The sequence below is a fragment of the Xenopus laevis genome, chromosome 1L, assembly GCF_017654675.1.
Source record: "Xenopus laevis strain J_2021 chromosome 1L, Xenopus_laevis_v10.1, whole genome shotgun sequence".
In the NCBI taxonomy this organism is placed as follows: domain Eukaryota; kingdom Metazoa; phylum Chordata; class Amphibia; order Anura; family Pipidae; genus Xenopus; species Xenopus laevis.
Genome location: NC_054371.1, coordinates 117,580,913 through 117,715,002, shown reverse-complemented (window position 1 = coordinate 117,715,002; position 134,090 = coordinate 117,580,913). Strand labels below are relative to the sequence as shown.

Genomic DNA, 134,090 nt, shown 5'->3' with positions numbered 1-134,090 from the left:
GTATAGGCTTTTTAAAGGAGAACTAAAGCTTAACTAAAGAAGCAGGCTAGAAATGATGTACATTATGTACCAGCCCAAGGCAACCACAGCCCTTTAACAGTGAAGCTTTGTGCACCTAAAGATGCCCCAATAGCTCCCCATCTTCTTTTCTGCTGATTCACTGCGCATGCTCTGTGCTGCTGTCACTTACTGAGCTTAGGGACCCACTCACAATATACAGTACACATAGAATATAGATGTCACAGTATAAGGCTGATTAGAAATTAATACAGATAATTACCACACGGCAGCCCAGAAATCAGTGCAGCTAGCATCAGAATTTAAAGGATAAGTAAACCTTTAAAATAGGTGAATGTAAACTTGATGAGAGTGTTATTCAAAGCACTTTTGTCATTTACATTCATTATTTATTTTCTTTTTATTCCAAGATATTAAGGGATACATGTGCTGTTAATATGAATGAATTTTGTTCCAACAGCGCCAACTGCTGGTCAGTTTCTGACCAGTCTGACCACCAAGTAGTCAAGGAAGTTGTCAGGAGAAAGAAAGAGGCTGCTCTGATGATGTTCTGCTTAGGAAAACAATTAGAAACCTTTCTCAAATCTTTTCTAGTCAGAAGAAAATCAGCTCTTTCTTTTTCCTGACAACTTCCTTGACTACTTGGTGGTCAGACTGGTCAGAAACTGACCAGCAGGTGGCGCTGTTGGAACAAAATTCATTCATATGAATGTATCCCTTAATATCTTGGAATAAAAGAAAATAAATAATGAATGTAAATGACAGAAGTGCTTAGAATAGCACTCTCATCAATTTTACATTCACTTATTTTAAAGGTTTACTTATCCTTTAATAATCAGCCCTGTCGCATCAGCTTTTATTACATCTCATTTTCTGCTTGATAATTTGTGATGACCCCAAAGCTCAGCCCCTCAACAGCTGCTCATAACCCATTAAGCATGTGCGTGTCGCAGGCACTTTCCAAGGTGGTGACCCCCTGTGATAAGTTTGAAGTCCTGGATCATTGCTGCTATTGACAAGCTGAAACTTAAGGCTGGTACAAAAAGTTCAGTATATAAAATATGGCATTTTTATGGTTTAGTTCTCCTTTAAGTTGCTGTTGACAGCAGGGCAGGGTGCACCCGGCCATTAGCGCCTCTCAATATAGCACTGCATATTCAGTGTTGGACTTGGGTGTCTAGGGCCCACCAGCACTGCCACATTGAGCGCAGTGGCTGACGGGGAGATTTGTCGCCCACGTTTTTTTTGAGTGACTGAGGGAAACAAATCTCCCAAAAATGGCTTTCTATTGCAAATAATTGAGATCACTGGCAGTATGCTCAAATCGCTATTCGCCCAAAAAATGCTTTCGGTGGCATCTCCACTGTCCTGAGAGCCCACCATCCCTTTTACATTGTCGCAAATTCCCTTGCTACCCCCCAAACTAACATGTACCTCCAAGCCATGTTATTTCTCTACATTGCCTTTGGGTGGCACAACAGTATCCCCAAGCAAAGTAAGCAGCTCGTTTGGCCCACCGGCTTTTCTCCTGGTGGCCCGCTGGTCCAGTCCAATGCTTGCTGTATTCATGAAAGAGTGGGTAGGGCAAGGCACATAGGTGTCCCTCTCCTGACCACAACTTGGGTTTTCATCTTTTAAAAGTAAAGTTACTAGGCAGGGTCACTGGGTTGGAAGGCTAGTGATGTAGGGAGGAGACTGACACAAATGGGCAGGCCAGTGACACAGTTTGGCAGATCGATTAAAAGAGTAGGACTTGCAACTAATTCTGGACCATCATGCAGAGAAGGAGCAAATTTGAGGGCACATCAGGGCTTAAGTGGACAGACAAGCAGAACAAGAAAATATTACACATTTATAGGCAAATTCATTGTCTAATTTGCACCCTTTTGTACTTGATTCAAGGGTATAAATAAATGAAGCCCCTTGTCTTTTCATTCTTTGATAAGTACACCATACTATTCTTATTCCCTTGTGCATCCTTAGAAAGTATTGGTTGTCATGCATACTATACACCTACAAATGAGCATTTCCTAAAGATCTGCATATAGGAATACTGAGTGAAATGCAGAAAGGTGTGTCAACATATCAAAGGGGGGGGGGTGATATACAGGTTGTTCTGTCCAAACAAGTGTATAGAGATGCAGAGAGGGAGCAGCATGAACATGTAACAAGTTTGATCTATCAGTTTATAGACTTGTGCAGTAAAATGATCAATATATTTCTTTTACAATAATCAACTGCAAATAATCAATATAAGGTTTTACTGCTAGTGTACTTAAAATAAATGTTACATATGGATGGTTACTACACATACGACTATTAGTTGCTGTTCATGTTGGCAGCTGGTACTGTTAACAGAGCTTCACAATGACAATGACTGGTGTATCAGTCATTTCATGGTTGAACTAGAGTGAAAAAGTTATGCAGTAACTAGCAGTAACTATTTTCTAATTCCAGAAAAGACACTTGGGCCGATTTATCAAAATGTAATATTATTGCTCACCACAGAAAAACAAACCCACTTTATATACATTTGTATGGGAGTTTTAAAATTATACCAGTGGGTGAAAGTTCACTACTAAATACACTTCTAAAAATCCCATAGGAATAAATGAAAGTGGGTGAGTTTTCCGTGATGCACTCTCTCACCTTTGATAGATCTTCCCCTAAATGTGGTGGCAAAAACATTACTTTCAAATATAAAAGACCAGCATGGTGGGCATTGAAAGTACCGTTTCTATTTTTGCAGATGATACTAAATTGTGCAGGTTCCATGCAGGATGCTGCCACTTTGCAGAGTGATTTGTCTAAACTAGACAGCAAACTGGAAAAATGAGGTACAATGTTGATAAATGCAAGGTTATGCACTTTGGCAAAAATAGTATAAATGCAAGTTATACACTAAATGGCAGTGTGTTGGGAGTTTCCTTAAATGAGTAGGATCTTTGGGTTTTTGTAGATAACAAGTTGTCTAATTCTGGGCAGTGCCCTTCTGTGGCTACTAAAGCAAATAACGTTCTGTCTTGCATAAAAAAGGGCATTAACTCAAGGGATGAAAACATAATTATGGCTCTTTTTAGGTCCCTGGTGAGGCCTCACCTGGAGTATGCAGTGCAGTTTTGGACTCTAGTCCTTAAGAGGGATATAAATGAGCTGGAGAGAGTGCAGAGACGTGCAACTAAATTGGTTAGATGAATGGAAGACTTAAATTACGAGGGTAGACTGCCAAGGTTGGGTTTGTTTTCTCTGGAAAAAAGACGCTTGCGAAGGGACATGATTCAATTTTACAAGTACATTAGAGGACATTATAGACAAATAGCAGGGGACCTTTTTACCCATAAAGAGAATCACCGTACCAGAGGCCACCCCTTCAGACTAGAAGAAAAGGACTTTCATTTGAAGCAATGTTGTTCTTCACAGTGAGGACAGTGAGGTTGTGGAATGCATTGCCGGTGATGATGTGATGGCTGATTCTGTTAATGCCTTTAAGAGTGATATTATGTCTGTCCAAGAAATCATCCAAGCCAAAGGCTATTGTGATACTAAACTCTATAGCAGGGATCCCCAACCTTGTGAACCCGTGAGCAACATTCAGAAGAAAAAGGAGTTGGGGAGCAACACTAGCATGAAAAATGTTCTTGGGGTGCCAAATAAGTGCTGTGATTGGCCATTTAGTAGCATCTATGTGGATTGTCAACCTACTTTGAGGATCTGTTTGGTAGTACACATGGTTTTTATGCAACTAAAACTTGCCTCCAAGCCTGGAATTCAAAAATAAACTCCTCCTTTGAAGCCATTGGGAGCAACATTCTAGCGGTTGGAGAGCAACATGTTGCTCACGAGCTACTGGTTGGGGATCACTGCTCTATAGTTAGTATAGATATGGGTATATAGAATTTATGTGAAAGTAGGGAGGGGTGTTTGGATGCTGGGTTTTCATTTGGAGGAGTTGAACTTGATGGACTTTGTCTTTTTTCAAACCACTTTAACTATGTAACTAAGTAAGTGCAATAGGAAAATATCTTTAGTAACACCAAATACCTTAATATATTTTTATAGTTGATCAGCACTAACAAGAAAATGGCTAACCGCACAGTGGTCAGTCTAGCCTACAATTATTTCTGGTTGTTACTTTCATGTTTGTGTGAGACTTGTGCAAATAAATGTACTATCAACCCAGAGAAGGTTGGAGTCAAGAAGGACAGGCTTCAGTAAGGGTTTCTTGCCTTCCTCTGGATCAACTAGCCGTTAGGCAGGTTTTATATAGACATAAAAGGTTGAACTTGATGGATGTGTATCTTTTTCAACCAAACTTACCATGTTATTCACAAATGAACCTTTATAGCATCGAATTAAGTCTAGGCCCTTAGGAAAGGCAAAGGTTAAGACTATAGCTGCTCCAAGCTAGACCTACCAATTTCAGCTAAAAATGACTGGGACACTGAGAATTACAGTAATGTAGCGTCATAGAGTCATAGAAAAACTGCAGGTTAATACAATTTTGGCTCATAGACTGTATCTGACTTTTGTATATAGCGTGAATCAAATGAATCCATGTTTGAGCGAAACAAAAATTTGAGTGTACTGTGTGCATGGCTGTCTGATTCAAGTACAGTACGAAGTTTAACCATTTAAACAAATCCCTTATAAATCCACTCCTGGTAAATCCTACTTGTCTGAAGTAGGGGTCTGCAATATTGTGTTTATAGCTTTATTTGTTCATTTCAATAAGAAATTAATTCCACATTCATTATACATATTTTCTTATATGCAGATTTGTTGTACCATCTTACTTTCAGCTCCTTGCTTCACTTAGCTCTTAATGTTGCTTGAATGACTGCACTACATCTTAAACAGTCCCTATTTCATTTGGAATTGAACCCTCAACTTTTCTGTTGCTAATTCATGTACATCAACTGATGAAAACCCAATCAGCAAGCTTCCAAACTAGTTAGAAATGGAATTGGCTGAGAACAAAAAAGATGAGCCAGATCAAAACATAATTGGTCAAAATCATTCCCAAACTGGGACAGGGAAACACTAACCCTAATGAGGAAGGAAGATAAGATTGACGTAAAATTAGCATGCTAAGGTATGATGAAACAGGGCAAATAAAACTTTAAGCAAATCAAGGAAAGATGCCATACAACTGTCCTTAGCAGGATATAGGAATTTATATAAGGGAAGGATTGTAACAGGAGTAATTAGCAGTGACTGTAATAAGGAAGAAAACAAGGCCAAGCAAATAACTCCATGGCAGTTTCATTAAATTTAATGTTAGTTCACTGTGTGTACTTTGTAACAGAGAATAGCTTAGCAATGTTTAGAACGTCACAAATTAAGATATAGAAATATTTTAAAAGAAAAATGGGAGGGAGTGAAAGTATGCCTATAATAAAGACACTTTATCTTCTTTATCTCCTTTATCAATCAGTTTGTATGCAGTTTTTATATTTGATGCATACATCCAACTATTGTATTGTGCTGTGGAATATGTTTGTGCTTTATAAATAAATGTTGATAGAATTAAAGGGGTTGTTCACCTTTAAACAACTAGTTGTTTTCAGATAGATCACCAGAAATAACGTTTTTTTCAATTACTTTATATTCTATATGTGTCACAGTTTTTCTAATATTGAAGTGTAAAGTGTCGTTTTTCATCTTCTAAAGTAGCTCTGGGAGGGAGGGGGGTCGCTGACCATGTAAATTGTTCTAAATTGATACATTTAGTTGATGCATTTCTTCTCTTTGTCCGTGATGAGCAGAATCTCTGGGTTTCATTACAGGCAGCTGTTAGAATTGATACAATAGTTGCTAATGCTCCAGAGATGCTGAGAAATGTATCATCTAAATGTTGCAAAATCGTAACAGTTTATAGAGTCTGCACCTGAATTACTGAGCTGCCAGACTGAAACACCAGAGACAGGAACATTCAACTTTGAAATTAGATTTTGGGAAAACAATAAAAAATAAATAATAGAAAGTAATTGAAAAAAGTCTTTATTTCTGGGGAACAATCTGAAAACAACTAAACTGAAAAAAGTGTTTGGAAGGTGAACAGCCCCTTTAATGTTTAGTAATGTAGAAAAGTGATTTTAGTTGAAGACATGATACACAAGCAACAGCTAACTGCCAGTAAGCCAAACATTTACGGGGTTATTTATCAAAGTCCGAATTAATCTCAATATTTTCTGCTACAAATCCGCCCAGGTATTTCACACTTATTTATTATTACATTTTCCTGGAAATTTGCTTTGCAGGAAAAAATTCACACATTTTTTTCAAAAACTTCGGGGTATTGCACAAAACCCAGCCCACATCAAAAAATCATTGTGACTTCTCCCATTGACTTATATGCAACCTCGACAGGTCTGTGATGCCGGATTGTCAGATACAGACTTTTCCATCCTCAGGGTTTAATAAATTCTGAAAAATTTCGTGATTTTCTAAAAGTCTGATTTTCTAAAAAAAAAAAAAACATGAATTTTTTGTGATTTTTGCATTCAGAGTTTAGTTAATAACCCCCTTAATCTAAGGCACAATAGGATTCTTTTGGGGGGCTCTTTTTTTGGCCTGTATAACCCTTGTAAATATGTACAGGTATAGGATCTCTTATCCGGAAACCCGATATCCATTTTTTAAAATTATTTCCTTTTTCTCTGTAATAATAAAACAGTAGCTTGTACTTGATCCCAACTAAGATATAATTAATCCTTATTGGAAGCAAAACCAGCCTATTGGGTTTATTTAATGTTTAAATGAATTTCTAGTAGACTTAAAGGGGAAGGAAACCTAGTCGGCGCAAACCCCCCACCCTCCCTCCTCCCCCCTGGCCTACCCGTCCCGCTGGGCAAATGCCCCAAACTTGTTACTTACCCTTCTGCGCAGGTCCAGTCCAGGTAGTTCACAGACGACATCTTCTTCCACGCGATCTTCTTCCTGCTGTGAACGGCATGCGCAGTAGATCGTACTGGCGAAATGATCCTACTGCGCATGCGCCGTTCAAAGCAGGAAGAAGATCGCGTGGAAGAAGATGTCGTCTGTGAACTCCCTGGACTGGACCTGCGCAGAAGGGTAAGTAACAAGTTAGGGGCATTTGCCCAGCGGGACGGGTAGGCCAGGAGGGAGGGCAACAAACGGGTGGGGGGTTTGCGCCGACTAGGTTTCCTTCCCCTTTATGGCATGAAGACCCAAATTATGGAAAGATCTGTTATCCGGTAAACCCCAGGTCCCGAGCATTCTGGATAACATGTCCCATACCTGTACAGTATAAAGATATTTAGATGCAATAAACCTGGTTTAGGTTATGGTCTGTTGCATGAATGTGATAAGGACCTTACATTTTAACATCCACTGGACAGTTATTGATGTGACTAATGATCAGTTACTGTAAAGCAGAATGTGAATATGTCAGAATTAAGCATGATAAATGTTTGTGTTTGCCTGAAGAATCACTTGCCTTTTCCCATTCAAGTAAACAGGAATAAACTGTCTGCAGAGATGTACATGGACCGCACTTCTCACTGTATGTCCATGTGATAAAATTCCATGTACCCTTTGCTGCTATGGTAAAAGTGCACCTTACCAAAGATTCTTGAATACCCTTCACTGGTAACGACATTATCCCTGACATTTCATTAGTAACAATCAGTGAACATCTGCGACTACAGAGCACAACCAAAAATCAGCAGTCCACTGAAAGCCCTCTATATAAACAGTCACCACCCTTCCCCAAGCTGCAACCTTTGTAACATACTGAGATTATTAAGAGAGCTTCTCTAGACTGTTGATTTGTTTTGAAGAAGTAGAATGTGACTTTGCTTTTAATTTATATTGAACTTTTGTGCAAGCAATAACAAAAACTATACATAATGCCTAATTAAAATAATAGGCAGAGTGAGTTCAGCACAAGTCCTATTCATTGAAAGAATGTTAAAATGAGGATATACTGTCCCTTTAAGGGACACAGACTTGAACCACTTTTTGAAGACTGTAGTGGAATAAATACAGCACAAAAAGTAAACACAAAACTTGGACAATATATTAATATTTTTATTAGAATTATTAAACTGCCTCATTACAACCTCACTCTATTCAGTTTAAGTTTCATTACCTGATTGCCTCTTCAGTTCAGTTTTCCTATGCCTTGGGAGAAATCATATTTTCTCCAGTTTCAATAGATTCCCTTTTGTCTCCTTTTTGAACATACTCATCAACATATCCCAACTGAGGTACCCGTTTTGTTAAGAAAATACCTTGCATATGCAATTCTACCACTCAGCAGGGCCGGGCCAAGGTAGTTTGGCACCCTAGGCAAGGGTTCCGATCAGCAGCACCCCCCTCTGTGCTGCATTAGCATTTCCCACCTTATCATTATGTACCTGTGCCAGCAGCCAATATGATATCCATCAATATTGCCCCAAGGTTCTTGCCACCATAACTGTGCCAGCAGCCATTAGCCATCAATATTGCCCCAAGCCCCCATCTGTACATGTGCCAGCATCAAAACTGACCAAACCCCACCTGTACCTGTGCCAGCTCAGCAGCCATTAGCCATCAATATTGCCCCCCAAGGCAGCAGGCCCCCATCTGTACCTGTGCCAGCAGCCAACAATGAGCCCAGCCATATCCATCAATACTGCTGCCTAAGCCCACACCCCCACCTTTACCTGTGCCAGCCCAGCAGCCATCAATATTTCCTCCAAGGCGACAGGCCCAAGCCCCCATGATATATACCTGTGCCTGCAACCAAAAATGAGCCCAGCCATAATGCTGCCCAAGCCTGTGCCAGCCCAGCAGCCATCAATATTTCCCCAGGCCCAAGCCCCCATGATCTGTGCCAGCCCAGCAGCCATCAATATTTCCCCAAGCCCCCCATAATCCCGACCTGTGCCAGCAGCCAACAATGAGCCCAGCCATACTGCTGCCCATGCACACGCCCCCACCTGTACCAGCCCAGCAGCCATCAATATTTCCAATTCCCCAGACCCAAGCCCCCCATGATCTGTACCTGTGCCAGAAAGTGTCAGTCATGGTGAGAGGAGTAAAAAAAATAAATATATATAAATAATACTGTGTGTGTATATATATATATATATATATATTGTGCACCTCAGCAAACTAAGAGAAAAGAGTGCGCACACCCATGGGACTATATATATATATATATATATATATATATATATATATATATATATATATATATATATATATATATATATATATATATATATATATATATATATATATATATATATATATATATATATATATATATATATATATATATATTATATAATATATACTGTATATATAATATAGTCGCTGGGCGACTAATCTCCTGAAATAGCAGCGTGTGTCTTACCAAGTACTTAGCAATGTTTCTTTCCACAATGCAACATCTTGTTCCCACAATTCCAGAGTCATTCTGCCTGCATACTGTGTATTTTATGAATGGTGTTAATATGTGCAATTATGCCTCCAATTTAGCATGCAACACTTGTGCTTTTATTCATAAATGAGCCTGCTGCTCTTGCTGGCTCCTGTCTTTGTGACCCAGAAATCTGAACCTGATATATGAATTAATTTCAATAGAACTTAAAATATTCCCAAGGAGAAGCAATATCACATTGCAGTCTTCTATTTCCTGAAGTTTGCCAAGATTTGAACAAGTCACCATCTGAAATATAGTAATAATAATCAAATGTCCTTGATTTTTCCCATCTGAGCTGGACTGGTTTACATGCTAGCCATTCATGAATAATAAGATATACCTAAACAAGGAAACTGAAGAGTTTGTAGGTTTCAGGCTCTAGTCCCAGCTGTTATAAAGGTAATTAGTACCCTTTTTGCTACTTCTGCTTATACCCTAGGGAGCGAGTGCTGCTTGAGTACTGGAAAAAAGTAGCATCAATTGCTTTGAGGATTCAGTAGGTGGAAATATAGTCACTAATAACTAATAAAATCCACATACCTCATATCAAAAGCTATAAAAGTGGTTGGCATTAAAATGAATGGAACAACATATTTCTTATTGCTGTCCCTCCAACTCCAGCAGTTCAAACCTGTCAAGGTCCTGTAGAAGTCAATGGCAGTCCCTTTTCAAATTTGAAGATATTGTGGTCTGTGATGGGTTTCGCAGGTTAATCTGGGTTTTCGGGCAATAACTCAATCAAGCGATGCGGGAGTCAAATCTGAAAAAATTGTACGATTCAAGTTTTTTCACAATCAAGATTTTTCCTGAAAATTGTGGATGGGAGTTTGGTTTGGTTGTTTTATTGAAATAACGAGATACATTGAGTTTTAGTAAATAACCCCCATAGTATGTTGTAGGTTAAGCTGTAGGCAGTGATATTCTGAGGCAATTGGTCTTTATGTTCTTACAATATTTAGCTTTTTGCTCAGCAACACTACAGTTTGGAATTTCTGCAGCTATCTGGCTGCTATGGCCCAAGTTGTCGTAGTAACTAATGGTTTTAAGGATAGGCTAGAGCTAGAAGATGAATAGTAGAGGGGGTGACTCAAATATAAGTAATATTAAATGACTAATGGTTCCAGTAATACGAAACAAAGTACTCCAGCCCACGTAATCTGCTCAAGGGTTATTACCCGTGTTTAATGTCAAGCCAAAAAGGTTACAACGTTTCGGGGGCGTAACCCTTCGTCAGGGTACGCCCCCGAAACATTGTAACCTTTTTGGCTTGACATTTAACACGGGTAATAACCCTTGAGCAGATTACATGTGCTGGAGTTCTTTGTTTCGTATCACTTGCTGGAGGTGCCGTCCTCCTATGCCCCATGCACCGTGTACGTTGAAGAGGGACCAGGTGTGCACCTGCATTTCGTTGGCTGATCCTGGTTCCAGTAACCCCTATTTGAAAGCTGAAAAGCTGGAAGAGCACTCAATGCTGAGAGGCTTTTGCTTGTCATCCAAAATAAAATGACAAAATTAGTGCTAGAAAATCTGCCTTCTATGTCCCAAGATGTTTCAAGGAGAATAATATTCTTCTATTGGAATAGTGTTGTCTGTGAAAGCCACACTAATGAGTATTGGGAATAAGATTGCATCTGTTTTCTCTTGAGAGGTCTCTCATGGTAGGAAACTTAATAAAGAATAATGTTATCAGCTATGTGTTGTTTAAACTCCCTTTAGTAATTTAAAATAAAATGTGTAATGATAGGCTATGCCAAATAGCTAGGTGAGGGGTAAAGCATTCTTGTATAATGCAAGCAATTGTAACTATAGGAAGCATAATATACAGTAATTATAATTATTTTGTAGTAATACGGAGATGTCTGAAGATTGTCCTATAACTCTACACCAATGGATATCTATAAAACTACACCTGTCAGTGTGCTACAGAAACGAGTATAAAGCCAATATAATTTTAGTGCAAATACAGGATAATCGGCAAGCTAAGCAGATAATTAAGCATTATTATAAGGCAGTGATCCCCAACCAGTGGGTCATGAGCAACATGTTGCTTACCAAACCCTTGGATGGTGCTCCCAGTGGCCTCAAAGTAGGTGATTATTTTTGGATTTGTGGCTTGGAGGCAAGTTTTTGTTGCGTTAAGTTGTACTAGCAAACAGAGCCTCCCATAGTCCGCCAGTCCACATAGGGGCTACCAGATAGCCAATCACAACCCTTATTTGGCATCCCCAGGAACTTTTTCATGCTTGTGTTGCTCCCCAACTCTTTCTACACTTGAATGTGGCTCACATGTATAAAAGGTTGGGAACCCCTGTTTTAAGGCATGTGTAACACAAGAATTTTCACCAGCGACAGCTTCGCACACCTCGCACCAATTTACCAGGTGCAAATTCGCTACCACTATGCTAATTTACTAATATGCCAAGTTGCGACCTGGGCACCGAACGCTGGCGACTTTTCACTAGCGTTACTTTGGCAGTAGCATTAGCCACTTCGCCCTTTAGTGAATCTGCCCTCTTGTTTTTTAGCCTGAATGCAACATTTTTACCACATAATTCCAGTGCAATTTCTGTTGCCAGGGGAGATGTTTTACACAATTGCAGACAATGCAATAATGTGAACAATTGCACTCACACTTCACAGCAAATCTGCAATTTCCAAGAAAATGTATTTTGTCATTTCAGGCAAAATTACGGGCACAGTGACTTATTGAGGCTCAATGAGCAAGGTAATTTAGAGCAGAATCACCATGTATTGTTTTTACAGGCATCATCGTGAACACAAACTGGCAATTTATTTGACACACTGTGCCTACCACAATTTGTCTGCATTGCCAAAATGAATACAACTGAACATGTGTTTCATTGAAAATCATGAGAAGTTGCGCCAAATATTTTTGGAGTCTGCCTGGAGTAATTTCCAGTGTTCACTGGCATCTGTTCCAGTGTTTGGAATGTGAGTGGTGTGCCCTTATTCTCTTGGCTCATCTGAACTGCGCTGAATGACACAGGGCACCAAGGGAACCCTGAAGCTACTTCCTGGCTCAGAGTTGGTAGCTCCAGGGTTCTTTGCATCAACAGACGCAGCACTCAATTCAGAATGGAAGTTAGGAGACTGCGAACCGCAGTGCACGACTACAGGGAAGTGCAAGAAGCACATTTTGAGACAAGTACTATTAATGGAAGTGGTTTTAGGCTTAACTCATTGCTATGCAAAGTGTAAGTTGCCACTGCACCTGTGAAACTAAACGAGACCTGACATCTGCACACAATTCTTTAAGCACAAAGAATAAATTAGCAGAACTATGGAAGTGCAAGGAGCAGATTTTCGAAAGAAGTACTTTTCATTAATGAGATTTTTTTTCCTACAGAGATGATTACCACTTCTGAATATATATCAGTGACAATCAACTTTATCATGAAACCCCAACCAATTCATCATTCCTCATCAGTTGGCTGCTTTTTTAATGCTGCTGTGGGGGTCAAGGAGCTATTACCCTAGTAGTCACAACATAGACCTGTATACCTCCGGAGGGATACAATTCGTATATTGTATGGCTGTGTTTCAAGAACTTTCATTATAAATATTTATTAGTAAAAAAAACAAAAAAACATTTTATTTAGCAGCATATAGTGTATACTGACGAAATGCTATGCTAGGTGAGACTAGGCTTCTTTAAATGTGTTTTAAGAGATCTTTTGAAGGCAGAAAGTTTGGGAGAATGTCGGACAAAACTGGGAAAAGAATTCCTGAGAGAGGCTGCAGCCCTTGCAAAGCAAGTATGTTAGAAGGTAACAAGAAAGGAGTTGAGAAGTAGGTCAGTAGAGGAGCATAACAAGCGGTTTGGTGAGTATCTGGAGAAAAATTCAGCAAAGTGAATTTTATTCTGAAAGATAGCAGAGATTGACAGAGTAGCATGGAGAGGAGGAACAGTTACTGAACTGTATGAGCTTAATGGCAGTATTCATTATGGACTAGGGAGGTGCCAGTCTCTGGCGGGATAGGTTAATTATCATAAAGTTACAGTAGTTAATTTGTGAAATGATGAGAGAGTAAATCAGACTTTTAGTGGCAACTTGGGTGATAAATCATATTTTGGAAATAACTTATAGGTTACTTTGGTTTTGTGTTTTGTGGTATTTCTAATTGTTCAGTCTCATGATCTCACATTATCTGCCATATTCATTTATATATTTTCAGACCTTTGTCATAATTACAGGTCACCGACCACTGACCTGACCGACACAGATCATTGATGGTTAGACTGCACTTACTAGGTCCTCATGTGGGAATTCTGGATTAAGAGTGTACTACTGCTTATATCACCTTGCAGAGTCTATGCAAAATATCAGTTGGGTCAGCCCCACGGAATTACCTTGCTGCCCCCAAGTAGATTTCTTTTTCTCTGTTATGTTTTATATGTTCAAGAAAGTGGATCTTTTGATAGAATGCTTTTATGTGATTAGTTATTCTCCTATACTAGGGGTTCCTTTATATATATATATATATATATATATATATATATATATATATATATATATATATATATATATATATATATATATATATATATATTAGTATGCTACTCTTTTTGCTTTTACAATTAGGTTGAAAGTCTTATCTCATATGTCCAGGGGTTTAAGTGAAGGAAAGCCTTCCAGTAATACCATTCTCTCTTGATAGGCATACTCTTTCTGTAACGTCTTACCCCAAGATTTTTCATAAACATTATCCAATGATTTATATGGCCACCAGTGCAACTAAAACTAAAAGGGTAGCAATTTGTATGAGAGCACAAGTGTTATATACTTTTAAAGACCTGAATAGTAGATACGTTGCTCTCAAAATCTCATTGGATGATATGAAATTGACATTGATCTCTTGCTATGTCCCTAATTCACGCCATCTGCATTTTTTAAAATCTTTAGTAGGCTTCTTTTCACATTGGATCGAGGAGGGTCATTTAATTATCAGTGGTGATACCAGCAGCATCCTCAATAGATGTTGGGATAGATAGACTATTTTGTTACCTACTGATTCTCAACACCCTCCTATTTCAGCTGAAAGGGCAACAATAAACACTTTATGCATGTGGGTGGATATTTGGAGAGAATTGCATCCAGGTATTCGGCAATTTACTCCCTATAAATGATATACTGGGATTGATCATATTTGGGTTTCTCAAGGGTTAGTGACTGTACATATCTTGATCAAATCACTCTTCTATGCTATATACAGTAAAACTTCTCCACCTGCCCAGAACCCTGGCACGGTGGTGTATGAATTAATCTATCTTGGAAGTTCCAAAATTATACACTCAAGTAAAAACCTCTCTTAGAACATATTTCCAGGAAAATGCTATCACAGTTTCCTCATCTACTCCTTTATGAAAGGCTCATAAGGCCTTTATATTGGGTATTTTGATCCAATGGGGTTCACAGCGAAAAAAGGCCCAAAATTACCAATCTTACCTCCCAGTTGAACGACTTGCTATGACAAAACACATCCCCATAATGCGGCTGGGCGGCATGCCGCCCCTATTTTTTGCCGCCCTAGGCCCGGGCCTATGTGACCTTGCCAAAAATCCAGGCCTGCGCACAAAACTAGACCTAGTCCTAACTTACAAGTCTGAGAAAGCATGGAAATTGACTCAACAGAGATCATAGTATAATACCCACAAGCCTAGCTGTCTCTTTGATAGGAGGCTCCGTAACCTAATCCCATGTTTTCTATAAGAAACTTTATCAAACTACACCATTGCCCCCAAATCATAAATTTGAGGACTTCTTTTAGGGATATCACCTTACCTTTACTTTTAACTTCCTTTCAGTATCAATCACCTAATGTCTTAATTATTGAAGATGAAGTTAAAGCTGCCATAAAATTCCCTAAAACACCAGGGCCTGATGGCATTCCGGCACTATACTACAAGAAATTTTCTCATATCCTTACCCCCCATTTGACTGCAATGTTGAACCAACTACTCAAGGACAGGGCAAGTAGGGAGTACAAAGCAGCCCTGGCAAAAAAATAAATCAAAGCAGCCCACATATAACATACCTCCCAACATATGAAAAACAAAAAGAGGCACAACGAACATTTTTGGCTAATTACCAAGCCTCTTATTTTAATTACGTTTTCAGAAACTTTGTATCTTTTTTTAGAGTCAGGTTCGGAGATCAAAGAGAAAGTCGGGTCATTTCAGAAAGAAGCCTGGGACGGCAGGCTGAGCTGTCAAAATAGGGACTGTCCCGTAGAAAACGGGACAGTTGGGAGGTATGCACATAAACATGTGACATTGGCAGCCAGGCCCACCCCTAAATTTAAAAAAAAAAAAAAGTGGTGGCCAGGGTCACACATACAAGTTAAAAAAATATATTGGTGGTCAGGGCCACCCATACAAGTTAAAAACAAAACCATTGGTGACCCCCCCCCACTTAACAATAAATGGAGCGGTCCATAGCACTTGCACATAGCGTAGATTCACAAACACTTGTCTTGGATGCTCTGTGGGATGGGGAAGTTTGAAGGACATAATGTATCAGGGTGAGATTTCGGTACTTAGTTGCTGCCCCAAATATCCCTAGAAGGCAAGCCTGAAGGCCCGTGCAGTTGAGATTTTAGATAGATATTCTTTGAACTGCTGCATGGGTACTATTCATACAGCTGAACAGCCTCTACAACATTTTTTATTATTCTCTCTTTGGATTTGTCTAATAAAAATATAAATAGCTGAATATATATATTTTCCATTTGCATTTTTTACCACTAATCTGTGGACGGTAGTTCTGTTTTTGCTCAGATTAGTATGATATCATCACAGTGGTGTGTGTAGCTGAAACGGGCCGTAAACTGAATTATCCTTAGGAGAGACCACTTCCCAGGTTTTGCTGTACGTACCATACCACAACAACACAAACTTGAAAAAGTCCATGAGGATGTCAATTAAGAGCTGTGATTGGCTGTTTGGTAACCCCTATATCGACTGGTAGGCTCTGTTTGGCAGTACACCTGGTTTTTATGCAACCAATGCTTGCCTCTAAGCCAGGAATTCAAAAATAAGCACCTGCTTTGAGACCACTGGTAGCAACATCCTAGGAGTTGGGGAACACTGCTATAGTAAGTACAATTATGAGAAAAATTTCAGGTGATCTTTTAACATCTTTAACTCAAGCTAGTAATGGAACCTGGAAAAACTTGCGCACACCCTGGTTCTGCATGAATGTTCTGTAGGGCAGTGAGAGGCTGAGTCACATACGGTAAGGGCTAGAGCTGAGGGGATTAGTTTATGCAGACAGGGCCACTGATAATGTAATTACCACTGGCATAACTACGTATACAGCAGACCGCGGGTCTGCTGCATCATAGTCCCCCCATTTTACCTGTAAAATATCGTTGCAGTGTCAGCCGAGAGGGGTGAAGCGAGAGGGAAAGAGGACTGTTTGTGGCAGGCACCTCTAATTTTTTTGGCGGGGGCCACGACACTAGCAAGTTACACCACTGTAATTAGCACTAGGTCAGGTGGGACAGGCAAGTGTTGACACCGCATCTAATTCGATTTTAGCTGAAGCGAGTGGCCCATTTGAACTGTGAGTTGAGTGGCCAACCAGGCATTTTCCCGAACACACAGATTGCCAGTGTGGGCCTGCTCAAGGAGGATACATTTCCAGCTCAAACCCTTATGGCTACTATCAATCCAACCCCTAAACGAGGTACTGATTTGAGTTACTGCAATAATTATCATCCAATCTCAGTTTTAAACCTAGATATCAAAATTCTGGCTGAAACGCTAGCTACCAGTCAGCAGAATTCTTCCTCTGTACTCAATCCATAGAGGTCAAGTGGGGTTCGTTCGGGAATCCAGTCAATGGATGCTATAAGGAGATTAATTTTATTAACAGCATGGCTAATAAAACTTCCACTCCTTTTAGGCTTCTAAAACTGGACATTAAAAAGTCTTTTGATTCCTCAGCATGGCCATATCTCTAAACAACACTACACAATGCAAAAACAGGGGGGGAATATTTTTTTTGTAATCGGTTTATGCACCCAACAGCAAAAATCCACATTGGGACATATTTCTCTGCCTCGTTCAATATTGAAAGGGGGATGCGACAGTGTCACCCCTTTTCCCTTTACTCTTCGATTTAGCATTAGAACCCCTAACAATTGCCATTAGGAACAATCCAGATGTTTTAGGTTTTAATGATGGCTCTCATCACAATAAACTCAGTATGTTCGCTGATGATGTAACACTCTTCCTAATCCAAACATTACTACAGTATCTCTTATTAATTTATTTAGTATCCTAAACACTACAAAAAGTTCTGGAGGACTGGGGAAAATATCACATATCATGGATACTGTGCATAATGGAGGTAAAAATGGTCTTGCTGCTAAAGATCTTGTATCTTTTTCGAGTACTGCCTATCCTTTATCTCTACGTTTATCTGGAAAAATAGATCGCTCCAAATATGTTTAAACGTATTACAAAGATCAATATTGGACAGGGGAGTAGGACTTCCAAATCTCTGGATATATTATCTGGCAGCTCAATTAGTAAACCTTCCCTTTATGCACACTCATGTTAATGCTTCCTTATGGACAAGTCTAGAGAACTGGTTTGTAGCCCCATATACAGCAGACTCCTTACTCTGGACACTGGTGAAACACAGACCATTTATCCCTAGCCCCACCTTGCAGTACTCTCTTAGGCTCTGGAATACTAATGCACAACCCTATACATTGTACTCTCCCATACACCGGTTACTCTGTTGTTCCATAACCCACAATTCATTCCAGGGCTTCAGATTAGCTCGTTCTAATGGTGGAGGATTCAGAACCTCACTTGCGTGAGAAAATTACTCATTACAGCTACCCTAGATTACTTGTTGCATTTTGTTACACAATGTTGGAACCAACATACTCCAGATGCAGCAGACCAGATCTTTTTTGGGAAATGGTGCATTGATGGGGTTACACCCCCAAGACCTATCAAATTCCTGTATAGACATATCAATTCCCCCAAGCAAATTATTGGATTGGATATTCGTAAATGAGAAGAATGGCAACCTTGGATAGACTAAATTTGGAAGTACTCTTCCCTCTCACTAACTTGCTATTTCCTAGCTATTCGGATAATGTGATTTAGCCCACTTGTCAGCGCTCAGCAGAACAGCTCCGGGTTGAGCTGACGTCACCACGCGAATCGGCCGGTGTCTCTGCGCCAGCGCCTGTTGTTGGCGCGGGCGCGTGTTCTCATGCGCGCGCGTTCTAACGCCTGCGCACGTTCTGACGCAGGCGCGCGTTCTGACGCAGGCACGCGTCCTGACGCAGGTGCATGTCCTGAGGTTAAAAGGATGCTCAGGCCTAGGCTCAATGCGAGGTGATCGTCTCTACTGACACTAAGCGTTTTGACTTGATGATTCTTCTGATTACGACTACGGCTTGTTCCTGACTATTCTTCTGATTATCCCTGGATCTCTGTGATTGATACTTCTGATTTCGACCTTGGCTTCTCCTGACTACTCTGCTCGTTTATTCCCAAATCGGCTCAAGCTTCCTGATTGTCTCACGTGTATGACCCGGCTTGTTCCTGACTTCGTCTCTTCATTTGCAGATAAGTGCTGAGTCCTTATTCACAAACTGTTATTTCTGCGGGCTCAATCGGCACTCCTGCTATTCCTTATCTGGGACCGTCCTGTACCAACCCTCAGGGCGCAGCTCAGTGGGAAGCGTGGGGGAGGCTAATACCTGATACCTGACTCCACTTCTGTTTCCTTATTTTTTTATTATTATGTTTTCATAGTAGTATGATACATAGTATGATGATGTTTTATTGTTGAAACTGAAATTCTTGGAATTACTATTGGAATGAACAGCAGCTCTCTCCACTATGAAGACAAAATGCACCTTTAGAAGTATGGATTTTGGCTTTAGCTGAAAACAATTTGATAGTTAGCTGGAACAGTTTCAGTTGGGTGTGGTGGCCTAAAGCCAGATTCTAGGGGGTCCAGCAGGTAATGGTCAAGTAATTTAGAGATAAAAGGAAACAGGGAGATTGGAAGAAGGTTACTAAGAGGCAGCTTTTATAGAACAGAGGAGACAAGTGCATGTTTTAACTAGGGGAAGACTCCAGTTGAGAGGGAAATATTAAATACATATAGATGGGTAAAGGCCTTGATTAGATAGGGATTGACATAACGAAGATGTTTGGAAGGAATGGAATCGAGTGGACCAGTATTAAAGTTGAGCTTATTCTTTTGAAAGTGATTTATTGAGTGCAGTAAAGTAGCTTTGTCTAGCTAGGCAGAGGCTGGGAAATTAGAGCAGCTATGTGACCATCTTTGAAAATGCGCATTATAGCAATGTGGTTTTACACATAATTACAATACAACCAAATGTTAATTATAGAATAGATAGAATCATATTGAAAAAATATAATATTTTAACATGTCTTTTGGCCAAGGTGCACATATCTAAATATATATATATATTTTATTTTTTTTTATGTGTAAAATGAAAGCTTTTTATATTGGAAATTTGCAAATCCACTTACAAAATACCACAGAAGAAACTAATTAAACTGTGGCTTTTATTTTGTGTCACAACATGAAGTGTTTTCTACAGGTCCCTTTTATCTTAAGTGCTCAGCTTTAGTGAACTTACATGAAATATTAATTGGAGAGGGCCATATTGCAAACAAAGCGACTTTGAGGTATGCATTGTTAATTAAATTTGTGCATTGAAGTATATGTATGGTTGCTAAGTTATAGTCGTTTTTAAAAACATCTCCGAACATGAGACAGGCTTCTTTATTCGAGTTTATTTTTTGAGTCAAAGGAGTGTCAGTCACAGCTCAGCTCTGTCAAACATTGTAAGCTAGCCAAGACGTGATCAAATGAATTACGAACAACAAATGAAATCAGTGAATATATATATATTTTTAGTGACTAAGGATATAGTTGCTGAGTGAAAGTGTTTTCATATGAAGTGATAGCCCTTAAAAATGTTTTTCTTTGGGCTTAAGGGGATCACAGAGTGCTACCATGATACACATACATTTTCTAAGGAACATACCAAAGCATGTAGGGAAAGGATTACACAAACTTTTTGCCCCAAATAGTTGAAAAAATGGTAATTAGGTAATGGTAATTAGTAATAAATTATATGGTTATATGAAATATTTACATATGTGAGCTGTTTAATGTGTATATTCACACTGCATCAACTTTATTTTAGATGAGCTAGACCTTATAATACTCTTGCTAAAATTCACTTTGCCTTTTTTAGTTAAAGCAAAAAAAAAAAAGTAACTGTTCCAGAAAACAAGTTTCTGTATTTTCTCTGTATTTCAATATACTTTTTGTATGCAGAAGAAATAGAGTTGGGTAAATATAGGTGTGTATTTCATCTGTAATGAAAATTATACTTGCATAACCAGATGGCTTCTTTACTCATATAATGGGATGTTAAACCTTCTAGCTTTATATGTCCACCCATGTATTAACATTTATATTTAGATCATGCAGTCATAAAGCCACACATACTGTCCCATTTACCTGTTGGGCACTGAGATATAGATGTTGCATGTGTTTCTAAGGGACATAATTTTGGTTTCACATAAGCAAAGAGCACATCAGTAACTTCAGTAGCAGACAAGCGTCAAACAATAGCCTGTTCCCTTAATGTGCCCTGTTAACCAAACACATTTATTATGCAGTACTTCTTAGTGACAAATAATTATAGTGTGAGGAGCAGAATGCAGCAAGATCCTGGATACACGTGATTATTGAATGAGAACTAAGGGGAATTATTTTATGCTTTAGTGCTCTAGCACTATGTCCAGGGTGAGAGTGTATGATCCCTTGTATCGATCAAAACATCACATAATAAGCAGATAAGCATCCCTCCTATCACCTTAAGATAAAGTATTATTGATTTTGTATGCCTTTAAATACATTGCTGAAATAATGAACATCAGCAATTTTTTATGAACTGCAGGAAAAAACTTTTTGCTTTTTCTTTCTCACTAATCAGCAATTTTTATTTTTGGTCTGTCTCCATGAAGCTTCAATTCTCTCAGAGAACATGATAAACTATTGAGTGAATCAAAGCAAACAGGGACAGGTGTGTGTGTGATACTGGGCAGTAAGTATTCCTGTGTGCTAAGGCACAAAAGGAAGCCAAACAAACAGCGCACAGTACTTTCAGGAAACTTGCCCAGTCTGTATCCTGCTTTCATAGATGATATATCATAGATGATAAAGACTGCCTTGCCTTTACTTTTGTGTGAAAGTCTTGGTTGCATTACTCAGCATTACCATGACGTAAACTCTGGGATTCTCTTTCACATGTCACGGCTTTCTTCTTGTGAAACCTGAATAATTATAGTGGAATCATTATTCATTCATAAAGCATTTTGACCAGAACCCCTTGTATTTCTTTGTATTGTATCAATATGATGTGGCAACAACATCTTGAAAAGTAAAGAATCTTAATAAACTGCTGCTTTTATATGAAAAAGAAAGAAGTACAATGAAGAGTAAAGGTTTAATACTTATGTAACAAAAGTCACAGTGTTTGTGCCAGGTCCAGTAACCAATACCAACCAGTTAGTAGGTGGCATACACTGCTCATAGCATTGGCCCACAATGCTTCTCACTTCTCCACACATTGGGATGGAGATTGACCAAGATATCCTCCAGAGTACTTTTCTACCTATCACCAAACATAGGGGAAGATAATGGCCCTGCAGGAACTCAGTAACACCCTTTACAGCATACACAAATGGATAGAGTGATGGAGCTATATATCAGTCAATATCCATTATATGAGGTAAATTAACTTACGTGAAATTCTCGCTTCGGACGGCTCCGCCATACTTCGTGCAACTACATCAGATGTTATTTGTGGCGAATAGGTGTATTTATCAAAACGTTTTGTCAAATGAACGCTGCCAGCGCCATTCCTGTGGACATTGCCGCCCGAGGCAGCTCCAGCAGCAATGCTGTTTCCCCCCAGGCCGATTACATTTCCGGGGGGGAGGCAGCAACACTAGTGCGGAGAGTGCAATTGTGCTCTCGCACCCTAGTAAAGTCGAATTCGGCTTTAAAAGGCACCAGGAGCGGCTTTTTGCCGCCCCTGGAAACCTAGCTGCCGCCTGAGGCGAGCACCCCTGAACACTGCCGTACTTTTGCCAGTAAAAATTTGTCAGCACAAAAGTTTACTTACACTTACATCAATTTAAATATGGAGGTTAAATACAGGTCATATGTATGTATTTATAAGTGATGTTGGTGAAATTGCTGGAAATGGGCACTTATATTAAAAATGTCTGTAGAATCTTGACCCACACACACAGAAGGCTTTGGTTATCGCTTTTATTCAACAGCCTGCAAAACTGCCTAGCTGGCTCCACCTGGAAAGTGTCATAACCATAGAATCCTAGAATACTCTCGGATTCTCCCTGCACTGCTGTAGAGGATGCCCTCTAGTGTCAGCAGTGCTGCATAGCAATAAACATATAAACATGTCCTTAGAAGGGCTGTTACTAAACACTACATCCCTCTCTTATTTCAAATTAGAAACAGATAAACAATATAAAAACAGTAGCCAAACAGATAATAATAGTGACTTTCAAGTTGTAGCCTCACATACTTAGGTCTCAAAATCGTTCAGATATGCAGGAGGTTTTCTACCAGCTCTCACTGGATATCTGTTGGTGAGCACAGGTGGCTGTGATATACTATCATCTACAGAGCGCCTCCCTGTAGAGCAGTCATTGCTTATTTCAGCATTTTCTTGAAACAGTCTTTGCAAAGGCAAACCATCATCCTCATCCTCAATGTCAGATGGTTCTCGATTCTGTTCAGGAATCCTTTTGAAATAGGAAGCATTTCGAGTGGTACTATGCTGATCATTTTCTGCAGTCACCATAGAACCCTTGATATCTGTAACAGTATATGGTTGCGTATCATACAAGGGATCCAGTTTATGTCTTCTCTGTTTCTTACACAGAACTCTGTCTCCTACTGCCAAACCAGAAGGTCTGGCATGATGATGGGTGTCAGAATATGCTTTCATTTTGGATTTAGCACTAAGATCCTTTTGCAACAGGTCTCTATCCAGAGTCTCAGTTTTGCTGTCACCGACATCTGGGATTTTAATCCTGAGTTTGCGGTTGAACAGTAGCTCTGCAGGTGATCTGTCTGTAGTGCAATGTGGAGTGGACCTGTAGTCTCTGAGAAAAGAAAACAGATTTTGTCTCCATGGCCTGCCTTCAGATGTAGTTGCTCTAAGAAACTTTCCCATTGTGCGCATGAACCTTTCAACTTCCCCATTTGCTTGGGGCCACAGTGGAGTAATGCGCTGGTGCTTAAAGCCTAGGTAGGATGCAAAGATCTTGAACTGATCTCCATTGAAGGGTGGGCCATTATCTGTTTTTACAGTCTGTGGGATACCTAGTAAGGAGAACACTTTGTCCAAAGCTGGTAAAACTGTAACAGAGGAAGTTGATCTGACAATCTCAACTACTGGGTATCTGGAGTAATCATCAATGATAACCAACAGGTATTCACCAGTATGAAATGGCCCGTAAAAATCAACACTCCCAAGGAAGCAAAATACAGACAAAAGAGATCCTCTACTGCCCAAGACATGAGCCTACCTTATAACAAATGTGGCATGAGCTTGAAATGATTAAAAAAGGGTAACTATTATATATTTAACAGTTACTACTTGTTAACATAATCCCACATTAAATTTTAAATAATGCCAGTGTTTTGTCTTTTTTGGAGTACTGTATATGATTTCAGTGAGATAGTAATGTTAAGGCTCTAGCTTCATCTTATCAATTTGCAAAATAGACTTTGGCGAAAAGGGTAACATATTGGAAAGATCACACTTTGATAAATTTGTGGATTAACAATTGTTCGCCTTGACAAATAATTCGCCTGGCAAAATGGCACAAAACTTCTCTTGCACTGAGCCGTCTTTGCTTCTTAGTAATTGGTTATGTCCCTGCAGAATACTTTTCCACTTATCACCAAACATAAGGGAAAGATAATGGGCTTACAGGAACTCAGCGTTTTTGTTTTCATAAAATGCCAGCAAATCCAGTGTTCATAGAGGAGATCAAACGAATGAAAAGACCCTTAATCAAAAAAGTAGAGTCTGCAAGGCCTTTGCATTTTTTTCTATTTTTCCATTTTTTCTAATTAATTGTAATATCGCTTCACTCTGCATAGTAATCAAAGTATTTGCAAGCCTTCCTATCATGAGTATTTAGGCCTTGTCCTTGTCCTTTTTCCTAAACCACGCCATGTTTTGAAACTGAAAATAGAAGTTTGTCTCCACTAGTTTATACCTTTCATTAATGTGCTTTGTTTCAGAAACGGCAGTACTAATAATACTGATACAGTGGGGGGCCGATTCACTAACTTCGAGTGAAGGATTCGAAGTAAAAAAACTTCGAATTTCGAGTTGTTTTTTGTGCTCCTCGACTATCGAATTGGCGTAAATTCGCCTGAGTAGAATGATTCGAATAGATTGAGTGCAAAAACGCTGTGACTATTCACCATTCGATAGTCGAAGTACTGGATCGAGCGCAAAAACGCTGCGACTATTCGCCCATTCGATAGTCTTAAGTACTGTCTCTTTTAAAAATACTTCGACTGCCTACTTCGCTACCTAAAACCTACCGAATTACTTTAAAAGCCTATGGGAAAGTCCCATAGGCTTGTTTTCCAAGTTTTTGATCGAATAAAAAGGCATTCGATCGAATGAAAATCCTTCGAGCGAATATTCGATCGAGCGCCTATTCGCCTGGCGAATATTCGCCAATTCGACTATTCGCCAGCGCGTAAATTCGCCAGAATTGCCTATTCGATTCTATTCCCCAGTCGAATTTTGAGGGATTTAACCCCTCGAAATTCGACCCTTGATGAATTTGCCCCTGAAAGTTAAAGAATATTTATTGAAAAAAAAAAGTTTAGACACATAAGAAAAGTTCATTCTTTAGTCATTTTTTTTATTTTGGAATATATAAAATGATAATTGCTGTGCTCAAGCTAATTACTATAATATATATTCATGAGCGACGATTGTTTTACTCCATTTTATTCCAGCTACTTTTTTGAGTCACAGCATAAATTTCCTTTTTCCTCTTTTTGAAGAAAGATTCCAAGTGACCTCACATGGATTTGTTTTCCTTTCTTTCTTTATTAGCAGTAAATAGGTCTGTTTTAAATAATTATTTAAAGTAATTTATGTGTGGCTTTTTTTCCCCAAACTTTAGCAATTATGTGATTACGTAGATATATGTTGTGGTAGTTAAGTGAAAGTAAAAATGTCTCATTAATTACTTTAATTGGTTCTGTTTTAATTTTTACTTTTGTAGGCTCCTGCTAGTTAACCACAACTAAACATATCTGGGGAAAAAACCTGACTCATTTATGCTTATGCTAGAGTACATGCAGAAGACTTATAGAAGCCTGCTTATTTGTCAGTCCTAGTATCTTGCGACATCTGGGCTGCCATCAGAATTCATGGGACCCCATACAACAACATTTTCTGGGCCCACCCACCACAGGCCCACCCACCACAGGCCCACCCACCACAGGCCCCGCTCACCGCCATTACCACAGTAAAAAGCCACACAAACATGGGCACTAAAATATGAACACTAAAAACCCATTGGTGGCAGGTGTCCCACCAACAAGTTAAAAAAAAACAATTGTGGTTAGGGACCCTCCATAAAAGTTAAAAAATGTCCATTGGTGGCCAGGCCTCCGCTACAAGTTTAAAAAAAAACAATGGTGATCAGAGGCCCCATAGAAAATTTGAAAAAAATATCTCCAAGACCAGAAAAAAATTGAGTTTAGTAAATAAGTGTTCCCGTATTTTTAATTTGCTTTATTTACTATGTCTGTATCTCTTTCCTTTAATCATGATATACTTCTGTCTAGGCTAATGGCACAAAGATGATTCATTTTCTTGCCACTGTGTATTTAAAGTGACATGTCATATAGATGTACCATACCAGAGCCAGCTGCAAATCTATACCATAGAAAGTGATTAGCTTTCATTCTTAAAATTTTCTTTGCTGCTAATTTTCCAAAGAAACCATGACATTACCAGTATTTATAGCAGTCTAATTAAGACTGGGTATCTTAACTAATGCTAAACTGTTCAGAATCAATTTATCATTCATAAAGGTTTAATAGTTTTGATAAAAACAACCTAGTTACCCTCTGAGTATTCACAAAAGAGCAACTAAGAAAATACAAGCTATGCACCGGAAATGCTAGATCAGGGGTAGGCAACCTGAGGCTCTGGAGCCTCATGCGGCTCTTTATCCTGCTTGCTGCGAGTCGGTCTTGTGGCTTTGCCTATGAGGTTGGCTATACATCTATACTGCCGTCGCACCTGCTGGCGGCTGCTTGAGTGTGTGACCGGGGTAAGTTAACGGTAAGATTACTGCAGTCACACACTCAGGAAGCTGCCAGCAGTTGTGAGGGCTGTATAGACGTCCCAGGAGTGACAGGCAAGACTGAGCAGCAGCAAGATGATTCATCATGGTCCTTAACGCGGTCACAAACTCAAGACAATACAGGGAAGATCAGCATTGAACTTCAGAAACAGAATTTACATTAAACAGATGAGAACACTAGCATTTAATAGGGCTATTCAGTGTTTTATTTATTTCAAAGTAGTTCTACACATGCACACTGCACTTCTGTTTGTTTTAAAACTTTTAAAAGTTTATAATTTGTGTTATGTTTTGCGGCTCCAGACTATTTTTCTTTAGTGGAAGAGGGGCAAAATGGCTCTTTTGATAGTAAAGGTTGCTGACCCCTGTGCTAGATGCATACTGTGATACGAGCGGTAAAGAATTATTACTGTAGTTATACATGTTCTTAAAATGTGTTGTTATTCTTAAAAATCTATTTATGTATATTGTCTGTATATTTAGATTTAGCTACTAAAGTGAAACCAAAACGGACTTGCAGAGGATCAACTATGTATAGGAATAACTGGAGTAACCTAGGTGGAGCAGGTGCATGAATCAAAATTTTCCAATTTTCAAATCATTAATAAGTATTAAGTATATGACAATAATGCATTAAATAAAACCTTCAAACTATAATCAGAATAAAGTACGTCCCACACCAGGGCCCGCCCCCCACTAGTTACGTTACTGCCCACCACTAAGATTGTAAGCTCTGCTGGCTAGGTCCTCCTTCTCCTTATCTATTTAACACTTAAATGTAACTGTAATTTTTTGTATTCATTTTATTGTATTATTAGTATATTGACCCCTGCTTGTTCTTTTAATATATTGTTCTACTGCACAGCGATTCATAAATAGTGCTATAAAAATATATATACAAATAAATACATACATACATATTAATAAAAGGTGATACTACAACATGAACTCTAGTGTATTAAAGAGGAGAAGTTCACCTTTATAATTATTTAATAAGTTATAGATGGATATATTCTAAGTATATTTTCATTTGGATTTCATTTTTTACATGGATTTCATTTTTTTACTATTAGATTCATAGTCTGCAGCTGAAAATAATATCTGGTTGTCAACAGCCAAAAATCTGATTGGCTGTGAGGTTTCAATTGTATTGTCATTCTTATATTGTATTGCTTATCTTCCTTTTCAGGTCCTGTCCTATTCATCTTACTATTTTATTTCAAAACTGTTCCCTCTTTGCTAGGTCAATTAACCCCAAACAACCAGTTTAAATTCCAAGCCTAGAAGCTGCAAAAGCTTTAAAATTATTTAAATTTATTTAAAAATGACAAAAAATACAAAATGAAGATCAGCTGCAAATCATCTTAGTATTCTGTTTTCTACACTGTACCAAACGTTAATTTTAAGGTGAACTATTCCTTATACAAGCATAAATAAAAAGTAGTAGTATAGGCTATCTGCATACAAAGGTGCAGTCTATGTACCGCTTGATCTGCTACAGCGACTGTGAAAATAATGCTTAGCAATTATGTGATGCGATACACAAATGTTTTAAACTGGAACAGGAAACTTCTAAGATAACGGAAAACTGCACTTTCATTCTGTAATTGGGAGATTCCCACAAAAAAGTACCTAAGGCTCTAAAAATAAACCAAAATTTGTGGTCTAAAAAACACTTGCAGACACATGAACAAACACATACAAGATAGGATCAGTCCTGAACATTTATTTCTACTGAGGTCAGATACAATAGCAGGAAAGAGTTGCTAATAAACTGCAGGGGGGGCTGAATACAAATTGTAAATATTTGATGTATAAGGATAAAGGGCAAGAATTAGGAGATATCTAGAAAATGTAGGCTCTGGTTCAAGACTTTACCAAGTAAGTGCTGCATATATTTTATACTTGCCTGGGCTATAAAACCTAAACCCTATTTGCAAGGTCTCTGGGAGTCCTTAAAGGGTTACTGACTCTCTGGAGAGTATTTTTTTATACTTTTGCAAAGAAGGAGGAAGTGAAATTAAATAAGGGGAATATTATTTTGCACTCCTACAATGAGAAAGGCAAGTTAGAATGCAATTTATAGGGACACTGTTTAAAATATACTGTATAAAATCAGCCGCTTATGCGGATGACCTACTGTTCTGTTTAACAAAGCCAGTAACATATATCCCAGCACTCAACCAAGAGTTGCACACGTATGTAAACCTCAGTAATTTCAAGATCAATTTTTCGAAATCAACGGCCTTAAATGTCTCAATCCCAGATGCCGTGATTAGGGCTATGTCCACGGGCTTCCCATATAAATGGACGCCGCACGCTTTTTACTATTTAGGCCTTCAGATCACCAAAGGCACTTCGAACTGGGCCGAACTCAATCTGAAACAAGTACTGACAAAGATTAAAAGGGACCTGCACATGTGGAAGGATAAACCTATATTATGGTTTAGGAGGATGAGCATTGTAAAAATGAATATCATGCCTAGAGAATCCTATACATTTTCCAAACACTTCCATTACAAATAGGGGAATCCCAATTAAATCAACTACAAAGCATAATAAATCACTTTATTTGGCAGGGCAAAAAAGCCAGAATTAGTTACAAAACATTAACCAAACCCAAACACCAAGGAGGAGTTGCACTACCTGATTGCCGGACATATTACCATGCCTCAGTTTGTTGAGAATAATAGACTAGTCACATTATGCAAACATAAAGCTCTGGGTAGAAATAGAACAACAATCGGCATATTCTTATCTCCTACACCTGCCCTGGATAGACCATATATATATAGGAGACTGAAACACCCTGACCATCCTCTACTATCCAACGCTATGATTATATGGGATAAATGTCGCACAAAATATTCACTCTCGATGTATCCATCACCCTTAATTCCGTAAGTAAACAACCCTGCTTTTCCCCCCCGAACTACAACCATCAACTTGCAGGACTGGCTAATAGAAGAAAACTTCCAACTTCTTCACTTCATGGAAAATAAATCACTCATATCTAAGGATAAAATGCTAACCTTAACACAATTCAAGCAGATAGAGCACCTAAAATTCGCATAAATAGCCCACTATTTTCATAGCCTAGAAGGACCACACACGCTTGGACGCGACCTCACCGAACTAACTTGCACATTGCAAGACTCACCAAAACATGTAATTTCCCTCTTATATAAATTGCTTCAATTACCAACTAATTGGGAATCAGTTTCCTTTGTCAATAGATGGTCCAGCGACCTAAAGGTTTAACTCGAGGAGGTACAGATTGAACATATGCTCTCTAAAATGCTTAAAAGTTTGGAGATGTTGCAGAATACAAGAGTTAAATTATAAGATACTCACGAGGTGGTACTATACGCCTTCCAAGCTACAACACATCTATAAAACTTCCAATGGCATTTGTTGGTGTTGTACCAGGGAAAATTTTTCTGGACATGCGATCTTATACCACCTTTTTGGGAAGAGGTATGCTCATTATCTAGTCAAATCCTTGGAGCCCCCATACCAGTTGACCCTCTGCAAGTACTGTTATTCCACAATCCGCAGCCAGTAACAACCTTCAACTCTGGCTTAGAGTGAAGTGGAAGTTGATTCCGCTTCACTGGAAAACTACCTATATCTCTACCATAAAAGACTGGTTCAATAAAATTACAGAAATTTGCAAATTTGAGGACATGTTATCATACAGCCCTGATCAATCTATACGATTTGATGCTATCTGGATTAGATGGTTTCTGTTTAAAGAAACAGAGGCATATAAGGAACGAGTCCGCTGACACTGCGCTGCACCCCCTATCTTTTTTCCAGCGTTCCCCTCCTTACCCATCCCCTCCCCTACTGAGTTCTTCATACTACTCTAGCCCCGCATGTAGAAGTAAGAAATGACACTAGCCAGAACTGCCTTCCCATATGGTTAAACTACCGTTACAGCTCTGTTAACTGGCACACGTTTTAATTTTTTCAGTCCATTTGCAAATGTAATGATAGGGCATGTTAAAGATGTGTATGAAACTTGTCATAGTGTCCTCTCATACTGAATGGAAAATGCATTTAAGGCTTTGTATTTTGACAGTTTACAATAAAGCTTTTTAAAAAAAAAAACAAATTATAAAATCAAGCAAAGACCCATGCGTCCATTGCATTCAAATACTCTTTGTACTTTGCTTTCTGTACCAGGTAACCGTCATAAACAGGGGGCAATGAAATTCCCTATCTGACCTGTGCACCAACAGTATTAAAGGAGAACTAAATCCTAAAAATGAATATGGCTATAAATGCCATATTTTATTTACTGAGCTTGTTGCACCAACCTAAAGTTTCAGCTTGTCAGCAGCAATGATCAAGGACTTCTCACAGGGGGTCACCATCTTGGAAAGTGCCTGCGGCACTCACATACTCAGTGGGCTCTGAGCAGCTGTTTAGAAGCTAATCTTAGGAGTCATTGCAAATTATCAAGCAGAAAATGAGGTTGGCCTGGAATATACGATGATTCTACAAGGCTGATTATTAAATTATGATGCTAGTAGAATTGGTTTCTGTGCTGCCATGTAGTAATTATCTGTATTAATTACTAATCAGCCTCATATTGTGACATTTAAATTCTATGTGTACTGTATATTTTTACATCGGTCGCTAAGCTAAGTAGGTGACAGCAGCATACAGTGAATCAGCAGAAAAGAAAATGGGGAGCAACTAGGGGCTCTTTGGAGGCTCAATATTGCTGAGATTCAGTACAATCTTTACCATTCAGGGCTGCCGGGCTTCCTAGCAATCTCTTTATCGGGGGTTCCCAATTTTATTTACCCATGAGCCACATTCAAATGTCAAAAAAGTTGAGGAGCAACAAAAGCATGCAAAATGTTCCTAGGGGGTAAGACATAAGAGCTGTGATTGGCTATTTGGTCCTCCTATTGGTACTCCTATGTTGACTGGCAGCCTACAGGAGGCACTGTCAGTGCAGATGTTTTTTATTCAACCAAAACTTGCCTCCAAGCCAGGAATTCAAAAATAAGCACCTGCTTTGAGGCCACTGGGAGCAACATCCAAGGGGTTGGTGAGCAACATGTTGCTTGCAAGCCACTGGTTGGGGATGACTGCTCTATTTTACGTCTGGCACTATTCAACAGTAATATTTTACTAGATTGTAAGATGAAAATAATCGCAGATGCTAATGTTAATAATAGGAAAGAAAGATAAAAATATAAGGCAATATTTTTCTTTGAGAAAAGGTTGCACTGCAACCCTATTGCCACAAAACACTGCCATAAGGTATAGGGCAGTGGTACATGGGAGTGTTTTGTCCATAAAGGATTTAGTAACATGTTTAATACTGCATGTTTAAAAAAATCCTTTCAATGAATGGTTATAAGCTGCAAACACATTCATGTTTCAAAACTCCACCTTACAACTGAATGCTCTTACACATGAAGGCAAGTGGGAATAATTTAGATAATTTTGTCCATCATCAGGGCAAGTAATTATGCATCTTGCATCACATACTCTCTAAATTCCTTTTTTATCATTTATTTACAGTTAAATAAAAGGTCATTCTGCAAACTAGACTTTTGTATTTTCTCTGGACTACCTACTCATAGCTCTTTATAACACATCACACTATAACCATCAAGTATCATAGTAGAATGCTTCACCCTTCTTTACATTATGGGATCATGATATCTTAGTGACCTTTATATACATATTCCTATGTATTACCGCACAGACCAGAAATAATCGTTACAAACCACTGCCAAGTGCTAGAAGGTAGGCAGTTTAACAAACTAACCACTGCTGAGCAACATAAAATCACACTTTGAGGCTGAATTACCTCATACAACGAAAACAACCTAAACAGAAGTTCATTCGATCCTCTTCTTCTTAGGGTTCAAGCACACGGGCAGATTCGGGGAGATTTAGTCGCCTGGTGACTAATCGCCTCTTCTGTGGGGTGTACTGCCTTCCCCCTGCCTGCTGCCTGCTATAATGACAAAACGCCAGTGCCAATGCACTCGATTTCCGAAGTCGCCCGAAGTTGCATTGGCCAGACGTCTAAATCTCCCCGAATCTGCTAGTGTGCTTGAACCCTTAAACTGTATTTGGCTGTTTTAAATAAAATATAAGGGGATAAGATAAATCAATGCTCAGGTAAAAAGCCACCTCTGGTAACTTTAGGAGCTGAATTTCCATTTTTAAAAGGGAAGTTTGTTTCTTTTAATGCACAAAGCACAATAGCTGAATCCTTCATGAAATATTAAGGATTCATATGAATCCCAAAATAATGGATTTGATGCATCCCTAATATATTTATATATATATATATATATATCTATATTTATATATATTTATATATATATATATTTATAATGTATATATATATATATATATATATATATATATATCCTGACCACGGTTCAGAAGGAACCAAAACGAGTCGATATGGGGGAATATGTGAGGATTGCATAAATTCACTTATAACTATCTCCGTGAGTGCCTCCAGTGCGTCTATCTATTTTAAACTATGGGAGTAGCACCTGAGATTTGCTCTGAATGTGATGAGTGCCGATTTGATGTGACTATAAATGTATGTATATATATATATATATATATATATATATATATATATATATATATATATATATATATATATATATATAATGGCAAATATTTCTTTCTTTCTTTCCAACACATTTGAATATTCTCAGTACCAGGGCTGGACTGAGAGTCAAAACAGGCCCTGGCATATCAGGTACACAGAGGCCCAATCAGCCCACACAGAGGCCCAAACAGCCCCCACCAGCCCACTAAATAAAGATTTTCTATGACACCTTATAGCAGCCCCTCTGGCATTTGCCAGAACCCACAGATTGCTAGTCCAGGCCAGCTCAGTACTGTATTTCAGTCTGGTGCCACCCTAGGCACCAGACCAAAGGACGCCCCACCCCCTGCCAGGCAAAAGTGTATGTGCGGGTAACTTCACGTCCGTGCATGTGATGTCACGTCCATGTGTGTGACATCACGTCACGTATGCATGACCCAGGCACCCCTTAACCCCCAGCTCCAGCTCTGGATTTAGACAGTACAGTCTGGCAGTGGCTGGGGAGATAATTTACTTTTTCTTTTAAAACATTTAATTTTATATATAGGCACCTGAGGGCCACTCCTTTAAAGCTGCCGTCCTAGGCACAGGCCCTCTGGCAGGCATATATAAATATAACCCTGAATATACTGCTCCAGAACATTTATGTAGGACACAGCAGTGTGAGATTGCTAATTTGGTCATTTTAGACAAGGTTAACCAGAGAATCAAGCCCAGGTTTGTACAGGGCCGGATTTACATAGTGGGTGCCCCTAGGCCCACTACCGGTCGTCGCCCCTGTCCCCTCCAGGGGGACCGGAGCAATGGGGATTGGCACATGGGAAATTTAAAAAATGATTGCATCCCCAGTGTTTTTGAACCAATGTGGGTGTGGTTGGGCAGCATGCCGCCCCCCTAAAATCCTGCTGCCCTAGGCCCGGGCCTAGGTGGCCTTTCCACAAATCCGGGCCTGGTTTTGCAAGCCCCTAAAACCCGGGCCTAGGGTTGCATGAAGTTAGGGTTGGCATATCACCTAGCCACATCTGCTCTTGCTTTTTCATACATTCTACATTCCCAGCAACATCAGAGCACAAGGGAATGGTTATGCAGGAGATTGTGACAGTTGCTCAGATCCCAGTGCAGCCAGTCTACAGTCCTCCAGCAGGAACTACCAAACTAACAAGTGCGTATTTTGAAGTGCGTGGGGGATGGTACAGCAAGCCTAGGGCCCCCCCCCCCCAGTTTGGGATTCCATCTCTAAAGAGAATGGTAGACATACTGCAGCATTTATTATTTAGTACAGTTTCTAATTCCGTTGGACTCTATGTAGGTTTATTGAGCAATTGTGACGGGAGCAAAACTTAATGAACAGCACTGATATCTTCTAAAATATGGAAACTCCTGCAGGTTGTGTGTTATTTTGGCTTATGTTTCATTTAATGAAAAGCTTTTTGTCACAAAAGCAGATAGGGCTGTTATAAGAAATCCCAATATGTCACAGTAATCCTTAGTTTCTTAATTTCTTCATACATCTATAATTTGATTAGCCCTAGCTTTTGTGATTGTCGAGAGTTCCTTTCCTCTTCTTCCTCAAACACATTATCTTGTCACTTCTATTTCCCCATGGCTGCCTAATGTCATTGTTTGAAGTGGTGATATTTATTAAAATATACATTGGAGGTAATTGCATTAAGCGTGGAGTGTAACCATTCTGGGCAGTACAATCAAACCTGTCAACTTTCCTACTCTCAGACTCATTTCAGCTGCTTTTAATTCAGTATAAAATTACTCTTATAGTATCTAAATTAATTTTGTGCATAATAAAAATATATCTAGCATGCAGTTTCAGAATACAGCATATAGCAATAAGAAAATGAAATTATTTGGTCTTATGAAGAAAGGCTTGTGAGTCTTGCACTGTGTACCATTAGAAAATATGGGACTTCAAGGTTAAATTATTAATGCAATGCAGGTCCTGTTGTGTTAATAGACATGTAAAGACCTAGGGAATGGTCCCTTATCTACTAATCACATATTTGCTCACAAAGTCACTCACTGACCCATAAATACTCAGCTCAGTAGGACTGAATGTGACATTCCATAAAAACTTTCTTTTCAGTCTTGCATGCCCAGAGAGTTCATAGTTATTGTTGATGTTTAAAAGTAACTTTTAGTACTGATTAATTACGTTTAATTAACTTTTGGTATAGAGTGGTCAAAAGTTGCTGAGCTCATATTTAAATAGGTGTGGGTAAGTTGTTAACCCTGGTAGGGGTTGCTCAATTAAGCTACCTTTTTTAAATTTACCTTAGTATCCCACTAGCATTGGCTGAGGGATTCTACGTCCCTTTATGTTAAGGAGATAGTGCTGGCCTACAATGTAGCATCAGGCCACAGAGTTGAACTTAGTTTGCATAGCCAATCTGCATGGTTTGCTTAGTAGTGCAGTGGAACATATTTGTGACTTGATGATCCTGTATATTAACATTTTGACATTCATACTGGCTGTCCTTGCTGATAAATCTAGGGTAAATAGTTAAAAACTTCTGGTCTTTGCAAACTATAAATACAGCAACAAACTTGAAAAGTACAGTAAATAGTAGATGTCATCAGTTTTACCATTTCTTCTTCTTAGAGGACATACCATGGTGCTGCACTAAGTACAAGGCCAGATGAGAGACTTTCATTTAAGGGCCATGTTAATCCATTTAAATCTGTTTTACAGTGATCTCAGCGCTTGTATCATCAGGTGCATATAGCTAGTGACATTGCTGGGATGCCCTGTAGCCAGGAATTCCTAAACTACATTTGGCATTCATTTGGTAATAAATGTACCTTAATGTATAGTGTGGGATTTCCCAAGGAGGGAGGTGTCAGCAGTTTAACTATAGAGTAAGCTTTCTCTGTAGCTTTAAAGAAACCCTCTTTCCATACTGAGGGTGGTGGGAAGCTGGGACACGACTGACAGGGCAGCAACCAGGGGTGGATTGAAATGCAGGTGGGGGTGCAGGTTAAAGGAAAACGTTACCCCCAAAATTAGTTTATATCACATTTAGGGGCAGATTTATCAAGGGTCGAATTTCGAAGTTAAAAATACTTCGAAATTCAACCTTCGAATTGAAATACTTCGACTTCGAATTTCGAAGTCAAAGTTTTTTTCATCGAATTTTGGTATCCTGCGGTCGAAGTAAAATCCTTTGATCGAACGATTAAACGATTTGAAGGATTTCAGCGATCAATCGAATGATTTTACTTCGACTTCCAAAAACTTAGAAAAATGCTCTAGAAGGTCCCCATAAGCTAACATAGCACTTCGGCAGGTTTAATTTGGCGAAGTATTGAAATCTACGTTTTTTTAAAAAGACAGTACTTTGATTATCAAATGGTCGAATATTCGAATGAGTTTACTTCAAAACGAATTCAAAGTCGTTGTATCCTATTCGATGGTTGAAGTATCCGAAAAATTACTTCGAATGTGGAATTTTTTTACTTCGAAAATTCCCTCAAATTCACTTCGACCCTTGATAAATCTGCCCCTAAGTGACATATTAAAGAATCTTACCAAACTGGTATATATACATGTATTTAAGTAAATATTGCCCTTTTACATCTCTTGCCTTGAATCACCATTTTGTGATGGTCTGTGTGCTGCCTCAGAGATCAGCTGACCAGAAATACTACAACTCTAACTGTAACAGGAAGACGTGTGGAAGCCAGAGCTCTGTCTTTTGATTGGCTTATGTGACATAACATGTATGGTTTGTTTGGTTTGTGTGCACTGTGAATCGTACGATCCATGGAGGCGGCCCTTATTTTTTAAAATGGCAATTTTTTATTTATGATTATCCAATGGCACATACTACTAAAAAAAATGTATTATTATGAAAATGGTTTTTTACATGAAGCAGGGGTTTACACCTGAGATGTTTTATACAATAACTTTTTATAGAGACCTACTGTACATTGTTCGGGGGATAGTTTTCCTTTAAAGTGTGCACCAGGCCCTTCCAAAGATTTTTTTGTTGGGGAGGGAGTGCATTCTAGGTATGACGCTGTGTGCCAGCCTATGAAAAATTTCATTTCACAAAGGTCATTAAGGACATAAAACTGTACTGAAACAATGTGCAGTCATGTTTTGGCAATAGTCTTTCTTGCTTTTACCTACCTGCTGAATGAGTTTTCTTAGCATGCCATGAATAAGTGCTCAACATAGGGGTCTGTTTATAAACTGTTGGGAAACTAGTTGCAGAATGAATAGAATAAAGTTATAAGGATAAATTATATATATTTATATCTGTTGAGAAAGCCAGATTAAGCATAATGTTATCATGCAAGGTGGGAAATCTGAGCTGCTAATTGCAACTATGCTTTTATATGCAGCTTTCAGCTACATAGACTAACTAGGAGATCAGTGACTCAGTGCCAAATCACCATAATTATACATTTTAAGGTGGCCATAGACGAAAGATCTGCTCATTTGGCGACATCGCCAAACGAGCGGATCTTTCTCCAATATGCCATTAACGAGCATGGCTATATGGGGGGTAATCTGAACGTTTGGCCGTATGGCTGAACGATCCGATTACGATGGGCAATGGGCTCCGGCGGGATCCGCCGGAAGAAACATGTCGGCACTCTCCACACATGATCCGAAAATCATTCGTACGATAGGATCTGTGCGTCTATGGCTATCTTAAGAATGTAAATTCCCTACATACATTAACGTGGTCATTTAAGAATGCAAGTGCAGTGTGCAATTCTGGATGCAAGGCACCATGTTTTTACCCACAATACAGCATTTTCCCATTATTCCAATGTAATAGCAGCTGCTAGGTGCGAACGCAGGATATTCGTTTAAATATGTGCAGTTGTGCGCACACTTTAATGGAAATTAAACACAACTTTGCTGAAAAAGTGGGGATGCCACCATTTCCTTCTGAGCAGATTTCTTTAGCGTTCCACTGCCGTGAGAACCCTAGAGCTACTGCCTTCAATGTGGTGGTAGCTCCTGGGCTCCTCTGCATCAAAAGGTGCACTGGATGTGCTTCATCCAAGCAGTCGCTCAGGGTGCATTGGTGAAAGTGTGTTGGCAGCTTCTTAGTTCTATGCTGAAAATGTGCTGTATTTGTTACTTCCTAGTACAGGTATATAGTTTTCTGGGTTCAGTTATGATACTAGAAACTTCAGTGGCTTTACACACAACTTCCAAAAAGTCATGGTCATGCCTATTCTGTAGCGTGTTTCAGTAAGTCAAAACGTCCAGGGAGTAGTTCACGGTATAACATGGGACGTTAGTGTACAAATTAGAATACAGGTTTATAAATAAACATATACTGTATATAACAGAACTGCAGTCCACACAGATTCATAATTGATGATTATGTTTTATTTATGGTAGCATAATCATCAGAGCTATCTGCAGGATGCAGTTCTCAGCAGAAAATTTTAATATTGGCTTGCTCACTTTATAGATGTACATTGGATGGAAGTTACATATCGTTTCAAATGATCTATCACTACACTCACATATATAAAAATATATATATATATATATATATATATATATACACACATACCTAAACTAAACCAAATGTAGCTGTTTAGATCACTGTAACCTTGGATATTATATTTGCCAAATAAATCATACAAGTTTCTCTTAAAGGCATTATTAGAATCTGCCTTCACAACCTCAACTGGCAGGGAATTCCACAACCTTATTGTCCTTGCCTTAAAAAAACACCTACATTGTTTCAAATGAAAGTTCAGTTCCACAAGTCTAACTAGGTGGCCTCTGGTTCTTTGATCTTTTCTATGTGAAAAAAAGATCCCTCGCTATCTGTTTATAGTTACGTCACTATTTGTCCTAAAAGCCTTTGCAGTTGTTATGAGTAAGAAACTGGTTTGGGTGGTGTTTCTGGCTGGCCACATCAAGGGGTTTTCTCTAAGTCACAGAACCTTATTCTAAGGGTTGGGCCCCAAAAATGAATCTCATACAGACAAATCCATTCCTACAATAGACAGTAGTAATTTTAAATTTCATAATCTAAATAAAAAAAATTTCAAAGCTGAATGCATTTACTTCAGGAAGCAACTGAAGCCCTGTAAGCTTTGCCCTTTGAAATGAGGTGCAGCTATGTGTCTCTAGTACAGTTCCCCTCTGCGTTTTGATTAAGGCACTTAGGGGGAATGTAATATGTTTTGGTAGAGCAAAAAACCTGTGCAAAGACATTTGCGAATGTTAGCGACCATGTTTGTGTCTGATTAAAGACCTCAACGACTTCATCTCAAAGTTTGCGCCCAAATGGCTTTTGTAAGCATTTGCAGCGTATGTAATTAAATTTTGCAAGTGCAAAATGTTTTTTGCAACAAAATATTTAACGAAACAGAGCAGATGTTAACACGCAGTGTAACATATTACAAAAAACCTGCTCAAAGACGTTTGCGTATGTTAGCGACCATGTTTGCGTCCTTTTTGACTGATTAAAGACCTCAATGACTTAATCTCAAAGTTTGCAACCAAATGGGCTTTGCAAACATTCGCATCATATGTACAGTAATTAAATTTTGCAAGTGCAAAATGTTTTTTGCTACAAAATACTGCATTTAACTAAACAGAGCAGGTGTTAACACGCAGTGTAATATTCGCCAGCAAATGATTTTACATTGCAAGCAGTGCTAAACATTCACATACTGTATATGCCATTTTAAATAACGCTTTGGGAATTTTGATTACATTCCCCCTTTACTGTATCATTGTTTTCTTTCAGGTTAATAATACATTATACAATATTAATACATTGCATATAATATTCAAACACTGGCCCATAAAATCCACGGTCACCATCTTCTTCATTAATAAGCCAGCAAAAAGATATAATTTAGCATATACAGTGGATACAAAGGTAGCCAATTATTTAGGAGTAGAATTAATTTTATTTGTAAGTAGAGCTACATGACTTCTATAGTAGAATACAATTTTTCAAAGCAACTGTAACTGTTTGAATTGCTAAATGTGGTAGTTCGGCATATGAGGGGGGCACTAGTCCACTCCATGCCTGGGCTACTCAGTGACACAGAGTATCCTCATGATTGTAGAAATAAATACTGTTTGGAAAGGTAAGGAAGCACAGGGTTAAACTCTTAATTCAGCTAATGTTCCTGATATTTAATATTCTACCTAAGCAATAATATATTTGGTATATTTCACATAGACCCGCACTCCAAATATTCAGTGAATCAAATTACTTTTATTGCATTCGTTTGTGTATCCAATGTTTCGGACCACCTTAGGGCCTTTATCTCTCTTGGTTTCCAATGACTGGTTACCAAGCAGTGACCAATCAGTGAATTGGGGGGGCACATGGGCCATAACTGTTTGCTTTTTAAAGGAGAAGGAAACGCTTTCTGAGCAAAACCCCTCCCCCTTAGGCCCCCCGGCCTACCTCCCGCCCGGGCAAATGCCCCTTACTTGTTAGTCATCCCTCAGTTCAGGTCCTCTCTTGCCGAGTTCACGGGCGCCACTCTTCTTCCTGTACTGATCGGCGTTTGGCGGTGCATGCGCAGTAGGAGGCATTTGCCGGTTGGATCTACTGCGCATGCACCCACATTTCACAAAGTTTCCGATTTCTTTTTTCGGAAATTTCTTGCGCATACGCAGTAGATCCACCCGGCAAATGCCTCCAACTGCGCATGCGCTGACCAATACAGGAAGAAGAGCGATCAGACTAAGATGACGCCCGTGAACTTGGCAAGAGAGGACCTGCATGGAGGGGTGACTAACAAGTTAGGGGCATTTGCCCGGGGGGGAGGAGGGAGGAGGAGTTTTGCGCCAAAAGGGTTTCCTTGTCTTTTAATGTTGAGCTGAATGCTGAGGATCAGTTGTCCCGTTAGTCGCTAACTCAGAGTTAGAGAGCTGAAAAGCAGGAAGTAGTGATCTGTTCTGTTATGTTAGACATCCAGTCACTCCAGCCTTTATACATTACATTTTTTATTCTACCCAGTTTTTATTTTTACACCAAACTAGAAAATCATTTAAACATTAAGGGGTATTAACAAAACACAAATTTACCCCATTCTTTTATTAAAGCAAAGTCGAACTAACTCCCACAAATTTGACTCATTTATCAAAAAATCAGCTCAAAAAAGTTGGTACGGGAAAAGTCACAGCAATATTGTGTGACAATTCGATTCATACGACTTTTTCAAATTTGTCAACTGAATTCTACAAATTTTTTTGGGTTGTTGCCCAAAACCCCTGACTTTTTGGATTATCGTACAAAAACCAATGCAGATCACGATGTCAAGAAACACCTTCAAATTGTATAAGGGACATCTGCCATTGACTTCTACATGATCTCGACAGGTTTTAGCTGGAGTATTTTCTAATTCGGATTTTGAGCAGCTTTGGGGTATAATAAATCTCTAAAAATGTTAGGTTTTTTTTCCTTTAGAAATTTGAGTTTTCCCCTCTAAAAACTCAACCATAAAAAATGTAAGGTTTTTATAAAGAGGCCCCAACATAAACCCAATAAGCTGTTTTTGCTTCCATCCAATAAGTACAGTATTAATTATATCTTAGTTTGGAACAAGTATAAGGTACTATATTATTATAAAGAAAAAGGAAATCATTTTTAATAATTTAGATTTAGATTTTTTTTGGATAAAATGAAGTCTATGACTATGAGAGACAACCTTTCCGGATAACAGATAACAGATCCCATATCTGTACTGTATATACTTCTAAAATTGCTTTTCACTGAATGAATCCCTGTACTGAATTTATTATATAAAGGGGTTTATTAATAGATAATAGTATGTAGTAAAAAAAAGTAAAAGTTAAAAAAAAAGATTATGTGGAAATAAAATAAGGTCTCAAGTAGAGAACCCGATGACCCAGTGCAATACCTGGAAAGTGTTCATTATTCTGAGGAAGGCGTGTTTCCTTTTCCTCTGATATTCATTGTTTTGTTCTCTATTCTATACTGTCCTGGTTACTCACAACCACAACAAATACACCTTTTCTATTGATCTTGACTCAAAGATAATGTCAGTGTGCTCGGAGCAATAATTGTACAAATGACTGTGGAATGCTGAGAGGCACATAATGATCACACAGAGACTAATCTTTTAAGCAAGCTGGGAGAGCCTGGTGATAAAAGTTTCTGTTACATATGATGATCTTGTGACAAATCACAAGGCAAGGCTTGTCAGCCTGGAATCGATGTAAAATTGACCTCTCAGTGAATTTTTCCATAGGAAATGGTATTAGACCTCATATAATTGTGATATGAATCCCATACCATTAATTTGCAATTACAGCCGGAAACAGAATTTGATGGAAAGATGCACACATTTTCTCAGTATCAGGATTACTTTAACATGCAATGATTTATACTTTTTATAACATTACTATTCAACTGATGTTGTTTCTATGAAGAGTATGGAATCTGTTGCTGTATGATTTAGTGAGTTAAACATTGCACTGACTATCCCTGGGCATAGCGTTGAGTGGACAACTCATTTCTTCACCTAACGTCTATTCTCATTTAAAAGCATGGTGCCTTAAAGGGGTGGTTGATATTTCTGTTAACTTTTAATATGTTCTAAAATGGACAATTCTGAGCAATTTTTCAATTGGTCTTCATTATTTTTATTTTTTTATAGTTTTTATTTAATTATTTGCCTTTTTCTTCTGACTTTTTTCATCTTTTTAAATGGTATCACTGACCCCCATCTAAAAAACAAATGCTCTGTAAAGCTACAAATGTATTGATATTGCTACTTTTTATTACTCACCTTTCTGTCCAGTCCCTCTCCTATTCATATTCCAATCTCTTATTCAGATCAGTGCATGGTTGCTAAAGTACTGTGGACTAGGGATGCACCCAATCCAGGATTTGGCCTTTTTCGTCAGGATTCGGATTTGACCGAATCCTTCTGCCATGCCGAAACAGAATCCGAATCCTAATTTGCATATGCTAATTAGGGGTGTGGAGGGAAATCACGTGACTTTTTGTCACAAAACAAGGCCGGTGTTCAGCCGAATCTTTCACAAAGGATTCAGGGGTTCCAAAATTGTGTATTCAGTGCATCCCTAGTTTGGACCCTAGGTGTGATCAAAGGCCAGTGTAAAATTGTAGCATAAAAAGCAATGGTTGCTCAAAAAATCTTGAGCAAACATGGCTTTCACTCTCAATGGCACTTTTTACACCTCTTTTTATGTTGATGGTTAAAATATTCATATTGCCATGAAGGGTTAGTGCAAGGTCTAAATTGTGTAAACTAATGGCATTAATTGCTTCCAGTTCCCTTTAACAATGTTCTTATTGCTCATGATGAACAACTTAAAAAGGAAAAATACATGCAATTTTGTACCTTTTTGCTGACATGAGTAATTATACACAGTTTTATAAATAGGTCCCATGATAACGCTTGCCTAGCAGAGCCCTTATAATTATGGCTTATGTTGTATTTTCTTTTTTTTTCTGTTTTCAGTCTCCAGCATGTGGGTTTTATGTAGTTAGATGTTTTATATCTATCTATCTATATATATATATATATATATATATATATATATATATATATATATATATATATATATATATATATATATATATATAGTTTGAAGACATGGATAGAAATGTTGTCTTTATGTTTATCATAAGAGGCTTTATGACCATTGTTAGTTTGAGGATAATTTATGCTTTTAAGATTCATTCATAGAAATGCCCTCAGTGCAGTTTAAATGATGCAGCTACTGGTCTATGGGGGTAATCTAATAAAAGGCAAAAGTTTGCCCAGAAGCAGTAGCCCTTAGCAACTCATCAGCAGGTAGAATTTACTGGTCCTCTGTTTAAAAGCAAATATCTTATTGGTTGCTGTGGATTTCTGATCCTGGCAAACTTTCCTTTTAGTGCATATATGGGTTTGTCTCTTATAATTACAGCCCAGGGCAAAGCTAAGGATGTTCCTCTAGCCCTGTAAATATTGTTCCAGTATCATGTATCAGGAAGCATTCAAATAATTTTTTTCCACGCCAGAACAAGCTGGTCCAGTGCAGAAAATAAATTGTTGAATAGGAAATTATTGTTATATTTTGGCCATCAGCCCGTCAATGATAAATACAATCTGAATTATGGCATTGGCGAATTCAGTTAGCTGGATATGCATACAATTATAGATAAACTGTCCCTAGCATAATAACCAATACTCTACAGCAGTTTCAGATTATGAAAGTGAAAATACCTAAATCTCTTATTACTAGAAGCTGGTAAATTCTTTCTGGCAGATGTCCTCATGCAAATAAAAAAAAGTACAACATCAAAAATACATGAAGAGCTGACAGGAATACTTAGCCAGGTTTCAGAAATGTTGCCATGGTTGCTAGGATTAAGTAGTGAACCATGGGTGTAGACCTGGGAGTCAGATGTGGATTAGGAGAACGGTGTAAAATGAGAAACCAATGCAGTATAAACTTAAGAGAAGTTCATGTAGTGCTTTTAAAATGAAACTTGCCTTTATTTCTTTTGAATAATGAAAAGAATCCATAAAAATAAAAGAATCCATATGGTACATGGACACCAATCTCTAATTTTCATATGGAGGATTCTGCCTTCCACTTTTGCTACTGTATGTATTAGCTACCCCTGCAAAAGCAGTACATATACAGCTTTCTCTATCAGACATAGGGTTGCCACCTTTTCTGGAAAAAAATTCCAGCCTTCCTATATATATATATATCTTTATTCCCTATTAATAACAGTGGGATCAACTATCATTTTTACGGGCCAGGCCGGTAAAACACCGGCCAGGTGGCAACCCTAATCAGACAGTTGGGAACAGATTTATCAAAGGTCGAGGTAAATGTTCAAATTCAAAAAATTCTAATTTCGAGCTCATTTTTGTGTACTTCGACTAGGGAATAGTCCAAATTCGATTCAAATTTGAAAAAAAAATGAAAATTTGAATATTGAAATTTACCATGTACTGTCTCTTTAAAAATTTGACTGCGACCATTCACCATCTAAAACCTGCCGAATTGCTGTTTTAGCCTATGGGGGACCTCCTAGAACCTATTTGGAGTCAATTGGTGGACTTTGAAAAATCTAATTTTTTTTGGGAAAAACGATTCGAATTCAATCAAATGCGCTATTAGGGCTCTTACTGACGAGCGTTTTTACCTGCGCTCCCTTGCGTTCCGTTTTTTATCTGCGTTCAGCCGCAGGGGAGTGCAGGAATAGACGCATTACATTTTTTCCAATGGGGCTGTACTCACACAGGTGCGTGTAGGCGCATGTTGCGTCTCAACCTGCGTTTGGCGCCTACACGCGACTGTGTGAGTACAGCCCCATTGGAAAAAATGTAATGCGTCTATTCTTGCACTCCCCTGTGGCTGAACGCAGAAAAACGGAACGCAGGGGAGCGCAGGTAAAAACACTCGTCAGTAAGAGCCCTTACTTAGATTCGTAAGATTGGAATTCGGAAACGGACCTATTCGGCCAAAAAAAAACCTTCAACTTAATTTCAGTTGGTTTTTTTGGACTCGAATTTCTAAGTTTTTCAAACTTTTGTCCGGTTGTCTTTTTAAATTTTTGACATTAGTCCTCATTGAGGTCCAACATTTGACCCCCCCCCTAATATATATATCAGCACAAATATCGCTGTATCAGCAGTTTAACCGAAACCCCACTTTAACTGGATTTAACCTTGGCCTTTCTAGAGAATATAAAAGAGCAAATAGACACTGTAAATTGCCATATGACTGGACACAGAGGTTCTGACTCTCTCAGACCAATAACCTGCAATTGTTTTAAACTATTTCATGTCCAACACGTAGACATGTTTGTGTAGTTAACCTATTATTGAATGCTTTAAATGTCAGCTTCATTGCAGGAGGCATAAGCTACTCTGATTACATGAATTACATTTCTATGAAAAGTCAGTCTTCCTTGGCCTAGCCTGCCTCCTGTAGCTCATAACAAGATTTTAATTATACTAAGGGTAATGTTATAAAAGATGCAACCGATCTAGTAACCAATAGCAACCAATCAGCAGCTAGCATTTACTGGTCAGCTCTCACAAAGCAAATATGAGAATGGATGCTATGGATTACTAAACTACATTTTGAGGCTTTTTTTTCATTAACCAGGTAAGATCATTGCTATAACAGGCACATTTATATGCACACATGTATTATGCAGAATAATAAATGAGCTATTATAAGATGTGTGTGTCATAATGCCTAGAAACCTTTACCATATACGCAATCCTGTGATGTAAGCTATGCATACAAATTGGACATCTAAATGCATAATACAATTTTCTATTATTGCAGTTTCATATTAATATTGTATTTTGCTTTGAAGTAAAACATGGTAAACATTTACATATGCACAGACATACAAATTATATGAGCTGCAAACTGATCTTTCTCTGTATCTAACCAAAGCACCCACAAAGTGCACCTGTTGACCCAAGTTTTCCAGGCAAGGTAAAGAACTAGTAGTGTAAATATGAATGGCAAACAGATACCATTCTTTAAATGGCACTCAAACAACATTTATTGTATGCTCTCTTGCGGAGATCGTTGTGACTGAGAAGAGCAGGTGCTCAATTATTAGAGAGGAATGTAAATTTGTTTTAACAGAGTAAGCAATTTAGACAACGCTACAGTACACCAGACATGCTCATACAAATCTTTTTTTTTTATCAATCTGTTTTTTATTGTTTTTACCAATAAAATGCTTACAGTATCATATGGTGTTTACATAGAGTGATTCTGACAATATTTCAATAAACATACATATTTCAAAGGAAAACATTTTGTTAAAGTATCAACAAAAGATTGCCTGTCACTCTGTAAAAATCTTTATTTAGTGGCCACTTCAAGCATTTGCACCAACATCTCTAATAAAGACATATATATGACCTACAGTATATGTACTTGTCCTGTTCAAATTGACCTATGTGTAAGTGTACTAACAAAGTTTCGCTAGGCAGAAACATTAGAGAAGGTTTGCTATGAAATGCTCTCGCTGAAGAATTTACGCTAGCGAAACTTCGCAATCGTTCAGCTGCCAATACGCGACTTTGCATTTTAGTGGATTATTGTAGTGGTACCGAATTTGCGCCTGACTAAATTATGTAAAGTGTGGTGAAGCATTCACAGGTGAAAATTGGCCCCAATGTTAGGGTAATGGCTGATGGGGAGATTTTGTCACCAGCAATAAATTGGTGCTACTGCGACAAATCTTCAGAAAATCCTTCTCCACCTGCAATAACTGAAATTGCTGGTGGTAAAACCTATGGACCGCAAAGTCGCCCAAAGTTCAGGCAACTTAGTAACTAGTAGGTTCTGCCACAAGCAATTTAAATTATTGCTTGTGGAGAAGCATTTTCTGGAGATTTGCCACTCCCAGTATCGTCAAATCTTCCCGTCAGCCATTGTCCTTCCCAGTTTTTCTCTGGTCATGTGATCAGTTGCTTATCACCAAAATGTTATTTCCCCCCACTGAATGTGTGGGCTAACAGAAGCTGCATTCTGGATGGGGAAACCAATAGTATATTCTAGATTATATCCCTCCATTGTGTGCTGTGTCTCCATATCAGGAGCGAACTTCTGGTGCGGGCAGCCATGTTGGGCACATGCATACTCATAATGAACAAGTGTAGTCATTCGCTGGATATGCATGATTATGACATTATTTTGATCAACATACGCATATACATATTGAGCTGGGACACTGGAGTGTGCAGGGGCAGACTGGGCCATCCCACTCCTCCATATACTGCCGGCGCTCCAATTTAATGCCACCAATCCGCAACAGTTGACAGGACGAAAGTATAAGAAGGTATGTGGCTTAATGCTGTGTGGCGCCGTGAGGGAGCTGGATGCAGGGAGGGGGCCCCATAGGTTGCAAGGTGGGCCCTTCCGATTGCAGCACTGGTGGGCCTAGTAGACCCCAATCAGACGCTGGGGGTGCTTGTGTCCCAGCATGGACTCGCATTGCTTCTAGATGACACATAAGCTCACAGCTGTCAATCACCACCACCATTTTTCTGTGAGTTACAAGAATTTGGCCCTCTCCCAACGATATCCCATCATCCTACAGCGATCACCCGAATTTTGTGCATTCCCCTGACTTTCTTTTCATGTTTGCTTTAAAAGCCAGGTGTCTTTTGGTGAATGTGCACATGTGTGGGTAAAGAACTGCGGCTTTATGCGAAAAATTTGCACATGCGCGTGACGTGACTTTCGGGGGCTCCCGTGGATGTGATGTCATTTCCAGGAATGTAATTAAAGTCGCAAAGAGAAAAACTATTTGCACTAATAAGAATAAAAATCCACATCTCCTTAAACTGTTATTGCATTGCGAATTTTAATTGCAGAAGTGCTTGAAGGTGTCGTAATCTTTTGGAGCAAACATAATGACTTTTTCAGTAAGAAGATTTATTACATTTACTGCGCAATGGCTCAAACTATAAAATTCGCAAACAGCCTTCCACTGTCAGAAGTGGTCGCTTAACAGTTTCCAGGTTCACAAAAGCTATATTAAATTGACACAAAATGTGTTCAGATGCAGTTGAAGTGGGTTGAACAAAAAGATTGCATAAAAATATGAGGAACTAAATCACTTCATTTCAGGGGCTCAAGAGTAGTTGGACCATTGACTTAAAGGCTATTTCATGGGCAGGTGTGGGCAATCCCTTCGTTATTTCATTATCAATGAAGCAGATAAAAGCCCTGGAGTTGATTTGAGGGGGGGTGCTTGTATGTGGAAGATTTTGCTGTGAACAGACAACATGTGGTCAAAGGAGCTCTCCATGCAGGTGAAACAAGCCATCCTTAAGCTGCAAAAACAGAAAAAACACATCAGAGAAATTGCAACAATATTAGGAGTGGCAAAATCTACAGTTTGGTACATCCTGAGCTCAGTAATGCAAAAAGACCTGGACGTCCACGAAAGACAACAGTCATGGATGATCGCAGAATCATTTCCATGGTGAAGAGAATCTTCAGGAGGTAGGAGTATTGATGTCCAAGTCTACCATAAAGAGAAGACTGCATGAAAGTAAATACAGGGGGTGCACTGCAAGGTGCAAGCCACTCATGAGCATCAAGAATAGAAAGGCTAGATTGGACTTTGCTAAAAAAAACATTGAAAAAAAGCCAGCACAGTTTTGTAAAAACATTCTTTGGACAGATGAAACCAAGATCAACCTCTACCAGAATGATGTCAAGAAAAAAGTATGGAGAAGACTTGGAACAGCTCCTGATCCAAAGCATACCACATCATCTGTAGAACATGGCGGAGGCAGTGTGATGGTTTGGGTGTGCATGGCTGCCAGTGGCACTTGGACACTAGTGTTTATCCATGATGTGATACAGGATAGAAGCAGCCGAATGAATTCTGAGTTGTTCAGAGACACTGCCTGCTCAAATCCAACTAAATGCAGTCAAATTGATTGGGAGGCGGTTTCATAATGACCCAAAACATACAGCCAAAGCAACCCTGGAGTTTATTAAAGCAAAGAAGTGGAATATTCTTGAATAGCCAAGTCAGTCACCTGATCTAAATCCAATTGAGCATGCGGACAAAAACGCCCACAAACAAATAGCAACTGCAAGTTGCTTGCAGTAAAGGCCTGGCAGAGTTCAAGACTTTAGGATGTCATTGCCAGCAAAGGGTTTTCAACCAAGTATTAGAAATAAACGTTTTATTTTCAGTTTTTTAATTTGTCTAATTGCTTTTGAGCCCCTGAAATGAAATGTTTGTGTTAAAAAAAAAGGCTTTAGTTCCTCACATTTGTATGCAATCTTTTTGTTCAACCCTCTGAATTAAAGCTGAAAGTCTTCATTTTAACTGCATCGGAGTTGTTTCATTTAAAAATCATTGTGGTAACGTACAGAACCAAAATTAGAAAAAAAGTTGTCTCTGTCCAAAGATTTATGGGCAGGCCCGGACTGGCAATCTGTGGGTTCTGGCAAATGCCAGAGGGGCTGCTATAAGGTCTCATAGAAAGTCAGTATTTAGTGGGCTGGTGGGGGCTGTTTGGGCCTCTATGTACCTGAGATGCCAGGGCCTATTTTAATTCTCAGTCTGGACCTGTTTATGGGTCTAACTGTAGCTGACCAAGTGTAACAGGAAATCCTTTTGCAGATCACAAGACTTTTTTTTAAGCCAGTGAATTCAGAACTCACCCAGCCAGTATTTCTAAGATCAGCCTTAGATCACCCACAGAGAAATACTGGTTACACAAAGCCTTCTGAGTAAGAGTCGACTATTGTGTCCACAAATAGACTGGGTTATGCAAAAAAAAGAAAACAAGTTCTGTCTTGTGCTTTGTTTATTCACTACGGGGTTAAATAGCTCTAACTATTGTAGAATACCTGTACTATTGTAATTTCAGCAGCAGAATTGTCCTTAGTACCAAGCAATATTTTACATGCAACAATAGCAGAAAATAATGCAGCAAGCACAAATAATCTACCAGGAATCCCTGCACATGAGTGACTAAAGCAGGGGTGCCCAGACTTTGTTACCCTGGGATCTACTCTCAACACCTGGCCCCATCAGCAGATCTACCTTGATAAAAATAGTGGGCCGTCTACCATACGGCACACAAAAAAGTATCACAAGCCCATAAAAAGGTTATACTACTATCTAGAATAGATTTACCTTAAATAGTTTATTAATTATACTAATGCTTAGAGGTTTAAAAGCACATTTGTATTTGATAAGTAACATCTGTGCAATTCCCAGCTGCCCCAGTCATGTGACTTGTGCTTTTACTATTGAGTGTTGTTCTTAGATCTACCAGGGAGTTGTTATCTTGTGTTAGGGAGCTGTTATCTGGTTACCTTCCCATTGTTCTTTTGTTAGGCTGCTGGGGGGGTGGGTGGGAGGGAGGGGGTGATATCACTCCAACTTGCAGTACAGCAGTAAAGAGTGATTGAAGTTTATCAGAGCACAAGTCACATGACTGGGGACAGCTGGGAAACTGACAATACATCTAGCCCCATGTCAGATTTCAAAATTGAATATAAAAAAATGTGTTTGCTCTTTTGAAAAATGGATTTCAGTGCAGAATTCTGCTGGATCAGCACTATTAATTGATGTGTTTTGAAAAAAACACGTTTTCCCATGACTGTATCCCTTTAAGGAGAGCCCTCTGTGCAGCACTTACTTGTATTACAGGGCCCACTGCTTTCAGAGAGTGCACATCACTACTCAGTCCTGACTATCAGTACATTCTGCTCATTTCTGGTCAACATTACCCAACAGCCAACACTTTGTTCTGATCTCCAGCCGTGTCTTATTCTTTTTGGACATCATCTCCAAAAGCCCTACTCAGTCCTAATCATCACCCTCATTATCTGCATAATCTAAGATTAGCAGTTAAATTATTCTTTTAAAAATATGGTGCAAACCATATATGGTGCTAAATATATACATGAATTGTGGTATAATTAATTGTATTTATTAAATTGATATTTGTACAGCAATTTTCACTGTTTTTGTACTTGGAATTAAAAAACCTCAAAAAATCAAATCAACAATTTTTGGGTTCTCTGAGGATTTATTAATTTTGATTAATATATTACATGAAGCAATCTACAGTGTGCGAAAATAAGATCTTTAAAAACTTTTTGTTGTTGCAACTAATCATCACCCTACTAATCTTTACAATCCAAACATCGCCGGTCCATATTGTGCAACTCAGGTGGTCATAGACGCAGAGATCCGCTTGTTTGACGATCTCTCCCTGATATGCCCACATTGAAGTGGGCGATATCGGGCTGACCTACGGCCCAACGATCGGATCAGAATGCATTTGAAATGGGCAGTCCTCGGGTTACGTACGATAGGGTCTGTATGTTGAATTTCTATGTGAGTTATATACATATAAATTTACTTATTAAATGCAACTTAGACAGATGTTTTTTTTAACATAGTATTTATTTCTACCTTTCTGTGCATATGTATTTGTAACTTTCTGTGCTCCACAGTAGACAACATACACCAGAGGGGATAAGGGGCAAGTGGTTTATTGAAGCTAAATGCTAATAAAAGTCAAGCAAACCACAGTATGTTACTATAATAGCCTCCGTTTGTAAGTATGAGTTGTATGTAAGTCGAGTGAATGTAACTCGAGGACTCCCTGTATTTATGAATGAAGCAGGGGAGAGATACTGCACTTTCTGCTTTTTTTTTTTTAAAAAAGGTTTTTCTTTTTGTTTTATAAACAGAGAAAAAAAACATTGACAAAACATTAAACAATTTTTGCTACAATTGTGTGTCACTGGTTTAAATTTACATTACGTCAAAGTCATTATACCCAATTTACAGACGAGTCTGACATATAAAGAACTTATACATATTAGAGATCCCTCAGTTGGGATGGCCGAATTTGACACGGCGAAATGTCGCTGACGCCCATTAAAGTCTATGGGCGTCAAAAAAAATGTTGCGCGGCGAAATTGTTTTGACACGCGTCTTTTTATTTTGACGCACAATGCCATACAAGTCTATGGGCGTCATTTTTTCGGCAAAACAAGGGGAAATAATTCGCCCATCCCTACAGTCAGTTCTCATCATGTCACATCTTGTTTAATTGCTGGGGCCGAATCCCACCACGGGCTCCATATCTTGTCAAATTTACGGGCCATACCTCTAGCTTCATGTGTGAGCTTATGACTAATGCACTTTCTGCTTTTTACATTAACTATATAGACTGTAGAAATGCAGGTCATTTTCTTACAAAGTAAAAAGGCCAGTGACTGAAAGCTGCTACACTGCTGCATACAGTGTTGGACTGGCCCAACGGGATACCAGGAAAACTCCCGGTGGGCCCAGGTGTCAGTGGGCCCTCTTGCTTCTAACCATTTAGCCTATTTCATGGCTAAACTTGGAGAATAAAGAGGTTGAGTGAGGAGAGGCGGAATAAGAGTTTGGAAAGTGGGCCCACAGTCTAAGGTTTTCTGGTGGGCCCTGGTATCCCAGTCCAACACTGGCTGCATACTAATTGTAGGTTAGCTAATAAAACTATATAATACACAAAAGCCGTGAATATCTTGTAAATTATATCCTTATAAACGGTGAGTAGTGATGTCATCAGTTATAAACGGTGAGTAGTGATGTAATTTCTGTCACATGACTCACTAAAATTTGTGTATAATAATTAATAAAGTACCCCCAGTTGTAAAATATGAGGATATTATAAGTTACCTCGGAGTTCCATGACCTGTATAAAAACACTCGGCCTTCGGCCTCGTGTTTTTATATGGTCATGAAACTCCTCGGTAACTTATAATATCCTTATATTTTACAAGAGGGGGTACTTTATTCACTATATAAAGCACAGATAAGATGTATAAGATACCCCATAGCAACCCTCAGTCTCACTCAGAGCAGCAACAGACAGGTCCATAACTTATGGGTCTTGTCTTCAGTGGGCCCCAAGCAAAGTATGGTGCATCCCAGCCTCATGGCCAGTTGCCAGGGATTATGAGGTTGATATTTATGTCTACATTGCCCTGGATATTCTCTTTTCAAGTTTTTAACAATAGTAGGGAGGGGACAGGGACAGATAGCAATACAGATAGCAATTAGATGGGGCTGTGAGGTGTATTTGGTCATTTTTTTTTAACAAAGACAAATCTAAAAGTTGTGACGGATCCCATTAAATCAGTTTATCAGCATCAATGCTTTGTAAAAACATTATTTATAGGTATCTCATATGTGACTGTTGCAAGAATTGCACTAATATGAAATAAAATATGACTTATTATTTATGAATATCCAGTTGGCAAATTGGCGGGCACATTTCCATTTCCAACAGCAACCAGCCAGCAATTTGTTTTCTAAGAACTGATTGATTGCTAATGGCATCTGCACTTGGGCAAGTTACCACTTATGTTCATTAATGAGAACTAGGTTGTTTTATGCCAGTTGTTTTCCACTTTCCAGATTAGTTCCAGATATGGAAAGTATTTCAAACAAGTCGCTTCTGTTTATAATCTGGTTCTTGTCGTGCTTACATTCTGCCTTGCCTATTGTATTTTAGGATTGCATGTATCATTCTTGAAAAAATAAACATATGAGTACATTGATGTATTAAACTAAGTTGCTGATGATAACTGTTTATTAATATTTGAAAGCAGTAAGTTCATAATTTAAATATATTTGCAGGGCACATGCTGAGGCGCAGAGCCTAGGTCAGTAAAAATACAGAGTAGTAATTGCTCACGCACACCTGGTGCACAGTGATAGAGGTAACCGGCAACCTCAAATCTGATACTAAGAAAAGGCACACTGGCACACAAGCTGTGAATGCAGGTGAACACCTTGCAAAGTTTTATTACCGGAAGTGCAACGTTTCAGGGCAAGCCCCTTTGTCAAGCATGCTTGACAAAGGGGCTTGCCCCGAAACGTTGCACTTCCGGTCAGGGCCGCCATCAGGGGGGGACAGGGGGGACAAGCGTACCGGGCCCGGGCATGAAGGGGGGCCCGGCAGCGCTGCATTTTTTTGAAGATCCGGGCCCCCCTTACGAGCGCCCGAGCCGTACGTCTTGCCTCTTCAGTGCCGAATGCGGAAGTGCCGAAAAGCCGAAGCCGATGCGACGAAAAGACCCGAAGTCACGGAAAAAGCCGAAGTCCCGAAGTCACGAAGCGCCGAAAAGACCCGAAGTCACGAAAACAGCCGAAGCCGAAGTCCTGAAGCAGCGCAAAGACCCGAAGTCACGAAAGGAGGCGAAGTTGAAGTACTGAAGCCATGAGTTCAATTCTACTGAACACCAGTTTGTGTTTTTTTTTTTTTTAATCCCCTGGCCACCAATGTATTATTTTAATATTCTATAGGCCCCTGCCACCAATCTTTTTTTTTAAACTTTTTTTTTGGGGCCCCAATTTTTTTTTTAACTCGTAAGGGGCCCCTTGCCACCATTGTTTTTTTTTGGGTTTTTTTTTTAAAAAAAAAATTAATTTTCTTTTTGGTGGCCCCAAATTTTTTTAACTTGTAAGGGGGCCCCTGCCACCAGTTTTTTTTTTTTTTCAAAAAAAAATTATTTTTTTTTTACATTTTTTTTGGGGCCCCAATTTGTTTTTAACTTGTAAGGGGGCCCCTGCCACCATTTTTTTTTTTTTCAAAAAAAATTTTTTTTCTCCAAATTTTTTTTTTGGGGCCCCAATTTGTTTTTAACTTATAAGGGGGCCCCTGCCGCCAATGTTTTTTTTTTTTTCAAAAAAAAATTTATTTTTTTTCAAATTTTTTTTTGGGGCCCCAATTTGTTTTAAACTTATAAGGGGGCCCCTGCCGCCAATGTTTTGTTTTTTTTTCAAAAAAAAATTAATTTTTTTTCAAATTTTTTTTTGGGGCCCCAATTTGTTTTTAACTTAGAAGGGGCCCCTGCCACCAATGTTTGTTTATTTTTTAGTTTCTTTTACATTTTTTTTTGGTGGGGCCCCAAGTTTTTTTTAACAGGGGGCCCCTGCCACCAATGTTTTTAAAAAAAAAAAATTTTAATTTTTTTTTTTTTGGGGCCCCAATTTTTTTTATAAGGGGGCCCTGACCATCAATAGCTTTTTACAACTTGTGTGGGGGGGGGTTACTTTTTTAGCGCTGATGTCTGTGTGGTCTTTTAACTGCGATGTGGGCGGGATATGGGGCGGAGCTTGGTCGTCAGTGTGGGCGGGGCCCAGGGGGCCCCAAAAATTTTGTTGTACGGGGCCCCGTGATTTCTAATGGCGGCCCTGCTTCCGGTAATAAAACTTTGCAAGGTGTTCACCTGCATTCACAGCTTGTGTGCCAGTGTGCCTTTTCTTAGTATCAGTAAAAATACAGCCCTGACTATCTCCACTCAAAACTGTGCTCTGCACCTTGAATAAAAAATCCCATGTTTAAAAATCCAGGTCGAGGTGCAGAGTTCAGCGTCAGCAGGCACAGGTAAACCCTGTACTATGGTATGGTACAGATGGTAAATAGTTGGCTCTGTTGCATCTTGTATCTACCACCAGTTCCTAAATTGCACATCTAAATGACGTGTAAGTTAGGGGACAGGAGAGCGGTGACCTATGCTTTGTAAATCACTCCTTTGGGGTAATTTATCAGCACTGGCCAAATTTGCACATGAGCAGTTACCCATGGCAACCAGTAAAACACTGCATAAAAATTGAACTTTGAGGTGAATTCTAATATTTCTGTGTTTTTTTTGTTGTTGAGTATTTCGATGGGTCACGTGACTTCAAGTGATATCATTAAGGACGTTTATAACGGATGACATCAGTGTGCATTATTTATAGTGATATTTTTTTTCACTATATTTGTGAGTCTTGTGTATTATAAAAAACAAAGATTTGTAATTATGATATATAATTTTTTAGCAGTTCTTTATCATAATTTATTACAAATCTATGTTGAAAGTATAAGCATTCCCTTAAACAACTTCTATATCCCTATGCTCTTCCATGATGCCTAATCTTCACTGATAGGACACTACATAACAAGAACTGCACCTGTTCAGGTACATAGACCCACTGGAAAGCAGGGCCTGCCAAAAGCCTTTCCTGCTTCTCTTGTTTTCTCCTTTCCGGTCCACACTGTAGCTCAGTGATCCCCAACCAGTGGCTTGTGAGCCAACCCATTTCATGTTGCTCCCAGTGGCCTCAGAGCTGCCACTGGGTGCTTATTTTTGAACTCCTGGCTTGAAGGCAAACTTTAGGCTGCCAGTCCACATAAGGGCTACCAAATTGCCAATCACAGTTCATATTTTGCACACTTAATAACTTTTCACATGCTTATGTTGCTTTCCAACTTCTTTTACATTTGAATGTGGCTCATGGGTAAAAAGGTTGGGGATCCCTGCTGTTGCTTCTTCACTGTGACAGCATTTTGTCATCCATGCTTTGTATCTACTACTTTATTCATAGTGCAAGTGGCAAACCTCAGTTGTGTAGACTGCTTCCGTACAATAGCCTGAGCGGAGGCTTCTGTGTGAGCTGTGCTGTCAAGCAGTTTTCTTGACTGTGTCTCATCTGTCATAGGGTTACTGCTAGGCTACCACCATCATGCAGACGAGATAGGGCAACAAAACATTCATTCTCATTCCCTCTTTCTATAGCAACCTAGAAAAGTGGTCTGTCCAGTACACTACTACAGCTTACAATTACATTATTTCCATATGTCTGTGGATAAAACACCACCACCCCATTCTAATTGGAAAATCTATAAAATAGCAATATAATATAACAATATTAACTAACATAAATATAGCAATATATAGCAACCAAATATAGCAATATTGCAACTGATTTTACACAGTTTATAAGGGAATGCAATGGCAGATACTCTTATGATTTTCCATTTTATTTTAGCACGGTCAATTTATCATTGTAATGTTTCTTATTTCCCGGGCCACAGATTATTAACAACTCTGAAGTGCCCCTTCAAAATATGCACATTATATTGTGCCAAATACATCAAGCTATGTCAAGTATTAATATACAAAATATAGACATATCCTTGGTTACATGTCTGCAAACAGAAAGAGCAGGCTATCACTGAGCAACCCTTAGCAAAGGATCTGATGCACACATGGACATGGTTGGTTTCTGTGTACATTTAGATATGGAACAAAGCTGTAACCTGCACATTAAACATTAATTTTCCATTCAATTTTCCCTTCATTTTTTTGTTTATTATATTGCATATAATGAGGCACCTGTATAAAACTATAAAACCAGATAAAGGAAAGCTAAAACTATACTAACAAGTATGCTACAAATGCTACATGTTTTTATGTTTTGGGGCTCTGAACAACCCCAAGGCAACCACAGCCTTATGGTAAAGAATATCTCTACCTCTGAAATACATATGGAGAAATATGGATGTCATGTAATTAATTCAGATTCCCATTGCATGACAGCTCAGAAACCAGTGTATTCTGCATTACAATTTAATAATCCGTCCTTTATTATTAACTCTGATGACAGGTAAACCTCATTTTCTGCTTAATGATTTGTGACAAGCCCTAAGCTTAGCTTCTCAAAAGCTGTCCACTTTGAAATAAAAAAAAAAGTATATATATATATATATATATATATATATATATATATATATATATATATATATATATATATATACACAATACACAAAAGCCATAAATATCCTGTAAATTATATCCTTATAAAGGTGACTAGTGATGTCATCAGTTATAAACGGTGTGTAGCGATGTCATTTTTGTCACATGACTCAGTAAAACTTATGTATGTTTCAAAATTTGAGGATATTAGAAGTTACCTCCGAGTTCCATGACCTGTATAAAAACACTCGGCCTTTGGCCTTGTGTTTTTATATGGTCATGAAACTCCTCGGTGACTTAGAATATCCTTATAATTTACAAGAGGGGGTACTTTATTTACTTTATATATATATATATATATATGCTCTCCCAACCCCCACCCCTCTAAACACAGTCCTACAGATTACTTAAAAGCCCATAATGCTGAATGTTTCTTTGGAAGAGGTCATGCCAAATAAAGAGAGAAGCAGGTATGGTCTTTCTCCTCCCAAAGAAAATACCCTTTTTCACTTAGGTAGGACTGATGCATGGACACTGCCTTGGCGGGGTGCATCAGCTTATGCATACTTTGTACAAACCATGTAACCAAAAGTGTCTCTTTTTGCCAAATTCAGATAAGTTCTCTTTAATCCAATTGTTCCTTAAAGTTGTATAATGATAGTGCTGGGTTAATTTGTTTAGTTCAGTATATGATATAAGCCACACACCCATGCACCAGACTGATTTTAATTACAACACATGGATGAGCTGCATTTTTTGTTTTTGTATATTCTATAAAGGAAAGTGGCTTTCCCTTTAATGCTTGCTCTCCCAACCCCCGCCCCTCTAAACACAGTCCTACAGATTACTTAAAAGCCCATAATGCTGAATGTTTCTTTGGAAAAGGTCATGCCAAATAAAGAGAGAAGCAGGTATGGTCTTTCTCCTCCCAAAGAAAATACCCTTTTTCACTTAGGTAGGACTGATGCATGGACACTGCCTTGGCGGGGCGCATCAGCTTATGCATACTTTGTACAAACCATGTAACCAAAAGTGTCTCTTTTTGCCAAATTCAGATAAGTTCTCTTTAATCCAATTGTTCCTTAAAGTTGTATAATGATAGTGCTGGGTTAATTTGTTTAGTTCAGTATATGATATAAGCCACACACCCATGCACCAGACTGATTTTAATTGCAACACATGGATGAGCTGCATTTTTTGTTTTTGTATATATATATATATATATACATATATAATCCATCGCTGTGCAAAATGTTGGCACTCTATAAATACATGTTAATAATAATTAGGTAGTAGTTAAAATGTTACACCCTCATTGTCATTGTTCTGGCTTCCTCCTAATTTCATGGATACATTTGCACATATAAATTTACAAGTATCACATTTCTAAGCTTCTTATTTGAAAAAATTAACCCCCCAGTATGTTACTTTTTTGTTAAAATAAAAATGTAATAAAAGGTGCAAAATTTGCTACAGGTCTAATCACCTGTACTGCACCTAGGCAAACTTATTGCATTTTATCACAGTACATATGAGGTAAGTCTTTGTCAATAAAGAATTTCATTATTTTTGGAACATGAAATTAAATATCATACACAAACACTAATATTTCTTAGCAATTTGAGGAATTTTCCAACTAGAGGGCAATAATAATAATGATTAATGGGGATATAGCCAAGAGGGATTTTGGAGGGTTAACTGACTATGCAGGTGGCATCTCCAGTAGACACAACAATGCACAGTTCTCTTAAGGCAATGTGGGCTGAAGCAAGGAAACATCAGCTTACCTTCATCTCAGCACAAGTTTCCACTAAGAGGAAAGCTGAACCAAAGCGTTATATTACATATTTACATTTTTGAATTACATTCATTTTCTATTTGAACTTGCATCCTCTTTAATAAGAAATACCTTCTTCACTTGTATACAAAGCAGAAGGAACTCTGAGAAGACCCAGGCTTTCTCCTAAAATGTTCATTTACATGAAATACCTTCCAGGCTGAGGCTCACCACTGTTTGTTGTCATGCAGAAATGAGAACAGCAATAAAAAAAAAGCCATACTTATATTTGAGCTTACATCCCCTTTAACAAGAAATGCTTTCTTAATTTTTATGCAGGGCAGAAGGTATTCTGAGAATAAGGCCCAGGCTTTCTCCTAAAATTTCCATTTACATGAAATGCCTTCGAGGCTGAGGCTTACCACTGTATGTTTTCATACAGTAATGAGAACATCAATAAAAAAAAAAAAAAGCTATTCTTATATACTGCTGCCCTCTGCAGGTTGGATGCAATAAAATATTAATGTAGAAAACTGTGGTAGCACATAGATAATAATGATGAGCAATGGAGCAAAGTAATAGTGATAAATTGGGGTATATTTATCTAAGAGTAAAGTTAGAGATCGTCATAGTCCTCTAGAGTGAAATTCCACCACTCTCAGATTCATTTCTATGGGTGAAAGTGAAAGTTTACCCTTTGATAAATACGCCTTTCAAAATCCCATAGAAATTAATGGAGAGTGGCAGGATTTCACTCTAGCGAACTGTGGCGATCTCTAATTTCACTCTTTGATAAATATACCCCATTGTCTTTACTATCTAAATGTGAAGTATAAATAATGATAAATAGATCACAGTGAGGGTGGCAAACAGGAATGTTCTCTACTCTCTTGCTACATTTAGGTAGTTAGGAATTAGGATAATAATGTGGCAGCTGAGAAATGATATTGCAAAACTTAATAGGTTATACAAACACCGATGAAGCTTGGTCGCAGAAATCATTATGGGTTGGGGAAATAACAAAAAAGAGGGATGTTCCACTTAAAGGGGTTGTTCACCTTTGAGTTAACTTTTAATACAATGTAGAGAATGATATACTGAGACAGTTTGCAAATGGTTTTCATTTTTTATTATTTGTGGTTTTAGAGTTATTTAGCCTTTTATTCAGCAGTTCTCCAGTTTGCAATTTCAGAAATCTTGTTGCTAGGGTCCAAATTACCCTAGCAACCAACCATGCATTGATTTGAATGAGAGACTGGAATATGAATAGGAGAGAGGCTTGAACAGAAAGATGAGTAATAAAAAAGCAATAACAATACATTTGTAGCCTTACAAAGCGTTTGTTTTTTAGATGGGGTCAATGACCCCCCCCCATTTGAAAGCAGGAAAGAGTCAGAAGAAGAAACAGAAGGCAAATAAATAATTAAAAAAACTATAAAAAAAAAATAATGAAGACCAATTGAAAAGTTGCTTAGAGCCATTCCATAACATATTAACTTGTTAACATGTTAACTAAGTTAACTTAAAGGCGAACCACCCCTTTAAAGAAGCAAATAAATAAAATGTATGTAAATACACAGGATACAGGTAGAAATAAAACACAGTGTAATCTGAAAACTTGGAAAATAAATAAGACACCAAACACAGGCAAGACAACCATCAAGTTGACACCAGTCACAAAAAGAAAAAAAGTTGGAAGGTTCTCCAAATGTTATATTAAGTTTATAATAAAAGGGATTTGGGTGGTTTTCACAATGTTATGCCATATTATTGTATAAAAAAGGGTCATAAAGCTACCCTTTAACTAAACAACTTTCATAAACATTGTTATTAGGAGTAATCTTGCTGCAGCTCTAGACAAGCAAAAAGCAAACTAGATCATATTAAAGATGTTAACTACTCATGTAATACACAGAGAAGCACAGACATGCTGCTGGTAATTTGCTCTAGATTTGGAGTAGTGACTCCCAAAACATGGCCAAGCTTTTTCCAAGCACTGCCCAGCACCTCAAATGTATAACATCTTGTTCTTAGCTACTGTTCAGCCTGTTTTAGAATTATTTGTAGTGATGGGTGAATTTATTTGGCAGGCGCGAATTTGCGGCAAATTCCCGAGAATTGCTGCTGGCGAATAAATTTGTAAATTCGCCGGCTTCATAAAAATGGACGCTGGCGTCCGTTTTTTTTGGACAGCGCCACATTTTCGCCAGGATCAAAAAACAGACACCGGCGTCGAAAAAAAATGGACCCCGGAGTCAAAAACGCCCGCCTGCATCAAAAACGAGACGCTGGCACCGTTTTGCAAATTTTTTGCCGTTCCACAAATTTCTGCCCTTTGAAAATGACGATAGCAACCAAAAAACTGTTGCTCTGTTATTGTTAATGTTATTTTCTATTATTTATGCTTCTAGTAAGGCCCTCTGTGATTTATCTTTCAGGCATTCATATCCATGATTCAATCAATTGCCTGGTTGCTAAGGTAAGGCCCTAGCAACCAGATAGCTGCAAAATGCCAGTCTGGAGACCTGCCTAACAAAGAGCTAAATAATAACATTACAAAAGTTAAAACCGTATGCAAATACTATTAAAATATCATACCTAAATGCTCGTTTAAAGATGAACTATCCACTTGCACTAATATTTGCCCAGATTTTCTCCATGATAATTAGTCCATTCACCCTCTACTCCACCAATATCACCTTAAGGTCATTTACAAAGGCCCAGGAAAAAATTGCAAATATTGTAAAAATTATTGTACTTAGTGTTAAACTGAGTAGTGAGTGTTAAAGGCTGAGACCTAAGATATTTCCAAACAAAATTTTGCTATTTGTTCAATGTTTTATTAGACAACTCCCAGAACTCCTGGGCATATTGTGTAGTGTGTAGTTTATTGTGTAGTTTATGCATTTTTACGAACAACTACACTGGTTTCTGTGCAATTTTTGTTCAAACTAAAAAAGGCCTGAATACTGCATTTTTTAAGCAAATGAGATCTGCATAAAAGAAGCTTGTCAATTCAAGCACTAGGAAACACTGTTCACATCACGTTTCAAGCATAGGCAGACACCAGCATTATATATAATAAGGCATGGGTTTTGAGTATAAAACCAGTAAACTTTATTATGCAAAAGCTGACAGGACACCAATGTAGGCAGGCAAGTAACAAAGTGCAATAGACTGAAACTGAAATTGAATATCTACAGGGTTCTAGCTTAGCTGCACAGTGCCACAAAGAGTGGCACAGGAAATAAACTCTTGCCTTAGGCTCCTCCTACAATCCCCATAGACAGTGGAATGCTGGGTATTGTTATTCCTGCAGCACCAGGAAGTAGTAATAACACAGAAGAAAGGGCTGTGAAAACAGGTAAACAGCAGGGAATATTTTACATGATAAAGAGGGCAGAACCCACATACACACATTTAATACTTTACTGTGTGGTATGGCTAAAGATGCATATACAGGTTTGGGACTCGTTATCCTGAAACCAGTTATCCAGAAAGTCTGTCTCCCATAGACTCCATTATATTCAAATAATGCAAATTTTTTAAAATGAATTTATTTTTCTCTGTAATAATAAAACAGCACCTTGTACTTGATCCAAACTAAGATATAATTAATCCTTATTGGAAGCAAAGCAATACTTTTGGGTTTATTTAATCTTCAAATGATTCTTTAGTAGACTTGAGGGATGAATATCCAAATTACAGAAAGATCCATTATCCGGAAAGCCCCAGGTCCCAAGCATTCTGGATAACAGGTCCCATACCTGTACAAGCAAAACATGTATACATACATAAATATAACAAAGCAAAAACAGCTGCACTCGCTTATTGGAAGAACAAACTTTACTTCTGTTCACCTTATTTTAAAGCCCTGTGAGTGCCTTGCTTTATAAGACATTCCAGAAAAAATATATATACAGGTATGTATATACCTGTTATCCAGAATGCTCGGGTTTTCCAGATAAGGGATTTTTTCCGTAATTTGGATATTCATACCTTAAGTCTACTGAAATATCATGTAATCATTAAATAAACCCAGTAGACTGGTTTTGTTTCCAATAAGGATTAATTATATCTTTGTTTGCATCACATACAAGGTACTGTTTTATTATTACAAAGAAAAAGGAAAAAATTTTTAGAAATTTTGATTATTTGGATAAAATAGTCTATGGGAGATGGCCTTTTCATCATTTGGAGCTTTCTGGATAATGGGTTTGCGGATAACTGATACCTTGTTATAGTTATCTTTTAGCTATGTAGCATTTTCTACAATGCTTAACAGAAACTTTACACTATTAACATCAATTTGCCTAAAGGCCCCCGTCTCAGCTAGGAAACCGCTAGGGGCATACAGAGACCACAAACTAGAGTTGCCACTTGCCAGGTATTTTGATACCTGATTTTGATCTGCTAAAGTATCATCCAGAGCCGGGGCGGTGTCACAAATCTACCGGCATGAAGAAAATTACATTAAAATAGTGTACACAAATGTTTTATGGTTAAAAATTTGCAGAATGCAATACAATCACTAAAAGTCTCTCATGCAAACCACTGCCTGGTTGCTAAGGTAATTTGGACTCTAGCAATCAGCTGCTAACATATTAAACTGGAGAGCTGCTGACCAAAAAGCTAACCAATGTGAAATCCACAAATGATAAAAAATCAAAACTAATTGCAAATTTTCTCCAAATATTACTGTCTACATCATACTAAATGTTAATGTCAAGGTGAAAAAACCCTTTAAAAGCTCTATCTCTTTATATTTCTTGTCAGCAAGCATCATTTTACTAGCCATGCTGGTAAAATACTAGTCCGGTGGCAACCCTACATGTTTCAGGGGGAGAACAAAAACCTGTACCTACATTTTTACACAATCATATAAAATCAAATTTTTAACATAATGCTGTAGTATTGTTTTTTTGCTTTACATATCACTTACATATTACATCTCCCTTTAAAGCGGTTGCACACAACACAGTTTCAGCAGGTCCCTGTCAACCTGCCCGTATATCTCTGATTCTATCCTGCTCATACATATACACATCAAATGCAGTTACAGTCTCATGTGACCATCTATTATAATGTTACTTAACTTACTAGGGGTCATTTGTCAACACTGGGCAAATTTGCCAATGGGCAGGAACCCATGGTAACCAATCATGATAAATGAGCCACACTTTCTTTCTAAAATGCTGTTCAGCAGCTTTTCTAAAGCATAAATCATTACTTTGACCCAGTAGTTAGTGCAACAAAAGGGCTAGGTAGGGGTGCTGTCAAGAATAGTAGTGAGGTGATGTCATGGAACTCACTAACCGTATACATGTGGTTTTGTGTGTGTAAGCTGATAAAATTCCTCTACCAGTGTCACCAGGTTCAAGCAGGGTGTTCTGACTGAGCAAGTCTCCTGTTTAACTTATTATTTCAAGTAAAACTTGTTTAGAAATTTAAATAAGCACACCGATTGTTACACAGATTTTTGTTGCTTTCTAAATTTACGAATAAGGACCAGTAAGCCCAGTGCGAAGATTTTAATAGTGGGTCCGCACAGCCAGTGAATTCTAATGCACTTCAGGTATAGGATCTATTATCTGGAATACTTGGGACCTGGTGTTTTCCAGATAAAGGATATTTCCATAATCAGATCATAAGTCCTGCTAAAAATCATTTAAACATTTGCCCCCAATATGGATGTATGCAGCTTAGTTACCATCAAGTACTGTTTTATAATTATTGAGAAAAAGGAAATCATTTTTTAAAAAAGTGTGAACCTTTATTTTGTACAATATTTGCACTTCCTTTGAATCCTTTATGTCAGGGGTTCCTAACCTGTGGGTCAAGACCCAAAATTTATTTTCTGTTGCTGTTTAGGATAAGTAACCATGACCCTGTGGTATGCATGAAATCTCTTCCAACAACAATACAAAACATGCATTAAGCAGAAAATAAGGCTATTTGTGAATAGCTTCATTGTATTTTTTGTGGGGTTCTAAAGAACCAAATCAATGGTATTTTCACATCTACACACTAAGGGGCATATTTATCAAGGGTCGAAGTTCGAAGTTAAAAAAACTTTGAATTCAAAAAGACCAACCGAATAGAGGTCGAAGGTTTTTGGGGGTCAAAGTGGTCCATATATTCGAATCGTACGATCGAAGGAATAGGGCCTTCGATCTACTTTGATTCTAAGTTTTCCCCCAAAAAATTAAATCTCTCAAACTTCACGAGTTGCCTCCATATAGGTTCTATGAGGTCCTCCATAGGCTAAAACAGCACTTCAAAAGCTTTTAGGTGGCGAATGGTCGAAGTTGAATTTTTAAAGAGACAGTACATGGTAAATTTCAATATTCAAATTTTGTTTTTGTTTTTTTTCAAATTCGAATTTGGACTATTCCCTAGTCGAAGTACTCAAAAATGAGCTCGAAATTAGAATTTTTTGAATTCGAAAATTTGCCTCGACCTTTGATAAATCTGTTCCCAACTGTCTGATTAGGGTTGCCACCTGGCAGGTGTTTTACCGGCCTGACCAAAGTTTTAAAGAGACAGTACATGATAAATTTCGAATTTCAATGTTTTTTTCAACTTCGAATCGAAGTTGGACTATTCCTTAGTCCAAGTACTCAAAAAATAGCTAGAAAGTCGAAGTTTTTAACTTCGAAAATTCAACTCGACCTTTGATAAATCTGCCCCTAGATATTTGGCACATTTTAGTCAGATATTATTCAGGCAGGTTTATGTATGGGCCTGGAGAGGCAGAGTCAAAAGTTTATGCTTGTCATTGTATGGCCATTTTAAGACTTTCCTAATTTAACTAAATGTTTTTCCCCTTATGTGGAATTCTTTATACACAGGAATTTCAGCCTGGGTTTCATTATAAACAGTGTTGTTTTACCACAGTGCTATTTTTTGCTGTATATAAACAGAGCTCCGCAAAAACAATCATTTTACATGGACAAGTTAAGCTAAATCAAGCCCTTCATTTATTATGTAGGGCAATGTGAGTTGAGCCTGTTAACTTTACTGTGCAGCATTCTCAATTCGTAGTAGGCAGTTATCTTCCCCCATCGCTACTACTTTTCTAAGTCTTAGCCATCATCACTGGAGATCATTTTCTTTGCCACTACCCCTTGCCCAGTGCCAATGCATTTGAAGACAAACAGTAATGTGTGGGTCCCATGACCAGCCTATGCGTCATTGCTGATATTAACAGTAATACCTATTGCAAAGCACTAGCCAATAGGATACCAAGCATCATGTTTCCATAGCGATGCTTGGTTTTAATTAGCTATCCACTCCACTGTTTTAACAGATGTTATAGAACAGGGTACATATGCACAAGATTTAAGTGCTGGGAAAACTGAGATCACAAGATTCTAAAATGACACCAGCTAACTAATCCAAGTAAAGACTATGGGTACTGAAGAGGCAAATTAGTGCTTTTATAACATAGTGTTTAGACACAGCACCTTTGTGATCAAAGCTTGGCCAAGTATTATTGTTGCCCAAGGCAATACTACTTTACCCAGCGCACCACCATCCAGTCGGCTGCCTGCATTCACCCGCAACTTGCCAGTAGACCTCCCCATCACTCACTTGCTTCCCTGTTGCTCACTAGTTCAGAACTGCCCCCCCAACTGTGCCATGCATTCATGCCTACCCCATCTACCTCTACTTCTGGCCTATAAGTGATTATATAGGGAATAAAGTACCCCCTCTTGTAAAATATAAGCATATTATAAGTTACTGAGGAGTCCCATGACTTCTAATGTCCTAGATTTTGCAACAGGGAGTACTTTATTTATTATAATACTCAAATTTCAGTTTGTCATGTAACAGAAATGACATCACTAAGCTCCAATTATAAATGATGACATCACTGAGCACGTTTATAAGGATATACTTTACTGGATATTAATGGCTCTTGGGGGCAAATTCACTAAACGCCGAAGTTAAGTTATTCGTTAATTCACAGATTCACTAACGAACGCTGGTGTAAATTCACTAGTGTTACTTCGCACCCTTACGCCTTGTGAATTTGTGCAACGGACATAACTAACCAAATTCACTAACGCGCGAATGATTTTGAACGCTACCTTTTACACTAGACTTCCTTCCCCACCTCAGACCAGGCGAAGCGCAATAGAGTATATAGGGATTGCTTCAAAAAAAGTCCCAATGGGTGATAGGCTGAAAAAGATCGAAACATTTTTTGGGGCTACCCTCCTTCCCCCCTACATTTCCTAACTCATGGAAACTTAACTATACAGTGGGCACATGTGTAGGGCAAAATAAAAATTTTATTTGATGTTTTGAAGGTTTCCCAGGCTTGTGTAGTGCTGCTACGAATACTTCCATTGAAAATTGAATTTGGCGCCGTATGCAAATTAACTATCGCTAGCGTAGTAGGCGAATTAACGCTAGTGCAACTTCGCAATGGTACGCTACCCCTGTGCGCAACTTCGGATTTTAGTGAATTTGCAATGCGCTGGCGAAAATACGCCTGGCAAAGTGCGGCAAAGCGGACGCCAGCACAACTACGATTCTTGGTGAATGTCCCACTTGGTGTATTACATCAGTATAACACCTTTTCTTCTTAGTGAAGTACTTTAAATCACATGACATAAGTATTTATACCAGTAGTTACTGCTGTGTATTTGTGGAAATCCACATCTTTGGACTGTTACCCACTCTTCTTGAGCTGAAGTCTCATTTACAATTACAAAGCAAAAATGGATGTAGTCATTGCACAAACAATGTGCATCAGATGCAACTGCACCAAACACAACCCCCATTGGCAGATACAATGATGCTGAAAGTACAGAAAACACTGGTCTCCGAAATTATACTCTGCACTTATAGTTGTACATGAGCCTACTGGTCTTTAAAACCACCATTTGTCAAATTTGTAAAATTGCTGCTAAACTAAGATGGTTGAAAACCTTTGTAGTTTAAGTTTTACCGAAATAGTAGCACTTAACCAAATGCCTACAATCTATTATTTTAAATGTTTTATATTTCTGCTGTTTGTATGTTAATGTAATAATGTGTTACATCTTTTTTGCTTCTTTCAGAAACACAGTAATTAAGGCAGTGATGTTCCCAGCCTTTAAATTTCATGCTTTGGACTATGCATATGAGGTACAGAGCATTACTCTATTTTGGAACTTATAGGGCAGGGCATATTACACACCCACTGTAAACCACACCCATGTTACCACAATACCATGTCCAAATGGTTGGTGCTCATTGCTGGCATATCATTCAAATGTGAAAAAGTTGTCATATTAAGACATAACCTTAAATCAATATGCCTCACCCCCCCCCCCCCAGCACAGGATTAAACACAACAATTTTCAAATGCTAACTACCCCCCAGAACAAACCCCTACCAGGCTCAGGCACATAGGCAGAGAATGGCACACACAAAGAGCATGGGGAAGGCAGAGTATGGCGCACACATGGAGCATAGGGCAAGCAGAGTATGGCACACACGGAACATAGGGAAGGCAGAGTATGGCACACACAGGGAGCATAGGGTAGGCAGAGTATGGCACACACAGGGATCATAGGGAAGGCAGACTATGGCACACACAGGGAGCATAGGGCAAGCAGAGTATGGAACACACAGGTAGCATAGGGAAGGCAGGGTATGGCACACACAGGCAGAGTATGGCACATCCAAGGAGCATAGGGCAGGCAGAGTATGGCACACCCAAGGAGAATAGGGCAGGCATAGTATGGCACACAGGGAACATAGTTCAAGAAGAATATGGAACACACAGGGTACATTGGGTAGGCAGAGTAGGGCAGGCAATAGCAGAGTAGGGCAAGCTATGGCACACGCAAGGAACATAGGGCAGGCAGAGTATGACACACACACAGGGAGCATAGAACAGGCAGAGTATAGCACACACACCGAGCATAGGGCAGGCAGATTATGACACACACAGGGAGCATAGAATAGGCAGAGTATGGCACACACATGGAGAATAGGGCAAGCAGACTATGGCACTTACAGGGAGCATAGGGAAGGCTGAACAGAGCAGGAGACTGATATATGGAATAATGTGCTCCTGTCGTACATTATTATGATATTAGAAGTCACTATGGTGTTTCATGACCATATAAAGGCACAAATCCAAGTGCTTTTAAACAGATCATGGAACTCCAAGGTGAGTTTTTATATTTTTACAACAGGTGACATCACTAGTTAGAACTAATCACCTGATTGAGCACTGTTAATGCCTATGTAGGTTACAAGTATGTAAATATTAACCACTAGGGATTATAGTAAAATCTATAGGCATATAATGTTTATATGCTACAAAGTCAATCAGACCCCACAAATGCCACATTTAGCAGGTGGTGGCTTAGCAGTAACTCCCAGAAAAATGTATAAAATATATCCCAATATACCTAAAATATGGCATCCTTGGAAAACATTAATGCACATCCATATTTCCCAAATACAGCATCCATTAAGGGCCATTTATTACAGATGCACAGCATCCATAATTTAATTCAATCATGTACAAACGATGTGGCTGAATACAAACCAAAGCCAAATGCTAATTTGAATATTAATATTTAAGAAATGTGCATCTGTGAACAATTATCTCATGGTGCAGTGCCTTAAAGTATACAACCTTAAGGGTTTGGCTTAGGTTTGACAAATGCAGCTTTTGCAAAAAGTGCTGGGATTCAACTGTACCCTGAATTGAATTCTGGAACTAGGGCTCCTATACTATTTACGACACATGGACCCTTAATTATGTAAATAACTAGAATGTTTGTCATCATGTAGCTGATGTGCACTATATGGCTCCTTAACATGAACTGTATGTTCTGTATGTTTACTCTGTTTTGTCATAAGCAACCAGAAACAAACTCAAAAGAATCTTTGAAACTGGCTATTTAATGAATTTCTTGTTGCCTAAATAGAATTTTATGAGACAAAAGATTTCCATATCTTGGATGATTATTCCATTCCCTAAAGGAATCCAAAAAAATGAAAACTATTGTCACAACAGGATCTTTGCCAATGATAATTACCGAAGACCCTGGACAAGGAGTATGTATTTTCTTTTGTTGTCTCCTCATGCCTCCTCATGACATTTTAAACTGGGTAATGAACTACCAAGTGTTGCAAGAGATGATGCCAGAAAGTATTATTAAGAGGCATATTTTCAAAGGATGTTTTGGAAAATGCCAGAAATATTTTAAGAATCCCAGTTTGACTCTTTATGAATCTCCCCGTAAAATTCTTAAAATGTTGTTTTCTGCTCTAAAGTCTAATAGCCCAATTGTAGATATGTGAGTGGAGAAAATCCTATCCACTGCCTTCTACCCTCTCTATCTATGTAGACTGAAAAGCATGTTTTAGCTGTAAGTGCACACACATAGTGGATTTTGGTGCAGACATTCTCAAGTATGCATTTTGAGCCAAAACCTGCTCTTTGTGTGCACTCACAGGCCAGCCCCGTGCCTGCTCATCTCTGCTGACGTAGATACAACCCACAGAGATGATCAATGTGACATTAACCTAAGAAATTATCTGTGTATCTTGTATTTACAATGACTGCTATCATCTTTGCCTAGCTACAACACTCTCAGGATGTAATGTGCAGCATGGTGATTCTGTGTTGAATGAGTGGAAAAACTGCCCCAAATTTGATGATTTTTTGGATAAGTGAGTACTATGTAAAACTTATAATAATTTGTTCCCCTTGACTTGTTATCTAAAATGTTTGTATATTAACATGTCTGAAGGTTGCCATACATTTACACCACGAAGACGTCAACATACTTAACTCACCAGGAAAAGCCATGCAAAATATATACTGGCTAGTATAAAAAATCCTTTGTTTTTAAATAAAATAAATATGTAAATGAAATTACATGTTGAATATTTGTTTGCATCTTCTTCCTGTGAAGTATTTTTCTGCTACTGAAGTTAAATGGACGTTGGGGAACATCTCAGCATTATATGAAGAAAGCAATGACATAACCAATAAACTGAAAAGTCAAACCATTATTCACTGAAAAGCAGGACAATTTAGGGACCATTTATCATAGTGCTGTAGTCTGCTTGTAACCCCTCACAGTTATTTAACAGTTCTATTGATACCCTGTATTTTATGTACTACGTCTATTGCAATTATCCTACACATGATAGGTTCCTCTATACCATCCTCATTTTCAGATATATATGATCTGGGAAAGTATTCTTATTACTGATACTTTGACCTCACTTAATAATGCTCCATAAGAAGTGTAAAATTGTTTCACTTAGTGCCCATTCAGAAGACAATCGGACAAGGGACATACCTGTGCTGTGCACCTCACACAAGATATACAAATATAACTTTGCAACCTGCCTCAAGAATGATGGCTGAGCCTTTCTGAATGTTCAACTTTATCCTTCTTCTCTGTTCTGATAATATAGTTTATTTAGGGAATCATGAAGGATACCCCTCAGTAAAATGTTAGCAGTCCTGACTGACTGTAAACACATGAAATTTACACAACATTACTGTTGATATTTATCACCAACATTAGTAAACACCTAAGGGGTTATGTAGTAAAAGGCACTAAGTTTGGCCAGGAGCAATAACCCATAGCAACCAATCAGAAGGCAGCATTTACTGGTCACTTGTTCAATAGAAAACATCTTATTGGTTGCTATGGGTTACTGCTCCTGGGCAAACTTAGTGCTTTTTATTACATATGGGGGATAGAAGATAAATGTCATCCAGTGATGTTGCCCATTTCAACCAATCAGATATTTGCTTTTGTTTTTGTTTACAAATTAGACTGAAATCTAATTGCTGATTATTTTTTATGGGAAACATCACCAGTGATATTTATCTCCAATGTTAGTAAACTCGCCCAAATGTATCAGTTTGAACTAAATGGAATGCTCTGAGCAGTTAAATGGATTTCTACTCATAAAAAAGCACAAGCATTCATAAATTAAGCCAAGAGTTTTATGAAGACATACTAGCTATCCAAACAAAACTGAGGCATGGACAACATCCAAAACTACATACTCAAACTGGTAAATGAAGTTGAGAAACACCTCTAGTAGCTTACAGTTTCTGGCTTCTGTCTCACAGGACACACTTAGGGGTTATTTATCAAAGGTCATATTTTGAGAGCTTTGTGAGCTTTTTTAGACCTCGAATTAACTCACAACTCGAATGGTTTGTAATTTAAGAAAAAACTTGAATGTAAAAAACTCGAATCAGTGTAGTCGGGTTAAAAAACTTGAATACTCTGATCAAGAAAAAACTCGAATAGCTCAAATTGATATTTCAAATTGAGTTTTCGAGCAAAAAACTCAAACATGATGAAGGCTATTAACATATTCAAACGGTTCAAGGGACATCTGCCATTGACTTCTACATGACCTTGACAGGTTTTAGATGGTGTATTTTCAGATTCAAGCTATTTTCAACTTTGGGGTTTAATTAATCTTGAAAAATTCTATTTTTTTAACCTTTAATTTTTCCAGTTTTTTTTTACCCACAATTTTGACTGAAAAATTCACTTAATAAACTTGAATTTTGACCTTGAAAAAATCTGAAAAACCTTAACATCCAAAAGCACAGTTCAGGACTATGTTTTGTTTTTAATTATAAAATGCCTCTTTATGAAATAATATTTGTGAAATAATTAGTACTGATGTAAAAGTTAACAACAGTTCACAATGTATTAATATATACTTTTAGGTACCACACACCAGTATTTTGTCATAATGGTAACTTTTTTGAGGTTATTCCAAGTTCAAACCCCAGTTCCCAGTTAGACTTGGTGGATATCTCCAAAAATACTCAGAATGATAATGTAAAAAGAGAGATGATTCATGAAGACTGTTGGAAGACTGGTATTGACTCCATAATGGAAGAGTCTATTAAAGGTAAGCAGCAATTATATTTAACTTCCTAGTTGCAAATGTTGGGAATGCAAATATAAGAAAGAGATTTAGTAAAATGAATACAGGGAATGGACCTATTTACAACCATCAGTGGCACAATAACTAATAACATAACTTATCGGTGCAACATCTTGTCCCTTATCCATTGTGACACCTGCGATTCATCTCAGCGTGTCGGAACGGAAGCTATCACACTTATAATCGACTGTGGAGTTCTACCCTAAGGGTCCATGCACATTGGTCCTACACCTGTTTCAATGGTGTATTTCAAGATTGTAGCTCACCATGGTGCATGGGAGCTCTGTACTTTTCAGGGCATCTTTGCACCTAGCATCTTTGGTCCTCCTGCACTGTGCATCTTGAATGACATATAAAATGTATGGTAATCTGCATTGTAAAGTGTTGCTAGAATTCATATTTCAGTGCTGCTTTTTTACACTTTTTTGTATCTTCTTTCAGACTATTTTCTTAAAGAGGAAGTTGTATTTGTGGATCATCTTGCAAATTTTAGGCATCATATGCCCAATCTGTCTGTCCTCCTAAGCCGCTTGAAACTGATCCCTGTAGAAGACCCTTTCACAACCTGGCATAATGTCTGTTCTGCACAGCAACACCTTCTCAGGTACGATATCTTAAAGGTCCAGTATACTCCCTTATTCAACATAAGTTCAATGAATAGGACTTTTGCTGAACATAATTTTGGCCTTTTTTTATCAAAGAATGTATGGTTTTTGTTATTTAAACAGGGCATTGGAAGCTACTCCATGTTTGGTCCTTGTGAGGTAGATAACTAGATTACTCTTCACTCTGTTTTGTGAGTGTACCTCAAGAATAAAAAAAATAAAAAAATAAAAAATTTTCATCACTAAAACAACAGGCAAAATGTTGTTAAACACAAGCCTTATACTGAATTCATGATCAATTCATGCCCCTTTAAAACTTGTCATCTTCCATAGATGTTCATTGAATTGATCATTGTAATAGCTGTAATATTTACGAGGATAGAAATGCAATTTTATCAAAAAAAATATGACCATTTATAAATAGTTTTATACAGAATACATGGAAACTCGCTCAAATCAACATTCTCATTATAGAATACTGCCTATTCAACTGAAGAGCATCTAATAGCCAAGAACTTGGATATCCATATTGTTTATTTTTTTCCTTTATGCATACAGTTCCCATAAATTTTAGGCTGCTGCCAGTCGGAGAGTTTTGACCACTTCAGTTTTCCCATGGGAATATTGCTGAGATTAAGATTCTGTATTTCCAGTAAAACTAGGGTAAATCTAGGACAGATGCCCAATGTTTCTTTCTCACTAATAAATGTTCCTTAGAGTTCCTATAATAGCTTTTACTACAAAGTTTGGATTAAAGACAAACCACCACTATTATAAAAATATACTAAACTGCAGTTAATGTTCAATAAATCTGTTTCACAGACAGATTTTATCATTTATTTTCTTACACTTATTTATATATTAAATTATTTTTTTGTTGAGTTGCTCAATCTAACATTTTTTTCCTGCATGCAAAAAAACCTCCACTATAATATTGTTAGTTAGTGACAGATTTCTTCTGGCATAAATTGGTATAAATTGCCTGATTTCAGCTTCTGGAAGCAATTTTAAATAAGCTACTGACAAACAGGATGAAAAGTTTATTCTTCCAAAGTATATAGTTTATACCTCCAAAACTATAATGCAAAAGTAATAAAACCTATGAGGAATCTAAAACAGATACTGTATATACTGTATATCTTTTTAGAATTGCTTTGCTGGCAGACCGTCCACCCTGTACACTTCTCACTAGATGCTCTAACATTCTTAAACCTTCAACAGACACTTTTCCTTGGGTTAAGCACTCCACCAAATATATATGAAAATATAGAAATCCAAAACTTTGTTAAAGATATAAACAATAAAGATTCTGAGCCTTATTCACAAAAACTGGGTAAGGTGCAAAGCACAATACAGGTTATCCGTTATCCGGAAACCTGTTATCCAGAAAGCTCCAAATTACGGAATGGCCATCTCCCATAGACTCAATTTTATACAAATAATTATTTATAAAACAGAGCTTGTTCTTGATCCAAACTAAGATACAATTAATCCTTATTGAATACAAAACAATCCTACTTGGTTTAATTTATGTTTAAATCATATTTTAGTAGGCTAAAGGCATGAAGATCCATATTACAGAAAGATCTGTTATCCAGAAGACCCCAGGTCCTGAGAATTCTGGATACCAAGTCCCATACCTGTATAATACTTCAAGTATTTTTGTACATAGAACTCCAAGATCCATGATTGTGAGACTGAGGCTAAGTACGTCTACAGTTTATGCCCCCTTGTTTGCTTCAGAAAGTCTCTCTTTAAATATGTTATTAGAAACCCCTTTGTGACACAAGCCTATAAAATAAAAATATGTGTGAAATTCTCCTTTTCATTTATGTCCCCCAAAACACTATAGCCTACGGCTTATATCTACTTATAGCAGCTGCAGCCAATTGCCATAAAAACATCATGTGAGGGGTTCCTCACAAAAAAAGCTGGTTGGAAAGATGTGTATCTCTTGTTTTCAAAAAAGGATATTGTACCTCTAAAGAATTTATGAAATATTTTAAAGAAATCAGATAATTCACATACAGTAACACAGGTTTACCCAGGTTAAAAACTGGATAGACTTAATGTTACTTGAAAAGGGAATCCAGATTATTTATAAAAAGTAGAAAACCTATATTTAAGACATGCTAAAGCCCGACTCGTTTCGTGCCAAGGGTGGGCACTTAATCATAGGCTACAGGTTTTACTCATAGGCTACAGGTTTATCACTCTGTAGACTTCTGTTGTGGAATCAGCACTTCATCTATGCTTTATAGTAAGATATTATTTCATGTGGTTCAGTGAACGTAGAGTTCTGGCCTATCCTGCTTTCAATACATAATTATACAATAGCAAAATACTTTACCTCTAGCATATTGTTATGGTTCAAGGTTAAACACATAGCCCATTTACCATATTATACATATTTGTAAAATTAAATTAATAAATGTTTGATGTACTGTAATATTTAACTTGATTCTATGAAACATTTGCTGTTCTTTGTTCAACAAATTAGTTCAGTTTGTTTTTGATAAATACTGACAGATAAGGAATTGTGGAAAAGCATGTTTGTTTGTATAATGTCAAAGGTACACTATTAATACATCTGCGGAGTGTTCTCAAGGATAGGCCTAGAGGACTAACAGAGGGATACAGCCCTACTCAAAAGTTTTGCATTCTATGTGCCAAATTGGCTAACCTCATATACTACTGATTTCAAAGAAACAGCAGATTTGCACCCCAATATTTTGTACCTTCAGAAGGGTTTCAGTCCACCTTATGAGCTCTGCCTACTCCATTTAAAATAGGCAATAAAATATTTGCTAAAATGTCTTGAACATGACAAGAGACATCTGCTATAACTCAATCAAGGAAAGATGGTAAACGTGTTTAAGAGGGGTTTATTGAAGTGACACTAATCAGATTTTTCTATATCAGAACTGGTGTCTTGGGCTTCAAGTTTTCTGAGTTTGACCTGCCTGTTTTGTATACATTTTTTCTTATTTCAATGCTGTAGAATGGAGACTTTTAAGGAAAGTGAAAAAACAAGTGCAAATTTATGTACAGAACAATTTCACACACTGCCTCTAGAACCTGAAAAGGTAAGTTTAATCTAATACAAGTGTGCTGTAACTTGCAAATTTAGTGGCGTAACTATAGAGGAAGCAGAACCTGCAGTTGTGGGGGGAAAAGGGGGCCCCAGACTGTGGGGTTGGCTTCCTCTATAGCTTGAAAATCCCCCCTCCCAGGCACTCCTTCTTTAAATGTTTTCCCCGCCGCGTGAGCAAGTGGGGTGTGTGGTCTGGTGCCGGCGGGAGCAGCTTTTGTGCTCCAGGCCCCTTCAAAGATCTTTTTTTGCAGGGAGGGCCGGGTGCCTGCTTGGTACGCTGCTGTGCATATTCAAAATATTATTAGGAAACTAAATTGCTGCACTCTTAAAAGCTATTTAAAATCACTAGTAAACAAGCAGCCTGATGAAACGTCCCATTACATGCCTCTAGAGTCCATAAAATGTATTCCCTATAATTCTCTCAGGTTTGTGGTTGTATGGGCTCTGTCCAAACTGGATTGTTTTTGGCAGAGCCTTTTTTCTATGGCTTGAGCTCTGCACTAAACATGCACTGTCTTCCACTACCCGATTAAAGAGTGTTACAGTCCAAATACTGCCTGCAAACTTCTTTCTTCTACTTCCATTATTGGTAGAATTTGAGCTGCAATACTGGCATCACTTGGTTTTTATCTGTTTATAATAATTGCCCATCACTATTTTTACTTTTAAAGAATGCATTTTCTGCAGATGCTGCAGGTCCTGCATACATCATTTAACACTGTAAGACTTCATCCTGCTGGTAGAAGTGTCTTCACTCTGTTAGACTGACTCAGACTAGGCCTCTGTGTAAGAGAGCAGGACCCTGATCCTTCTGATGTGAGATGTTTGCAGAGCAGATATTAACATTTTTAGGTACCAAGAGTTATTCTTTTTGTCATCTCAATATAATATGACATGGGTGCCAACATACTAATATGTTAATGTCCCATTAATGCGGTGATCTCTCTATAGAAAACTAAGAAACCTTTGTGTAATTCATAAACTGGTTCAGGAAATGAATACATGGAGCTTGACAGCCCATGTTTTTGCTTGCAGCTTACAAATATTATAGAATGTTCAATAGTAATTACTCTATAATTGTATCTGAGAGCATCTCATGCAAATCCATTATTTTTTATGGGAAAGAATCTAAATATTTTTCAAATGTTTGTACTGCACTACAAATGACGCTATAGGGCTCAATCACTTCCCTCGTGGGCACAAGTACAGTAGTGCTAAGGGGGGCAAGAAGGCACTCTTTATTGCTTATTTACAAAGTACTTGAGCCACCCGGCTTGCTGTACTCTGCAACCCAGCACTAAAGAGTGTACTCTGCAATGGGCGCAGGATCAAAAATCTGCTACACAGAGCGCAGTGTCAGGAGGTCCAGCTCAGCCCTGTCTTTACCTCTTGCCTAATATGGCTGCGGCTTCTGATGCTTCCTAATTTGAATGTTTAAATGACATGCAAGATAGTGGCTAAATGCGGCCATCACTCAATTTGTGGGCATGGTGCAGGTTTCTACCTCCTAAAAGAAGAACAGAAGCCTGTGGCAAGTTATATAAGGTAGACTGCAAAGGGTAAAAAAATGGCTGATTGCCTTTTACCTTTAATATTTAGCCTGATAAAACATAGACACAGCTGCTGCCTTAAACAGGCACCACAGATCTCTTCTGCATTCCAACCAATCAGCCCAGGGGCTCAACAGTCACAGTGTGTAAGAGGGGTGACTTATGCATGTTATGGTCGCCATGCACAGAGTGCACTAACAACCAACAAGCAGGAAGGGAAGACGAACTGTAGCTTCTCTTCTCTCCCTCATCTGCTGATGCACCAAGCACTGGACACCATAAACCACCTACTTTTTTAAAGGGGTGGTTCACCTAGAAGTTAACTTTTAGTACATTGTAGAATGTCCTGTTCCTACAACTTTGCAATCTGCTTTTCATAAAGGCTACAATTTATTTTATTGTTATTATTAGTTTTTGTTACTTTTTTTTATTATTCTTCCCATGCAGGCCCTCTCCTATTCATATTCCCACCTCTCATTCAAACCCGTTCATGGTTGCTAGGGTATATACAATCCTAGCAACTAGATGAAACTGGCGAGCTTGTGAACAGAAGCTAAATAACTGAAAACCATAATAAATACAGACAAATTGCAAATTGTCTTAGAACATCACTGTCTACATCATACTAAAAGTAAATTTAAAGGTGAACAACCCCTTTAAATAAATTACCATTCACTAGCCTAGAATCTCCCACTTTTGTGCATCATCATGTATTTGTGCTTTCCAGAATTTCATGCTGCCTTTTAAACTTGAAGCCAGTAATGAAACAAGAGCAAATGGAACCTGTGTAACAGATCTTAGAATTATAGAGCTGACTCCTGAATATGTGACACTCGAAATAAAAGAAGGAGAAAAGGAGGCCGCAGGTAAAGTTGAGAGCTGAAGAAATATAGCTGCAACATAATCAAATGTTTTAGCACAAATGCAATTAGCCTGTTTCCAATAACAGTGACATGGGCAGCACTGAGTTGGGCTAACAAGCAGCAAAATTTAGAAAATCTAATATCCATACGCCATACATGGTTTTGTGTTTAGTTTAACTACCGTACACATTATTTTGATTACAACCGAGCTATTTCACATTCTGTAACTCAATATTGTCATTGGGAGCAGTGCTGTTTTATGTCATTGTTTCATTATAGACTTCATAATGCATACTGGTAAATGTGTAATGTCTCAAGATTCAAATTATCTTCTAAAATACTGACTTTTGTAAGGCTAATAGTACACTTTCCAGTTTCTGCCATTGTGTCATGAGAAAAGTATAAGATCACATAATCAGTTTGCAAGAAAACAGCAAATTGTGCACACCTTTCATTATGTGACACGTTAATAGTCCTACTATACTTTCAGACAATATCAGTTCTATCATTATTATTATTAATATTAATACATATTTATAAAGCACCAACATATTCAGCAGTGTTGAACAATAAATGAGTGTATACAATGAATATGATGTGCTGTCTTCTGCTTAGGTTCTCAATGATTTGTAGTGTGGTTTAACAACACTTTACAGCTTTATTAACAATACAGAACAGCTTTCTTCAGCCATTATAACTTATAGCATTTATTTCTACTCTGGCTGACCATGTGCTTAAAAATCTTTCTGATATGCCAACATTAAGCTGGTTGATGTCGTGCTGATCATTTGGCCTGCTCACAATGCTGGGAATGCAAGCCTTCAGGGTGATGAATCTAGACAATATAGAAAGTACTCCATATACATAGCCTAAATCTAGACACAGTGCCATCTACTGGCCACATACATAAACACCTTGCTCAGGATTCTCAGTGGCATTTTCACGATTGTTCTAAATTAATATGCCCACCACATTACTGGTTGTCGTATTTGCAAAGGAATTTTTAAAATTATATTATTGGGGAGGATAGATGTCTGATGTTTTTTCAAATCCCTAAATTCCAACAGACATCTTGATTAAGGTATAGAAAAAAAGTATGTTAAACTGTGCAATCTGTTTTAATGCTGGGGATACTTTGACAGCTATCGGCCCTTGAAGTACTGGACGACCATCACAGTTCTACTTCTAATGCCCAGTTATAGCTGATTTATTCATTTAGCTTCATTTAGGGCAGAAAACAGAGCATTAAACTGATAAATCTGCTTCATTCTAAATCTGCCTGATAAAGCTGCCGGCAAAAAATGTGTCAGTGCAACCTTTTTGGGACTAAATCTCATTTAGTCCCAAATCTCATACAAATATCATTAGGTGGCTGTCTGAATTTTTATTGTCCGTTTATAATGAATCTATTTATTTACCAGATGATTGGCAAATTCTTCATGTCTCCAAAGGACCTAGGGTTTTTTATTTCCCAGGTTATTCAGATTTCTAAATTCAGCTTTAGGAAACGTAAAAATAAGACCCCTGCACTAGGTTTCCTGCCTTGTCCCATTTGGTGGTATCCCTAGAGCCTAGGTAGAAATTCATTTTAGGACATTTCCACACTTCTAGCAACATTCCATGTGAACAAACTGTTAAATATAGAAATATGTATATTGCTGCTGTTTTTTTAATTGTTATTATTATGTATTTTCAGATCTTTTGACTAAAGCAGTGTTTAAATTGGAACCTTTTATAGAGAAAAACTATAAATCAGATGGCTGTAAAGCATTGTTAGACACAGGTAAAACACTTCATATAATATCAGATGGACATCCTAAATTAAATTAAAATAAATGAGCCCTCTATTATAAGAACTATACCCCACAAAGCAGTTTTTGTGTGATCTAATGTGCGAACAGTATAAAATGCACAGTACCCTTGGCATGGGAAATATTAAAGTGTGGTAAAGGGCATGTAAAGGCAAAAAAATACCATTTTTACTTTCTTTAATGAAAAAGAAACCTATCTCCAATATACTTCAATTAAAAAATGTGTACTGTTTTTATAAATAAATCTGACTCTATGCAGTGAAATTCTCCTTTCATTTACTGCTGTGGATATGAATTGTCAGACGGTCCCTAACTGCTCTGTAGGGAAACAATCATACTTATGAACAGCAGGGGGAGCCCCCGCCTTACTTCCCAGCTATGCAGAACTCAAGCAGCTTTGTTTGTTTCCCTGTAGAGCAGTCGGCGACTGTGCAGAGATTTGTACTGGATTTTATATTTGCCTTTACATCCCCTTTACCGTTTCCAACTCCAGCTGCACGGACAAAGATCATGGAGCCAGATAAACAGATAAACTGGGATTGTATTTGGAGAATTATTTTGCTGCAGCCACTGGTTCTGCAGAGTTGGAGAAAGTTTTTATTAAACAATACAAAAACTATAAAATCCACATTAGATTATATGACAAATTGACAATACAGTACCCAGTGCAGTCTGCCTATTCTGATTATTAATCAGTCTTGCTGTATCAGATTCTGGTAGATATGATTTGACTTGTGCTGTTATGATCATTTATGATGATCCCTAAGCAGCCCAGACCATACCGAGCATGTGCTTGGTCTTGCACAGATCTTTAACAAAGTTACAATATGGTGACCCCCCTGTGGCCAATTTTGAAAGCATAAATCATTTGTTTTATTAGGCTTCTGGTGCAGTAAGTTCATGTTTATGTTTAGTAAACAAAATACAGCATTTCTAGCCTTATTCTATTTTTGTCTTTATTTCCCCTTTAAAAAAAGGAAGCAGAAGCCACTATAGCTGAGTAAGAGACTTAAGTAAGAGATGAACCATCTTTGAAACGTTAGGTCTCATTTATACTGGGAAAGCAGTAAAGCTAGAGACCATGTAATAAGTTAAAACTGCAAGGGACATATTTAATAAATATAAATGGTATTTGCCATAGGCCCACCAGGAAAAGACTCTTACCCTTTTTTACCAGTTTTATGTTGTCAGCTTCTATACATGTCAACTGACATACATTAAACTGACTTCAATGTCTAATACAATGTCCAGGATTGTGATCTTGGTCCCTTGCATGGTCTCATTGTTTTTTGCAGTGTGTTTCCTGTGGTAAGGTAGAGCAATAGTAGAGCATGCATTTATGACAGATAAGAAAATACCAAATGTTAACTTTTAATAAAGTCTCTCCTACATTTACCTGATCTCTGGCTGATATACGATATAGACCCCCAATAGCTACTAGATTTCAGCTTTAAAGTTAACTTTTAGTATGTTATAAACTGGCTAATTCTAAGTAACATTTTAATTGGATTTTTAATTATTTGACTCCTTTTTCTTCTGAAACTTTTAAATGGGGATCACTAAACCCATCTAAAAGAAACTGCTCTGTAAGGCTACAAATGTATTGCTATTGCTACTTTTTATTACTCCTTGTGCTATTCAGGCCCTCTCTTATTCATTTGCCAATATTTTATTCAAATCAGTGCATGGTTGCTAGGGGTAATTTGGACCCTATCAACCAGATTGCTGAAATTGCAAGCTGGAGAGCTACTGAATAAAAGGCTTAATAACTCAAATATCACAAATAATAAAAAATGAAAACCAATGGCAAATTGTCTCAGAATATCACTCTCCTAATCAAAGTTAATTTAAAGGTGAAGAACCCTTTAAATGCCCATATAACTGAAGAGTTACAAGCTTTTGAGCTGCTAGCAAAAGTTCATAATGGAAAAGGTCATATATAAATTCTAGTTAAAAGGTCAGAGCAAGGGAAACACATTATTTAATCTAACTACCTTTATTGATACATATAATTGGATAGCCCTTTATAAAGATATTTTGTAAGAGGACAATGAATGTTTGTCTGTTTATTGCCCATTGTGTTTCTTATTAGCACTAAAAATAATGTATGACATCCTTTCAGCTTCATTCTTTTCTCACCAAGAGGGTGAGCTGGAAGTTCCGTTCACTCCTCCATTCCCTCCTCAGGAACCTCACCACATTTCACCTCTGTGTGTTAATCTCATACCAGAAGAAATGTCACCTGCTCCTCATATGTAAGTGGTATTCTTTTATACAATTCTCAGCATCATGTGATTCATTTTGAGATGTTTAAACGTACAAAAATGGAAGTCATTTAACATTCAAGTATCAATAAATAAAATCATAGTGACTGATAGTGGCAGGTAGTAGCACATGCTATTTGGGCTCTCTTGATGCATTCTGGCTAAAGAACATGACAAATTGCATTATTTTGGCACATTACACTCACATTTGTTAACAAGCCTTTTAAGTTATCAGCAGACCCATATTTAAAACTTGGTAGGTTATATCACGGGTATATGAAGACTTTCATTCATCCACTTCATGACATACTGTATAGTATCTAGTAGAATTTAAGTCTAAAGCAACTGAAATTTCTTAGTTTTCTTTAAAAAGTTTTACAACTCATCCAGGTGGCATCTTAACTTGGGCTGAATTCAAGATATTAACACCACATTCTTGTCTAATCTGACATTGGACTGGAATCAGGAAAGCTTACCCATGTCCTAAAATAAAAACAACACAACATTTCATCAGCCTCTGTTTAAATCTGCAGATAATAATATTACATTTTGCATATGATTGGCTAAAATATGTTTTAGCCATTTGTACTGTAGTAAAACACTGTTGTAAGCACAGTTTTTTCAGACATCCATCCGTTTCCTTTTTAGTAAACTATTCCACCCAAAGTGGACAATAGAGGGGGTATTTACTAAAATTCTAATTTATCTAATTTTTTTGTTAAAATAAAGTCAACCTAACTCCCATAAACAAATTTAACTCATTTATCAAAAAAGTCGGTGCAGGAAAGGTCTCGATTAAATCGTGTGACAATTCAAATCTTACTCATTTTTCAAGTTTGGTGCCCTAATCGTATGATTTTTTAGAATTGATGACTGAAAACCCTGACATTGGATTATGGTACAAAAATCAGCACCATAATATTTGAGGTTTAATAAATAGGCCTTAGCTTGACATAAGACAACAGATAGGTGTCCTAAAACCTCTACGCGAATAACATTTTTTATGCCCGCTCAGCAGAGAACATTTCTTAGTTAAACCAAACTAATGCAGAAGCCCTACACCTTTATTAGCACTCACCACAGAAAAACTCACCCACTTTCTATTCATTCCTATGGGATTTTTAAAATTGTATTTATCAGTGGGTGAAAGTTAGAGTTCACCATACGATAAATAAACTTCTAAAAATCCCATAGGAATGAATAGAAAGTGGGTGAGTTTTTTTTTGTGGTGAGATCTAATCTTACATTTTGATAAATCTGCCCCTTAAGGTGGCCATAGATGTAACAATTACAATCTTTCTTGGAAAATATCTTTCCAAGAAAGATCATTAATTTCAATACACATATGTAGAGCTGAATTGTCAGATATACAGGTAGAAACAATAGAATTATACCTGTATCTGACGATTCAGCACTAACAATGGCAGGTGTTTGGGCACCTGATCAAAGTTTTCCGTCCAGCCTGATCGACAAGCCAACCGTTTGTTACCATACACGCACCGAATATTGTACGAAATTTGTTGCGTACAATATTATCTGTGCGTCTATGGCCACCTTTAGAGTCTAGAGTCTACAGCAAAGAAAACAACTGTGCCAAAATTATATAATTGAAAAACAGAATAAGTATACATTCAGTTTTGGTTTTGTTGCTCGATAATTGTAAAACAATGCTAAACAATTTGTGGGGGTTGGGCCTGTTAAATGTTTAGTGGTTTCAAAGGTATTGAAAACCTGGATATGACATCATTGGGTTGCTTGTCTTTAGTTTTACAGAGCCTAAAAGTAGCTCACATTATGCTTGCATCTTTTTACCTAGCTTACGAATCACTGATGCATCCAAAGATATACTGGAAAACCTGACATTTAATTCTGAAATTTACCCTCTTATGCTTAAAGGTAAGATACTCAGTAGTACAGTTCCGGTAAAATATAATGTTATAATATAAAATATAACATTTATTGTGTAGCAAGAGTAATATATTTCTACTGACTGCACGATATAAGTCAATAAGACAGCATTTGTTATTAATATATCATTTTTAAAGACAAAAAGCATTTTTATAAGTGACATAAGTAGACGCTACAAGGCCTTAAACTGCAAAATGCTAACTCCACAGTCATATTTTTGGTAAGCTGAAATATGTAACTTGTGAGTGAACAGTGTGAGGTATAATAACAATTCCAGGCGTAATCCAAGCAACTTTCAGTTGGTCTTCATTGTTTGGTTTGTATGTTTTTTTTAATTATTGCCATTCTGTATTTTTCCAACCGGCATCTTTGCCGAGTTGCCTGATTGTCATTGCCCCTGGAATCCAAAAAGCACATGGAAAATGAGGGTTCAATTTTATTATTATTCTTTCTTTTTTGGGACAGAAAAGTTTAAATTATTTGCAGCCAGGAAAATTGTTTTGTTGAGGATTTTAAGGCTATTTGTGAAACAGATTTTTTTTTTAATTCGCTACAGTTTAGTGGATGTTTTATAACAGTGAGAGTTACTCTTTAAACATTTTGATTTTAATTGAAAAGCTAAAAGCAAAATGTTGTTTTTAATGTTAGGAGTACTTTTCTGCACAAAAAGGAGGGACTTTGGTTAGTGGTATCATATTTGCTTTTCAGATATTCACTTCTGCACTGATAAACAAAAGGAAACTGATATGCTGAAGTGATCTAGTGATTATATACCCTATATAAGTTTTTCAAAATCTAGTGGGTTGGTTTTAACTGATAGTGTTTTTCGTTTGTTGGGTGTTATGCAAAACTGCAATTACATAGCATTCGTTTTTCTTCCAATGTCCCTTTGAACTGCCCATCACACAATGTTCAATGTGGTATTTTGGCCAAAAGTTTAGCTTCATCTGGAGGCTGGAGCTGAAGAAGGAGAGAAATTATATTGAATGTTGATCTTATTCCCTTGCACAATTCTGCATATTGTTTGTTTATCCTTAAATACACAAAGTCCAAAGTGATTATGCAAGGAACTGTCCAGCAGAGATACAGAAGAACTCCAGGAAAATGTAAAAACAGGGAAATGTGCTGAAGCTACATTTTCTTCAAGCACAGGATCTGTTTTTACTTTGAAATACAATTCTACTGTATTAATGACATTGGTTAAGCATGGCAGCATTCATGTTAGACAATGGGGGGCATGTGCAAGGCCTTGACATTCACTGACACAACCTGAAGCAATAAGTGATTTGTGCATGGCTGTTTGAGGTTCCGACTAATTGGAATTGACTATATATAGGCAGAACTATGGCATAAAATGCAACTGGTTATTATGTCAAATCTCTTCATTTCACTAATGATAACATTAACAGAGTTCAAACAGACATTTTTGGGAATATTAGGATAAAAGTGTGGTGTAAAAACTGGGAAAACTTGATGTAAAATCAAGGAAAAGGCATTCATTGAAATGCATTTTGAATTGGTGGGGCCACAAAAAATGTGCAAAATGCTGGAAAACTTAAAATCAGGTGATGTAAAATTGAGGTTTCACTGTGTACTAAACATGAGGTTTTCAAGATAAAAAAACAATCTTTGGCGATACTAATACATAATTATCAAATTCCAATGTGCTAATTGTTATGAGATCTTATATATTACACTTAACTGCTGTTAAGAAATTAATGCTATGAATACTAAAACATTATGCAAACCAAGATCCTGGAGACAGTACAGTTAATATTGAGAAGTATACTTTACAATGTGCAGATCATAATTTATACAAATGCAAATTAACGTTCTTGGGTTTTTCTTTTCAGTTCCATCTGTTCAGTACACAGTCCATCATTTGACTCTTTGTGAATTAAAAAAGTTGGTGTCTGTCAGTTTGGAGACTATGGAGTCACAAGCACTTGTCCCAATGGAAAATAACTGGTGGAGTGAATTGGGGTTAAATGTGCTGTGTATTCATTCCATAGAGCCACTGAATGAAACTAATATAGCCAGCAATCTAATATCCACCAAATTACCTGAAGAGTCATTCAGAAAAATCTCTATGGGCCAAGCTGAACGTAAGTCCAAACTGAGTAATGCCTAGCAATGTCACTCACTTGACTGCAAAACAATAAAAGAGTGGGATCTGTTATCCAGAATGCAAGTTTTCCACATAAGGGATCTTTATGAGATCACCATATTTTAAGGCTACTAAAAAAAACACAATAGGAGTTTTGGCCCCTGTAAGGATTCATCCTACCTTTATTGCCTTAAAGTACAAGGTACTGTTCTATTATTGCAAAAAAAAAAAAGAGCTCTATAGAAAATTATATTCCTGTATTTTACTGCTTTCCATATAATGGATTTACATATACTAGATACCATACATGTAGATCAATTCGGTAACACTGTTTTATATTTTTTATTTTCTCTCATTATGCCTACACGACAATGTGCTTGCACGCATATGTATAACATTCTTAGTCATATTTTTTTTCTACTGTTACGAAGGTATACCCCCATATGTATAATAAAAGGCACTAAGTTTGCCCAGGTGCAGTAGCCCAAAGCAACCAATAACATGTTTGCTTTTATATAGGTGATCATTAAATGCTGCCTGCGGATTGGCTGCTATGGGTTACTTACTACACCTGGGCATATTTAGGAGGCACATTTACTAATGGTTGAATATCGAGGGTTAATTAACCCTCGATATTCGACCATCGAAGTTAAATCCTTCGACTTGGAATATCGAAGTCGAAGGATTTACCGCAATTCATTAGATGGAACGATCGAATGAAAAATCGTTCGATCGAACGATTAAATCCTTCGAATCAAACGATTCGAAGGATTTTAATCCATCGATCGAAGATTTTCCTTCTATCACAAATTGCTAGGAAAGCGAATGGGGACCTTCCCCATAGGCTAACATTGGTGCTCAGTAGGTTTTAGGTGGCGAAGTAGGTGGTCAAAGTTTTTTTTAAAGAGACAGTACTTCGACTATCGAATGGTCGAATAGTCTAACGAATTTTAGTTTGAATCGTTCGAGTCGTAGTCGAAGTAGCCAATTCGATGGTCGAAGTAGCCTTCTAATCCTTCACTTGAGCTAAGTAAATGTGCCCTTTAGTGGTTTTTATTGCATAACCCTAATAGCCTACAGTGCCCCAGCCAGTCCTACAAATTAGTTGGTCACTATCTATTGTGTCTACTCTGTGCATTGGGAATCACTCTTAAAGTGGCCATAGACGCAAAAATCCTATCGTACGAATGGAGGATTCGTACGATTTTCGACTTTGACCCGACCGATCCCACCGGAGCCCATTGCGCATTCAGATTACCCCCCACCATATAGCCATGCTCGTTAATGGCATTTCGGGAAAAGATCCGCTCATTTGGCGATGTCGCCAAACGAGCGGATCCTTGCGTCTATAGCCACCCTTAGGTACTTCATTTCGTCTCCTGCTGCACCAAAGAAAAAAAAACATTGCAAGAGATCAATTTAATTTATACATCTCTATTGTATATAGGGCTGCAGTTGGTACTAAGGCACCGGAGGTGAAATCTATGAAAAAAAATCTATAGTGTAAAATAGCATCTTTTGGGGGATTCTTACTGAATACCAAATCCTAGTGGGATGAATTTTCATGATTTTAAGAGTGAACAGAGAAGACTGTAGGTCCATGGTTTCAACATTAGAGATTGGGATTTTCTATTTAGACAGATTAGTCATGTAAGCTGTTCAGGAAGGGAATTACATTAGAGACAGGAGATGCCGGGCGTAGCAGTTGAACTACAATTGTTTTATTCTCTTGACGACATTTAGTCAATTGCGCAAACAGGAACACTTTCACAGGGCTCAAAACTCCGCTACTGCCTCCCTTAGGGTAGCTCCGGCAATTGCACTCGGTCAGGGGGATACACACGTACAAGAGTGCCCCTCCAATGCACTCCTCATTTTTCTGTGTCCTTTCCTACTCACACAGATTGTAGTGTCAATCTGCACTTCCCCCTCTTCCAGGCTTTACCCTGACACCAATTCCGCTAGGTGGCTCTAGTGGAAGTCTCACACCCTTCACCGACTTCCCTCCGGCTTTACATTAAACCCTGACTGGTGGGATACCCACTGGGTCACATTGCCCACTCAATCCTTGTTGGGGGCCATAGCTACCATGCAAATTACCCTGTCTCTATCTCACATTTGAGAGTGCTGGATAAAAATAATGGAAACAGGACAACGGCAAAAACCTGCATGAACAAATGTATTTGAAATAATCAATTACACCTTTAATATAGCAGAAACATCAGAAAATAATCCAAAACAGAAAAATGTATTAAATCCTTCGAATCGAACGATTAAATCCTTAGAATCAAACGATTCGAAGGATTTTAATCCATCGATCGAAGGATATTCCTTCGATCAGGAAATCGTTAGGAAGCCTATGGGGACCTTCCCCATAGGCTAACATTGGCCTTGGTAGGTTTTAGGAGGCGAACTAGGGGGTCGAAGAATTTTTTAAAGAGACAGTACTTCGACTATCGAATGGTCGAATAGTCGAACGATTTTTAGTTCGAATCATGCGATTCGAAGTCGAAGGTCGTAGTCGAAGGTCGAAGTAGCCCATTCGATGGTCGAAGTAGCCATATTCGACCATTCGAAATTCAAACTTTTTTTCCTCTATTCCTTCACTCGAACTAAGTAAATGGGCCCCCTGGTCTGAAGCTAGTGCTTTTATATTGTCTTGGATTTCTACTAGGGTTTGTTTATGAACCTTGGACAAATTTACACCTGGAATTTCCACTCTTAGTGGGGTATTTACTAAAACTTAATCTTTTTCTTACTCTTATAATAAAAAAATTCAACCAAACTCCCAAACTCGAATCCCCTTAATTTACCAATAATTCTTTTTGAAAAATTTGGTGTGAAAAAATGTGCATCAATTCAAATCAAATTGTTGCTGTGTCAACTCGAATTTATGCGATTATCGAACCAAAACCAGTGCAGATCATGATGTCAAGAAACAACTTCAGAGACATCTGCCATGGACTTCTACATGACCTTGACAGGTTTTAGCTGGAGTATTTTAGAATTCGGATTTTTAGCAGTTTTGGGGTATAATAAATCTCTAAACATTTGAGTTTCCCCCTTTATAAAGTCGAACAGAAAAATATTGAGGTTTAATAAATAGGTCCCTCAAAGTCACCAGGATTGGCTTTTATGCTGCTCATGCTAACCTGTGTTCTTGAGTTTTATAATAGGTCTTGCTTGTTGTGGGTATATAACCGACTATGAGATTTCCTAAAGGGGTGGTTCATGTTATAGAATGGCTAATTCTAAGAAGCTTTTTATTTGGTCTTAATTTTTTTATCTTTTATAGGTTTTTTTAATTAGCCTTCTTCTTCTGACTCTTTCAAGCTTTCAAATGGGGGTTGCTGACCCCATCTGAAAACAAATGCTCTGTAAGGCTAGAAATGTATTGTCATTGTTACTTTTTATTACTGATCTTTCTATTCAGACCCACTCCTATACATATTCCAGTCTCTTATTCAAATTAATGCATGGTTGCTAGGGTAATTTGGACCTGGCAACCATATTGCTGTAATTGCAAACTGGAGAGCTGCTGAATAAAAAAGCTAAATAACTTAAACAGAGATATAATAAAAAATGAAACAGATTGCAAATTTTCTCAGAATATCACTCTCTACATCATATTAAAAGTTAATATATATTAATATGTAGAATTCCAGAAAATACAGTTCAGGAACTAGAAAGCTAGAAATAACTATGATTGCTTTATGTGAATCTGATTGACTCTACTAAAAAGAAGAAACATCAGTAAAGCAGCAGTTGAATTTTTTCTGTTGGTAATCTCTTCACCATTTTCTGATATTTTGTCACTGACAGGATTGCTGGAGGAGGCATTCTTTGAAAAACAAAGAGACACGCTGCAGGAATGTGAAAAGCAATCTAAATCCAATGACTGTTTCTTTGCAAAGATAAAACCCTTATGTTACCCTTCACAAAGGGCTCCAAATGTGGTTTCTGGAGATATGGCTGATAATATAACTCCTAATGTTTTTTTCATAGATAGGCAGGAACACGATCATTTATGCAGCACAGTTCCTTGTTCAAGCACAAGCCATAATTCAACAAATTGTAAAAACTTAGAACCTAGCAAAACAAATTCATATGGAAATTCTACCTCAAGCAAAAGTAGCACACGCCTTTTGGAAACCCAGACACATTCAAGTGATGCATCAGACTTACTAAATGCCTTTATAATGCTTAGAACCAGAAAACCACAAGACTCGTCCAATATCGTTGTTAAAGAGTCTCCTTTAAAAGGTAATATACTATGCATGTGACACAAGCCATTTTTTTTCACATATTCATTATGTCAACCTCATATTTCCCATATGAATTCTTTTTATGAAAATCCTTTTATCTTCCATAAATCACCTTACCAACACTGTTAAAGGAGAACTAAACCTCAGTGCTTAATGCACCAGCGTAAAGGTTCAGCATCTTTATAACAGGAATGATCTATGCTTTCAAAGTATTCACAGAATTATCATATTAGATTATGTTAGGTGTGTCAGTGACATTGTATGTGCTCAATAGGCTGGGCAGCTGTTGAGATTGTCGTTGCAAATAATTAAGCAGAAAATTAGGCTTGCCTTTCATAGAAGCTGATGCTACAGGTCTGATTATTAAATTATGATTACTCAGGGGCATAACTACATAGGATGCAGACACTGTGGCTGCAGGGGACCCAGGAGGTACAGGGGGCCCCATGAAGCCCTAATTAATTTTAACATATATTGGTAAAACAGGACAACCAATTGGGAGCCCTAAAATTCATTTGCAGTGGGGCCCAGTAATATCTAGTTACTCCACTGTGATTACTAATTTTAGTACTGCCTGTACTAATAATTTGAATTAATTACTAATCAACCTTGTATTGTGACATTTATATTCTATTTACAAGTATTTTGTGAGTCGATCCCTAAGCTCAGGTAATTGACAGCAGCACAAAGCATGTATTGTCAGTCAGCAGAAAAGAACATAAGTGGCTGCTGGTGGTATCTTCAAAAGCACAGAGTTGGCTTTGGCTGATAGAGAACCCCAAAACAAAATGTGTAACATTTTTACCCTACTCTTCTGTTCAGCTTTAGTTCTACTTTAAAGGGGTCATGTTCTCTTTAACGGGGACATGGCCATACCCTTAAAAATCTGTATTGGAACAAAACGGAGGTGTTGAATGTCCTTAATTATGTCATATACTTTTAGAGCTTATATTTTAATTAACTAACTCACTATTTTCGTTTATTGAAAACTATAGAAAATAAAGACCTTGACATTTCCTGTCCAGAATCCAATCTAGATAACTACTTTACATGTGATGATATCACTGAACTCAGCTCAAAAGAGGAAGTAGAATCTCTTCTTCAGTTTAACCACATTCCACCAGCAGGTATCCTAATCCATTCAGTTTTTATCATATAAAAAAAATGTTTTTCATGACATCATAGCAAAAGAAACAAATTGAATGTGAAATAAACAGCACATTATAGAGCTATCCTGTCAGATATCTTGCTTTAAGTGTGACAGTCAGGTATTTTTTTTGACTGTTCTCATCCCGAGAGATCAGAAAATAACATTTTATAGTGTCAAAAAGACTGAACATGGTGACCAGTTCTAGACCTAAAAAGACTAAATCGATACTTTACAGATACATCACAGAATCCGTATCAATTATTTAAGCCATGGAACCAGAGGAATGCTGGCATGCCTTACCTACATGTCTGACCTTTTTTCACACGAGAGGCATAGGTGTTGTCTCATATTTGTAGGACCTACTAAAAAAAAACACATGTTGAACCACATGTTGATAACCAGTGATGACCACACCACTACAAATCCAATCTAGTTCTTAAAAACTTAAAAAAAGTCCTCCTGACAGCTACAGTATATATTGTATAAAGGTCCTGGACCACTTCACATAGAAGGTGATGTTTCAGTGCCTCAAAGGAACCTTTTTTAACAGTGTTAAGCTTTAATTTAGGGACTTGAACATATGAATATAGTTGTGTATGCTTCAAGTCATTGTCTGCAGCAAAACATCAGCAAATCTCTTCCATGTTTGACTGTAGCCATTTTCTTCATTTTTTATGGTTCTGTACATCAAGAAACTCCAGTCTCTCAAATTCCAGTCTGACTTTCTCAGGTTTCGTTATCAGCAGTGGGGTCTTTCTCCTATCATCAGGGGTACTGCTGCCATGAGGCTTGTTGAGAAACTCACCTCAGGCAGCAGCAGCCTCCAAGATACTCCTGGTAACTTCAATTTCGCTCTCTGCACTAGTGGGGCGGCATACAAAAGGCAAGGACCCAGAAACACCACTGCCTATCATATAGTCCTTGAATGATGAATAAGAAACCTTCTCTGCTGTCTTTGATCAGTTTTTTTCTCTTTTGTCCAAGTCAAAGACAGATTACAGTGCCATATATGTGTGTGTGTGTGTGTGTGTATGTATGTATGTATATAGTGATGTAAGAGCTGGGGCAACATTTTGTTACTGCATAAGATTACTGCATTTGGCATTTTGGGTTTAATTATTTTATTAGCATGACTAATTGCATTGCCAGTTAAAAAAATTTTCATTTTGTTTTTTTAAGAAAACCAGTGTCTTGCATACAGAATCCTTGAAGCAGAAGCCTTACCAGTACTGAACGCACTAGTAGACCTAAATGTGCCTGCATGCATGAACTGGAGGTTTTCAACTATCTGCTTTGATAGAACTCGATTTTTCATAAGGCAACAAGAAAAACTTGTGACAGACATCCTTAATATGGGTAAAATCAAGATTAACATAGTACATGTTTAAAAATATACAGCATCCTAAAGTAGGTATTTGCAACAAACTATAGTATAATCACTGTATGAAATTTATTTTTTGACAACTCCACATCATTATATCATCCTGTCTGTTAATACTGATTCATCTTCAAAGATTAAAAGTACAACATTTTATAGCATTCCTGCATTCCTATGTTATACATCAAAAATATTGCAACGAAAGAGTAGACAGAAATGTTATAATAAACTGTATGTGCGAATGAGATTAGTTGGTTGTTTATATCATTACACATTGGGTTCTCTTAAACCTTGTAATTAGAGGCTCTTCAGGTAGTTCTGTATAAGGTGGGATAAATTATAATGTGGACTGGATAGCTGCTCCTCGTGCATTATTTAGGAATGTAGGTGAAGATACAACAACAGAGACTTTTAAGGGCAGTTCATTGATATTTTTTTTATAGTTATTTGAGTAAAACGGGCTCCATTATAATTTAAAGTATCAGGATATGGGGCCCTCCATCTTCAAAATTTGTGAGACTTAAGAAATTTTTGTACTACAGGAGTCAGGTCTAGGGAACTGCCAGACTCTATTTTAATATTAAGCTGTAGCTCACAGCTCAGTCTTGGAGGCATGACTAAAGAAATAGTTTAACTCCCTTCATTTTAGAAGGAATTTTCTTCTGGCCCATGCTATTGTGTCCTTGGAATTACATACCGAGTTATGTAAAGAGAAGAATTTGAGAGTTATTCTAGACAAGAATTTTAATTAAAAAAAATTAAGCTGGATAGAATAGGAGAGCTAATATAGTTTTCAACAAGTGATTAATAGATGTAATTATTTCTCCAAATGAATGCAATGAACATCTGAAGAACATTTAATGAATAGAGCAGATATGATAATTTTTCATCAAAAAACATGCAAACCCATAACTTTTCCTCTTGACGAGTCTTTTTACATTTGAAGTTTTAATTGGAAATGTTTTTCAGCTAAATTTAAAGTTGATTTCCCCCCTGTCCTGCACATACGGAATTTGATGATAATCTTACAAGCAATCAGAGATAACATTTATATTGATGGTTAAAAATACATTCTTTCAATGTTTTTGCAAGAATTATTGTATTAATAATGTCTTCTGGTTCTTTTTTCATATATATATTTTTTATAATGTTGGTGTTTTTGATGGTGCATAAGGAGAATAATTTGTTTTCACACTTTCCCCATTTCTACAGCATCACTGCAGCAAAACTCTCATCCACTTATTAGCATGATAACCTTCTTATTTTTATGAGTTACAGGCAGTACAGAAGGATAGAGAAGATTGCATTATAAGAATTTAATTACCCCTATTTGCACCATGAGAGCAAGTCAGACTAAGCAACAACCCATTGCTCTATTTCAGCTGTTACATTAGCTGTTATATTGGCTAAATTCACTTTTATTACTGTATAGATTATAGCAATCTCATATTTAAACCAGGCCATGACTTGAATGTCAGACTTGAATGTCAGACTTGAATGTCAGACGAGGCGATTAATAGCATAAATCCTGTATATGAAGACAAGCAATACATACATATGTATAATAAAAGGACATTTAGCCCCACAATCAGCAGGACAGTTTCAGTTCCAGGTTGGAAAAAGGCAAAAAATTGCTACATGAAATTCTACTTTACTAGAAACATATTCAAAGTCCAAATGACATTCACTATAAAGTGCTACTGACACTAAAAAGCTAATCTTCAAAATATTAAAGTATATTGTAAGTTACCTATAAGTCAATATGTATACAGTATTTAGTTTAACAAAGCAGAATATGAAAAAAATCAGTTACCTATAGGTCATGTTTATCATATTTCACCCACAGCTATTCTTTCAAGTGTTACTTGAGGTGTTAAACCTGACTGTTTTGCCAACCAGATTGACCCTTTTTCTAAGACTAACGGATTACTGGTGCACAAATATGGTATCCTCCTTATAGAGGAACATGGGGATCAGATAGGTGATGTAAAAACATAAACCAAATACTTCGAATGGCAAAATTATAAATAGTATGCAAGTATTGTCTTTCATGGGCTCTTGGTAAAGAAATGTCTTGCCAGCAGCTAGGATTTATTCCTACTAACCTCTAACTATTGGTTGCCTAACAGTGCTGAATGTTATATATCGCAAATCCAAAATCTGACATTTTCGGGTAAAATATAACTAAGCAGAGCAATCATATCATATTGCAGGTGTGAGCCTGCTTTAATTGCAAAGTATTTGTGTTTGTCTTTGCCAGGTAAGAAAGAAGACAGAGAGATAAACATATTTAAGTATGCGGCTCTTTTCCATATACTTGTGACACTCCGAGATCTTATCCTCATGTGTACATTTGATAAAGCACTAGGTAAAGCATGAAAACTTGATGTCCAAATAAGATCAAATTTCAAATCCACAAACTCTTTTCTTTGAAGTTATCTTTTAAACATTTTTTTTAAAAGTAAGGTCAATATTAAAGAAAAAGTAAGACAAGTGTCTCTAACCTTACTCATGAAGGCTCTAGCATTCTGAAATCAGGACCCAGTAATGACAACTGGAAACTTAGAAATATGCATGGTAGGGGAAAATCACAGTATGTTTAGACCTAAAAATGAGGCACTAAATAACATGTGCTATTTTTATGGGATACCTCCCAGGTGCTCTGTGTTGTTTTTTTAAAAGTGAGTTCAATATTAAAGAAAATGTAAGGCAAGTGTCTCTAACCTTACTCATGAAGGTTTGATCATTATTAAATCAGGACCCAGTAATGGCAAATTGAAATGTATAAATATGCATGGTAGGGAAAAATCACAGTATGTTTAGACCTAAAAATGAGGCACTAAATAACGTGCTACTTTTATGGGATACTTCGCAGGTGCTCAGTGTTTATAAATTAATCATAGTGTTTCTTAATTGTTTTGGTAGAAAGCCAGATGGAATCTGAAGATCACCATCATGGCCTACTATCTGATTTTAATAAAGGGTATAATCTTTTAAAGATTGGGTTCAGGATATTAAATATGTTGTACTGATTTTGAATGGAATTTCACTTCAAATGTGCCCAATTTTGGGTCCTGACCCTTGAGTTAAGAATCATCTTGGTAATTGGTTAGACTTTGTCTAGAATAGTTTGGGTTCTACAAGAGAATGGATATGATTGATGGATCTAAATTTAGGCTTTGCTTATCCTCCTTTTTAAATGTATCAATTAGAGATTAACTTGTTAATGGTTAAAGAAGGGTTTCCTACCGTTGTTAACAGTAAATATAAATAGGATTTATTCTCTTCTGCTTAGTTTTTATAAACTTGCAAACTGTTCCTGGCTATCTTATTTCTGATTTCTCTAAAGTGTATTTGTGCAAAGCAAAGGAAATATATAAGAGTGCTCTGGGAGCCAGTTTAGATGTTGTCTGGAGGAAGCTAAGGATTGTACAGTTTGTTGGACAAAGGAATCAAGAAGAAAACCCCAAAGTAAAAGCATTACAAGCCCTGTTATTACAGTGGAGGGAAAAGAGGTACCAAGATGATTTAAATTCAAAAGTAAGTTTTCATCAAATCAAAGTAAAAATCCTAAATCTCAGCTTGCAGTAACATTATTTATCAATTCATTAAACATATCTCTTACACGGGTCCAGACTGGGATTGACAAAAGGCCCTATCATTCCAAGTACACAGAGGCCCAAGCAGCCCCCACCAGCCCAATAATTAGTGACTGTCTATGGCAACTTACAGCAGCCCCTCTGGCATTTGCCAGAACTCACAGATTGCCAGTCCGGTTTTACAAATACATGGTTGATTTTGGTGGTGGAACACAATACCTATGTGCACTACAGCTACTTGCCATCACCTAATGTATACCCTCCTGATTGCACTCCATGCTATACAGATGTGCATTAACAGAAAGCAATATTCAGGGATGTCAGGAAAGTCCTTTACTTTAGTCTTGTATATACTGTACACTAATTCAGTGTTGTGCCCCTTCCATAATCATGTTTGTGTGCATTTCACATGCATTTATTCACCACCAAGCTAAGATATTCTTGTATAGAGGGCAGATAACGATGATTATCCATTTTACAAATGCATTACAAAGGATTTTATGCTAAAGTAACTGCCTATGAAGATAGATGTGATTGTATATGACACACAGTCCAACATGATTGCCCCCCTTAGAATTTAATTACAAATAGAGAATAAAAATAGAGCCCTTCTGTACAATGTCATTGGAATTAACAGCATTTGATACAGAATCCCTTTAAAGTAGTGTTGGGGAGTTATTTCAAACACTTGATATTATGATCCTGACTTTCTACATCACTGTATATCCCTATGCTGTTTAACTCATTCTCCACAATGTGGAGACAACGGTTGTAAACACGTCTATCATTTATTTGTTTCAAAACAACAGTTGGACATATGCAGGCAATTAGCCGTGTGTCTATTATACATCTGTCCCTTCAGACAAGGCTTTGTTTCTGTATAAACACAGTTTAAAAAGGATTTGTAATATGTAATTAACGCTTATGAAGCTGATTTTGGCAGCAGACATATTTTAAATCATCTGTTGTAGTGTAGTTTACCAGTCAGCATCTGAGTGGCAGTTGTCTATTTACTTTGAGACTTAGATGTGCTATGTGACCTTATGTATTAGCTAAACCCATTTTAGTTGCAGGTTTTGACCATTAGGTGTCACCCTATGTCTAAAAAAAGCCTACTGTGATGACTTATAAAGCTCCATTTTATCATCAAGTATTAAAATGGAATGGAATTACAAAAATGCTCTCTCTTTCTCTCTCGTACCTTAAGGCCAAAAAATCATTTGAAAACTGAAAAACCTATTTGGATTGTTTTGCCATCGATATGAATTTATGTAGCTTAGTTGTGTATGTACTATCTTATTATTCGAGAGAAAACAAAAATCATTAAAAAATTACTTGCTCTGTGGGAGAGGCCTTCCCATATTTTGGAATATCATGGATAATGTGGATCCTATAACTGTAATTCTATATTGTATTTTATGCACTGTGACTACATTACTACCTTTATATCCATATATTAATTGTGTGTATAGATAGATAGATAGATACCTGGCAAGACTGGTGTAGACTGGTATATCTATCTATATATATATATATATATATATATATATATACAAAAGTAGAAAGTAGCGACACTCACAGGTTTTTTAAAGTTTTTGCAACTTTAAAAAACCTGTGAGTGTCGCTACTTTCTACTTTTGCATCTATTTTCAAATTGGCAGGCACCCAGGTATTTTTCATTTGTAAACGGTGTGCACCTTCAGACTACACATATATATATATATATATATATATAGATATATATATATATATAAAAGCTGCCTTATGATATTGCAGTCTGTATTGATGAAAGATACCTTAACACCTCAAAACAATTTAATAAAAAGCTTGATACTGACAGTTTCTGTTGCTGTCTTTTCATTTGTGTTAGGTTCTTATTATAACACAGCTGAACCAAGGTGATGTCCAATGCATCATTCTCAATGCCCTTTGCAATGCAGAAGGTAGGCTGCTGTTTTTGATTTTCATCATAACTGTCACATCAGCTTTTGGCTTGTTAATATAACTCCAATGAAAGTTTGCCAATTTGTGCAATGGTGTGTACTCCATAATGCAAACAAAAACAAAAAAATTAAATATATATGTAAAAAATGTAGTAGTAATAATTTTATGTATTTAATGTTTTGACTGTGTTTTCTATCAATCTAACAATGTAGTTCTGGGTACAACTGTGTCATGCATTGAGTTGCTCATAGTCAGTATAGGAAACTTGTTTGCACCACAGAAGGCTTGTCTGTTCCTGGCTGCTGCCAGATCTCACCCAAGAAGGTGAGAGTGAAAGGGTTGACCCACACCAAATAAGAAAAATGCTGAGTTCCATAAGCCCAAACACATAACACATAAAGCTAATCATTGTGAAGTTTTGTGTTATTCAAAAAAAAATTAATAAACTATTTTCAGAATTGGACAAGTTTCAAAAATGTGTTGACGTACAGTATTGTTATAGAAATATTCTCACCTACTGTATTTTAGACCTAATGAAACCTGTAGCATTTTGCATTTTTTCCAATTGTATGTTAATTTTGTCCATGCTGGTGCCTTCTGACTGTATATTGAAGATTTTTACTTGAGTATATTGGTGTGCATATCTTTTGGGAATAATTTCCTATGTTTTTACCTTATTCATTGCCAGGTATGAAGACAGTTCACTTGTGCCCTACAAAAGGCATGTGTCTTGACAAAAAAACTATTTTGGACAGGTAAGCAAATTTCATTGGCTGCCATAGGTTACTAATCTGGAGCAAATTTTCTAGTGTTAGTAATTTAGCCTCTAATTTAAGAAAGATCCTGTATGTTGAGGAAATAGAGGATTTTAAGCAGCAGGAGTGCCCATTTCAAGGGAGACTTATTTGTTCACAATTCTTAACCAGCACCCAGGCAGATCATTTGTATAGGTGTGGTCTCCATTATCTTCTGTCCTATACACTGTGCATTAGAGGCACTGAACAGTATAAATCTGAAAGGGTAGCAGTAGCAGAAGCTGCACATAGAAATGGGCATGGGCTGCTCACAACACATCATTTCAAAGTAAATGTAAATGCAAACTTTCAATTAAAAAAAGAATGTAAAGCACATGCCAGTTAGTAAGCGGCCCCATGCAATCTGGTTATTCCAGGCATAAGGATTTTGAGTGCTTTGTCACTAGCAGTCTTTAGTAGCAGTAGTAGTATGGGAAAATGTATTATCATCTTGTAGTTATGTATCAACTAGATATACAGTAAGCATCATATGTAATGAATAATGTGCATGCACGATAACATTATTCTGCTGAATTGTTATTCTGTATTACAGTTTAAAAGGCTGTTCCAGCATTATAGTAAATAACAAATGTATAGGAAGAGATTTTCCTTGGACTTACTTTTCACTGGTGATTGAGTATGATGGTACTGACTGCTGGCAGACACTGTGCCAAGACCTAAAACTTCACTATGTCACCCTTATAACCAGCCTACAGGATTCTTCCTTCATGGGTAAAACAGCATATACTGTACATGTTATATACAGTATACTGTAATTTTTTGTATTAATGATTTTATTATAGTGGGTTCTAAACTCCACTAATGTTTGAGACATGGGGGCAAATTCACTAACAATCGTAGTTTCGCCAGGCGCAACTTCGCCGCACTTCGCCAGGCGTAGTTTCGCCAGCGCTTCGCAAATTCACTAAAATCCAAAGTTGCGCACAGGGGTAGCGTAAGGTTGCGAAGTTGCGCTAGCGTTGATTCGCTATGTAAAGCGAAGTTATACTAGCGAAGGCTAATTTGCATACGGCGCGAAATTCAAATTTCAATGGAGGAATACGTATCAGCACTACTGCCTAGAAAACCTTCAAATCAGCAAATAAAAATTTTATTTTGCCCTACACATGTGCCCACTGTCTAGGTAAGTTGCCATGAGTCAGGAAATGTAGGGGGGAAGGAGGGGAGCCCCAAAAAAATTTTCGATCTTTTTCAGCCTATCACCCATAATGTAGAAAACACGCCAGCGTTTTTTGGAACTTAGAAAAGAGTTTGACTTTTTTTGAAACAATCGCTATCTACTCTATTGCGCTTCGCCAGGTCTGAGGTGGCAAAGGAAGTCTAGCGTAAAAGGTAGTTCAGTACACTGCGCAAGTTAGTGAATTTGCGTAGCTACGTCGCTAGCGAAAATTCGCCTGGCGTAAGGGTGCGAAGTAACACTAGCGAAACGACGCCAGCGTTCGTTAGTGAATTTGCGCAGTAACGAAAATGCCAAACGCTAGCGAATTAACGCTAGCGTTCGGCGCTTCGGCGCTTAGTGAATTTGCCCCATGTTGTGCATGTACTTGTGGACTATGGTGAAAGCAAATAGCTCTACAATTCTGCATATACAGTATTTTATAATTGAGCACAGAATTTAGAGCATCAAAGTGATTAACAAATCAGAAACACTGATAGATGGGAGGGAGGAATCATTTTATACTGTTTTTGTATCATTCCTTGTAGACAAACCTGCATGGAGGATGACGACTACAATAATTTCATTAATGAAATAAATAGATTAATTAGCATGTTGACAACACTCTGTTGTTGTTTCTTAATAATCTTATAAAATAGCTTTATTAGGCTTCATGTACAAAAGAAGATTTATGGTGTTAGTACAGCTTTCTAGAAAACAGATGGGCCGAACAATAGCTGACATTTGCTCAAATATTTTTTAGTTGGGAAACCTGTAAATATCAGTTTTGCTGATATCCTTTTTGATATTCAAGTTCCCTATGTATTCGTGACATCAGATGGACTTATAAACAGACCAGAAATCCTACAGCTCATGGAGTCCAGGTAACATCACAATTCATACTTTAGTTTAAAACAAAAAGGGAGCCACTGAAAAATATGTGTTGATCCTTGTGGCATCTTCCAGGTTGTCATAATAACCCTCCTACAACTGCCTCCCATTCATACAAATGGGAACATGCCTTCTATGATAGTGGTGGATGGTGACTCACAAGAATCACTTTGGAATGCTTAGATTCCTGTTCCTCTTCTGACAGCCCTAGCATCTAACTTATGCTTTAACCCACCATTTTTCTTCCCTTAAAGAAGCATGACTTATACAATTCATGTAAAATGGATAAAGGTGCACAGAAGTAACAGAATCATCATAAAAAAAACCTTGTATTTCACTTGCTAAAAACCCATAGTTAAGACTTACTGTATATGAATGCTTGTTTGGCCTTGTGGAGCCTGACAGCCTTCTGAACTTGTTGGGTGGATGGGCACTGATTCTATAAATGTGAGACAAAAGGAACATCTTCATCTAACCATCAGTCACTGAGTTAATTTCCAACCTGGGCGCAATCTGCAAGGAATTTGTAAGGCTCCAAGGCCTACTCTTTGCACCTTGTACCTGAGTTTGTGTCTGCCAGACCCTAGACAGAAGTTCTCCCCTTGCACTTCTGTCTGAAGTTTTTGTAAATGTCCCCTTTTGTGTCTGTTCTGTATGTGCAGTCTTTCTAGGTTCCATATATCTTATAATTAAACATATTTCCTTTTCATTTGCTGAGAATGCAATGTGCTCAATTCCTGAATTTTCATTGCAGATATAATATAACCTTTATTGAAAGAAGCAGTAGTGCATCCTTGCAGCTGTTTGGAACAACTGACCAATATGCAATCATATCTCTAGACTGGTGTACTGCCATTGTGATGCAGGTATCCTTATGACATGGATAAGGATTCCCGTGACAACTTTCAAAAGCTACAGAAAAATGTTATGCATAATGTTGCCATAGTCAGTTGTATAATTGTTAATACTGATAATATAATACTGGGCCCCACACACCTTGAGGAAGATTATTCACTTCACAAATACATACTGACATTGTGCAATACCCTCAATGGGCATTTAATGCTCTTGGCTCCCAGTTTATCATGGGCCTTTTGTCTTTTTATTACCACTAGTGATGCCAAGGTCTAGAATTTTCCCTTCTCCTTCCCCTGAGAAGGGACTTAAGATCCGATGTCAAATTCATCAGAAAGGGGCAGACTCTCTGGAGGAAGGATACATCAAAAAGAGGTTGGGGTATTTAGGGAACTTCACGAAGAGGGAGCTGCCTTTTTAGGTGCTTAAAGTTTGTTTATTATTGAGTGGCCACATGCACGGTTACGAACCATACAACACAGTTTTTATAGTTTAAAAAAATTAGCAAAGGTTTGTGAGCCATGTGGGCTTGATGTTATGGTCACTCCCCTACTGTTACTGGGCATGCCACTAACATCACATCTCCCCTCTGACATCAACGGCCAACTCCTCTGATGTCATCACCCACCCCCTTTTCCTGGATTTTGATGTCAGAATAGGTGGCTATCCTAATTTTAAGTCCAAATTATGAAGCTGTCCAAGGGGGTAAATAATTATAATTAATGAATGTTATTATATAAATTATATTTTAATTATTCGTTGTATATTAATATATATCAAGCAGTTTGGAACACCAATATCTTGTGAAATTACACTACAGCTGTTTAATCAAACCAAAAAAATGCATTCATTATTACAGTTTATTAGGGGATTGGGCATATATTATCTATGTGGTTACATATCCCACTTATCTATTAAATAACACTACAAGTATATATATATAGTTATAGCAAAACAATGTTTAAGTGCATTTGTAAAGAATAAAATAAAGATCCTCTGACCTTAAGTTCTAACATATTAAGTGGGTTATATCCATGAACCTTCTTTCAGTTTTGACTGTATTTTATATGCACTGGCTATTTTGCTTAGGACTTAGAGGAATTGAAAGATATGAAGTCTTCAGAGAAACTAATCCTTAATCTTGTAGCCCTGTCTCTGCAGTACAGCTGGTGTTGGCTCATATTATATTCTAAGCAGAGGTATCATTCTATGTAAGTACTTTTTTTAATGGCATGAGATCCTGTTTAAGGTACTTTCAATGGATTAGATGACACACTCTAAATCATTGTCATTATGCTCTGTTGTGCACTTTCTGTGATGAAAATGAAGCACTAACAATATGATCTCAAATGTATCATTTGAAACATTAATAGATATATAGGTAGAAATTAGAATTTTTTCCTGTCTAGTATGTTTTTAAGTTATATCATCTTTGCAGTTTGTATTAAAATATATAGTATGTTTATCTAACTTAATCATCTCTCAATCTCTATCTATCTTCTATCTATCATCTATCTCTCATAAACAAAATATAGGTATTTATAGCAAAACACTCCTTGACTGGAGTGGGGGCCCTTCTTTCCCCAGTCCCACACTGCATCCAGGAATATTTAAGACGGCATATAATTGTTAATCCCAGATTTCATTCTAAGAGCTGTTTGGGTATTCTTTTTGCTCTTATCTATGTGACTAAATAAAAATGTCTCAATATATCATTCATAACCTAGAGATACCCCCTTTTTATGCATTTATATTTCAGGTACAGTCTTTCTGGAAATGTAATAAACAGTCTGGCCTTAATTTATGCATCAATTCTTCCATTAGCTTCAAAGTCTGATGAATTGGAAGTGAAGGTATGATTATAAATATGTTGACTGATACGGTAATAAAACTGTGTGTATAAATTCTAAAGACCATTTTAGCTGTATCGCTATGTTCTATTCATTCCTATGGGATCTTTAGAATCATATTAATCAAATGGTGAACTATTCTTTCACCCATTAATAAATACAATTCTAAAAACACCATAGCAAAGAATAGAATGTGGGTGAATTTTTATGTATTAAGCTCTAAACTCAAATTTTGATAAATTGGCCCCTAAATTCTCAGTCTTCTTCTGGGGAACACAGATACACATGAAATTTGCATGCAGTTCATTGCATCAGTCAGAGACAGAAAATTCTAGGGGTTTCATAATTGTCAAATGGTTTCTTTTCATCACCTTATATAGAGCATAACTGAGTGATATACTAGAATACAATCTAATTGTACTTGTCCTTTTCTAACCTTTTTATTATATACAGTAACAAAAATATTTCATTTTTATGAATAGGTTTTTATTATGCCAGGGGTGGAGGAAACCGCTTTGTTAATTCGCAAGATCGCAGACTACACTCTCATGTCTTATAAAAATGACCCTTATGAGTGGCTGGATAGATCGTGGCTGTCTATTATGCCTTCTGAGGTTGGTGTTGGTGGTATCTATAGTGTTTTTTTCAATGCAGCATTATAAATACATATGCCCATTGAATTTATTAATGTAAACATTTTAAAGGTTATAAGTGTTGCTGGTAGAATGATTAATGTTTCCTTTTTAAGTGGGGACCCTCTGTAAGAAAAAGCCCTTCAGATCCAAGGTCAAGAGATGTGAAAGGTCCAATCTGTGGGAGCATAGTGTGGGATTATTATGTAAATGACTTGCCCTAGTGCTTTGGTGAAAATCATTACAAATGTGTAGGCAAAGTATATCTGTGTCAGGCGCATCCTGCTTTCATGTAGCTAATTCCTTCCATGAAATGTCCCTGCAGTAGGGTGCCTCCAAACCTTTGGAAGGTTAGTGCTTAGTGCTCATTCACAGAGTGCTTGCATCTGATTATAACTACTTGCCTTGTCCAGTCTGCCCCTCATGAATACACCAAGTCTGAATGCTGATAGCTCTTCATGGGTGGAGCACATGCCTTTATACTCTAGTGCTGGTCAGAGTAAAAAAGTGCAAATAACATTTGCATCTGGTTTTTGCACTTTGCACCCTGCCTGCGCCCTTATATGAAACCAGGATCCATAAGGGCTTGTTTATGAACACTGGCACAAGTTCAAAGTGCAAAATCATGTAAACACTGTTCACAAAGGTATTTACAACTATACATGTACCTTGCGCCTAGTGATGAGGTCCTGGTTCAGCCTGGATGCACAAGGTGCAACATACAGGGCCCATGGAAATAATGGAGTCCTGGAGTTAGCAGGTGCCTCCAGAATGTGTTACATTCAGCATTCTCTTAGTGTGTTGTGCAGGGCTGCCATCACTGGGGGAGAGGGGAGACTGTTGAACTGTACCCACTGGTGGTCCAGACGTGTAATGCAAATTACACAAAGTTACACAAATCTCCAGAGTGAAGATGGCAGCACAGGAAGGGGTGGATGTAGCTCCAAGGCTGTTATTTTGTGGCCCTTATTGCTCCAGCACTTCCACAAAACCGTTTGTAAATTAATAGTTGTTTACATTTTAAAAAAAATACCAAATAAATCAAGTAAACATTTAACAGATCTTGGCTGGAATAATTTAGCAAGTCACAAAGCATTGTAATGGTATTCTAGTGCAGATATGGGATATCATATCTGAAATGCTTGGGCATGGATTTTTGGAAACTTTGCATAATGTAGAGCCCCATACCACTGAAAAATATTTGAACATTAAAAGATCCAGTAGGGTCCGTTGCCCACCATCACTTGGACAATGTAAAGGAGCTTGATGGTATCAAACCCAGCATAAATCCATTTAGGAGCCTTAATGCATGGTGTTCCACATAATGAAAATAGACTTTATCCAGTAAACCCCATATTCCCCGCATTCTAGATAACAGATTTCACACATTTGCATAATAAATATACAATATGTTCACTTCTTCACTTTATTTAACAGGAAGAACAGTGTTTACTTGCATTTCCTTGCATTAATCCCATGGTGGCTCAGCTGATGCTACACAAAGGCTCATCCTTAAAATGGCTCCTTTCAGCATCTAAGGAACAACTTCAAGAAATCATGCCGGATGTGCCATCAAAAGTGCTAAAGGTTCTAAAAAAACACTACGAATACCCAAAAGAGCAGAGAACAGATTTAGTTAAAACATATTACTGATACAGAGTATAAAGAGCCTAGCTATGGCTAAAGCCCTTTACTATACATCATTAGGTGCTAATCAAGCATTCTCTGAGACAAATACAGAATTCCAGTTGTACCAGGGATACAAATCTGTGCCCAAAAAGAGGTGTTGAATTGCACCAGTGCAAGTGCTTATAGAAACTAATCAGATATTTGCTCTACTTTTCTAACTGGTAGCAGACTTACTAAAAAGAATGGCTGATTGGATGCTATTACCAACTGTGTTATTAAATCAGCATAGGTGTAGCATAGAATCAGTTTACTTAAAGAAAGATTCAGTATGTAAAGCAGCTGATCTCAGTAAGACAAATGCCCACAAACCTTGCCCTATTCCGCTCTCCATCCTAACCCTAAACTGATGGAGAAACAAGCAGAAACTCATAGTTTCTTACCGCTCTATTCACCTACAGCAGCCAAAAAGCAGGTAGCATTTACTTGTCATGTTTACGAATTAACATCTTATTGGTTGCTATGGGTTACTGCACCTGGGCAAATTTCCTGGATTTTTATTGCATATAGGGGTCACAATGGCTCACAATCAGCCAGTTTATGCTAAAATAGATTTTAGCATTGGCTCTGAATTCTGGGAATATTGCTTATGGAGGATCTTGGGTATGGTACCTCTTTAGCCAAAAGAGATGCAGCAGTAATGTTGGGTCTGAGGCTGGAGGCATTGTTTTCATAAACTTTTTTTCTAAATAATTTATTCCTTTCATAAAGATAATACACTGCCTAAGATACTGGGGCTAACAGAGGAACTAAACAGTACTAGATACCCACTGCAACCATTCAGATCCGTGCTTTGATTTACTAACTTGGAGTATACTAATCAAAACTAATTGCTGATTGGTTGCTTTTGGTACGTTAGTGCAATTTACCACCTATGTTTTTTTAATTCAACCACGTTTCTTGGAACAGCAGTGCACCGTTTCTTAACTTTAATCAGATGAGACCGGGAGGAATTTATTAGAGATGGGCCGAATCCACTATTTTGGATTCGGCCGAACTCACAAAACCTTTGTGAAAGATTCGTCCAAACCGAATCCAAACCCTATTTTGCATATGCAAATCAGTGAAATTTTCAAAGAAATTTTTTGTACTTATTTAGTGATGAAAAGTCACATAATATTTCGGATTTGGTTCGGCCAGGCACAAGGATTCGGGCAAATCCGAAGCTTGCTGAAAATGGCCGAATCCTGGCCAAATACTGAACTGAATCCTGGATTCAGTGCATCCCTAGAATTGAGTCTACTTTTAATAATGTTGTCAATTAATAAATATATGTTCTTGTAGTAGGAAATGTTACTGTCTTATGTGGCAATAGCTCCGTGAGCATTAGATAAAACTGTCCAATTGCTCAAATCACCTTTTTGACAGGCGATTGTTGGTAAAAAAATACAGGCGTTACATTTGTAGGCAATAATTTCCCTGTTAAGAAAGGTGATTGCCATTAAAAGTGTTGATATAGAGTATTTTTTTTCAGGCCCACAGAGATATAAATCCCTTGCTCACAAAGCACAATTGTTACATATGCTAGTTCCCTAGATATAATGAACACCCATAGTTTAATACAATACTATCATTCTTTTTTTTTTTTTTTTTTACAGCATTTCAATGAAATTACTTCCTTACATCAGATAAGGGCTTCCTCCCAGCACCCAGATGATATGACATTGTTTGATAATAACAATGTTCCAACTCCGCTAACTGCCATTAATATAGAGGATAGCTCAAATGGCAAAACTTTCAGTAACAAACAGACCTACAATGCAGATACCATTCATGCTTACAGAGATAAATTACCAGAAGCAACAACAAAAGGTGTCTCTTTTAATGAACGATTCACATGCTCAGAGGCTGAAACTATACAATCCAAAGCGAATGTACTGAATGTGTCAGATAAAGACCAATTTGTTGGTAGCAGTGCAGAAAGAAGAAGTGATTCATCCTTACGAGTGTTTGCATCAATGGCTTCATTTCTAAATCACCATACAGAGACAGAAGGTGACATTAATCCTTGGCATTACCAACCGAACAAAACACAGGCCCATACATCTTTATACCTTAAGGGAGATTTCAGTGTTTCAGCTTTCTCTAGAGATGCAGAGGAACATAACAAAGATTTTGCGCACCATCTTTTCACAGATAATCACGGCACTAGGCAAAATTCTAGTTTTCATCCTAAGGGAGAGAGATTCTTTATGGACTTACTTAGCCCAAAGCCAAGCCAAATTTCAATGTGTTACCCAAATGAATTGCCAGACACTGTGTGTACTAACCATCTTCTGCCTTCAGAAATGCCTAGGGTCTTGTATACCCCAAATCAAAGAACCAAAGCATTTCATCTTGCCCATTTATCGAGAGAATGCTACGACTTAACTGATGATGAAAATAGTGGTTTAACAGATGCAGAAAAATCAAAAGGTAGGCATATTCTATTTATTCTATTTTAAACTTTTATTTGGTAAATAGATGGTTTCAGCATCATCAAAATTAAAACTGTCTTCAATTTGTTCATAGTTGCATCAAAGAATAATTCACTGGGTTCTGGTGTTGATGTTCCAAGGGCTCCCCCAAGCCTTGTGACACGTTGCTACTTGTAGATTGCTAATACAAGTTTCATTATTATTATGTCCACATACTTTATTATCCCATAAGCGGTAATTAATTGTTAAAGTCTTCTAACAGGCCAGCTCATTGGAGATTCTAAGAGATGATTTGACCATCACTTACTCTACCAAAGAGGCTGCTGATCCTATATAATTAGTTGCCCCAATTCCTTGCACATGGTAGGGTGAGGTTCATAGGGACCCAGGTGCTGTTTTTTTAGTTTTCCCAACCTAAATCCCACGGGGTTTGGAGGGAGAACCCTTTTAGTCTTTAGCCTTTGTAAGGTACATATTTTAATGAATGTTTTTCCTTAGTGTGAATTCAACAACAGGGCAGCTAGTGGAGTGTTTTCACTTCTTAGCTTTCCGTCCTGAAGGGGGCAACTCCAAATAAGTGTACTTTGGCAAATAATTTAATGGAGATGCAAAGATGTTCTTGTATTTTACAGGAATTTGTTGCTTCTTTGCAGATGAATAGGAGATGGAGCATCAGTTAATTAAAGGGTAAATAGACAAGTGGTAATTTCATGAATATGGGAATAATCATAAGATTTTGGAATGTTTAAAAATGTTGTAGATGACCTGGAGAGTGTAGTGGATACAAAAAAAAAAATTCTTCCAGGAGACTATAGGAGTCATTTACAATGTCGAAGGCAATGTAGCAAAAAAATGGGCACAATCAGACATAATTTTGCACCCTGCCTTCCAACTTAGATGAATTGCCAGAGGTCTCGGTCCTCCATTTTGGAGAAAAACAAAGGAAAAATGTAGAGCACACTTCCTCATAAAATAAAAACCACTGTTTATTGTAACATTAAAAAAAAAAAAAAAACTTTTTTAATGTAACAATAAAGTGTTACATACTCTGCAGTCTGTGTGAGACATCTAGTAAAGGGAGCAAGTCTGTATGGTTTTGCGAATTTACTCCATTTTGGAAGACAAAAACCTGCATGCTCCACATGTCTGCATGAATTCTGCATATGGTAATGACAGAGATGTGCTGGACCCTCTGATGTTGCACTCTGGACATCATGCCAGATTCCGGAAAGAAGTGCTCTCTACACAAAGCAGTACGGGCCAAGCTCAAGGGTTTATGAAGTCTTTACTATGGTAGGACGTCTGCTTTTCCATGGAACATTAAAAAGATTGCTTCTATACTTATGTATTAAAAATAGGCAATATAAGTTTAGGGTAATTTTTTATGCAAGAAGATTAGAGGTTATCATCTATGTTTTAAAACAGGAAACCAGTATTTCCAGCGATCTCAACCCAAGAGAAGAAAGCTCTTATATGAAAGAATTCCAGGACGATGTGATGGGCAAACTCGACTAAAGTTCTTCTGAATGACATGTAGTCGGCTGTACTTCATATGCTGATGGTTCTTCCTTTATTACTGGATGTATTTATTAAGCAACAGAAAAGCCCATTTTATTTTGCCGTGATCCCCTATAGAACAGCAGTATAGCTATTAACTATTGATACATATTGCCACCTCAAATTGAGCAAGTTTATAATAAAGTACCTCTACACACTTTCCATTGTCTGCTTATGTTACCACTGAAATAGGGAATTCGCTTCCCCTCTACTGTAAAATATAATTGAAGTCAGCAAGGTGATCAAAAAACAGACACACAAAACTGCAGGGCCATGTATATAATTATATATATTTATTTTCACAAGTCTTTGGTTACGTTTCTCACCACAGTGAGAGAACCAAAAACGAGAGCCATTTGCATGGGGAGAAACTGTAAACCAGGCACACTAATATTAACTCTTAATTTAATTATTACAAGTGTGATTGTATGTGATTCAATTAATTTGTGGTCAGCATAGGTAGTTGTATGATCATGCCTCACCTTACTAACCAATCAGAAAGACAGACAAAAGACCTCCTAAGATGAGACCACAGGCAACCATGACCAAAAATGCTAAATATAACACCACACAAAGCGTATGTTTTATTAGGGAGAAAGCTTTGTCTGGTATTCATAAATATGCCCCAGTGTGTCATGCAACATCTGGAGATCCAAGGTTTAAACAATGTAAAAATCTGATTAGTCTTTGTTTCTCAGATCTGTCCAAACTCATTCTCTGAGAATAACATAATATTTATAACTACCCAAAACAGTGTGGTTACCTAAAAAAAGTTAGCCAAAAACCTCACATTTTTCATAGAATTTTATTTCTGTTCAAATATTACCAAAAAAGTTCATAAAACACTGTATGAAATAATTAATAAATATAGAAAGAAGTTTTGCCACATCAGTTGGAATGGCACAGGAAACGTAGCCAGTCTTCTTTCAAGGCAGGAAGTGTGAAACACCTAAATAAAATATATAAAAATGTTCATAATGTTAAATATAAAACAGAGAACTGATATCTTAGGTGACTTTAACATAGTTGTCCACATGAGAATATTTTGTGCCATATTCTAACTGTGCATGATGTTACTGGAGAAGCAAAGACAATCGGTGGGGTGGGATGCCAAAATGTGGGGTACCCAACAGTGATCAAAGATTTTGCCTGATCCTGTGCTTTCAGAAAGTGCCAGCACTTCATGATGGAACTGCTTTAAGATGATCTATTGTTTCTTCTACTCAATGTAACTGGAGGAGTCACAGTGGGACCTGGAATTTTACTATGGAGTGCTATTCTCATATCTACCAAGGAGCTGTTATCTTGTGTCAGGAAACTGCTATCTGGTCACCTTCCCATTGTTTTGCTGATGGGCTGCTTGGGGGGGGGGGGAATTGGATAGGGTGATATCACTGCAACTTGCAGTGCAGCAGTAAAGAGTGACTAAAGTTTATCAGAGCACAAGTCACATGACTGGGGGCACCTGGGAAACTGACATGTCTAGCTCCATGTCAGAAATTAATTATAAAAAAATCTGTTTATTCTTTTGAAAAAACAGATTTCAGTGCGGATTTCTGCTGCAGCAGGATTATTAACTTGTTCGTTTTGAAAACGTGTTTTCCCTTGATAGTATCGATTCCTTTAAGGCGGCCATTCACTGGCAGATTTAATCAGATTTAAACCATTAGACTGATGCTGCAGTTATCTGCCTGTGTAGAGGGACCTCCAACAGGCCCACCTGACCAATATCTGGCCAAAAATTGGCCAGATGTCAATCAGGCAGGTTTGATTTTCCCATCAGATCGAGGACTGCATAGGCTAGTTGATGTGGTCCTCACTTCAATGGCTTGCATACCCACTGTTTTAATCGAATCATTTAGTCTTTAGGACTCAATATCGTCCACCTTAGGCATATCAGGGACCTCTCCAATGAGTGGATTTATTAGTGTATGGCCACCTTAAAGTTGGCTATACACTAAGATTTGCTCGTTTGGTGAGGTTGCCAAACGGCTGTATCTTAACACGATATGCCCAGGCAGGGTGATATCGAGTTGATCCGATCGTTCTGCCCTACTACGGATGCGGCTGTCAATTGCAGGAAGAATTAAACCTGTCAGATCGACATCAGCCCGATTTTTGACCTGATATCGATCGGGGAGACCCATCTGAAGTCACCACACTTGGGCAGGTAAGCTGCCAAATCTGTCTAAAGGACTGATATCGGCAGCTTTAATCTGCCCGTATATGGCCACCTTAAATCAGCATCTTATTGGCACTTGAATAGATGGCCTTCTCAACTGATCTCATATGTTCCCTTTTCACTGTGTGCTTGTGTGTACAAACAAATTTTGTATATTATATGTGTATTTGGTTTTATAAATGGAGTACATGCATACTTACATTAGTGACAAATATAATGGCAGAGGTTGTTCAGAGCAATGCACAGGATCTTGGCTCTCGGAATGGGTTGCTTCCAGCAGGCATTCCCACCAGCAGTGCATCCTTACAAGCATTCTGCATGCAATACTGCTGAAGTTCCGCTGCTGCCTGTGAGACCTACATATAAATACATGTCATTTTATGTCAAAAAATGTCGTACTAAAGCTACATGTCAAAAGGCTACATACAAGGCCTTTAAATTATTATATTGAGAAAGCATTGTAGAGGTCATGGACTACCTTACACAGAATATGCATAAAACTAAATATATATATAAGCAGATGTTGTTGGTCAATTTGCCCAATATTTAACCAGACTGACATGTCTCTGATGTGTATGGCTCCAATGAATCAATTTCCTATATAAAACTGCCCAAAATTTTGATGATTCCAATTAGACATTGGTAAATAAATCCAACTGATAATTTTATTGAGGATCGTCATCACCTCTACTTTGCAACTTGAATAGATCAGAACATATATAGGCCAGACTGGCCTATTGGGAAATTGGAATGGGTGTATCCATTTTAAGAATTTAGGTAAAGATTAGAAGCCGGTTTAACATAGAATGTTAAACCGGCTTTCACAGTCATACAAGCAATGCTCCAGGGTCTGTAGTCAACCAATATTTAGCCTTCCAGTCCTCTAGTGATCAAAAACTGGTTTATTTAATCAAATATCGTATAGTGTCCAACGTTTTGTTCCATATCAAGGTTAAAACTAAGTAAGCTTTATCAGAAAGGTCTACATAAATACACCAGTAAACCCTCAATAATGCGGCTTTGAGTCCTCGGTCAAAAGAAACACAGCATTTTGTTCCTTCTATTGTGTACACCTGGGCTTCTGTATCAGTCTTCCTGTTTTCATCTTAAACCTCCAGGGCTTGAGCATGCTCAGTTTGCTCCTTCCTCCTCCCCACCCTGCTGTAATCTGAGCTCAGAGCTATCAGCGAGCAGTGAGAGACTCAGGCAGGAAGTGATGTCACAGCAAGCTAATATGGCAGCTGCTATCTGATACAAACAGAGACAATGGGGCAACTTCACTTAAGGGCAAATTGTTGCCAGCGAACGATTCGCCACACTTAGTGCCACTGTGCCAGACGAACAAACGTTTCGACGGTCCTGTTCTCTATCGAATTGTCGCCTATGCATGTTAGTAAATTGGCGATGTCCCTGTGGATGTGATTTCTGGCAAAATTTCTCTTCTCTTTTGCTCTCCAACTCCTTGGATGTTGCTCCCAGTGGCCTCAAAGTAGGTGCTTATTTTTGAATTCCTGGCATCGAGGCAAGTTTTAGTGTATAAAAACCAGGTGCACTGCCAAACAGAGCCTCAATATAGGTTGACAATCCACTACTAAATGGCCAATCACAGCACTTATTGTATTAGGCACCCAGGAACATTTTTCATGCTAGTGTTGCTCCCCAACTCCTTATACTTCTTAATGTTGCTCACAGGTTCTAAAGGTTGGGCATCCCTGCTTTAGTGAATCTGCCCCCATATCTAGAGTTGTTTACTCGGGTATGGAAAAGCATTATACAGAATAAATATAGTGTTATAGCTTGCACTGTTGTGGCTAATCTATTAGAAATAAACTGCCTAGGTAGCTTTCCTTCTCCTTTAATTAGGTCAAAAACACAATATATGATTGAAGTTATGGATCTCCATACCTTAGGACTGCTAAAAATCATTTAAACATGTAACAGTTCAGTGTTCTTTTCTGATCGTGCACATTTGAGTGTAAAACAACTAATTTGCAGGTCAGACAATAACCCATTGTAATTGCTGCTCTTCCATCTCTTCTCGTGGTTCCATTGGTTTCCTGATACAATCATTTGATTGTCTGCAAATGGAAGCCTTCAGGCAGTGGGTGTTCTCCATAATGTACAAATCCCATCCATAAAGCTCACTCCCCTAGTCTCTGACAGCTATTGATTGACCCATCTCTCTGCTAAGCTGGTGTGGTATCAAGGCTTTTAAGATCTGATTAAAATAATCCTATGAGAACTTCCGCAGTATGCAGCTTATCTGAATGTTCTCATTTTTTATCATGGTCCAAAAACTGCTTTAAGCACATGATCTTGAACAGACAAACTATTTCAAGCAAATCAAAGGAGAAGCTCTTGTTATGAACACATTTATACAGTAGACTCTATTGATTTTAAACACTGAGAATTAGTGGTATAACTATAATACAGCAGGTCCCACATCTGTGGGGCTTCTAATAGATAAATGTTTTATTTTTTTATATTTGAGCATATCTTCTTTATATACTGTACTTGAAAAAAAAAATCAAAACTGATTTTGAAAGCCCCATACCAATACACATGAGATCCCATATCTGGAACCCAGATATCCAGAAAGCTCTGAATTACGGGAAGGCCTTCTCCCATAGACTCCATTTTAAGCAATTCATTCCAGTTCGTAAAATTGATTTCCTTATTCTGTGCAATAATAAAATGATAACTAAACTGTGGGAATCCATATTGGTGGCAAAACTGTCCCATTGGGTGTACTTAATGTTTGAATGATTTTTATCAGACTTAAGGTATGGTGATTAAAATTACAGAAATATCCCTCATCTGGAAAACCTCAGATAAAAAAAATCCTGCCACCTGTCTGGATTTGACCTGGACAGCCCGGTTTTCGGGAGGGCTGCCCAGGTCAAAACTGCCTGGCCAGTTTTCCTAGTTTGGAAAACGGGGCAGTATTCCCTAAAATTGACGCGACAATTGGTGATCGCCAACTGCCATGTTGTAGCTCCGCCCACCCCACAATGTCATCTCCACCACTCGTGACGTCACTGGCCTGCCCGGTGCTCACATTGGGTAAAGGTCGCAACCATACCCAAAGCCTGTAATTGTTGACTCAAAAACATGCAACATACATGTTCTTTGGTACAAAGACAAACGCTGCATAAATGTGAATGTCACAAGCCTTCTGGGTATTGCCATGCCACACAAGCATACGATTACTCAAGTGGTTTCATGGCTGACATGTTGCTCCTATAAACAGAACACATTATCGGTGTTTTCTGTGTCTGAAAAGCAAGAAGTTAAAGTGGACCTGTCACCCAGACATACAAATCTGTATAATAAAAGTCCTTTTCAAATTAAACATGAAATCCAAATTCTTTTTTTTTATTAAACCGTTCATAGCGGTTGTAAACTCAAAAATGAACACAAAATGGCTCCTGCCTGCTTGCTTAATTATGAGTTCTCAGACTGATGGAAATAAGATACAAATAATTTATACAGTGTAATTAAAGTTCATTTTGCTTGACTAATGTGATAAAATAGGATTTGGAATCATTTTTTTGGGTGATGGGTCCCCTTTAACCCACAAGACCATATATTTTTAGAAAAGTACAGATTCTTAAAAAAGGCATGATATGCAAATGTCTGTTCCAAATAGCCTACAGCAAACCTTCAGCATAATGAATGTTTTGTACAATGTAATGGCTTTCCAGTACAGTTTTGAGTATAATGACAACTTCATAAATATAAATACCACAGGGTTTCATTGCCTTCTTTGTACAAATAGGAGTGACATTACTGAATGCAGAACATGCCTCGACTATATCTATAGCCCTCCTTCTACTATAAAATCTCCAGTGAGAAACCATTTTCAGTACAGTAAAACAGGCTAAAAAATGGCGAGTTGTATTATCTTGAAACCCGATACCCAGAAAGCTTAGAATACCAGGAAGGTCACCTCCCATGGACTCCATTTTAATTAAATATTTACATTTTTTAATAATGATTTCGTTATTAGTCTGTAATACTAAAACAGTACTTTGAACTTGACCCAAACTACGATGTAATTAATCCTTATTGGAGGCAATACAATGCTGTTGGGTTTAATTAATGTATTAACGATTTTTTAGCAGACTGGCATGGTGATCCAAATTGTGGAACGATCCATTATCCTGAAAACCCCAGGTCCCGAGCATTCTGGATAACATAAATAAAATACTTTCAGAGCCTGTGCACATTTCTGTACAGTAGGTGGCGTAACTTAAAGGAACCAGGCTCTCCTGAGGGCTCAGTAAGCACCTTCAGGCAGTTTCCCAGCCGCCTATTCACTGGTTTGTGTAAGAAGCAGAAGGGGCTGCAGAGGGTGATCACATACAGCAGATTCCTGCTCCCTGGCCTCCACACAACTACAGGGGCTGTGTACAGCAGTGATGGAACGGTTAATAAAAAACATATTGTTTAGCAAGAGGCCAAAAGAAATAATGGATCTACTTTAGCAATGTTTAGTTTGTGTTAACATTACAGTGTCACACAGTTGTATGTTTTGCAGAAGCACAAGGCTACTACAAGCGATTTCAGATGAACTTGAGAAAGCATATACTGCAACTTTTGGCATCCCCAGTGATTGGGACTTTATTCTCTTTTAAGGAGCTTCAGTGTCCCAGTTTGATCAGTTTCAAAAAGAATGTTCAGCACAACTCAAATTCATTGCACAGATTTTGAAAAAGGTAATGTCCTGCCCTTTACTAAGGATCTCTAGTAGGGATGGGCGAATTTGACCTGTTTCGTTTAGCCAAAAATTTGCCGCCAACGAAACGACACTGACGCCCATTTAAGTCTATGGGCACCAAAAAAGGTGTCGCGCGGCAATTTCTTTTTTTTTTGTCGCACAACGCCATACAAGTGTATAGCCGTCATTTCCGCAGCGCAACAAGGCGAAAAGATTCACCCATCCCTAATTTCTAGCAGATAGGAGGGATGACAAGTCTTCAGGGTATTTGTATTTAAACAGCATCGCAAGCAAGCTCCGACCAGAATTAAAACAGGCCGTGGCATTTCAGGTACACAGAGGCCCAATCAGCCCACACAGAGGCACAAACAGCCCCCACCAGCCCACTAAATACCTACTTTCTATGGCACCTTATAGCAGCCCCTCTGGCATTTGCCAGAACCCACAGATTGCCAGTCCGGGCCTGGCTCCGACCATGAAGCAGTAGTGTGTGTCAGGCAGTGGCGTAACAAAGTCGTGCCAGGCCTCCCTGGAAAAAAAAAAAAAAAAACTTTGGAGGGGCCCAGTGCACTGCAGCTCCAGGCTGGCACGCTCTCCCAACACCCACCGTCCATTTATGTTAGTTATACCGATGGTGTCAGTTTACCAGGGGTGGTAAATAGCCCCCCACAGGGGCATCTTTCTTCCTACCTTCTGCTTTAGCCTTAACCAGGTGAGATACTAGTAAAAGCAACAACCAGGGATGGCACCAAACACAACTACATGGAAGTGCAAGGAACAACTTCTGACCTAACTGCCCTTTATGACCAAATGCAATTTCTAGCAGAACATCAGTTCCACAATACCCAAAAGGAATACACTGCCAGACATTGCAGTAAAAATGGGTAAATTCCAGGAAGATATCAAATCCGGAGTTTTGCTGTAGCCTGCTTTGGAAGTTAACGTAAAACGGGTAGGCACAGAATTTAAATCAATAATTGCGGATAGCAATGTTTTCTCTGTGTCGAGATCATTTTTGAACTCCGTCTGCAAGTATACTAAACACAAGCAGGACTTCTTTTCTTCACTTGTGCCCGTCTATGTCTGAGGTACAGAAGCCCTGTAAATAACCCCCTCAAACAGACGCCATTCCTCTCTGACCCTCCATCTCCCAGCTGCTCCTACTACTTCCCACTGCACACACTAGGACAGACAAGGGGAGATAGAGAATGACCTGGGCTGCTGACTTAAAGGGGACCCGTCACCCAAATAAAAACATTCCAAATCCTATTTTATCACATTAGTCAAGCAAAATGAAATTTAATTACACTATATAAATTATTTGGATCTTGTTTCCTTCAGTCTGGGAATTCATAATTATAGCAAGCAGGAAGCAGCCATTTTGTGGACAGTTTTATTAAGAGAAGTCTTGTATCATCTCAGAATCTTGTTTGTGCACCAGAATGGGGGACCTGATGTCCATCCCCATGCCCTGGCTACACAATTAAACAGTAAAGAGAACGGGGGAATGTGGGGAGAGCAGTGAGATGTAGGAAGTGCTGAACGGAAAGTGAAAGTAATTGTCTGCCCCGCCTCTATGCCACTGGCATAGAGGAGGGGCAGACAATATTTGATTGACAGCTGAGATTTTTAAATGAGCTTACAACAGCTATGAATGCTTTAATAAAAAATAGAAATTGGATCTCATGTTTAATTTGAAAAGTACTTTTATTATACAGATTTTTGTGTCTGGATGACAGGTCCACTTTAAAAAGCTTCTACAGGTATGGGACCTATCATCCAGAAAGTGAAGGACCTGGGGTTGTACGGATAAGGGATCTTTATCTAATTTAGATCTCTATACATTAAGGGGCACATTTACAAAGCTCGAGTGAAGGATTCGAATAAAAAAAACTTCGAATTTCGAAGTGTTTTTTTGGCTACTTCGACCATCGAATGGGCTAGTTCGACCTTCGACTACGACTTCGACTACGAATCGAACGATTCGAACTAAAAATCGTTCGACTATTCGATCGTTCGATAATCGAAGTACTGTCTCTTTAAGAAAAACTTCGACCCCCTAGTTCGGCAGCTAAAAGCTACCGAACTCAATGTTAGCCTATGGGGAAGGTCCCCATAGGCTTGCCTATGTTTTTTGGATCGAAGGATATCCGTTCGATCGATGAATTAAAATCCTTCGAATCGTTCGATTCGAAGGATTTAATCGTTCGATCGAACGAATAATCGTTCGATCGAAATATTAGCGCTAAATTGTTCGACTTCGATATTCGAAGTCGAACGATTTTACTTCGATGGTCGAATATCGAGGGTTAATTAACCCTCGATATTCGACCCTTAGTAAATGTGCCCCTAAGTATACTTAAAATGAATACTTAATTTAAACATTAATTTATCAGAGGTCGAGTTTTTAAAATTTGTGGGGGTTTTCCTACCTTGAATAAATTCCCAACTCGAATATTTGCTCATTTTTGAAACTCAATTGAATGCAATCGGGGTGAAAACCTTGAATACCTCGAATTGATCGAGTTTTTGAGTGTAAACCAAAAAAAAAAAAAAGAAAAAAGCAAACCACTGAAAGAAACCTGAAAATAATGAGGGCTAAAAACATCTTCGAATGGTTAAAGGGACCTCTGCCATTGACTTCTACATGATCTCGACAGGTTTTAGCTGAAGTATTTTCGCATTCAGGTTTTTTGCAGCTTCGGGGCATAATAAATCTTGAAAAATTCAGTGTTTTTAGATTTTTGATAAATTTGAGCTTTTACTGAAACTACCCTTGAAAAACTTGAATTTTTCAGGAAAACACAACTCGACCTTTAATAAATAACCCTCTAAATAAACGCAATAGAATTGATTTGCCTCTAATAAGGACTGGTTTTATCTTACTTTAGATCAAGTACAAGATACTGTTTCTTTATTACAGAGAAAAGGAAATCAATTAGTAAAATCAGAATTATTTGAATAAAATGGAGTCTATGGGAGACAGCCTCCCATAATTCTGAGCTTTCTGGATAATGGGGTTTCTGGATAACAGCTCCCATACTTGTATTAGTTTTGTTCAGCAAAGTTGCTGTAGCAGTGACTCTTTACCAAAATAAGGGGCTTTTTTGATCTTTAACTCTGCTAACGATCGTATCAGTGCCCGACTGGGCTCCTCCAGCAGCTGCAGGGTCTGCTCCCTCTATACCTGAGCTAGATAAAAAGTTTGGCCTTTGGGCTGGCTGAGGCCTTGTGTTCCCTGTGCAGGAGCTACAATTAGGGTCTATTTCTGAATGCTTTGTGGTACAGCTGAAGTCTGACAGGGAAGCAGCTTGTGGATGTGGCATTTGTTTCCTAATTCGGGACTTGAACGTCAGTTAAACACAGTAGCAGTAATTACACTGGCATGTTACATCTGGAAAAGTACATTTGTATTTTAAGTAAAGTCCTTCGGAAAATTTAAGGAAAAAAAGAACATTTCTTCTCTGTAACACAAAGGAAAACTGTAATGAAAGAGCCTGGATCACATTGCAAGGCTTCAAAATGACAAAGACACTGGGGCACCTACAACCCATTGCCCTGCTGAGACCTACAATTCCCATCACCTTTGGCAGTGGATGCTGGGAGTTGTAGTCTAGTTGCAGCAAGCAGTGTGGATATTTTATTTAGTTACACAAAAAAAAATTGAGTGGCTTAGCAAGGAATGTAGTATTTTAGGCAAAGGAAGTTTGTTTGCTGCATCAGCTGTGTTCCCTTACCTTAATCCGTTCCACACTGGCTTCCAGTCTCAGCTGCTCCACCACTCTCTGCATTGTACTGAAGTTAGAGTTGGAAGACATTGTTGTCAAGTGGATGTACTCAGTTAATTGATGAAAGCTGCACCCAGCTCCTGCTGCAACACACAGTTGTGATTCCCTGGGAGGAAATGATCTCACAGGCTTCTAAACTCCTAAACTGACTCCAACCCTCCTACCCATCCTGCAGCCCTCAATGTAACGCAGCTTCCAAGCTCCTCCAGTGTTCAGTGCCACTGTCTTTATTTAGGAGGCCACCCTCTGGCAATTAGGGGGACTGCATATCAACAACGGCAAGGAAAAATGGCATATTTTTGCAAAATGTACTGTATACAGAAAGAGCAAATTGTTGAAAAATGTAAAATCGGAGTTCTGCTGTTGCCTGCTTTGGAAATAAAGTTAACAGGTAGGAGTTATGGCATAGAATTATAATAATAATTGCTGATAATAATAATAATTGCTGATAGCAATGTTTCCTCTATGTCAAGTAAATTATGACACCAGGTGTGCACACGAAAAGATGTGAAACATGCGTTCATTTCTTAATGCATACATAGCTTTTATTGGCAGGGATCCCAGTATATTCAGCACCTTAAGAGTAGAACTACACGGGCGATGCGCGTCCCTCTGTTCCGACATGACACAAGGAAGCGCAGGCGTCACATTGGAAGCGCCGAATCTAATTTAAGTAATACAAATGTCGCACGTGACAACATCCGCAAGACACGACTGTCGGACGTGAACGATGCATGTTGCGTCTTCATCTGACAGTTGTGTCATGTCGGATGCAATCAGCTTGTACGTGCGACGTTTGTATTACTTACATTAGATTCGGCGCATCCAACATGACGCCTGCACTTCCTCGCATCGCGACGGAACGGATGGACTCGAACCGACAATCGCCTCTGTCATTCTACCCTTATTAGATACAATTTTAACTATTTAAGATAAGCATGTACATGGCCTCAATAAACAAAGGTTCACACCAACAAGCTCGTCACCAATATATCAAGTTACCTAGCTAGAAATCTCTGTATACACCACAACAACTTACAATTTGCATCCACCACACTTGCAACCTTTACACCAAGAAGTAGTTTTATCAAAATGTGAGTTTAGAGCTTAATAAATAAAAACTTGCCGACATTCTATTCGCTCCTGTGGGATTTTGAGAACTGCATTTATCAAATGGTGAGTTCTAACTTTCATCCATTGATAACTACAAACTACCATATAGCAAACTGCCCCACTGATAACAGGGACTGTTGGATGGTTCACCTTACACCTTTGTTCCTGTCTGTGCTGGTCTGCCTTGAGCAAAGGAGAAGGGGTTGGGTGCTTAGTGTGGGTGATGGCTGAGGGTTCAAGTTATTGCTAGTGGCTGAATGAATGATCTTACACCTAGCGTTGCCACCTTTCTAACTGATAGAGACCAGGCAGGGGGCAGGGCTGTGACATGGAGGGGTGGGGAGTGACATTGGGGTGGGGCTATGACACGCCAATCGGCCGATCGCCGTGTCAATCATGGGGAATCCTTATTTGGAAAATTGGGCAGGAAGTTTTGACCCTTCAAAATACCTGGCTGTCCAGGTCAAAACCAGACAGGTGGCAACCCTACTTACACCGCTGTTTAGACTAGGCATGTCCAAAGTCAGGCCCGGAGGCCAATTGCGGCCCGTTTTCAAATTTACACCGGCCCACAGCCTCCATCAAGAAATTAACAAATAATGCGGCCCGCCAGCACAGTGCGATCAGGAATGCATAGCCGTAGCAGTACTATTTGGGCACTCTGTATGTGTCTATTACTAACACCTTCAGCACACAGGCAGCAGTATAGACCAAGTGGCAGATCATTTCACTAATGTGCTCAATTATTACTGCTACGGCTACGTGATTCCTTGTTTAAATGAGTTAAATGATGTTAATGGTTCAAAGAATGTCAGGCTGAATGGTTGGCCCCCACACATATTCACCTCACCAAATCTGGCCCTCGTTGCAAAAAGTTTGGACACCCGTGGTTTAGACATTATAATATACACAAGAGCCATGAACATTCTGTAAATTATATACTTCTAAATGGCATTTAGTGATGTGAGTCACATGACTCACTGAATCTTGTGTATTATAACATATTTTTCCCCTATAAGGATTATAACTCACCTCAGAGTTCCATGACCTGTAAAAAAAAATCTGATGTAAAAACAAAATAAACTACAGTGAGAACAAAAACAAACATTGGCATCATCTTAACATATGCATCATGTGACAACCACAAGTAACAACTCACCATTATCCATGGATGCCACAGGAAATACCCCCCAGCCATCCTTAGACCTATATCTAGAAATAGAAACTCAGCCAGATTAGATATTAGGGGGTATATATATCACAACATTAGGGGCCTCATTATCCCCAGGGTCCTGTAAACCGATATTTAAGACTGCTAAGCATGCCACAAGAGATCCCTAAATGCCTCCTTGTTAAAGGCGTCCAGAAGAAAAATAGAGGGTTTCTATTGGCAGCCCTGTCCTACCCCACAGACCATCACCCACACACTGTCAGTGATAATTGGCAACCCAGAAAGCCTCTGTGTATGGATATCAGACATGAGATCAAGGGCTTATTTAAGAGTTTAGCTGCAGCCACACCAGTTACTCTTTCTTGTTACTTCTTTAGAAGCAAAATTGTAATACAGAACTTAGAATTTTCTATTATTGTTATGTTTCTAATTAGACCAATGGAGTTTGTTGCACAATAACTTTATTGCTTTACACATTGCACATGCTGCCAAACACACAGGTTCTTGCATTCTTTGGCAAGATGGAATGACACTGCTATATTGGCTATATAGGGGCAGATTTACTAAAGGGTGAAGTGACTAACACTGGCGAAAATTCGCCATTGTGACGTCATTTTGGAACTTCGCCGATTTACTAACGGCTACTGGCATAAATTCGCTAGCGATGGAGATAAGACTCTTGCACTACTTCGCACTCTAACGCCAGGCGAATTTTAGCTCAGGTGAATGGACGTAACTATGCAAATTCAGTAAAATGCAGATTTTACTGAACGTTACGTCTTGCCTTCGCCACCTCAGACCAGGCGAAGTGCAATAGAGTAGATAGGAGTTCCTCAAAAAAAAGTTGAAGATTTTTCGAAGTCCCAAAAAACGCTGGCGTCTTTTACTTTTTACAGGGTGATAGGCTGAAAAAGATCGTACATTTTTTTTTTTTTTTTAACAATTCTTTTATTATGCAATTATAGCAATACAGTCAGACAGTTGTATAATAGCATTGCATCTTTGTTTTCTTTTACACAAACCAATTAAACAGTTCTTACAAACTTTAACCATCATTCACGTACAGGTCAGTATACTCAGGAATGTTCCAATTAAATATATATAAAACTGAACAGCATAACATACTAGTACATACTGCTACTGTGGTTAACCCACACCCGTGTCCTCCTCCGTCCATGGTGCCCAAATTTTATTAAATTTCTCTGGACAACCCCTCCTCATATAAGTGAGTTTATGTAGGGGGAGTGCACTGTTAATGAGTTGCTCCCATTCCTGAACCGTTGGGCCCCTGCTAGATTTCCATTTCAAAGCTATTGCTTTTTTAGCATACATACATAAAGTGATGAGAAGCGTCCTTTGTGCCCTGTTGTGAGAGATCTCCCCAAATAGATTCAATATCAACACCTTAGGATTCAGTGGCACTGGGAGACCAGTTTTTGTACTAATTATTTGATTGACCTCCCCCCAAAACCTCAGCATAGCCGGGCAGTGCCAAATCATATGCATAAAGTTCGCTGGCGAGTCAGAACATCTGGGGCATTCATCCTGCAAGTCCTGGTTCATTTTTTTTAGTCTGTAGGGAGTAAGGTATATTCTATGCAAATAATTCAACTGGGTCATTTTGTCCCTACTGCAGATAATCCCAACCAAACTCAATTCTAGTATCTCCTCCCAGTCCTCCAGAGTAAGCCCAGGGATATCCTGCTGCCATCTAGACAACAGTTTAGTAAGTGAGGGGCTACCAACTCTAATCAATTGGGCGTAAAAGTATGAAAGAGGTTTCTGAATAGCCTCTGAGCGGATATCTACCTCTATTTTCCTGGGGGTAGTGTCTGGTGGGCCGGCCTTAAACTGATTTTCTATAGCATGCCTGAGTTGTAAATACCTAAAAAGCATAGGATTAGGGAGAGAGAATTTCTGTTTCAAGTCCTGAAATGAGCTGAAGTTACCATCCGGCATAACATCTGAAAGGTACTTAACCCCATACCGTGCCCATATCTGCGGGTCCGGTATAGTGCGGAGATGTTGGAGTCTGGGGTTACACCACAGTGGGGAAAAAGCTGAACAGTGCGGTTGATGCTTGGGGTAAAATTGCAATACAGTGTGCCACACCGCAATTGTGGTGGTCATTAAGGGTGACAAATTCTTAGTAAGGGAGGTACCTCTATACAACAGATTCTTTAGTCCTTCTCATGAGCCCACTATTTGTGCTTCCAGAAGCGTTGCTGCATTAGTGTGGGAAGGGGTAACCCAGCTTTTAGCCACCACCAATTGCGACGCTAAGTAGTACCAGTAGAGGTTAGGAGCCGCTAAACCACCCTGGGTAACGGGGAGCTGCAGAGTGCTCAAAGCTAACCTGGGTGGAGCACTGTTCCAAAACAGGGACAACACTATACTCTTTAGTTTTGAAAAAATAGCCTTGGGTAAGCCAATCGGGGACTGTCGAAATACATATGTTAGTTTCGGAAGAATCAACATCTTAAACAAATTAATTCTACCCAAGAGGGTAAGGGGGAGATGAGCCCAAGCTTCCCGTCTTTCCAGCATATATTTGAGGATGGGTTGTACATTCAGCTCAACATATTTCTGGAGGTCCGAATGTACCCATATCCCCAAGTACTTAAACGTTTCCGCCCATTGAAGACCATGGATATTCTGAGGTAAGTTCGATGGAAGGGGGTCAATGGGAAAAATCACTGATTTAGACCAATTGATCTTCAGCCCTGAGTACCTAGTGTGCAGATTTATTATGGCGAGTGCCCCAGTGAGAGCATGATTCGGATTAGGAAGATAGAGGAGGGTGTCATCAGCGTACATGGAGATAATTTCCCTACACGAGCCCAGGTGCAAACCCTGCACTTCTTGCGAAAGTTTTATGCGACAGGCCAGTGGTTCCATGGCAAGAGCGAACAGAAGAGGGGACAGGGGACAACCTTGCCGAGTGCCCCTACCTATTGCCAAGGCCTGTGACACCTTGGTATTGGTTCTAACCTTGCCCACCGGTAAGTAGTAAAGTGCCTGCACCCATTTGATGTAGTCTATGGGCACCCCCACCCTCCTCATTGTGGCCCATAAATAACACCATTCCCCCGAATCAAACGCCTTCTCATTATCCAATGATGCCACTACTCTATACCCACTATTATCATGCGCTACCGAGATATTTGTAAATAGCCGACGAATATTAATGTCAGTAGTACGACCCGGCATAAAGCCCGTCTGATCCGGTGAAATAACTGTGGCCAGGTGTGGTGCCAGCCTTGTCCCAAGCACCTTTGCCAGTATCTTGGCATCCACATTAATAAGCGATATTGGTCTATACGAGGAGCATTCTAAGGGGTCCTTGCCTGGTTTCAAAATCAGTATAATGAGTGTTTCCCTCATAGACTCCGGAAGGGGTGCCCCTGTCCTCACAGCGTTATACAAATTTACTAACAGAGGGGCTATTTTTTTAACATTTTGCTTATACCACTCGATGGGAAGGCCATCTAATCCTGGAGTTTTTCCCCCTGGGAAGGCTCCTATCGCCACCTCCACTTCTTCCTGTGTAATCGGTTCAGCTAACTGTACTACTGTACCTACATCGAATTCTGGTATATCTGTGGCAGCTAAGTATTGATCCACCTCCCCATCCGTTACTGTCGCCTTGGATCGATAGAGATCCTCGTAGTAGCTCATAAACCGTTCATTAATACCCTCTGGAGTGGAAACAATAACTCCAGTCGGAAGTTTTATTGCTGGTATAGCCATAGAACCACCCACTTCTTTGGACAATAGAGCCAGTAACTTCCCATTTTTATCACCGAATTCGAAAATATTGGACCTTTGATAGAGCAGATGTTTTCGTGTAAGCTCAACCTGGGCCAGCTGTAGCGCCTGCTGTTTCTCCTGCCACAGTTTTTGAGTTTGGTCAGTTGGATGTGCCACATAACTAATCTCGGCTTCCTGCACCTCAGCAGTTTTTTGCACCAGATCTTTTTGGTAGCTATCCGTCATCGCCTTAATATTACTGATAAACTCCCCCCTTATGTAAGCCTTAAAGGCATCCCAGGTGATTTGCGGGGAGACTTCTTCCCCGTTAATTGTCAAAAAATTGTCTATGCTAGTTTGAATGGATTCCTGAAGCTGGACATGTTTAGCCCAATAGGGACTCAAGCGCCAAATCCTATCAGCTGGCTGTAGCGAGGCCGACATAGTGAGCAGAAGAGGGGAGTGGTCAGATATGCCACGTGTAAGTATGTCCACCTTCTGAACCCACTTGTTAAACTCCGCGCATCCTATCGCCAGGTCAATTCTAGACATATTATTGTACCCAGGTGAGTAACATGTAAACTGCCGCACCCCCGGGTGACGTACCCGCCATAGGTCAACCAATTGAAAAGTGGTCAGCCAACTATTTAAAATCGCTGAGGAAAGTCTGGGGGGATGAAGTTTATCTACATCCGCATGAGCTATCGCATTAAAGTCTCCCATAAAAAGTACCGGGGTCACTTCAATGGTAAGGAGCTTGTTGGTTAGTTCCTGTAAAAAGGCATCAGTTAAAGGGGGGGGGGCATACACATTAATCAGCGTAATTTTCTTACCCAATAAAGAGCCTTGCACAATTATAAACCTTCCAAGCCTGTCAGAGACAATTGTTTCCGTTACGAAGGGGCACGATCTACATAGCAGAATAGAGACCCCCCTAGAATAGCTTGAATACACTGAGTGATACATCGCAGCCAACCAAGGCTTTTTTAGGGACAGCGTTTTCCCGCCCACCAAGTGAGTTTCCTGTAAGAAAATCAGTTGGGGTCTATGTCTACGTATAAAATCAAAAACTAACCTTCGCTTTATGGCATCCCCCATACCCTCACATTCCATGATAAGATTTTAACCGATGCCATAGTACTTCAGTTTTCTATCCATTACCATATTAGATACCATGAGTGTGTGTCTGTCAAACCACAGTTGTAGAACTATACACAACCTTCCGCTACATGTGACATCAAGCAAAAAAACAGTCATAACTAAAAACCCTTCTCCCCACCCCCACCCCACCCACTGCATAAACATATTACAAGTGAGTTTACTGCCCTTAACTGAACAAGCCTTAACTTGACGTGGGGTTAGTGTCCGCACAGAGTCCAGTCCAGGGGTGCCCACCAACAGTCCACACCGGTGCCCTCCAACCTGGGGCAAGGTAGTTATATCTCTAGGTTGTCCCGATAGACCATAATTCAAAGACCATTACCTGTCCTGCGAGAAGACATTGAAGTTATCAAGTAGAAATCCGAATAAGCGCCCGGAACCACCAAACCCAGACAAAAAGAAAAAGGGGAGCCGGAGCCATAGTGCCAGTGACAATCTCCCAGAAGCTGTGCGCGGGACCTCCATAATCCAACCGGCGTAGAGAACCTCATCAGTCTCTGCGTGGGGAATCGCGCGGCCTCTCCTCCATCCATTGAATGACCTCCTCCGGCTTGGTGAAGAAGTAGGCTTTACCACTGAAATGGACCCGCAGCCTCGCCGGAAACAACATGGCATACGGTAGTTGCTTCTGTCGCAGGAGCCGTTTTGCCTCAGTAAATCTCGCCCTCTGTTTCCGAACCTCTGTAGAGAAGTCAGGGTATATGGAGATTCTTTGATTTTCATAGAGAATCTCTCCTGCTTGTCGAGCCGCAGCCAGAGCCGCATCCCTATCCCTATAATTCAGCAAACGTGCTATTAGGGGTCGCGGGGGGGCTCCTGGCGGAGGTGGTTTCCCTGGAACTCTATGAGCCCTCTCCACTGTAAAGGCCGAGGAGAACGTCGGTTGGCCAAAGGTATTAGTAAGCCACTGTTCAATGAACCTTTCTGTTACAGCTCCTTCTGCTCTCTCAGGAAGGCCTAGGATCCTGATATTGTTCCTCCGGAGCCTATTCTCCAAGTCATCCGCCTTAGTCATCAGTAAAGCAATATGTGATTCTGCAGCAGTTAGGCGGCTTGGGATAGGCCGAGTATGATCTTCCAGCTCACTAATCCTCCTCTCTGCTTCCCCCGTTCTCTCCCTGAGCTTTTGCGTGTCATGCTTTAAGATCGCAAAGTCAGTTTTAAGCTCATCAATTTTCCCCATGAGCACAGTGTGATTAGATGTAATGGCACTGAGAACCTCATTGAGCGTGGGTTCTATAGGCCCAGGGCTTAATGGGGCCTGGGGAATTTGCACAGGCGATGTAGCCGTGCCTGGAGCGTCAAATTGCTGGGAATCAGGAAGACTAGACTCACCCTTAGCTGATCGCTGAGTCTGTGGGTCTCTTACAAATTGCGCAAGCTTTTGTGCTGCCACATCACGAGCGCTCACTGTGCGGTCGGGTGTCTTGCTGCGTGCAGACTGCTCGGCGCCATTTTGGTTCGGCATGGTGTGCCTTGATGTTTTCGCTTGTGCTGCGCCTTTGCTCCGACCTCTCCGCACCATCAGGAGTTGCAGTCTCCTAAGTAAGGTACTTGCCACTCGTCAGGGTTGCAAAATTTTACCAGGTAACAGCAGGATTTTAGCAGTATATGGCGCCCCAGGTCGGAGCTCACACGGCACACGTCCTAGCCGTTCCCCATGCAGGCCACGCCCCCTCGTACATTTTTTTTTGGTTCCCTCCTTCCCCCCTACATTTCCTAACATATGGCACATAAACTATACACTGGGCACATGTGTAGGGCAATATAACAACTCTATTTTCTTTTATTAAGGTTCCCTGGGCTTGTGTAGTGTAATGTATTTGCTGCAACATATACGTCCATCATACTTTAACTTCACGGCGTATGCTAATAAGGCATCACTAGCGTAACTTCGAACTACTTATTGTATTATCGGTTGCGCAACTTCACAATTTTCGTGAATTAGCGATGTCCTGGCGAATCTACGCCTGGCAAAGGGTTGCGATGTCAGTGAAGCCATCCGCTGGCGCAATTTCGGAGGCAAGTAAATTTGCCCCATAGTCTCTTCCCAGTATATATGAATAAAAGATAGGGGTATATTTATCAAAGAGTGAAGTTAGAGATCACCACAGTCCACTAGAGGGAAATACAGCCTCTTTCCATTCATTTCTATGGCATTTTTAAAGGCGTATTTATCAAAGGGTGAAATTGAAAGTTCACCCTTTGCTAAATACGCCTTTAAAAATCCCATATAAATGAATGGAAAGAGGTGGCATTTTTACTCAAGTGATCTCTAACTTCACTTTTCGATAAATATACCCCATAGATGGCAGCTTCTATAGTATGGTTTAACTCCAGGATAGTTGATGTTTTTGCACCAACAGAGAGTTTCTTTTTGTTTACTGATCACAGTGCTGCCATTTAACATAGTAATTTAGGTTGAAAAAAAAAAGACACAGGTTTATCAAGTTCAAACTTTTAAGGCTGTATATAACCTGCCTTACTGCTAGTTGATTCAGAGATCATAAGATTCTTTAGGAGTATAAGCATTAACCAGCAAATGGTTTGGAACTTGGTCTTGGAATGTACGTAGTACCAATTATAAACAGCCAATAGCATGCATGTAACTTCCTAAGAACTTTTGGATTTACACTGGTATCTGTAGGAAGATAATTCACTATCACTCTCTTCACTTTCCAATCCGTCACGCTCTGCAATCTTCAGTGGTTAGTTGATTTCTCTCTTTCTGGGTTTACTTGTTCAGTTTCTGCTACTTTTTTTCTGTTCAAAATAACCTCTCAACAAAACAGCTACTCTCCTCCAACACAAACCCACTTCTCCCAGACACACTTGTGTCTTTCTTTTTTATGAAACATTTTGTTTTGGCAATTGAAATCTGGTACCATCAAGGCAACAGTAGCTATAGTATAACTAACAATACAAATGTAGTCGTATAGGAAAGCTTTTTAAATAGCAACTGGAGAAGGACAGGTTAGGAAAACAGCCCTGTTAATTGGTTGGGGTAAGTGAAATCACCATTTTCTATAGATCCCAGGTACCTTTTCCATGGGCTTAGGATACTATTATTCAATATACCGGTAAAGGATCTCTGCAGCTGCTGTTATCCTGCTTAGCCGTATACCATTCTGTTCCCCTACATTTATTGACCAGCACCCTCTACTTCCTGATGGGCATGTTCTGATTTAAAACACTTTCTTAGGAACTCGAAATCAATATATGTACCAAAGTAGACCACCTGAATGTGCTAGAAAGCCAATTCCTTTATGGTACAGCCACATAATCTGGAAAGCAGCATATTTCTTAAAATTCCACAAAAATGAACATATCTTATAAATTTATATTAGCTTTGCAGCTCCTATTTAAGTTCGTTTTTAGATTTATAATATACAGTCATGTTTTTGATGTTTGGGCCACATTTCTTAGCCTGACCACTTTCTATATGTGTTTAGTTCATACATCAATAAGTTGACCA

At 38.3% G+C, this 134,090-nt stretch overlaps 2 protein-coding genes across 2 annotated transcripts; one reads left to right on the top strand and one right to left on the bottom strand.

Moving 5' to 3' along the window:
- The first annotated feature begins 63,669 nt into the window (after positions 1–63,669).
- LOC108713377 (protein shortage in chiasmata 1 ortholog) lies at positions 63,670–112,890 on the top strand. The gene is made up of 28 exons (XM_018256364.2): positions 63,670–63,744; positions 69,452–69,518; positions 71,321–71,450; positions 71,978–72,068; positions 74,110–74,297; positions 74,775–74,937; positions 77,940–78,024; positions 80,310–80,448; positions 82,142–82,228; positions 84,379–84,511; positions 86,337–86,416; positions 88,282–88,533; positions 92,358–92,798; positions 93,796–93,927; positions 95,130–95,306; positions 97,589–97,696; positions 98,678–98,868; positions 100,798–100,870; positions 101,560–101,626; positions 102,219–102,397; positions 103,606–103,726; positions 104,488–104,599; positions 105,678–105,799; positions 106,348–106,441; positions 106,921–107,052; positions 108,508–108,657; positions 110,355–111,171; positions 112,599–112,890. Exons 2-28 carry the CDS (start codon positions 69,474–69,476, stop codon positions 112,697–112,699), a joined length of 4,410 nt encoding a protein of 1,469 aa, XP_018111853.1. The 5' UTR covers positions 63,670–63,744; positions 69,452–69,473; the 3' UTR covers positions 112,700–112,890.
- A 112-nt stretch (positions 112,891–113,002) lies between these two features.
- Positions 113,003–123,524, bottom strand: gng10.L (guanine nucleotide binding protein (G protein), gamma 10 L homeolog). Its single transcript, NM_001171699.1, is given in 3 exon segments — positions 113,003–113,679; positions 115,113–115,268; positions 123,370–123,524. Coding segments are annotated over 2 exon segments (207 nt in total). The 5' UTR covers positions 123,451–123,524; the 3' UTR covers positions 113,003–113,679; positions 115,113–115,142.
- Positions 123,525–134,090: the final 10,566 nt, after the last annotated feature.

Excerpts from the sequence above, each read along its gene's own strand:
- LOC108713377 (XM_018256364.2), top strand. The coding sequence starts at position 69,474 with ATGTTCCCAGCCTTTAAATTTCATGCTTTGGACTATGCATATGAG. Across the intron at positions 74,298-74,774 it reads AATGGAAGAGTCTATTAAAG|ACTATTTTCTTAAAGAGGAA; the intron begins GTAAGCAGCAAT and ends ATCTTCTTTCAG. Across the intron at positions 111,172-112,598 it reads AGATGCAGAAAAATCAAAAG|GAAACCAGTATTTCCAGCGA; the intron begins GTAGGCATATTC and ends GTTTTAAAACAG.